This window comes from Amborella trichopoda, chromosome 3 (assembly GCF_054954075.1).
Source record: "Amborella trichopoda isolate Santa Cruz 75 chromosome 3, AtrichopodaSantaCruz75HAP2 v2.0, whole genome shotgun sequence".
Taxonomy (NCBI): domain Eukaryota; kingdom Viridiplantae; phylum Streptophyta; class Magnoliopsida; order Amborellales; family Amborellaceae; genus Amborella; species Amborella trichopoda.
Window position 1 is genome coordinate 47,336,442 of NC_142338.1, and position 144,179 is coordinate 47,480,620.

At 33.6% G+C, this 144,179-nt stretch overlaps 7 protein-coding genes and 2 long non-coding RNA genes across 14 annotated transcripts; 3 read left to right on the forward strand and 6 right to left on the reverse strand.

Moving 5' to 3' along the window:
* Positions 1–477: 477 nt before the first annotated feature.
* On the reverse strand, positions 478–5,313 carry LOC18443850 (NADH-ubiquinone oxidoreductase-like protein). Its single transcript, XM_006854031.4, has 3 exons — positions 5,127–5,313; positions 1,235–1,319; positions 478–803 (listed from the first exon to the last, which is right to left on the reverse strand). The coding sequence occupies exons 1-3, from the start codon at positions 5,244–5,246 to the stop codon at positions 694–696; spliced, it is 315 nt and encodes a 104-aa protein (XP_006854093.1). The 5' UTR covers positions 5,247–5,313; the 3' UTR covers positions 478–693.
* A 307-nt stretch (positions 5,314–5,620) lies between these two features.
* Positions 5,621–12,147, reverse strand: LOC148782916 (uncharacterized). Of its 2 annotated transcripts, none has more exons than XR_016051378.1 (3): positions 11,851–12,147; positions 6,832–7,206; positions 5,621–6,637 (listed from the first exon to the last, which is right to left on the reverse strand). It is a non-coding gene; the product is annotated as an uncharacterized LOC148782916 (long non-coding RNA). The 2 variants fall into 2 exon arrangements; XR_016051377.1 differs by having other exon boundaries at positions 6,832–6,883; positions 11,851–12,146.
* Positions 7,040–13,904, forward strand: LOC148782917 (uncharacterized). Its single transcript, XR_016051376.1, has 2 exons — positions 7,040–7,230; positions 13,641–13,904. It is a non-coding gene; the product is annotated as an uncharacterized LOC148782917 (long non-coding RNA).
* Positions 13,905–17,821: 3,917 nt separating this feature from the next.
* EMB976 (Tetratricopeptide repeat (TPR)-like superfamily protein) lies at positions 17,822–26,704 on the reverse strand. 4 transcript variants are annotated; one of them, XM_088860992.1, is made up of 8 exons: positions 26,095–26,559; positions 22,977–23,302; positions 22,524–22,838; positions 21,397–21,501; positions 21,087–21,174; positions 20,428–20,549; positions 20,077–20,141; positions 17,822–19,429 (listed from the first exon to the last, which is right to left on the reverse strand). In XM_088860992.1, exons 2-8 carry the CDS (start codon positions 23,269–23,271, stop codon positions 18,872–18,874), a joined length of 1,548 nt encoding a protein of 515 aa, XP_088717118.1. In that variant the 5' UTR covers positions 23,272–23,302; positions 26,095–26,559; the 3' UTR covers positions 17,822–18,871. The 4 variants fall into 4 exon arrangements, with proteins under 4 accessions (XP_088717118.1, XP_020529045.1, XP_088717119.1 ...); XM_020673386.2 differs by lacking the exon at positions 26,095–26,559 and having other exon boundaries at positions 22,977–24,367; XM_088860993.1 differs by lacking the exons at positions 22,524–22,838; positions 22,977–23,302 and having other exon boundaries at positions 26,095–26,673.
* A 2,423-nt stretch (positions 26,705–29,127) lies between these two features.
* EMB2004 (RNI-like superfamily protein) lies at positions 29,128–38,248 on the forward strand. Its single transcript, XM_020673369.2, has 18 exons — positions 29,128–29,440; positions 31,327–31,542; positions 31,898–31,956; positions 32,135–32,272; positions 33,583–33,657; positions 33,949–34,032; positions 34,151–34,212; positions 34,367–34,436; positions 34,772–34,847; positions 34,967–35,097; positions 36,595–36,654; positions 36,742–36,816; positions 36,897–37,001; positions 37,120–37,215; positions 37,321–37,401; positions 37,645–37,746; positions 37,902–37,973; positions 38,060–38,248. The coding sequence occupies exons 1-17, from the start codon at positions 29,128–29,130 to the stop codon at positions 37,971–37,973; spliced, it is 1,815 nt and encodes a 604-aa protein (XP_020529028.1). The 3' UTR covers positions 38,060–38,248.
* A 5,602-nt stretch (positions 38,249–43,850) lies between these two features.
* Positions 43,851–62,303, reverse strand: STRS1 (DEA(D/H)-box RNA helicase family protein). 2 transcript variants are annotated; one of them, XM_006854028.4, is made up of 13 exons: positions 61,548–62,303; positions 61,117–61,241; positions 52,648–52,755; positions 52,163–52,243; positions 50,175–50,253; positions 47,772–47,857; positions 47,610–47,666; positions 47,431–47,498; positions 45,974–46,042; positions 45,676–45,769; positions 44,754–44,918; positions 44,522–44,614; positions 43,851–44,297 (listed from the first exon to the last, which is right to left on the reverse strand). In XM_006854028.4, exons 1-13 carry the CDS (start codon positions 62,251–62,253, stop codon positions 44,208–44,210), a joined length of 1,821 nt encoding a protein of 606 aa, XP_006854090.1. In that variant the 5' UTR covers positions 62,254–62,303; the 3' UTR covers positions 43,851–44,207. The 2 variants fall into 2 exon arrangements, with proteins under 2 accessions (XP_006854090.1, XP_088717120.1); XM_088860994.1 differs by lacking the exon at positions 52,648–52,755.
* A 6,072-nt stretch (positions 62,304–68,375) lies between these two features.
* LOC18443844 (uncharacterized) lies at positions 68,376–82,755 on the forward strand. The gene is made up of 3 exons (XM_006854025.4): positions 68,376–68,540; positions 69,470–69,637; positions 82,252–82,755. Exons 1-3 carry the CDS (start codon positions 68,475–68,477, stop codon positions 82,450–82,452), a joined length of 435 nt encoding a protein of 144 aa, XP_006854087.1. The 5' UTR covers positions 68,376–68,474; the 3' UTR covers positions 82,453–82,755.
* An 11,920-nt stretch (positions 82,756–94,675) lies between these two features.
* LOC148782918 (peroxisomal targeting signal 2 receptor-like) lies at positions 94,676–95,692 on the reverse strand. The gene has a single exon (XM_088860409.1). The coding sequence runs from the start codon at positions 95,690–95,692 to the stop codon at positions 94,676–94,678; it is 1,017 nt and encodes a 338-aa protein (XP_088716535.1).
* Positions 95,693–129,573: 33,881 nt separating this feature from the next.
* Positions 129,574–137,852, reverse strand: LOC18443841 (calmodulin-1). The gene is made up of 4 exons (XM_020673346.2): positions 137,651–137,852; positions 130,364–130,521; positions 130,114–130,194; positions 129,574–129,842 (listed from the first exon to the last, which is right to left on the reverse strand). The coding sequence occupies exons 1-4, from the start codon at positions 137,724–137,726 to the stop codon at positions 129,708–129,710; spliced, it is 450 nt and encodes a 149-aa protein (XP_020529005.1). The 5' UTR covers positions 137,727–137,852; the 3' UTR covers positions 129,574–129,707.
* Positions 137,853–144,179: the final 6,327 nt, after the last annotated feature.

Sequence of the window (144,179 nt, forward strand, 5' to 3'; positions counted from 1 at the left end):
CTCTAATTTCACTTTTATTTTTTCTCCATATTTTAGATGCTCCATAACTCGAAATCTGTCATTTTCGTCCTTCTAATTGATCTTAGATCAAGCAGATCTGTTATTATTTTAAAGACTTCATATGCATATGTAGGGCAGAAATAAATTTAGAACGGTTTAAAATAGGGTTCATATCCGATTTTTGAAGCGGAAATCAAGTGGGGAAAAAAAACAATCAAACTCCAGTATTTGCACCTCCTTTTCTCCCAATCTATCATTAAAATGAAAGGAAAGACTAGCCGGGGACACACACTCACTCTGTCATCAAGAAGGTTGACATAACCATCATGTGGTGAACCCTCTTTCATAATTCTATCAAACAAAAATCACATACACTCTCTCTCTCTCTCTCAGTTGTAGCCTCTTAATTCTATTCACCCAAAAAAAAAAGTTCCATAATTCAATAATAAAAAAGCCAAGACATCAATCATGTGATAATTCCAACAGAAACTTGCCATCCAAGACAAACAAATAAATGTCAAATTTCAAGTCCACAGCATAGGATTTGAAAGCAAACACTTTTTTCTTTCAATATTTTTATTAACACTTACTACAAATTAAAGAGATCCTAAACAGTAAAAGAAAAAAAGGTTTCTTGGAAAGTACAAATAAAATAGTATGATTCCACATACATTTGATAGACTTCACCATGAATCAGTGATGGTGATGCTGCACATAGCGTAGGCCGCAATACTTGCACACAGCCGGTTCTTTTAGGTCGAGACATATGAATTCGATAGGATGCCCCAAAGCCGGGTCGTTATCTGTCAAATGAAGCAAAACATTAAAAAAAAAAAAGCAAAGCAAACAAAGAAGTGCATACTTTAGCTAGAAGGTTTGATATGTAGGAAATCTACATGACGAGACTGACAGAAACATTTTGGATGCACCCGTAATTTATTTTTTTCCTACTTAGATAAAAGGCGGTATTTGAGCTAAAGTTGGATATCAGCCAGAATACAAGCAGAAAACATTCCCCTAGCCACAAAGAAAACCATATAATCTCGTCAAGCCAGAATAGAAGCAGAAAACATTCCCCTAACTACAAAGAAAATCATATAATCTGGTCAATGTATGCTCTAATACATGATTCGTGCAAGAATTGGCTGAATATGTGCCATTATGAATACTGACCAATTTACAGCCAAAAATTTGTACATGTTCAGAGATCAGGTCCAAAGATTTGAAAAATTACCTCCTTCACAAGCAACAATTCGTCCGTTGACCTTGATGGGAGGGACTTCATTGATCAACTCCATTGGAGATTTCTTGGTAGTGTCCTGCACCACAAAAAAAAAGGGAAGAACAGACCTATGAAGAAGAAAGCTCCCAACTAAAGCAAATTCAGAAAAGATATTGCTTCAAAGTTCAAAGAGATCAAGCATTTCAATAATTCGAAAAAAGCCCCTTGAATGGTTTACATATCCAGGGTAAACTGAAATATAAAACCCAACATTTGTACAGTTTATATTGGGAAGTGATTTTACTTGTTTTTGTAATTGTTAACATAACTTCAAAGATTAAAAAATTGAGATTTACAAAAATAAATCCTGCACAAATTTGGGTGTGACATCTCTAAGAATAAAAAAATGTCACTTGTAAGGTTGTCTTGTGAACGCCTTACACCAGGGAGTCTACAATCTCATTTGAATCCCTCCCTGAGTGAGACAGAGAGCTTGATGTTTTCTATCAAAAGGAAAATCTCGACAAATCATGTAAGCTCCATGACCATTCCTCCTTCTTCGATGACCATGTTATAATATCTGTATAATGGAGTTCGACAATAAGCTCCTTCCACCTCGAGTCAATACGCCTTAGCCCTATCAACAAGGCCCTTGCCTCCGCCTCATTAACCTCCCCATGGCAGCGACCCCAGAAACGACAAGTATATTTTGCCCTGACGATCAGGAAGGACTCCCAATCCCTGCAGGTCCAGGGTTGCCCTGAAGAAGCTGTCAAATTCAGCTTCACAATACCCATAGGTTGGGGGGGGGGGTGTACCACAGTCCAAACCTGTTTTCTTGGGCAGACTTCACATGCCAATGGCCTCACACTGATTTTGAAAATCACATGAAAAGTGTATCCCTGGGATTCCTTCTGTGTCCTAGCCCATACAATCAGTGTAACCATCACCTTGCCCTGTAGCCACCAAATGGGTTGGGACTTATTTTAAAACTCCTGCTATTCCATTCTATACATATCATCCATAACACAGCTAATAGCGCCATTCTCAACAGAGTGCAGTCTCCTTTTGGTAAAGGAATGGAGCACCATTGTGTAAGCAACGCCTCCAAGGGTTGAGGCATCACCCAGTTTATACCAAGTATACCTAACTCGCAAAGTAGGAACAAATCATTAACTGTCTTAGCACCAATTCTGCATATCAAGCACATAGCCAGTACGATCACGTTCCTATTGGTCAGGGGATGAAGAAAAACCGAGCAAAAACCTGAGTCTTTGGTGGACAACGAATCGCTCATACCCTTTGGATAATATGGTTGTCCTTTACTGCCCTGGTTATGGTATTGTAGAGAAATTTAACCGAGAACTTGCCACCACATTGAGAAGCCCACACCATCCCATCCATCCCTCTTAGCATGTAATAGAAGCCCTCCAGTTCTGCAATAGCTTCAACAAGGTCTGGATTTCTGCATCCTTTAGATCCCTTTGCAGTTTTGGAATCCATAGTGTGTTATGCTCAAAGCCCTCAAAACATATATGAAGGGTAACACCTTGGTTCACTGCCTGGCCAAACAAATCCTAGTATCTTTCCCTCAAATTACCATTTCCCAACCCATCTTTCTACTTCCATATGCAACTTAAGACCCTATGTTTGGAATGACTAGTTGACAAGACCTATTTATAGCATTTATAGGCCCTGTGCTCTTCTCCTTTATTGTGCACTTCTTAACCGTCCATCCCAAATCATCCTTTCACAAGGTTTGAAAACTCGGCTCAGTCAACTTGGACTTGGCCGAGTTACTCAGCCTTGGCTAGGAGCCAATGTGATCTCCCATTACTTATTACGTTCATCGGACATGTAAGATAAACTTATCTTTATGTGTCACTTTGGTCTATCCAGATCACGATACACATAAATCTAGCATTTATCCAAGGATTAGGATCTATGAAGTGACAAACATAGGTCAACCTTATCCTTTCCAAGACTTAATCTGAATTCCAATGAATTTAGAACTGTAAAGAGTTCAGGATTTTGTCCTCAAAAGAGTACTCTTTTGAAAGTGGTTAACCATTAAACCCCAACTAGGACATATCTAAATTAGTCAAATTGAAGCTTGACTGCGATCTAGTGACTTAAGCAAGCAGAGGACTGGCGTTAACATGGTTGAACCCCTTATCGGACATCAAATTGGATGAAATTTGAACAATAGGTATATGATCTGATCGATTGTGTAAGGCCTGCAATAGCAACGGGAACCGGCGAAAGTCTACAAAAAAGATATCATACATGATGGAGTTGCGAATATTTCTGGATAGTTATCCTACCTGAACTTATTTCTTTCTGGTTAAAGTTTCTCTTTCTAGTTGCTCTGGAACAATTGAGAGATTCTCTGGAAAAATACGGGGCTCTGATTTTGGTGGTGATAATTATTCATCTGCTTCTCATGCTCCGTGAATAGCTGGGACATTGAGAAATATCCAGAAAGGCATTTTGGGAATCAGGGCAGTGGATTGTTATGCCCAAAACCCCATCAGATGTTCCGCTACTGTCCATCAAAATTTGAGCTTGAAATAAAATGATTAGGTTAGGTTCTCAATTGACTGCAGTCTGGTAAGGTAGACCATCCATAGATACATAGACTGTGGTCCCAGTGTCTCAAACATGTATAGATAGCAGTGACTCTCACTTCAGCCCCTTATTGTGGATACCAAATTGGGTCAAATTTGAACGATAGGCTCACTAACAACCTTTGACTTTATAGGTCAAAAAGAGCACCAGAAAAGCAAGGGTATAAAGTTGCCTGTTGTTTTGGACTGCAGAGCCATATTAAAGACCAACAGCATTTGGATTCTAATTGAAGTCTAACTTACTCAAAACCATCCAAACATAGAGATGTGAGAGTTTATTCGTTTTTCCAAAGTGACCGATGAAATGATCGGTAATCGAATTCATTGGTTCAAATGGGATTTGGGACAGTGAGTTGCTCTCCAGTGAGAGTTGATTGCAATAAGTACCTAATGAATTCGCATCCTTGATGCAACTTAATAAGTCTTAACATACTTATGAGCAGTTATAATTATATCCACCACAAAATAAGTAAAATCTTCCCCAACAAAAAGTGAGAAGGGACAGACAGGGATATAGAATTTTCAAAATAGGACATTCCCAGAAATGAGGATAAACTATTACTGGAAGAACATAACTGTTTGACTTAAGTCCATTATATGGTCTATGCATTCAAAGTTAACATATTTTTGTTTAATGTATAGAGGAATGACCACAAAGTTCAGAAGTAAAATTTATTTGCATGATTGATACCAATTCTCTTAGTTTCCTTCAATGAACTATTATTTTTTTCAAATTTTGGATCAGTCAAAAGACTCAGATGTCTTCTTTCCCAAAAATGAAAAAAAAAAAAGAGTTTAGTATGAGATTCACCTACCACAAAGAAGTATGTAATTATAAGAATACTTATCAAAAAAATACATCCAGAACATGCTTAAAACTTTGATCAAAAAGCTATACTGAAATAGATCTTAATCATAATGTTTCACCAAAAATCTGAACTCGCTATACAGAAATAGATCTTAATCATAATGTTTCACCAAAAATCTGAATTCCCTATAACGCACAAATGAAAATATTCAAATGAACCAAAATTTTAATATAAACGATTCAATAATCATAGCATTTACATTGTCTAGTCAATATATAATCACCAGCAAAAAAAAAGCAAGACCGATTTAGATAATTGAATCCAATTACTATATATAAACAGGGAAGAAAATTCCACCGCATAAAGAAACAAAGAATATTGTATAAATTACAGGAGAAGTTAAGAAAAAAGAATCATCAACATCAGAAACCCCAAATTCATGGAGATGTGGACTAAATAGATTAAAACCTGCATCCATTTCGCAGTGTGGGCGCTGACAAGAGAGGAAAGGTTTCGGGTACTGATGGCGCTGTTGCTTCTGTGAACATTTGATAGCAAAGAAAACCCTAATTTCCTAACCGAAGCCATTGCTCTCTCCTCGCTGTTTCTCAATCCTCCTGTTCTTTCTTTTTGTTTTGCAGTGTTTCTCAATAGCGAGCAATGGTATCCCCGCGATCATTTTTAAACAAAAAGACGAAAATACGCCTCAACTCCCGGAAATAGACGGTACTATAGATTCCAGTTTGTACAAAGTTTATATAAGGATGCACTTCAAAATTCCATCGGAAAAGATTTTAAATCAATATATTATCTACATCGTCTACTTTCAAGATTTTTTTATGTTTATAGATTTATTTGATTTTAACTATTTTTAATTTTAAAATTTTATAATTAGATATAAAAATAAATTTCAGGTAATCTTTAGAACATTTTATATCAAAATTATATACCATGATAAATTTGAAAGTGCACCTTACATCTATAGCTACGGATGCATCTTTATGCCAACTGCACCCTTTCAGTTTTATTGCTCGCAATATCTTAAAGAGGAAAATGGTAGATACCCAAATTATGCTTTCAAGACATCCTATCACCTAAAATTTTTTGTATTTCATTCTAAACTCTATGCTATTTTTTCTTATATTTGCTTCTCAAATTAAAATTCTTATATTTACACCTCAAATTAGAGTGTCAAATGGGAGTTAGAACAAATATGCCCTCACTTTCTCTTTTTTTCTCTATTTTAGAGTCACGTCACTCTCTCACTACAAACATGCTGATTATATTGATGCCTAGTATAACATACTGACACTCAAAAACCCATATAATTCTCACACTTGGTTCTTACAGTTTAAAATACCTGTAAACACTCCATTTCCAAACTGGTTTCGTAACTTGTTTGCAACATGGGGATCTTTAACCCAAATACTACCTGAACCTCTGCAATTCTCTCAAAACCGTTTTATTGAATTCAATGGGAGTGATCCCAATATAGATTACCACCTATATTTTATTGCTATGTATCAGATACCATGGATCGTCAAATGGAATTTTGTGATAACCCCAAATAATACGAATAATTTTGAATATATGACATGTTTAGGCAAACAAATTGCCATAAAATGGTGGGACGTCTTTGTCTACCATAATATTGAACCAGACAATATACAGCTCAAACAAATCCCTTTAGCATATGGCTCACATTTATACTCCAACCCAAATAGTTTGGCAGAATATTACCATGATGAAAAAGCAAAATCCCAAGCCATCAAGAAAGAATTAGAAAAACAATTAATAAAAATATTTGAAGAAGAGGTAGAAAATGTCCAAATTCATGATGCATCCGGCACACCCAGCAACCCCGAAATAGAAGTGCCACCTGACACACCAAACCCATCAGGACATGGAATGTCCCAAAAACATACATTGTATTAACGTACCATATTCCAGATTTATATATCAAAGATTCTCCTTCATACCTTGCAAAAGTATTTCAAAAAAGCACATGTGATGTGATGTGACAAAAAGCAGATGTGACAAAAAGAAGATGTGACAGAAAGCAAGGTAGATGTGACTAAAGCAAGGCAGACATGACTAAAGCAAAACAAAAATGACTAAAGCAAAGCAGACGTGACTAAAGTAAAGTAAAAATGATTGATACGACAGCCACTACCTGATGCGACAGCCACCACCTGTGCCCACTAAAGCTAAACGACAAATGCCGCCTGTAAAAGCCACCAACAAAGTCGTCCACCTGTCTCCAACTTTCCATCAAGCCGTCTTTTCTCAATAAAGAAAGATTCCTTCCCAAATAATCGAGACGGATCACTTGGCATCCATCCTGGCCCTTTTTCCTCTATAAATAGAGGGCACCACTCCATTTGAAGAAACAGGGAGAAAAAATCCTCAGAGCAATTCCTCAGAGCAATTCCCCTATCTCTTGATCAACTTCTTCCTCTTTCCTCTCTTATTTGTAAAAATCTCTCTCTATGTGTGATTGTAACCACTCTTTATTGCCAAGCCACTGTCCACCAGAGTGGAAAGATTTCTGCAGTTATTGTTTGTGCATACTGTAAGTACTCTCTCTTTGCTTCAGTCTGTAACAGTTGTTTGTAACAGTTTGTTAGTTTTGTTTAAGCTTGCTTCACTCTGTAACAGTTGTTTGTAACAGTTTGTTAGTTTTGTTTAAGCTTGATTCAGTTTGTAACAGTCTGTTAAAGTTGTTTGTAATATTTTGCTTAGAAACATTTATAAGTTTGTGAAATACAATTTACAGTTGTTATGATAATTCGTGTAGTATGTAGCTTAAAAATATATCAAACTACTTATAATATGTGGCTTACTATTGATATTACTCCAGTATCCCTTATAAGCATTTTAATGTTAAGTCTCTATTTCGGTTACTTAAGGTTGACAGTTTAATATAGTAAGTAGTTATAGTAAGTAGGTAAAAACTAATGTCTCAAGATTGAATAAAGACCATCCAAGTTTTAGATGGTTATATATGTGTTTGAAAATTCAAATTTCAAAGGAAAAAGTTTATATAGAACCGAGGCTCTAAACAATCAAATTAGAGCCTATCTAAAAAGTTTCACTAAAAGAGGTTGTTTAATGCACAAATATCTCTAAATTGATCATCTCGATTGATATTAAGATGAATGGACGTAAGAAAAAAAAATGTATTTCAAGTTTTAGAAATAGTATATTTTGTAATGCATTTTTGTACTGTCAATTTTCAAGACTTCTAAGTTTTTATGGACATATCTATCTACACTATTTTTGAAGCTTTAAACTTTATAATAAAGATGAAATTATATTTTAAAGCTATCGTAAATATTTTCAGTATAGAAACCACATTTCTCAATACTATTTGGAGGTATGCTCTAATTTGATTGTTTATAGCCTAAGTTCTATACAAACGGCACCCAATTTCAAAACTTTTCTTTTAAGAATAATCATTTAATAATTCTTAAGTAGCTCCCAAAATTTCATATTACAAAATAGAAGGCTTTGCAGCGCGAGCAAAGCAATCTAGAGTACTTTGCAACATAAAAGCGAAAGTTAAAAAAACGAAAAAAACCCAAGGGGGACTTTTGGCTGAGGGCATAGAAGTAAACCATACTATACTCCCGAGGGAGTATAGCGTACACACTCATCATAGATATTTATTTTCTCGTCGTAAAATCTCAATAATTTTAAATTCGTGGTAGTTGTTGTCACTAAACACGAGAGCAAAATTTACTCCCATTAGCAAGTGACTTTTATAGGAGGCTTGGTATGTCTAAAATGTAAATTTTACATTTATTTCCATTAGCATATGATTTCTATTATGTTATTTGTCTAAATTATATGTTTTCGTTCATTGCTGAAATCGTTCTAGTGCGATGTTTGGTTAGTTGTGACTATGTCTCCAAGCCTAACCACCAAATATTAATCTCTAATCGACGAAAACTTTTAAATGGTTAATAATAAGGTACTTTTTATGTTCTTTCAACCTTAAATCATTGAAAGAGTATAATATGAATATTAAATTTTTTCATGCTATTGCAAATGATAAAAGAAGACTTAATGATGTTCCTGGTATTAGTTCAGAGGGGGTGGGAGAGGAGGATAAGGAGGAATGGGAAATTAAATTCATTAAACACTTTAAAAAAGCGTTTTCCTCGAAATTGCCTTTCCGGGGTAATTTCAAGGAGTTCCATTTAAAATGTTACCACATGAAGTGTCCTTGGCTTGGAAAGAAATCCTTGGCTTGGAAAGAAAAGTGAAGGTTGAAGAATTAAGAAGGGTTGTATTTGCATTCCTAGGGCCAGATGGACACCCTTTAGCCTTTTTTTCACAATTTTGAATTTTGAGCATTCAAACACTTAGATCTTATCCTCCAAAAATTGGATGGTCTCTATTCACTCTTGGGATATTATTTTTTTCAGAGACAAATTATTCATAAACTATATTTTTTCTTAAATAAATTATTGATACATTATATTCTAGAAAAGTTTATATCAGGTGCCAACCTTATACTGTAGAAGGTGAACCTTAAAAATTCACCCAAAGAAGTTGTTCCGGTGTCAAAAAACCCTACAATGGATCTCTTCCTTGAGATATATGCATATTGAAGAAAAATGATTTCAAGTCATAAAAATAGTGCATTTTGTAGACCGTCCATTTTCAAAAAATTTAAGCACTTGTAGATTTGCTTGATCTACAACGTTTTTGGAACTTAAAATTTTATAATTAGTTGTGAAACAGATTTTTAGGCCATCATAAGGGCTTTCGAAACCTACACTCCATCTTTAAGCAAGATATAGAGGTCCATCGTACGTTGATTGCTTAAGGTTGACAACCGTATGTAAACCACACCCTTATTTAATTCAGGATGAAAAAATGCAATTATTTATGTAAAGTATCCAAAGTGACCATTTACTTTTAATATGAGTTCACAATCACTCTTGTGCATTATGTTTCAAATCGGGTGGTTGTGAGTGTCATTGACTAGACTTAAAGTTAAAAAAGAAAATTGAACTTTATGATACCCCCCACGTCATTTAATTTGACATCTAATGGCTAGTAGCAATATGTTTATGCTCGAAAATGTGGGCAAGAAACTTAGTCAACTTGTCAAAATAGTTGATAGAGAAAATATCATGTCAAATTACGTTTTGGGCGAGAATCAAGCCACAAGATCTTATCCCGCTAGGACCGCCGGCAAAGTCGGCATCCTACATAGCTTAGCCTTGGAGTTCAAGAGGGGTTTTGAAATATTTAGTGAAGAGAGGGGATTTAACAAAGAGTTTCAAAGAAAAATGAATCTAAAGAAAAGTGTAACAATCCTAAACTTTTGAAAAAAAAAAAGAGAAGAAAATAAACTTTTAATACGTGATGATTCGTTTGAACATGGTGATCCTTAGGGACCATCTCTACTTTTCAAAGCTTTTCGTTTAAAAGCTTTGTTGCTTCTTTACGAAAAGCTTCTTTACGCTTGACGTGGGCTTTAGTCGTTTAAAGCGTAACCTAACGCTCACACCTGTAACGTAATAAAAAAATAAAATAATATATTAGTAGAATTTAAATTTAGAGAGATGAGGACTCCTACCTTAGAAAACTTATGAGATTTTTCTCTCTGGTCGAAACACAGTGAACTCCTCTCTCTAGCCGAATTTTTATCGGAAGCTCCTTCTCAAATAATTGTGGGTAAGTGACATCGTCTTTCTGAAAAATAGTCTATTTTTAATAAATAGTAATATTTCCGTCTAGGATCTTTATTTTATCAGTTTTGTGTGTAAGTGACCTCATTGTCTCGAAAAATAATTCATTCTTTTTAAAAAATAAAATCAAATAATTATTTCTGCTTATTATCATGAATTTTAGGCGCGATAAATTTTATGCTCACGTGACCTCATTATCTTGAAAAATAATCTTTTTAATAAAAATTGTGATATTTTATCTATGTTAGAAATTTTGAATGCTGTAAATTAGAAAAATAAATTTATTTATTTTTCTTGTCTATTGTTAGAAATAAATGTGATATTTCTGCTTTTAGTAAAATTGTGATATTTTTTTCTACTGTTTTGAATATTTAGACATTGTAAAATTCATGTGCAAATGACTGCCTTATTATTTAAAAATTGACATTTTTGCAATTGATTATAGTATTGTTGTGAAATGTTTATTTGTGAATTGATATTCCATAAATTGTGATAATTCCGTATTCTTGAATTTTTATAAGAGTTTTTTTTTATTACATATTAAATTGGCAATTATGCTAGAATGCCTTTACAAACTGTTACCTTTCTAAATTTGAGCCCAAGATATTTGATTGGTTATTTTTGAAATGTTATATAGAGTGATTGTTATTAATGGTTTAAGTGAAATTCATATTAATGATTTTAGTGATATGTTGAGTACATGATATTGCTGCTTTCGAATGTTTAAAGAGGTTTAAAGAAATAATTTAAGTATGCAAGTGGACTCATCCGGTTCGCCGGTGAGGTATAAGTAGACCTATCTAGGACGCCGGTAGGGATTAAGTGGACTCATCCGGTACGCCGGTGAGGTATAAGTGGACCTGCAGGGATTAAGTGGACCTATCTGGGACACCGATAGGGATTAAGTGGACCCATCAGGACGCTGATGGGGTATATAGGTGACCTACTTGGGACGCCAGTAGGGTATTTTGTGAAATCCTTTGAATTATGTACTGCCGTTAAAAGTGTTATAAGCATTTCAATTACTCGGATTATACTTAGTTATGCATTTATTGAAAGTGAAACTGTTGATGCATTTCTGTTAATATATCTCCTTTTTGAAAATATTGATATCTTTCAATCATGATTATTTTTAGGATTATGATGATCACTTACTGAGTAGCCAAACTCATCAAACTATGGTAAACATTTTTTCAGGATAACTACGGATTCATTTTGAGTGCTAGTCAAGATAAACCTTGGAAGATACTGTTGTTGTACTAGCTTTCTTTATTTACTTTGTAAGACCTCGCCACTGTAAATTTGTCCTATCAATAGATGTATATATGTTTTGTCCGTCACATCTCAAGAATAACAGTACTGTAAATTCTTGGGGTGTGACAAAAAGCAATAAATGAAGCTAAGGAAAACTGATACATGAAAATATTGAAACTAAATAGGACTTATAAATTCCATTAATGAAATCAAACTAACGGGAAAAATGATACCTTAGAACTGGGCCCTAGGCTCGGCACCTAAAGTTGGTGCTAGTTCAGAGTAGATTGTTGCACAATCAATCCTAATCCTTTGGGGTTTGCCGGGAAAATGAATATAGGTGGAAGAGGATCCGGAAAGTCAAATTATCTGATCCTCTTTTATATTAGAGTGTGGTTTTGAGGGTATGAGAGTTTGGGCTTAAGGTTCAGTTTCGGATTGGATAGGGTTAGGGCTCGGTCCAGGCTCGGTCTGACAGAGCTTTCGCACCTTTTGTAAAAATTCTTGGCCTTGGACTCATAGGGGGAATCCTCTATTTATAGACAAAATAGTTTTAGAATCATCGTTTTTAGTGCAATCTGGGCCCTTGAAATCTCGTCGCCATTTGAACTGCCTTTGACGCCACTGGCAATGGCGCCGGACCAGCATAAATTAGCATTAACTACTGTTAACAAAATTAAATACTCCAAAATCATGTGACTCTAACCAAGGTACAACTTTGTGGGGGAGTTCCAAAGGCCCAATGCCATTGGCACCATTTGGAGTGGCTTTCTGACAAAAATTTATTTTGCCATGTATCGCCTTCTGGGCATTTTTCTGTACCATTGGTTGACGAATCAAAATTCATCGCTATTCTGACTGTCTTTGGCGCCATTCCAAGTGTTGTTGGTATCAACCGAGTGTTAGTGTGTCATCATACGACCGACAGCTGATGGATATCCCATTCAATCTGAGGGTGACACGCTTGCATGTTACTCCTTCCGACATGTGTTAATCCATAGTGACTCGTGACACAGGTCCGTACATCCAAGTTGTTTTCAATTTTGACTATCAGAGGTGGCGTTGGGCCTTTTTCCTTCTCTCTCATGTCGTCGTGTCTACTTGAGTGTCGGGCAGTTTGTTGCTAATGGTGCCGAGCCTTTTCCTTCTCTTGCATGTCATCGTGTCTAACTAGTGTGTCAGGCATTTTGGGTCGGCACTGGGAGTGGTGCCGACACCAGTGGTAGTGGCGTTGGAACCTTCTACTTTCGAATTCCCTCCAGTTCAGTAGTCTTGGGTTCTGGTCTACCTTACTTCCTCCTTAGAGGCATTCTTTCAGTGTTTCAAGCTATGCCGAATGATTTGGGTTCATGGGGGCCAGTTTACAATTGTGGCAGGATAGGTGTGAGTGGTTCGAATTTCGAGATAACTTGCCCAGGGTATTGTGGTCTTCCATTGCTTCCTTGATTAGGATCTGGGTGTCTGCACTATACTTTCCTCTTTGTAACTGTAAAAAGAAAGTGTATATTGTCTACCAAATATTATACTGACCTTTTCCATATATACTGATTACAATATACACGTTACATATTAACCTGATAGACAATATACATTTTCTTTTCACAAAATACATGGTCTAAATAATTTGTTACAATATGTTTTTTTTTTAGAGCTTGAAATCCTTCTTCATTTTTTTTTTTACAAGTATTAGAGTATATTTGACTGCACATAAATATTCAAATATATCAAAATTTTGGGTAATTAAAAAAAGTTACACTACTAAAACAAGAAAATCACGTTTGATAATGCAAACTTGTGTCCCACACTATCTTGAGGCCCAAAATTATGATCACGGAGAATCCAAGTGAGACTTGAATTTTTTGCCATCATGCAAATCATATCATGCTTCGTAAAATGAATTCTATGGGCCTTAGTTTCATGACCTCCGATTTTTCTGTCTCATTAGGACCCTCTCTCTCTCTCTGCTTATCCTTCTGTCCCTCTACCATCTTATTCTTCATCTTGTTAATGCACTATTTTTCAGAAGCGGTGATAAAGAAGTGCATACCAGTTCAGCCATGCTATGGTTCCATGTCTTCACTACCCTGGTAACCCTTGAAAACGTAACATTGGCTAGATACAGATTTCTCAAAATTTGAATGTTTAAATTTTGTTATGTAAAAAAACATATTTTTAATGTCTAAGCCGAGATGATTGATGTAAAGTTCTTCTAATACTTAAATTGTAATTTTCGATGAGTTATGAGGTGATGTTTACTTATTTTTTATAGGACTGTAGTCCTATTAAATCATTTTCCCTTAGAGAAAGAATTTGAAAGTAAGATGGTCAATATAAAAGAATATGGTAATGTTGGAAGTGTTTTCCTTCAGCAATTCCCTTCTCTATTAGGTATCATGAGAATGCCTATGTGATATATGCTCCATTAGAAAGTTCTGATGGGTTTGAATGGCTCATATTATATTTATTGAACCAAAGGATTGGGCGATGACACCTCATGTGAAGAAGGAGGTTCATCATCATTATTATAGTCAGAGCTTTTTTTTCAACTAAATGGGATTGGCTACATGTGATGAGGAAGATTGTTGAATGAAAATCTTTTACTGATAAAAGGAATTCATCTAAAAACATGGAAGAAATTGATAAAAATTATAGCTTTGAGGCAGCGCCTCTCTGTGTTGTGCCGAATGGGTTTGAGAGTGAAAATGATGATTCTAATGAAACAATAATTGGAATGTATGAGGGTTGGGAATAGGAAAAGAAAGAATGAGGTGCCCATGTTGGTCAAAAAATGAGTGCCAAGATGTGATGTTTTTGCAAGAAACAAAAATCCCTAACCCTTGATTTCCATATATTAGGTCAGAATGGGATAGAAGACTTGTACATTTTTTTTTGTGAGAAAATTATATAAATATCTGTTATACTTTGCATTATTACGGATGTACCAAATAGTTTACGTTGTTATATGTATGTCTGTTTTTTATCTTTTATAACATAATTTTTTTAAAAAGATGACTTTACCCTTTTTTGGATGTTGAACAATCGAATTGAAAGGTTTTTCGGATGTTCAACCTCCGAAAATAGGCCGAAAGTTTAACATTCACATTCCTATTTTCGGGTGTTGAACATCCGAATTGAAGGGTTATGTCGATACATTGTATTCCTTGTGAAAATGGTTTTGGATGTTGGACGTCCAAAAATATCACATTTTCGGATGTTGGACATCCAAAAATGTCATATTTTCGGATGTTCATCATTCGAAAATGACTGTGAAATCCAGAGACTTTCTGAAAATTCAAAGTCAGACATTTTCGGATATCCAACATCCGAAACCATTTTCAGATGTTCAACATCCGAAAAACCCTTTAATTCGGATGTTCAACACCCGAAAATGGGAATGTGAACGTTGAACTTTCGGCCTATTTTCGAACATCCGAAAAACCCTCCAATTCTGTTATTCAACATCCGAAAAAAGGTAAAGTCATCTTTTTAAAAAAATTACGTTATAAAAGATAAAAAACAGACATACATGTAATACCAGAAACTATTTGGTGCATCCATAATAACGCAAAGTATAACGGATATGTATGTTAAGAATGGTTTGTAAGTCGTTGTTATGCCATGTATATGGCTCTGATGCTGCATCACGCAGGAATGAATTATGGTTTGAATTAACAAATATTTGTAATAAATTACTAGATCGATTCTTAATTAATTCGGCTTGGAATGAATTATTTCCATTGGTTATTTTCTGGACAATGCCGAAGTTGTCTTCTGACCATATGCTTTTATTGTTGGAAAGTGGGGTTAATCAGTCGGGAAGATCATATTTCAAATTTGATGATAAGGTGGTGAATGAATTATTTAAAGAGAATTTGAATGCCTTTGTGATAAGTCATTGAAGGGGATATTAATTGGCAAAAAATGTGCAATTCATAAAACTAAAAGTTAATGGCTTGGAAGAAGGTAATACTAATTTCAAAAAATGAATTGAGGACATATTGAAAATTTTTGAGTTGGTAGATGCCTTTGAAAGGAGTAGAATGTTAAATTAAGGATTGAGCTCAATAAAGAACTCCGTGAAACATTGAGGGCCGATGAGGTTTATTAGAGACAAAGATCCAGGGTGAAGGGGTGAAGTGGTTGAAAGAATGAGATTTGAATACTAAATCTTTTCAAGCCACAGCTAACACTAGGAGGATATTCAATAGCATTCACTGAAGATTCAATGTATTTGCTAAAAAAGACACAGAGGGGCTGGAAATGGCGATTGTTAAGCCTTATGGAAATGCAGTTTCTTCAATTTAAATCCCTAATGTTCACTTCAGTGAGATTCCTTTTAAAAAGTTGCCTGCTGGATGGAATTTATGGTTGGAAAGATCATTCTCTGAGACTGAGACCAAAGAGTCTATGTTTAGTCTATCTGGGGATAGAGCTCCGAGACCAGATGGGCTCCCGTTAGGATTTTTCCATCATTTCTCGGATATAGTAAGACCTAACATTATTGATACAATGGAAGAGTTCTTTCAAAGGGGTGATAAAAAAAGCCATTAATGCTACATTTATAGCAATAAAATCCTAAAAATTGGTGATTAAGAGGCTGAATCATATTAGACCCATTAGTTTACTAACTAGCTTATACAAGATCATTGTTTAATGTTAGGGCTAGAAGGTGCTGCCAATGTAATTGCAAGCCCCCAATAAGCATTCAGTAAAAGGAGGCTCAATAGCGCATAAGTTCTAAGAAAGCTGAAAATATTTATGGGTTCATATATAAAGTGGATTTGGAAAAGGACACGGTTTCTGTACGGCCAGCCCGCATTTTGTAGAAATGCGGGCTTGGAAATAAATATATTTTTTAAATATAATTTGATCCTAATTTTTAGAAAATATATAATCTTTGACATGAAGATCATGAACATCAATTTTTTTTTTTTGAAAACTACAAATAATAATTATATTAGGAAAACATTGGAACCGTTGGTTGCACTTGTTTTTAGATGGCCCACCTATGTGCATCCATCTTTAAGACGGATGCTTTATACCTCTGGACCGCGTATTGTAGAAACACGATCCAGCCCGCATGAAACAATTTTCCTTTGGAAAAAAACATATAATAAAGTCATAGGATTTGTGTAAGATCATGGGGATAGTGGGCTTTGAAATTGAGTGGAGAAAATGGATTTATAGTTGCTTATTTAGAGCTATTTCTCTTTGATAAATGGTAAACCAAAAACTTTTTCTAAAGCCACAAGATGCACTAAACGAAGGGACCATGTTTGACCTTTTCTATTTGCTCTCATGACTGAAGAACTTCAGTGTGATGTTGAAAGCAGTTGAGGAGAAATGGTTATTGTGTGGGTCTAACCTGAAAAGAGGTGTGTCATGTAGACAATGGGCAAGTTTTCTATGCTTCTTTTACAACATAAAACTTCTATACTTCTTCTATCCTACTATCCATTCTAAATGGACGACTTAGCGCCAATCACAATTTCACCCTCTATACTATTTTATTTTTTATTTTTTTATACAAAACATTTTGAAACCAAAAATTGAACATCCAATCCTCTCTTGAACTCACATTTATAAAAACATATAAAAATTATTCTCAATGAAATAAAATGACTAAAATACCCTTAAAAATTTCAAAGATATTTTGATCATTTTATTTTATTAAAAATATTTTCTAAATATTTTATTTAAATACGCCCTATGGAGATGATAGCACGTACCAAATTTCATATTCATATAATTAGTAGAAAAAAATTAAAAATAAAATACTCTGAAACATCGGATCTAGATTAAATGGTTAATGGCTCACTTGATCTAAATTGGATCGTTGGATGAAAGGGGAAGTATACATCTTTTATATTGTAGGGGAAACATACGTATTAACATTACTTGTGAAAGTGAGGTGTTCATACTCAAATTTTTTTATCTTATTGTACACACATGTTCCTTAATTTTCGTTTTCTCAAATTTTACATGAATTCACGGCTACAAAACATACAAGGACTTCTTCTTACGATTAAGTTGAAGCAAAATAAACACTGATGTTTTGCAGTTCGACAGCAGAAGGCCCATTTTCTTATGATTAAGTAGAAGGAAAATAAACACTGATATTTTGCAGTTTGACAGCAGAAGGCCCACCACATATTTTGCAGCTTGATAGCAAAAGGCCCAACCCAACTGATATGCGGTCCTTCATTTAGAGAAATACCTTATCTCCAAGAATCAAATTTAATTGATACAGTTGAAGTTGATATTCTTTAGTTTAGTGAGAAAAACAACCTTATACTAATCTCCCATATTGAGTAGGCTGAGTATCAGAGACAATGGAATTAACCATACGCCATGCTATTTTATTTTATTTTTTTTAAGGTCGGCTATGTTGAAGAGGTTACAACACCAGAATTTGGGGTCTTAAAAAAACTCCTAGATTGAGTTTTATCGAAGGGGATGTGACGGTAAAAAGCTCGGGTAGCCAACACAAGAGCGCAGGTGTGCGCCTTGAGAGCGACCACTTTATGCATAAAAACCAAAGGTTAGGACCATTTCCATCTCACCCCCAGGACCCTGCATAAGCAGCACCAGCACCAAGTTACGGCCCTTTATTGAGTAGTACCCAAGGGAGTAAATGGGCAGCATATGCTCCTGCAGGAGCGTCGAATCTTTTGACATTGCTCATGGTCATTAATCTTTCGACATTGGCCCATTGTTCCTTGAAGAAAATGAGGAACATGCAGCATAGGCATGCTTCTCAGTATCCCACCATCATCATCTAAGAATATGTGACCACGACCATTATCAAGAGCAATACAACAATCAGTCACCATCCACCATACCACCATGATTCACCATCATCAACATGATCATCTATACCACCATGATTCACCATCATCAACATGATCACCTATTTTCAAGGTATAGCAACCACCGCCATTAGTCTCCAAAGAAAACAGAGCATCATTTGACGAGCATTATGCCATTATATATAAATCACCATTGCCACCATGAGCACCATCGTCATCATCGTCATCACCATCACCATCATAAGCATCATATATAATGTACCATATTAGCCATCAGCATCACCATGTATCATTCAGCATATAGCCAGACTTGGCAGCACTATTGCGCTATTCTTCATCCATAAAACCATTGAAGCCAAGAAAAACATGAAAATACTGTGACAGAACCCTAAACCACCTCAAGCTCTTGCGACCACAAATCTCATCTGTGATCCACAAATAACAATCAGCCTGCAAAATTTTTAGACCCAACCTTCAGATTCTTCAGAAACGAGATCCCTTCATCCTTCATAGAATGCAAAATAATTGTAGCCTCACTCTCCTTTCCAACAGACTGGTATAAGTGAACAGCAGCACTGAGAATGAATTCATCAGGTCTAATACACTCACTGATCTCCTCAAAGAAAGATATTCCTCTCTCTACATGTCCGTGCTCCAAATAGACCCTAAGCATAGTCCTCTGGCATATAATATCAGGCCATACACCACGTCTCTTTATTTCCCCATAGATTCTTTCAGCCTCACTAACAAGCCCAGCTTTTCCGAGACCAAAAACCAATTGATTGAAGTGAGAACAAGTAGGGTTCACTTGATCATTTTGCATTGTATGAAGAATCTCCTCAGCTTCTGAGTATTTACCAGAAGATGTATAAGCTTGAATTAGTCCAAGGTAAGTGAAGGAATCTGGAGAATACCCATCTCCCCTCATTGCTTGGACAAGCTCCTCGGCTTCAAAATGAAGTCCTGCTGCACCATACACACTGATCATAGTGTTGTAGCTTATCTGCATAAGAAGGAAAAATAGAATAGATGAGGTGGTTTGACGAAAACTTAAGTGGTTTAACTAACGGGTGCGGTTTGCATAGAGCCGAGGCTCTAAACAATCAAAGTAAAACCCACCTTCAAATAATGTCGAGAAATGCGGTTTCAATATGGAAATCTTTGTGATAGCCTTGAAATATATTTTCATCTTGAATTATAAAATTTAAAGCTTCAAACATAGTGTAGATCAAACAGATCTATGAAAACTTGAAAACTTTGAAAATTGATGGTCTAAAAATACATTACAAAATGCACTATTTCCAAACCTTGAAATCTATTTTTTTCTCATATCCATGCATCTTGATGTTGAGATGATCAATTTAAAGGTATTTGGGCATCAAAACAACCTCTTCTAGTGAAATTTTTGAGGTGGGCTCTAATTTGATTGTTTAGAGCCTCAGCTCTGTATAAACTTAAAATAGAAAAAGGAGAAGAGGAACACGTCTCTCTCTCTCTCTCTCTCTCTCTCTCTCACACACACACACACACACACACACACACACACACACACACACAAACACACACACACAAAAACATAGACACACACAAAAACACAGACACACACACACACAAACACAGACACACACACTTTTGTAACATGAAAAATACCTTTCCCGGTTGTATCCCTGCTTTTTTCAACTTAGCAAATAACAAGGATGCCGCTTCTGTATCACCTGAGAAAAACAGTGTACTTAGTGTAAGCTTAAATAATGATGACGAGATTTAAAATTTATGCACCTTACCCACTATAGAAGTCATGTTAGTAGTTGGAGAGCAAAACTGCATATGCAATGCAAAAGTTGCAGCTACTGTTCGCAGAAAAATATATGCCAAGCCCTTGATCATGTTAAAGGACAAACCCCTAAGCTACTATGCATATGCATGTGCACCTTTGATTAAATAAAATAAAAGCAGACAAATGCAAAAATGAGATATTTCATGAGCAAATCGCATATTTACCGGCTTTCCCATGGTAGCTTATCATATTAGTGTAAACTTTCTCATCTAAAGTTAACCCCGATGTCTGGGCCATGTCAAACATCTTAATAGCTTTCTCCAACATTCCAGCCTTGCCATAGACACTACACAAAAAGTACAAATTGAAATGGTACCAATAAGTTCTCAAGGAGGGAAACTATGAAGATACTTGGCTGCCAAAGATTTCATTGCAATTCTTATCACTTTCACAAACTACTTTTCAAACGAATAAAAATAAGAAAAACGTGGGCCCCCCTTTCTTTCGGTGTCCGCATGCATGTGCATGCACAGTAAGGCCACAGGTGGTTTCTCCCACTACAGATGCAGAAGGGGGGCTGGCAACTTTCTCCATCTCACTTGGGATCATGCCAAAATTAAAAGAACCTCTGCGACTCTTCTGAGAGAGAGAGAGAGGGGGTTTAGTTTATGGGGTTCTTTTATTTTATGACTAAGTTATGGGAAGCAATTTCATGAACTGGTAACATTTGCATCTTTCTGCTGAGAAGACAAGCATTTGGATGGTCCACAATGAGAGAGAGCCCCAACAGATATCCATACCCTGTCCTTTTTGACATAAGGTACAGAAGTCGTAAATTTACATTTGACGAATCGAGTATAGGCTAGCTAGAACCCACATTTACCTGATCATAGTGCTATATGTCTGTATTGATGGAGCAATACCTTCAGACAACATGCGATCATATATATCAGCTGCAGACCGCAGCTTTCCTGTAGACATAACATAAATTTTCACTGAAAATATAAACCACTTATTTTTTATTGGAAATAACACCCATCTAATTTTTCCCATTATTTTATGTTTAAGTAAATAATTTTGTCGATTTTTTTTTTTTTTTCTGTAGAAATAAACTCCCATGCCATGATCAAATTATATAAAAAACTTTCTTTAGCGACTCGGAGTAAACAGAGAAGGTAAGCTTGGTCATCTACCTGCTTCTAGCATGGACTTGATAAAAGTATTGTATGCTATAGTGTCAAGCTCCACACCTTCTCGGAAACTATTATAAATTATATCTTCAGCCTCTTGGTACTTGCCTACAACCAATCATGGCATCAAAAAGTCAATTGCAAAAAACCACTGAAAATAGTATATACTAAACAATTAAATGTGTGCTTATATGTGTATAGGTAGGTGAGCCATAGGCAGGAAGTTAGATATAACATCCAAACAAATGCATTTATGTGGGTAGATGTATGGAAATACATAGATATCGATATGCATATGCGCTTGTGGGTCTTCATGCATAGACGGTTAGAACTATAAAACATCACAATCCAATAATTTCCTCAAGGAGACGTACATACGATTACATTGATAGATCATCTGGATGGTATAAAGAGAGACTTGCCAGTGCTTCATTTGGTAGTAGATAAACAAGTATATGGGATAACTAAATGGTTATATCATAATGCTATCAAAGCTTCAGCTATCCTTGGGAAGATTCAAGGGATTCAACAAGATGCTAAAGGAGATGGATAGGTTAATGCAAAGGAAGTTGAGATCTGGAGCATCATGAGATGGAGGAACTTCAGTGATTCAAATTCACAGTATGATAGGGATTTGTCTCCTTTCCACAGGCGCTATGTTTTCTTGGATTCATTTGCCTCCACATATTACAACAAGATTATGAGAAAGCACACTATTTCTTGGATTCATATGCTTTCACATATTAAAATAAGATTATGAAAGAGCACGCTATCCAATGGACTATTTGGGACCATAGTCCATTGGACTTCTCACTCCAGGTGAAATGATGAATGATGATGAGAGAGTGAGACCACCAGAACAGCACAGTACCCCAACAGGAGATTTAAATCCCTCTCCATCTCCATTCATCATTTCACTGGATGGTAAGACCATTGTGGCCCATGAATTTCCATAATCTATTAGATAAATATACATTCTCATAGAATTACGAAGTATCCATTTCCAAATCAACTGCAAATTTGTTTTAGAATTTATGCCGATCTAGTAGACGACCCAAAAGCTTCCTTGGAGACTCATAGCACAGAATGAATGTATGATTATCAGTTGTCTTATGATTCTTCATACCTACCATGATTGGTAAAAGCATTGACCATTACACTAGAAGTGACTGCATCCTTAGCATATCCTTTCTCAGCCATTACTTCATAAAGACTGCATGCCTCCTCCAATTTACCGCACTTGGCATAGGCATCAATCATTGAGCTATAAACAGGTCTTGCTAGTGTAGGACATGAGTTTGACACTGCTTCATAAATATATTTAGCCTCTCTAAGCTGCCGTCTCCGACCATAGCAACTGATCAGAGAAGCAATTGCCACATCCTCGGGCATGCAACCAAGCTCAAGCATTTCATCAAAGAGAGATACAGCTTTGCTAATTGCACCTGCAACCAAATAAAGGTCTTTCTTAGTCCACCATAAGAAAAAATAGCAATGACAACTCTTCTCTATAGACGTTTCATGATTAAATCTAAATTTCCCTATAGTTCAAATGCAAGAAACTCAAAGCACAATTAGCTTGCCTTCTCTAATGAATTTGCTGATAAATCGGCTCGCCAGAGACAAGCCACCTGTAATCTCAAGTAGAAGCATCAGCATTCTTTTGGCTTCTTGCCCATGGCCATTTTCATCGTAGAGTGAAAACATCAGACTGAGAGCAACACTGTCGGGATTATCTAAGGACTTAAAGAGTCTCTCCGCTTCCTGGAGTCTTCCACATTCACCATACATAGCCATCAAAGATGTCTTAATGAACTGATCCATGACAAGCCCAATATTTTCCATTGCATTTACTAATTCTTCAGCTTCATTTATCATTCCTTCCTTGCAATAGACCTTAATAACAGCCCTATAAAGGTCGATATCAAACTCTATTTTATCATTTCTTAGTTGAATAGTAAGTACTTTGGCCTTTTCTAGAAGACCCACTTTTACATATAAATTTAACATACAAGTATAAACAGCTGCATCAAGCAAACCAGATTCAGTTAGAGAGAGAAATGTAGCTTCAGCGGACCCCACATCTTCCTTACCAGCATGACATTGAAGCAATGCACTATATGCATAACTGGAAAACTCAATTTTTGTAAAGCGCATATGCTCTAAGAGGCTCAAAGCCTTGCCATAATTTCGGTTCCTAATATGAACTTGGGCCATTGCCACATAAGTTTTCTCATCATTAAGGAGGCCCAACTTCCCAATCTCACTAAAAGTCTTCTGAGCATCCTCATAAAGGCCAAGCTTACCATAGATTTTAACAAGTATGCCATAAATAACTTCATCGGCAGCTATCCTTTTCCTACCCATATCTAGAAAGAGAGAAAGGGCTTTTGAGTAATCACCATTTTTATAGTGAAGGTTCAATATTGAAGCACAAGTGTAATTACTAGGAACAATCCCTCGACACTGCATGTCTTTGTAAAGTTCCATCACATCGTTTACCCGACCATTTTTTGCAGACAAGTTGATAAGAAGGCTGTATGTTAGTTCCTCTGGTACAAATCCAGACTTTTTCATTTTATTAAATAAGTCCAGTGATTCATCCATTAGGCCTTCTCTTATATATGAGCTAATAGCTACTGTGTAAGTGAAGTGATTAGGCTTCACATCAATATCCAACATTTGCTCCCATAATTGGATCACTGTGTCATGCATGCTTTGCTTCTGCAAAGATGAAATCATGAAGTTGAACACTGCAACAGAAGGTATGATGCCTCTCTCCCTTACAGCTGTATAAAATGAAAGCATGTCTTTGCAGTGGCCCCATCTAGCATATACACAGAGCATGGTACCACAAGCAACTTGATCAGGCTCACACCCTGCATCAAGCATCTCTACAAAGGTCTTCTCGGCAAGACTGATCTTCCCCACTTGGCCATAGATGCGCACAAGAATTGTGTAGACAATTACACTTGGCCTATAAGATAGCTGCACAAAATGTATCAGGCTTTTCCTGATGAGCAACGTATTTTCTTTTTTTAAAGGAAACACAGGAAGATTTATGGCATAATAAGAAAGGAAGAACTGTAGTGAAGTTTAGAAAGAAAGGGGGGTTTTAAGGAAACTGGCCGTTGGAGTTTACCGAACTTTCCAGGAACGCTATGAGAATCATTCAACCATATTCGGGATTGTAGACTCCACAAGGACAAAGGTTTAGGCTCTTGTTGGTGCCCTCAAAAGTCTACATCTTTTACTTCTCTCATTGTGGCATTTGTGATCGTCAAGGGGGGCCCGAGACACAAAAGGATAGCTTCGTGGAGTGACCCATGCTGGTTGGACCGGCAGTTGTGTTTCTTTTGTACAGTGAATATCAAAGCTATGGGTATGGGTAAAGTTTCTCTGTGCATAGATATCAAACTTTTGGCATGTCATGCAAATTATGAGGGGATCCAATGAGCTACTGCCACAGTCCTTATTCATGGTTGGGTCGACAGAGGAAAGTCACTAAACATGCATAGAAAATTATATGGGAATAGCAATTACGTATTTGTGCAAGCATTCAAACATAAATTGCACATAGACATGCATACATATGCGTATTTCTCTTATTTGCACTCATCACTCTAGCCAAACCTCAAAAGATTTTCTATTTGTTATGCCGTTTGTTAGGTAAAAATATGTGGATTTTCAGATTTTAACAAAGATTTAGAAAAGCCACACAAAACAGAGATTATCAAGGAATACAAATACATGTGATGAAGCCCAGAATCCATCTTATTAGCCAAAATTGTATATCGCACTAAAGATTATTTGTCCTATGCAGTTCTCAAATATAAATTGGGAAATTTGGAATTATATTGTCCTCTTACCAATTTAAGTTTTACCAACAAAACGGCACCACAATGAAGCATCTCTAACTAACAGAATTCATCCAACTATAAACCAGGAATTAATAAGAAAAAGGAAAAAGTTTATATAAGGTTGCAACCTTAAAATGTAGAACTAAAGTTGCACTTCAAAAATCCATCGGAAAATGTTGTTTAATGTTGAAAACCCTCGAATTCATTATCGCGACATCGAGATGTATGAATATGAAAAAGAAAAATATTTCGAGTCCCAAAAATAGTGGACTTGCAACACATTATCTAAGCCGTTCATTTTCAAGATTTTCATATGTTTATAGATCTACTTGTTTTGAACTATTTTTGGAGTTCAAAATTTTATAATTAGAGTAGAAATAGATTTTCAAAGAATTCTTAGAATTTTTTACACCAAAATTACATCTTATGATAAAATTTGGAGGTGCGCTTAATTGGATTGTTTAATAATGCAACCTTATGCAAACCATACTCTAAGAAAAAATGTATATTCTGAACTTATAAGGGAAGCACATGAAATAAGTTCCAGGAAAAAATTGTTAAATGTGGTTTCTTAAAATACCTGTAAAATGTATTTAAATCCCATAAAAACACCAACCCCAAAAAAATAAAATAAATGAAAACCCACAAACTAGTGAATGCGTTTCTGCGGCTTCAACCTTGAAACCCAAGAAACAAATTGTGAAGCACCCACAAATAAATATGAGTTTTGAAGTTATCAATATAACATGTTTAAACATTCAAAGAAACGCCAACCCAACAAACAAAATTCCACAAAAAACATCTAAAAATAATAAAAACCGATGAGCAAGCAAACAAATACCTGCAACTTCATCCATGAAAAGAAGTCCCTAGCTTGCCTCCACCCCTTCTGCTCCTTCAAAACAATGCACATCTCCCTAAAATTCAATCTCATAACAAACCCCCTCATCACCTCCCTCATATCATAAGACCCCTCTGCTCTCTCCGAAAGCTTTCTCACAGTTTTAATGGCGGCCACCACATGCTTCCCATACAAATGTCCATCTCTATCATCCTTCAGAAACTGTTCCATTTGTTCTGGTGTTCTCTTAATCCATTTGGGTGTTTGAGCTTGAGGACCCTGGTTTCTTCTCAAAAGGCTCAGATACTTTGCTTTCTCTTTGATTATTCTCCTTGCGTTGTTATCTGATAGTGGTTTCTTTTTCTGGGAATTGTAGTGTCTCTGATTTCCATCACTTAGAGTGAAGCAACAGGTTATTGTGATCTTGGGGAATTTGGGAGAGGGTTTTTGCAGGGGCTTATGTGTGGGGAGAGGAGAGAAGAAGGGGTTTTTGAGTGTGTCCATCACCACCCATTACCACTTGCAGAGGGAGTGAGTGGTCTGGGACCAGTTGTTCGTGTAGTCATATAAAATCACCAAAACTAGTGTTCAAGGTAAGTCAGTAGTAGCCCCGAGAGCGTTGGGACCTTCCACCAGCTAGTTTGTTTTTTTTTTCCTTTTTTTTTTTTTTTTTAACTATTTTGAATTATTTGAGGTCGATTATATAAATCTTAGTTACACAGAGTCATCCATCTATCAGTGAAGCTATAAGCCTCTCTATTTTTTCTAGCTGCTTTCGATTATATCATTTCATTTTAAACTTATTTTTTAACTTTTTAAAGTTTTTTGTTTGGACCACCTTGCACCTTCTAACAAATATCCTATAAACATGAACACTCCAAATCTTACAAAACAAATTCAAGCATGACCAAGGTCTTGATTATTAACAATATATGAAAAATGTATGATTGTCTGTCTTTGAGAATTACAAGTGTAGTCTTGTTATCAACAATGAAGTGCTGTAGTAAATTGAAGTTGTTAGGACTTCTAGCCATGAAACATACCTATGGTTGGAAAGGAGTTATGTAACTTTAATGGGTAGTTTGGGTCCTTGGATACAAAAGTTCTGGATATACCTCCTGGTCATGTGAATTCTAGTATATGTAAAATTATGGTTAGCTTATGAGAAAGCCTAAAACTAGCTTTCTAAAAAGAGTTAATAAGGCCTCCTAAAAATTAAAGAGCACACGAGCAATTCATTCAGTCAAATAAGGAGAGAAATGGTGAGGCTGACGTTCTGCCTATGGATGAGGTTTTTGAACTTTTCACTCGTCATCATTACAATCAAAGCTTTTTCTAATTAATTGGAGTCGGTTAGATTTTTTAAATTTTTTAATTATTTAACAAAATAATTACTTTAAATTTTTTTTTGAATCTTTTGTATTTAAGCTCAACTTTTTAATCAAATTGGTCTTGTGGAATTATAGTTATTGATCAATTATGCCGGCATGTGTCCATCATTGTTGGCTTTTCATCTCAATTGATTTGATCATTATCAAATTGAAATTTCAAACAGCGCTTTTTTTAAAATTTTTATTTATAAATACATTTGACATGAAAATTTTGGGGTTTCATTAATATATTTTTATATTTTTTATAATATTATAAATATCTATTACATAAATAAAAATGTTATATATCATATAATAAAAGGTGCGGTTTGTATAGAACCGAGGTTCTAAACAATCAAAGTAAAGCTCACCTCCAAATAGTGTCGAGAAATGCAATTTCAATACTAAAAATCTTTGTGATAGCTTTAAAATATATTTTCATTTCTAATTATAAAATTTAAAGCTTCAAAAATAGTGTAGATCGAGCAAATCTATGAAAACTTGAAAATCATAAAAAATTAATAGTAAAAAAATGTATTACAAGATGCACTATTTCCAAAACTTGAAGTCCATTTTTTTTTTCTCATTTCCATGCATCTTGTTGTCGAGATGATCGATTTGATGATATTTGGGCATCAAAACAATTTCTTATAATAAATTTTTTGAGGTGGGCTCTAATTTGACTGTTTAGAGCCTCGACTTTATATAAACTTCTTCTTATAATAAAATATATGTTATATAAATATATTATATTAAAAAAATATATTATATAATACAAATATATATTAAATGTATTATAAATAAAGGAAAGCATATAATGAGACAATTTATCTTTGATACAAGGTGGTCACAATTGATCTTGATCATTGGATGTGAAATTGGGTGTCTACATTTATTTCATTGATCTGACTTATAGTTCAAAAGTAATTTTTTCGAATTTTGTGACGCATCCATATTATCAGATTTAACATCAGATGGTTGTAAGTAATTGTGACGTCCATGTACCAAAGGTAAATGGTCTCATTATATATAATGAGACCATTTATCTTTTATAAAAGGTGGTCACAATTATGTACAACCACCTGATGTAAGATCTGATAGCTTAGGTGTATCACAAAGTTCGAAAAAAATTTTGAAGTTTGATATTGATCAATAGAATAAATGCAACCATCTAATTTCACAAAATTAATTGTGACCACTTTGTACGATAAATGGTCTCGTAATTCGAAACAATTTTCATGATCCTTACGAACAAAACAAAGTTCACTTCTCTCTGCGGTTTTTTCTCTTCTCTTAGGGGTATTAAAATAGTTTATGTAAGTGTGGAAAACCTTCTCTCTTTCGCTTCCTCGCTTATCTTCACCTGGAACACACACGGATGACGGCAGAAGGAAGCCATTAGAGAGACCATCAAAAGGAAAAAAAAAACCTAAACCCTAAAGAACCACGAATTTTTTGAAACCCCAACTCCAAACTCCCCGTATGCCATTATACTTCGATTTCTATCTCAATTTATCCTTTTTTATCTGCATTTGCTCTATTTTTTATTGAGTTCTGCGTATTTTATCTCAATAAGATTTTTCTGTCTTTTCTCTGGTGCGTTCCCTTTTATTCTACTGATTTTGTGTTTACATTAGTTTTTTTTTTCAGAAATCTCTCATCAATGAGTGTTCAATCTCTTCATAGTGTGTCTTTACCATTGAAGCCGCAAGGGAGGACCCATAAAAGTCCCTTTTTGGGGCAAAAACTGCGGTTTTTTCGGTTTAGTTCAAGTTCTCACAGTTTACGATCAGGTTCGAAATGGCTGTCTCGTGGTGTCTTGGCAAATTACAGTGGCAGTCCAAGTCGTAGAACCAGAGAGAGCAAGGTCTACCGGTCATCTCAGGGTGTTAGTCGTAATTCGCAACCATCTTCTAATATTGATCAGTATGTCTCTCTCTTTGGGGGAGCAGGGCTAATTCTGGCTGTTACTTTCGGTATGTTATTTAACAATTTTTCTATTCTTATACATTTCTTTGTTCAATTGTATATAAAAACACCATGGAATTTATTTCTATTACAGTGGTTGTTACTTTTTGGTATGTTATTTCTATTTTTATATATTTGCTTTCGATATTCTGGATTGAATTTGGGTGCTTTCATTTTTAAATTTAGTTATTTATTATTGTATATTTCTGAAGGTAAAGGTTTCTGCAATTACGGTTGGACATAAGTAAACAAATTTCCAATTGCTTGGTAGTGGTGATCTTGGAATTAGCTAATAACACGGAAAAAATATATTATCTAATTTTGTTTATCAAACTGTTATTCAGAGGTTGGGGACCGTAGAATAGTGCAGTTTAAGGTCATGTCATTGCGGTTTTTCGTCATGCTACAGGGACATGTGCTATAGTTTAGGGTCATATAACTTGAACCAATGTCATGCATTTTTAGGGTCTTGCGGCTTGGACTGATGCTATGCAGTTTGAGGTCTTGCGGCTTGGACCAACGCTAAACAGTGTATGGTCAGACAACATATAAGGCTTTTAACGGGATGCGGATTAGGGATTAAACCATCTCCGAATATTGTGAAACTTCAGAATGAGGGATATAATGCCTCAAATATAAATCTTGAATGCCTCGGCTCAATTCCTAAACATCAAGTTTGGGGTGTCGATTAAGGCGTACCATGACTGCCAATAGATACGGATGCTGGGGTTAAGCCAACTCCGAATGATGCCCAATTCATATATAATTCTTGGACTTAGAGGGATATGAGGCCTCATGAAATATATTTGTAAGGATATACCTCATCGTGATATCATATGGTGAGGTTTTCTTTGTGCTTCATCTGTCAAGCACTTTTATCCTTGGCTGCCGACGGATTCAAAGAGACATATTGCATCTCATCAAAACTCCTCCAGTATCGTGTGAAGAGGCATATATGGGCCATGGGAGTATACGTATCATAGAGTTTTGTCACAAATCAAAACGACTTCATGGTCTCTTGTCATCGGTCGTAAGTCACGATGTGCAAATCGTATGGTACATAAGTGTGCAACGCTTGTCATAAGTGCGCGCAACATCACTATACTTTGCGCATGAATAGTGTGCATTGAGTGGCTTGTGTTGTGCACGGTGCGCAAGTACATAAGACTAAGACTGAGTAACAGGTGCACTTATGTAGTACTTCGTCTGCGTGTGTTTTGGGGAATGTAGTGCAATCGTAAGGTACATAAGTGTACAACGCTCATCATAAGTGCGGGCAACATCGCTACACTTTACGCATGAATAGTGCGCATTTAGTGGCTGCTTGTGTTATGCACGGTGTGCAAGTATACAAGCCTGGATACTAGGTGCACTTATGTAGGACTTTGTGCGCATGTGTTTTGAAGAATGTAGTGCAAATCGTATGGTTCAGAGTGTGCAACGCTTGTCATAAGTGCGGGGAACATTGCTATACTTTGCACAAGGATAGTGCACATTGAATGGTATCCGCAAATATAGAAGATGGGGATGGACCAAGTGACCACTTAGATTGAATTCCTTGTCACATACAAAAGTTTGGAGGAGAATATTATGTACCAATATTCTAACCATTTCCACATTTTAAGTTAATTTGTATGTCTGATCTCCATATCTCTTGCTTATTTTTTTGGGTTAGATAAATATGCTAGCCATTCGTTTCTTTTATATAATGGACCATATCAATCGATGCTGCCAATAACTTGGATTTCTTTCATTTTTAATGATTTTTAATCAAGGGTTTACGTTCAATTTATTTTGTATCTTCCTTCTAATTTCTATTTAATGCATCTCCCTTTTGACAATTACTGATTATAAGAGGGGTTTAGTATTCTAATTTGCTTTTTTCAGCTGACAGTTGTTTGGAAGGTGGCTGAAAAACTACTTGTGTCTTCCAAATCTGGAAAGCCTTCAAATATTGAAAATAAAGCATCTTCATCAGGATTGAGATGGTCTTTTGGCCCTGGTTCAAATTTGTCACCCGGTGTTAGCTCCAGGGTTGAAAGGCAATCAAGAGCAAAGCTCAATGAATTTGCCAAAGAGCTGAGGATGTTTAGTAGTGTTGACATGTCAGGTATCATGTTATCTCCATGTTCATGCAATTTAAGAAATGAATGATTATGTTGGTCCTTTTCTACTTATTCTCGTGTGCTTCATACAGAACTGGTTGGCTGGATTTTGGCTTGATATAAGTGATTCTCCAATATCTTTCATAAACAAAACTGGCTGGCTGATAAATTACTTTTTATAAGGTTTAGACCTAGAAAATCTGGTAATCAAGGTCACACTTGTATGTATTAGGCATCACAGGCTTAAGAGCATTTTGTAGACATGCCTGACTCCATGTCTTTGCTTGAGAGATCAAACCTATCAGCCTTTTGATTCCTGATTCTGGAAGAAATGTGCTAATTGATTTCAGTTTTTCATAGGTCGCAACTTTGGGGATGAGGGACTCTTCTTTCTTGCTGAAAGCTTAGGCTTTAATCAGGCCAGTGGAGCTTACTTTACTAATTCATCTGCAATACAGTATGAGTTCCAAGTTTTAATATTCCCTTTCTTTGAAAAATAAGGATCATAACCTCTATATGGAAATAAGAATCCCATTGTATCAACGTACTTTGGAAATTGTGGATGGTATATGAATATATGTTATTTATAATTTCCAGAATGCTGAAGAGGTGGACTTTTCTGCAAATGGAATAACTGCAGATGGATTAAAAGCCTTTGATGGCGTTCTTCAAAACAATGTTGTACTGAAGACACTCAATCTTTCAGGAAATGATATTGGTGACGAAGGAGCTAAGGTTTTTAATTAATTTCTTAATATTCTCTGTGGATTTAATAGGATTTGATATCTTACTATGGAATTTCTTGAACAATGGATTTTGCAAACTTGCTGTTCATGTGTGCAGTTTGCAGTTTTAAACGAATTTTTACTGCTGGGAAGATGCATGTTCTGGTATCTTTCAGATATTTCAGACCATGCTTGACTTAAAACCACTTGCACGCTCTAACTTACAAAAATAGACACGGAAAAAAAGGTCAATAATAAGGATTCGAACTCTGGATTTAGGTAGTTGGGAAACATCCAGAATAACCTTGTAGCTAACTGTTTTTACTTCTTGATGATCAAAAATTGAAGAAACAAACTGTGATTACTGTGAAGCTTCAGGAATCTGCTCCTCCTCTACATACTTGTAGTCACAACTCATAACCATTAAATGTATTATGTGGCCCCAAGTGGTTTGATGCGCCACTGCCAAGGAAGTTCCCCGCCGGACAATAGGCGTTATACACTTTGTGACATATGTGCATATGTATTTGCACTAAAACCATTGCACCTATCGTACATCTGGGTAATAACTTCTTTTTTTTTAAACAACGAAAATTGCAAGATATCTATTTATGCTTTAGAACTATAGCTGATAAGCAGGTATCTAGAACTATACCTGATAAATATGTGCCTAGGTCTAGAAGCAAGGCTTTGGGCTTATATAGATTACATATGATTTCTTAGATGGAAAGGAACTTTCCAGACTTAGGCATTCCAGCTATACTCTGATATTTCAATTCTTAGGACACACATCCATGAAAAAAAGACCTCGTGCTTGTGCTAAGATTTGTAGCAGGGAAGTTAATTACCTTTGAGGAATGGAAATGTATTAATTCTCAAAGCTCATGAGCTATACAATATGCTTCGGGTATTACCATTATGGCTTCTTTTATTCCTAGGTCTTTTTTTATTTCCCTAATTCTGCTGGAGACCTCTTTCCATATGTTTCTCTGATATCTTTATACAAAACTGAAGGACAATGTACCTGTTGGCAGAATGGCAACCAAATAATATACATATTTACGTTTTTTATTTAGTAATATTTCTCTTTATGATCAAATGGTGAGCCTTATATCTTCAAGGATTTCGTGTACAGTTTTACTCACTCGTAACTCATGCCATTTGGTGATCTTACCATGATTTACATGCTACTTTCTAATAAGCATATATATGCTTCTCTTGAATCAATATATGGAGGTGATATTTCTGGTGAGTGATATTTAATTTGTACATCTCTGCGGTGCTGTATAAAGGAACTTTAATGCTTTAAAATGTTGACAGTGTCTCTCTGGGATTATGATGGAAAACAGCGGTATTCAGAAGCTGCAGCTGAATAGTGCTGATCTGGGAGATGAGGTACTCTGTTTATGTTTTGAAAGCAACCACTTCACTGAATTATATATGAATGTAGAAATGGTCTCACCGAAGGTTATCAGGGACAATAATGAGTCCTGCCTGATAGGTTAAAAGGAAGTAAAACATTCAATTTATCCATCAGGTCTGCTGCCATGTCTGCCTCCATGTGCATGTTTTTTGTTTTTTTTCTAGAAGCAGAACTTTGTAACTACATATTCAAGTCTTCAACAAGTCGCCTTTGTTTGGAATTTTTGATGTTTCCTTCTGCTAACTGGAAGTTTCTCTGCGCAGGGAGCAAAGGCCATCGCAGAGATGCTTAAGAAAAATTCAAGCTTACGTGTGTTAGAGCTCAACAACAACAAGATTGACTATTCTGTATGTTGTTCTTTGTTAAGCCAAGCTAGAGTTAGAAGGAGAATCTCTTGATGAGAAATTATAAAAGAAAATAGTTAGGATGAAATATGGCTTACTGAGATTTGTGGGGGTGGAGCAGGGATTTTCGAGTCTGGCGGGAGCTCTGCTTGAGAATAAAGCCATTCGTTCAATACATCTAAAGTGAGCTATATATATGCTTCTCTCTTCTATTTATTCAATTCCTGGTTTTCTTGATGTACTTTCACATTGATGTTAGAGATATTCTTCTTTCTTTGGGGAGCTATATATGATTTCTTTGGAGACATTTCTGATGATTTCTGCGTTTCTATTATAGTGGCAATTATGGCGGTGCTCTTGGAGCTGCTGCTCTAGCAAAGGGGATTGAAGGCAACAAGTCTTTGAGGGTATACATTCTTTTACTATTTATTTTATCATTCTTGTTATTGCTGTTAGGATATGGTTTTGTGCACCGTATGAGACTCGGCAATAGAGAAACTATAGAATTTGATGTCTCCTTGAATCTCTCATATGTTTCCTAAAACAGAACTAATTGTCCTTATCTTTTAAGCACTAGGGCATCGGGACTGAGTTGGGTCCACTTGTGAGCTTTGACCTGTTTGGAGCCCACGTTGGTGGATGGATTTACTTGTTCAATTTTAACAATACATGTGTGTCTGTCGTGCTTGTTTTACATTCTATCATCCTATGTTATGTGGAAGTAATCCTGTATTTTCTCTAGGAGCTCCATTTACATGGGAATACTATTGGTGACGAGGGTGCCCGGGCTTTGATGTCAGGCCTATTGCTTCATAAAGGTTAGCTTTTTCTTACTGCAGTTCATCCAGGTAGTGAAAAGTTTTTCCATTCTCATGTTCAAAGTTGCATGGTCCTTAGATGGTTAAGGGGTTTATGATACTTGGTTATTGCTTTGTAGGGAAAGTAACAACTGTGGATATTGGCAACAATTCCATTGGTGCAAAAGGTGCCTTCCATGTGGCTGAGTTTATTAAGAAAACCAGAAGCCTAATCTGGTTGAATCTTTACATGAATGATATTGGTGATGAGGTAATTTTCTGTGGCCTATCTAACTTCAATTGATTTTTTAAGTTGAAGAAAAACCTAGATCCAAATCAAGATTCTGACATTTACAAACTAACATTGGAATTACCTACAAGGAACAGGCATCAAAGGATAAGGATACAGAAATAATGTCAGGACACTACAAAGGGAATATAGGAGTTCTTGGGACTCTTGGATGTAAATTTGGTCGCCATGCTTATGCTGGGCATGTGCTTCTATATTAAGAGTGGCTTAAAGTCTATAGAATTGTGTGTGTGCGCTCGCGCATGCATATGTGGTCTGCTCATTTGGTTTTATATTTCACAGCTTATCCCAACCCCAGTTTCCACTTGTACAGAAGTCTGAAAACTCCTCTTGCACCGTAATTTCCTTTCCAAGATATGGTTGATTGGCAGCGGATTTGGTTTTATATGTAGCTTCCTAAATGTGAATAACTCCCAATAACAGCATTTTAACGGTAGTGAGATTTTCATGCCTACATTCTCTACTGACTGTACATCTCTCGCAAGCCCTTTTTGTGTTGAAATGTCTCACTTACGCACGTGGAATTTTCCATGATTCCCAAGGTAAACCTAGGTACACTACTGGCTTCGACCATTTCCTCTTTGTTGTACTTCCTGAATGTAACTAAGTAGGGAAGTCTATAATGTCCCTGTTTTGCTATATGTGAAGATTTCAGTATTGAAGAGAACTGGAATAAAGTACATTTGAGCCCATAAGTCATTTTGAAGATGCCTCTTGTTACTATCTTTGACGTTCTCTATGTTTCTCAACCCTGCTTACATTCTAGAAATTTAACCTGAGCTGCTCGAAGGTCAAGGATCCCAAATCCAAGGGCATTCATAATCTAATTAGCTTACTGGGGAATTTGTCTGAAAGAATCTGCTAACACTATTTTGGTTTTAATTTGTTGTTTACTGCTTATGTTATGCATGAATCCAAAAGTACTCTAGATTTTGCTTTAATTTTTGTTTTATTGTGTTTGATTTAATATCTTTTCCCTTTCTTTCTATAGTTTTCTTTTATGTTTATTTTTCCCTTTCCATTTCTCATGCAACAAGCATTTTGGCAACTAGTTCTTGTGTATACCTGGTTTTTTGCTTCATTTCGTTCTCACCTGGCTTGGGTGCCTGATTTATACTGAAAAAGTCTTGACATGCATAATAATTATCAGTTGCATGCAAAAGCGATGGTGGAATTGGGTTATGGGACTGGGCGCCACAAATGAATACTGGAACATAGCCACTTTCTTCAGAAGCTTGTTATTAGTTATCTTTGATGAATTGTTTCCCTCTCCATTTGCCATGCTGCCTACTTCTGATATATCACTGAGATGGTGACTTTTATGTGATGACAAACGGCCACATGTATAAGCTATAATCCTGTTGTTCCTCAAATATGAAGAAGATTTTTTTCTAACTTATAGCTAGTTAGATAAGGTCGATCTTTGCTGCCTAACTTCTTACACATGGAAGGTAACAGGGAGCTGAAAGAATTGCAGATGCTCTGAAGCAAAACCGCACGATCACAACTATAGACTTGGTGAGAAATTGTTCACTGTAATTATCTCTTTGTGCATGCTTGAGGATTATTGAAACGTTTGTCAAAGTCTAACTTTTCTTTTTGTAGGGTGGAAACAACATTCATGAAAAAGGACTTAGTGGTATATCACAAGTTCTAAAAGATAATTCGGTTATTACAACAGTGAGTCTCTATAAACTCCTAATTTTGTTTTGCTCACTGTCATACTGAGCTAGTTTTAGAATGACCTTCACCCATGACAGTTGGAACTGAGCTACAATCCCATCGGACCAGATGGAGCAAAGGAACTATCTGAAGTTCTCAAATTTCATGGAAAAGTTGAAGCCCTCAGGCTTGGGTGGTGTAAGGTATTACTTTCCTTTATCTTTTTGTTCTGGATAATCTGGTATAGTGTATTCCTGTGTTCTTGCTCCCTTGTATCCTTCCCAGTAGGTATTTTTTGTCTTTTGAGTGTCCCTTTTGCAGATAGGGGTAAAAGGGGCCGAGTATATTGCAGAAGCATTGAAATACAATACAACAATATCAACCCTGGATCTGCGAGCAAATGGATTAGGAGATGACGTATGCATCTTTATTTATGGTTATTGTTTGTGTCGACTTTGTGCTTCTGTGCTTCTTAAAATTGGTTCTCCAGAGTAAGGTGCCATTGGTTGGTTTGATTTACAGGGTGCAGTTTGTTTGGCTCGTAGCCTGAAAATCGTCAATGAGGCTTTGACGTCACTTGATCTGGGGTTTAATGAGATAAGGGTATGGCTACATCTTTGGATCAATATCTCCTATGGAAGGTTTTCTTTTTGCTGGTGCGCATGCACATGGTACATAGTTACACATACAAAGAGAGAGAGAGAGAGAGAGAGAAGATGCACCACATGTTTATCCCATCTTGCACATTGGACCCTCAATTCACAGAAACCATAAATGGGTGGGCATCACTGAGCAGATGCAATAATGTATTGATTTCCCCTTAATGAAGTCTCCTAATGGTTGCAGGATAGGGGAGCCTTTGCTCTGGCTCAAGCACTCAAGGCCAACGAAGATCTAGCTGTGACATCCTTGAACCTCTCGAGCAACTTCCTTACAAAATATGGGCAGGTAAGAATCTTCTCCTGATTGTGTTGAATAATTTGTGTTGAATAAGATCTCTCTCTCTCTCAGACAAACAATAATTGACCGAATCCTCTCGCTTCCTCATAGTTAACCAGATATTTTTCACGTAGTTTCCCCTAATCAAAGATTTTGTAACTTAGGTTGCCTTGACAGAAGCAAGAGACCATATATTTGAAATGTATGATGGGAAGGAGGTCGATATTTTCTTTTAGGTGAGATTCTGTGAGTTGTATTTCAAATATTATTTGCCATATGGATTTCATAATTCTTACAAAACTACATTGGCCATTTTGTTAAGGCTATGTAGAGATTATTTTGAGTACAAACCCACTGCAAATGAGTTTGGAGAGCAGGAATATCCGTAAGATTGCTGGAGAGAAGCTCTAAGGCATCTCTCTTTATTTTTGACAGATTGCTAGTTTTGGAGGTTTAATTATACGTGTACATTAGTATTTCAACGATATAAATCTCTCTCTCTTCCCTGCAACCCTTTTCTTCACCAGGATGTCATATCGTTTTTAAACTCGATTGAGACTCAAGACTCATGTGTATGCGTGAGGAAATGGAACCTGACTATGCGAGGAGCTATCTTGAATTGTTTGTCAGACTCATCTTTTCACGTAAAATGCTAAATACAAGAACTCATTGTTCAATAGTGAGACACAGGCCTTCAAGAAAATTCATTCTTTGAATGGGAATAACTAGAACTGTGGCTTCTATAACTGTTTTTTGGATGGTAGTTCAGTGGAAAAAGGGTCTCTTATCTATAGTAGGAATGGAACTCAAAACTCCACGTTGGGGTTTTCTTTAATCACATAGCCTTGAACACATTTTTAATTCATGTAACAATATTTTTCTTCACACCAAATTATCTGAAGTCTTTGTTAATTTTCTCTCTAAACTCCCATCCGTAATATTGTCTTTATTTGAACCCTTCTTAATATCTCTTTGATGTTTAATGCAAACTATGATTTAAAAAGTAATTAATAAGAGCAAAAAGAACAAAAAAAATTAATAGAAAATTTAGAAATAGCTTTTGTCCATTTGAAGTACATGAGGCCAGCTCAGGGTAGGGTGTGTGTGTGGCATTTAATTGGAGTAGGGCCTTGTAAAGAGCCTTAGAGTAGGACATCTACTTTAAGGGGTTACCTATAATAAGTACTTCCACAATTAATTTAATTACCATTTGTAATCTAATTAGAAATAAATGGTTGATCTAATTGGTAAAAGAAACATCTTTTCAATTAGCAATTCACATGCTAATAAAGGAGAGTATTATTGACATTATGCCTGAACTAATGCGTGATCCTCAAATTTGAAGGATATTTGTTTGGGTGAAAAATAATGGATTGCATCACACATTCATCTTGCTAGTATGTTAATTAAGCCCATTAAAAACACGAATTACAAAAGCAAGGATTTTATATGGTAGTATTATGCTTATTAAAAGCCAAAAAAAAAAGAAGACAAAATTAAACAACTATAAAAACAATATAGAATGAGTTAAGCATATGGTGAAAAAATTATAGTGTTGATCATAAAAAATTATAAATGTTAATTTTAACATAAATTCTAAGCAAGAACATCTACAATGGAGCGCACCAAACATTGAATTCTAAGCAAGAACATCTACAATGGGGCGCACCAAACACTTGCCAGTTGTTAATAAATGGAGGGGACATGGCTCCAAAGAATTTTGTGTTCTGACTTGGGTTTGATGGGTTAATGGATGGAGAAAGGTTCAACACTACATCCCAAATTTGATACCGAGTTACCACCCCATGTTTGATTCCCACCGAAAGACTGCCAGGAAGAAATAAAATTGTAGGCAGGTGAGGTGCATTTGTTTAGGGCATGGCCTTTAATACAGGATATCGACCCAAACATTATCTCGAAAAGTGAAATAGTTGCTCGATCGCAAACTCACGTCTTTTTTTTGACAATATTCCATAACTTTATTGCTCACAAGCGAATTACAATAAACTCACACAAGAAGAACATTGGAAACAATCAGTGATTGCAAAGAAACACCTATTTTAGCCTAAGACTCGGCTACGTCATTGTCCTCTCTGTAGACATGTCTATGTGTGACATTCATACCATGCACAATCTCTATAATTTTCAGCCACTTTGATCTTATTCTCTATGGAGGTCTTGAGGTAAGGTTACGCCAATATATAACATTCAAAGAGTCCCCTTGATGTTACAAGATTGTTGGATATGCTGCTCCTTAATGATTCAAGCACTTTAATACTATTATCAATTCCGCTTCATTTGCAGTTTTATCACCACATGCACTTCCATAATAAAAAATAATCTCACTACAGTAATTTCTCACGATTCCCCCCATTCCAGCTGGTCTCAGAATACCCAACAAACTACCATCACAATTCAACGTAATGATTCCTACCACCGGAGCTTCCCAACACCCTTTCGGTCTCGTCTTTACAACTCTCCGCATCATAAGATTGGTCACATTCACTTCCAAATCCATCCTTTATAATAAAACCAATTCCATAAGGTGTGTTGTATCCGTTTTTGTACCATTTTCATTATCACCACCTCAAAAACCCGTGTATTTCTTTCTAACCATACCTCCCATAATACAACAGTGTTACGATTTAAAAACCCTCTTAGATGCGGAAACAAGAATCCCAAAGTTGGATCCCAACAAGATCGTGTATTTATCCAGCTAAAAACAAAATAGGAGAGAGAACGAACCATAATACGAGAAATAAAACATGAAACCCACACACCACAAGAACACAGAGATTTACGTGGTTCATCCCAGAAGGGCTACATTAATCCATTATACCAATAAAAGTTACATTACAGATTTTGGGACACAGAGTTACCTCTCTAACTTTCGACAAAACCCAGTCGAGAAAACCTTTTTAGACCCAGTCTCCCGATCGGCACCATTGTCAATCTCTCATCTCTATTCCACAGCTAAAACATTGTCCAAGAATATACCATCTCCATTCCACAGCTAAACCACTGTTCAAGAGGAGAACCTTGAGAGTAACTGGGACTTTCTCTCTCTAACGGGGAAACCACCCAAAATCTTCAGGAGAACTTCTTCTCTACAACAAACCAGAATCTCAATTTACCAGAGGCACATCTGTGGCGTTTCTCCACCTCAAATAAAACGCTCGCATACTTTGTGATGTGGTTTTTTTCAACTGAATGCGCAAACACTAGCCTTGTACTGAACCGTGCGCTTTGATACCACTTGTTAAGATTTAAGAGCCCTCTTAGATGCGGAACAAGAATCTCAAAGTTAGATCCCACCTAGATCAGTGTACTTATCCAGCTAGAAACAAAACAGGAGAGAGCACGAGCCATAATACGAGAAATAAAGCATGAAACATACACACGCCACGACAAAGAGATTTACGTGATTCACCCCAAAAGGGCTACATGGATGTGACATACTGAAATCTACTATACCAATGAAAATTACATTACAGATTTTAGGACAGAGAGTTATCTCTCTAACTCTCGACAAAACCCAGTCGAGCTAAGCCTTTTAGATCCAGTCTCTTGATCGACACCATCGTCAATCTCTCATCTCTATTTCATAACTAAACCACTGTCTAGGATGAGAACCTTGAGAGCAACCAAAACTTCCTTTCTCTAAAGAGGGAAACCACCCAAAATCTTTATGGGAACTGCTTCTCTACAAGAAACAAGCCTCTCAATTTACAAGAGGCACATCCGTGGCGTTTCTCTCCACAGGAAGCTTTCTTCTCTCTAAAGGAGGCCTTACCGATGTTGACAAGGCCCTCTCTTCTCTCTAAAGGAGGCCTTACCGATGCTGATAACGCCCTGCCTCTCTCTCTAGAATAAGCTACCTTTATATGGTGACTCAAATAGGACACACATAATTCTCTGCACTTTCATCCCATATATATAAGGTTAGGTGTCCACATCAAATAAGAAACTTCTCATAAATGTTACATATATCTCAAGAACCAAGAGATATATCCCAAAGTCCTAATCTTTTTGGATTTTTATTTCCTTTAAAAAAATTATAAATATTAATCTCAATCCCACATAATATGGGATTTTCGTATATGGGTGATTTTGTATATCACTATATCCAACAAGCAGCTTTCTCAATATGAAAAATTATACTCCACACCTTTGACAACCACACTTCTCAAGCACCTTCTCATGAACTTGAATAAGTAACATTCTAAAGCTAAAAAAAATAAGATATTGAATCAACATTTCAAATATGCAAGATGCAAGACATATTTCCAACATTGATATAAATTTATTCTCTTAGTAAAAGCGAGGCCCCGAGGCTCTTATTCTTCTTTTTTTCCCTATTGATTAGGGACCTTGGGAGGTTTGGAACACCATAACACGTTGCAACTTAACCACCATCCAAAGACATCAGGTACTATTGTTTTTTGTAAGTTTTTGAGGTATAAGGATAGGGATTGTCTACCAAGAGATTATTTATCTTTTGTATATAGAAGACACAATCATTCAAACTCATTAGATGTCAAATTAGATGGCTTGGGGTGAGTTATGAAATCTGATATATATATTTTTTGAACTTTGTATCTATTTAATGACACTCTTACTCATTTTGAAATTTAAGGGACGAGAGTGATTGTGACCTCCAAGTACAAAAGATCGATGCTCTCTTCGTAGACAATTTTGGTGGGACAATTGATAATACATATCGGATAGTTTTTATTTTGTAAATTATTTTGATGTGAAATTTGGTCTGTACCCACTTCTCATAAGGATACCTAATTAAAATGGAAAAAATATCTCTAAAAAATAAATAATCAAAATATTACATAAATTTTAAAGGTGTTGTGGTCATTGTATTTTTCAAAAATATGTTTATTTATTTATATTAACTATACCCTTGTCAATCGACACATGCCCTAAATCTCATGTCCAAATAATTTACGAAAATTAAATATAAATAAATGTTAGACGTGACATTTGTCATTGAATCGACCAATCATCCATTCAGATCAGTCGACAATTTATTCAGAAGAGCGGTCACATGTGTCTTATACGTTGCTGGTGCCCTCTGAAGAAAGCTTCCCTCACAGAAAAAACTTGCGGCTTCCTCATCCTTGAGTTCTCTCTCTCTCTCTTCGTTGAAACACTTTCTCTGCCTTCCTTTCCCCCTGTTTTTCTTTGTTTAATTCCCCCCCATGGTTATCTTTTAACCTTATTTCCTTTGAGACGTCTTTAAATTCTTATCGCATACCAACTGAAAAATGTCAGTTTCATGGAACCGCACCTAAAAGATCAAAATTTCTGTAATCAAAATATGATTAAAATGAAGAAAATTTATCAAGTTAGTCACAAGATGTGAATAATTTAACATCTTAATCATAGCTTTTACTTTATTTTCATAGTACCCATAAGAAATACATGATCTTGAGTTAGAATATTGCCACATGAGTAGAATGCTAAATAGTTCATCTATATTTTGATAAAGGGAAATGACCTCTTGAAACCCTCCCCCACCATGTATAAGACCCCAACGGATCACTATTAAATTTGACACAAATCTCTAAAATATTCAAATCCTACACCCATACAATTATTTTTCTAACTATCTGAACCAAATTTAATGACCATTCTTTGAAATCCTAAATATATGGATGTAGGAAGATCTCATAGGATCATTACTCTTTGATAAACGTACCTTAAAAATAACTATTCTAACCAATGAATATGTCCTTTACGAGATTTTTCATATCAAACCAAAAGAATTGATAAGATGGTTGGCTTTTAAAAAAAAAACGTTCCCACCAAAAATTCATTAAGTGCATAATTTTTTGAGTAGAAACTAAGTCATTTGCTCCCTCGTTGAATCTCTAAGCACATTTGTCTATAAGAGTATTTTCACATCAACTAGCCACCAATTGGTGTGACAAAATGTACTGAGACCAATTGGTGTGACAAAACGTACTGAGACCAATTGGTGTGAAATAACTTCACACTTAATTACATGAGGGAGATTTTTCATGCAAAAAGTATTTTCACGTACACCAAAAGTGCAATGCCCACATTGTAATAAAGTAATTTTGAAAAGGACACAGCACTGCTGCCTAAAAATTTCAATCTTGGCATGATATACCATAAAATTAATTAATATGTAAAGATGTGATTACTGATACAGATGCAGAACCACATTCCCCAGTTGATCTTTAACCAGACAATAATAAAGAGGACAACGAAATTGAGAACACAAATCTCATCGCCCTTCCCACGTTCTCTTTTATCAAAAGAATCAGGTGAGGTTAAGTCCATCTTTCCGCCAAAAATATCGTCATCTGCATTAGGTCAGGTGCGATCTCTCTCTCTCTCTCTTCCAATGGATGGTATGCTACAAGGAGGCAAGGAACTCTTCTTTTCGTAAATGTTTCTAAGTGAAAGGTAAGGAGGCCATTCCTCGGGTAAAATCAATCATCATCATCATTAAATGTAATCTTGGTGGACTTCAGGGCATCTTTGCCAATTTCTTTGAAGTGTGCTCCATATAGCTTTGATTCCTGCATTGAGATGAAGAGACTTAACTGTTTCTAAAGAATATCCAATTACCCTCAAGAAACATAAAACGACTCCTGTAAGAAGGCTTGAAGCCCGCATCATATGCCAGTTTTTTAGATGATTTTTTGTTTGTTTTAATCATTAGTTATTCAGATGAGCATGGAGAAGGCAAAAACAACATTTAATATGGAATAAAGAATCAAAAGGGTATAATGATACTTTATACCTTTTTCTTCACATGAGTGCCAAATTTTAGGAGAGCCTCAGGCACCACCTGCCCAGCTTCCCTGAGGACATTCACAAGCTCTCCAGCAAGACCCTGAAATCATGCAACCTCATGTCTCTAACCAGAAGGGAGCAATAAGGCATAAAAATTAAAAGTAACTTCTAAAGCTCAAAAAAATATAATTTTTTGTTTATTTATGAAGAAAACCAAAATCTCGAAAACATTTGAGTACCTTATTCTCCTGGGTAAAGAAGGTATGGGCAACTCCCTTCTTGCCAGCACGCCCTGTTCTCCCTATCCTATGGACATAGTCCTCTGTAGTGAGAGGAAAGCTGTAATTGATCACCACTTCAACACTGGGAATGTCTAATCCTCGAGAAGCCACATCAGTGGCAATCTGTCAAAAATCCACCAGTCAAATTGGATGTACGTAGTCAGGGAGTGAGAGAGAAAGAGAGAGAGCACTTATACAAAAAAAAAACAACACTTGGGGAAGGGGAAATCCGCAGTTTTTGCCACCAGAATTTTTTTAATGGCCTCACTACAACCATAGTTTGAGATATTTCAAAATTGCTACCCCAGTATCCTGATTCTCTTATTTATGAATTTTTTCAATGGCCTCACTACAACCATAGTTTGAGATATTCCAAATTTGCTACCCAGGTATCCTGATTCTCTTATTTATGAATTTTTTCAAATAAATTTATTCCAAAATTGCTCTTAATCTTACTTAGTTTAATTGTTTCCCCAAAAGAAAAATATCTTTCATGGCTACCTCTGACGACCACCACAACGACCAACTCCCTGACACAACAATGCCACTCCTAACTTTACCACCAGTTTGCCCATCGGCTTTTCACAGTAAACCATCTACTTAGACTATGAAACATGAAAGGCAGTGTATGATAAATCAATCAGCTCTGACTTATTACATCATATTGCCATTTTAATGGAAAATAGTGACATTTCTGAAAGGTAGCAGGACGTTATTGAGAGCAATAATGTAGTGAAGATGCATGGCAAGTTTTGAACTTCATAGGTAAAAAGAGGCTATTCTCATACTCTTCTTATCTAAAAATATCTAATTATTGGCAACTTAATGATGAAATAATGGAAATTATGGTAAAAATTCAATTTAAAGGATGGCAACTCACCATGAGAGGGCATTTTCCCTCCTTGAATAAAGAAAGAGACTTAGTTCGGTCCTGCTGAGCTTTGTCTCCATGCACAGACACAACCTTCCATCCCCTTCGAATTATAATGGAATAAAAAAAAAGACATCAATATATTTGCCACAATTAGTCTCAGTTTTACAACATTTCCACCACTGGAAGTTCACAGTGCTTATGTCATTCCGAAGGAAATTTGATAAAACTTTAGAAGCAATGGCATGCACTAAACAAAGCATAAATATCAGCAACCGTAAAAAGAAGCAATCAGCTTAAACTATACCTTCTTTGAAGCATAGTTTCAACCCGAACTGCTTCTTTCTTATACAAGACAAAGACCAAGACTTTGTTCCTGTCACAAAGGTGTCAGGCAGGTAGCAAGAGTTGAGATCAATAAAAAGAAAACATAAGAATCACTAGTGGCCATGTTCATTTCCTTCAAATGACTCGATATCCCTCCATGATAGTGGAAAATGGCTAACAAATATTTAGGACATTACAAATGTAAGCCTATTTTGCCACTAAATGTTGCATCAATAGATAAGGTAATACCAAATTATGAAAATCGCATCAATAGATAAGGTACCCCAGCCAAGCACGGATTTCGTAATTTAAGTCATCTGGGTTATTTTGTAAAACTAGCTGCTTGTCTCCTCAATGCATGAACAAAGAAAGTCGAGAGCTCACAGTAGACAGAAGAAAAATAATTAGTTATAGTTTCCATATGACATGGTTGGTGCTTTCCAAAAGGGCAGTCACGGTCAAACATCAAAAATTATAAACCTCTAAAAAGCCAAAGCCATCTTAAAATCCTTTTTTATAATAGAAAACTCCCTTAATTGGCCATATGAAACAGTATTTCTTGTGAACATATCAAAAAGCAGTCTGAAAAACCTAATCAATTATGAGCCAAGTGGTTGTTAGAAACAGTGGCACAAGTATAATCTTGATGTAATGGGTTTTAAACTTTTTTTCTCCAGTTGCACACGTATAATCTTGATGGAATGGGTTTCAAACTTTTTTTCACTTCTACTAATTTTTTTAGTTATTAAAAATTAAATTTAGGTTATATGGTCTTTTATTTATTTAAGTTAGGGTATTCGTGTCTTTTTTATTCTAGATAATTGAGGAGTAGATTTGGAAGTTTTCTTTAAAAATGAAGGACTAGGATCTAATATCGATTAGTTCATTGAAAAAGATAAAGTACCAAGGAGAATGGTGGAATTCATCACCGACTATTCAAGTAGTCTTTGAAGGATGCGATAAATACAACAAGCTCGAGGTCGAGCTTATCCCAACCCTCGGAGAATGATGTAATCGAATTTTAAAAAAATTTCTCTTTGACTAACTTCTTTTAGATACTAAATGTAAATTTAGATACATGGTCTTTTATTTATTCAAGTTAGAGTATTTGTATCTTTTTTTTTATTGTAAAGAATTGAGGGATAGAATTGGAAGTTTGATTCTTAAATGATAAAGGGCTAGGATTTAATATTAGTTAGGGTTTCTTAGGGAGCAAGTTGGGTTTAGGGGTTTCATTATATAAATATACATGTTTAAGAATTGGACAAAGAAGAAGAGAAGAAAAATTGAGTTTGGGTGTTATGAAAAGATCTTTTGGTGTAGACTCCTCCACAAACCCTAAGAGAGTATAATCTCTCATTCCTTTAATTTTATTTTTAGTTTTCTGATTTATGTATTTTATCTCTCCTCTTCCCTACATCAAATCCATAGCAGTACCTCTGGGACTGGTGGTATTTGTCCAGCAAGGAGATCAAGCGTGTATCTCGTGAACGCTCGTCCAAGACCTAGAGGTGAAAAATATATATAACATGAATAACACAAAATAGCTCACATAAAGAGACTTCCTTGATAGTGAAAGCTAGTAATTTTAGCACAAAGTACTTCTTTCAGGGTACCTCTACTATCTGCATAACATCATGGTTTGCAGCTAAATCCTCCGAACCCACGACAACCTGGAAGCAAATAAATTGAAATGTTTAATTGAAGATACTAGCAATCCAGTAACATAAATAACCAAGAAACTAATCTTGACAGGATATCGATCAAGACAAACAAACCTTCACAGGACTTGGATCCATAAATTCTTGAGCTAATTGATGAACAGCAAGAGGCCATGTTGCACTAAACATGACTGTCTGACGAGCTGCATGAATAAAGAATGTTTCAGATTGCTGTAGGAATTTCCATGGTAGCTAACAATTATATTAAATGTGCCTATATTTTTTGAGGATAAACAAAGCTAGGAACACACAACAGAACAAATCATCTCATGCTTAAAAGTAATAATTTGGGGAGTTGAAGTCCAAGACACAAGTCAACAAATTATGCAAACAACACAACTGGACAGAAGTTATTTCGTTCATGTCAAAAACCTATCAATGTGCTACGTACATGGTGTAATATGCATATATCATGAGTATCTAAACATTTGTGATTTGATTCAAGAGGTTCATTAGAGACCTCCCATGATGCCAAAAGATTACTCAAGGATGAAAATTTTCAAGAAGTTTGTCAAGAGATCTTTTCGTGGAAGACTCTCAAGGATCACGAATAAAAAATAAGCCATGACTCTTTGGAGAGCTTGTGTGATTGAGCATGCCAGGCACATTAGTTGTATGTTAGCAGTTGGCACAAAACACAACTGAAAGTGGGAAGGTCCATGCCCAGGCCCCATGGCACTAGCACACACTTTTCCTTTTAAATACCATATTTACAGCCCAAACATGGAAGAAAGTTCTGGCTTCGTCTCAAATCATACACCAATGTGTCATTGGGTCAATGTTATATATTTCTAACTTTTGAGAGATAAGAAGCGTGTCATAAAATCTGACCTTAAAACTCCTAATGGACAGTGCAATGTCTTGGTTACTGCTGAATTCTAATTGAGCAGAATCCATGACCTTATCTAGGATTCTAGGTTTGGCAGATTGCTACCTCTTGGATACATATTTTCTACAGATTTGAAGGTCAACTATCAAATATAAAGCTCATGTTCTAAAAATTAACAACTGCATTCTTCTTGTAACATATTTAGCTTCGACCACCAGTTTATCACTACTAAACAAAAGATAGTGACCAGCCATGCATACCAATCGCAGAGACATAATTAGATTAGGAAGGGTGGGGATAGGAAGATCAATATAAATATGTGAGGTACTTACAAATAAAAAAAGGGGAATGATTTCATGCAACGGTTTTATAAGAAAACAATATGCTAGGGTTATTTGTTTGACCCCAATTTCTAAATATATGCTCTTTACATTTAGATGAACAAGACAAAAGCAAAACAAACTTAAAAGTGCACCCTAAGAAGTGTTTCTTTAACCCACTAAACATAGGCTATCCATTTGGTAAGATGCTTAGATCTATGCCTTAGAAGGAACTTTTCCTTCACCAAATTTTGCAGATGGCTTTGTTATCATTAGATTAACAATGTTAAAAAAGAAGAAACTGTTTTTGATTAACAATGTTAAGGTCTAAATCTTAAATTCATCAAATGGGGGGTCAAGGTTCATTATTTGGACTGAGCTCATTTTCACTATATGTAAGGTGCAAATTTAATTATTTTTTTGGGATTGATTGTTGGGATGAAGAGAGTGCCTATGCAAATTTAGGGTGCCACAGATATGGTCGTCTAAAAGTGCAGCTTCATTATATTACAATGACAAGGTGACATGAAATCATTCCCCCAAAAAAAAAATGCTATGAGGAATTAAATAACTTAAACCTCACAAGGATATAATATATGATAATCACATATCCTTGTAACTGAGAACATCCCTAACATAGGTAATAAAGTATAAAGAAAAGAAAAAGCAGACCATTGAATTCCAGCCTTCTACAAATATTCCTAATGAATCAGGCGGGCACAAATGACTACGTATGACTATGTAGCATAATGAGTTCCCTTCAATCTTAGTTCGGGATAAGAGAAAAGGTCTGATGAAATGACAGAGGAAATACCAGTGGATGAATTGTTGTGACCCAAGTTTATTTTTTCTATTTGTAACAAATAACTTAGTCAAAGTAGGAGTATAAGCAGAACAAAGGAAATAAAAGTTCTAAGGTAATGAAATACTCCGTGACCTCACTTGCTCCTAGCTGCACATCAGCCATACAATCACCTACCATGTATAACCACATGCATAAATAAACAAACCTGACCAAGCATATTAAAAAGATTCAGCAGAAAGTATTAACTGGTCATACAATCAAATCTCCAGCAAATAATCAAGTAGCATGAGAGAAAAAGGCCATACTAAAGTTTCTGTGTCAGCAAAACCAGACCAGAAAGACCACATAGCCATAAAGACCAGTGATACACAGAGATGACTTCTAATGTTTCAACATTAAAGATTTTAAAAATCATGTTCCAGATTGCAAGAAACTGTCCTTCGATATAGAGAAAAAGAAAATGCAAACTAAAGCATTAGCATTTGAAATTTGAAAACAGTACATACAACGGCAAGTTTGGCTCAGTATGGAGCGCACTTCTGGTTCAAATCCCATATCAAGCATTCGATCTGCTTCATCCAAAACCTACAAATTGTCAACAATTATAGCTTCAAACAAGAGTAAAGAGACATTAAGTTATGCAAGAGCATTACGTCCAAGTCCCAAGCAACCCCCGAATTAGTTTGGACATAGGTTGCATGGAGAAATTTAAATAGAGCTAAAATTACAAATAACATCTGTTAAAGGGGAGAAAACAGCAGCTAAATGTGCTAGGAATATCCATTTATCTAAATGGTGGATACGAAATATTGAAGAAGTGAAATGGAACCAATTTGTGTTGTACCAGATGAAAAATGCAAAAACACAATTAATTTAGGAAAAAGAAGAAAAGCATAAACCTAACATTATCAATGATCTGAGCATTGCATTGAGTTTTTTTTTCCATGAAGCTAAATTATGCGTTTTACAGTATAAGAGACATTTGGAGCAATGATTGTCATGAAGGCCAAATATCAAGGAAGGAGAACACTCCCAATAAAAAGTTCATCTCTACATTCCTACTCTATAGCCAAGAGAGTATGTGACTGTGTGACATCAAAAAGAACATACACGGGTCTAAGACATCCAAGATTTCTTTCGAAACAATCTCAATATTCCCATCACAGATATTCTTTTTTTAGTTCAATATTTGCCCCACAAGGTTATTCCATGGAAGAAGTTAAAGTGGCAGGACTAGAAGAGATGTCAAGAACTTTTGAAGTTTGCAGCAAGGATCAAGGCAATTCCAGAATGAAGAATCTGATGGCACCAACTATGGGTTCTTAAAGTTTTGATGGCAGCTCTAACTGAAATCCAAACCTTATTGGTCTTGGTAATGTGATTACCTAGGCATTGAATGCACTCCGACAGAAGTTGAAGCATTGTCAGAGGATATTCAGTTCTAGGCAAGTCAGTTCATCAAAATTGCAATAATCAAGGTGAATTGTCAACTACTGTCATGTAGTTGAGGAAAAAGTCTCCATGCTCAGGGTGAATTAGTGGCATGATGGCATCTCCGATGAGATTTTTGAATTGACAAATAATCAATTAAAGTGAGCAATATAAGTCATGTGGTAACAGAAAGGTAAATTCATGGCATGTGGTCTGATTAATCTAGGTTTCTCAGAAGTGGATAAGAGTCTCTAGGATTCATGTATTAATGTGTTTCCCCTTTTGAATGAAATTGTTATTCATTTAACAAAACATAAAGAAACCAACAATGAAGTATCTGTGCTATATTTAATGACTATTCCACCGTACATTACACTAACGCAATCTGTTTGCACCGATGTTTTAAAAAACAGACCAGTGGGGCGGATCATCTACCCCCGATCCCCATCCATATCGGCTAGATCGGCGCAGATTGTTCTTGGATCATCCGGAATGGTGACCAATAAAATATTTAAAAATAAATCAAATAAAACTAAAAATTAAAATAGAGGTTTATGGGGTGGGGATTTAAGGGGGAACCAAGTACAACATTAGATAAGCTTAAAGAGAAAAGAAAAAGAATGAAAATGGGGATTTTAGGGGGGACCGGGTCCCATAACATCCCGGAACCGGTTTGGTCCCAACCATTTCCACATCCACATCACCGATCTGGATTGGAAATTGCCGGGTTTTAAAACACCGTCTTCACACCCTTTCACTGTACTTCTATGAAACTTGCACATCAATAAAAAGGACTGCTTCACCATATTCCTCAAAAGCTTCACCATGAACATGATTCACTATTCAATGAGCATCTTAGTTCAAGACTTTGTACCCGAAGTAAAAGCCACCAAGGCATTTGCCCTTAAAAACACTAAATAGTTACTCAGTTAACAAAGGAGAAAACCATTACAAATAACTTATTTGATATAAATAGTGCTATCAGCAGGAATTCATTGTAGACTAAGTGACTAACAAAAAAACAGAATCAATGGTTGCTTTTTCTAGATCATGCTTCACTTACCACGAATGAGACCTCCTCAAGGCAGCACAGACCAGCCTCCATTAGATCTTTCAATCTACCAGGAGTTCCAATAACAATCTCCTAAAATGCAAATGAGAAGAAAAACGTCATTTAAATTGAGAGATCAAATTTAACAGCAAACTGTAGGGTGTGGCGGGGTTCCACATGCCTAACTAAAACTAGCAGCTGTCTTATAAAAATGTTAACGTTGCATCAATTCCCCAGCAGGCAAAACACATAAAATAGAGTCACAATCAGAACCCAAATAAAAGAAAATAGAAAATCTGAAAAAGTAAATAAGACAAAATATCAAAAAGGAATTTTTGGCTCAAGAATAAAAGCATTTATGCAAGCATTTCTAATGGAAAATATATAACTTCTTTACAACATCTAGTTTCACTATAACAAATTTACTGATCCTCCTCTTTTACATTATAAACATAAAAAATAGATTTGTTCCAGAAAGAGGTCAAGAAACTTCTTACAACACCAGATTTCAAAGAAGATATTTGTGGTCCTTTGGAAGTTCCTCCGTACAAGCATACACATTTTATGTCACAGGGCTTCCCAGCATCAGAAAGAACGTCTGCAATCTGTCCCAAGAAAGGACCACATTAAACTTCCAGTATAACTGAATGCCAAATATGGGTTTGTCATAGACTCTAGCATGTCGACAAGAATAACATGAATACAAAAGAAGCAGGTCAGAATAAGTAAAATTACTTCAATAGGCTTAGGCTCACACGAGCAAAGCCACCAGAAGGTTCTAAGATTCAACTTTGAAGGCAGCTCCTACAGGACCCCAAGGTCATCCAAGGTGGGGGTCATAATTAAAGATAGCACCTGCAGGACACTTGATGCCTTTTTTCGGCTTATTGCCATTTGTACAGAAGCAAGAGCTCTTTTGAAAGCCTTAACATATATATTTGTTTTCCTCTAAGATCCTGTAAATATGATTGGGTCTTCAATAGTAATGACTAATGACAGAGGACTAGGATTTTCCTATCAGATGTAGGAAGATCAAGGAGATTTCCCAGCTCATATATCTTTTAATAGGGGACGCTTTTCCACTCCCTTAACCTTTATTTTTCCTGATGTATTCTGTTTTTGGACTTATTTTACAGGATTATTGTCATTAATACATCATTCTTCAGTTGTGCCCTTTAGTTGCATTCAATGCAACTTGATATAAACCTTCTACTTTTGTAATATAATGGAAGTAAAGAGAAAATCAATATCTTGTTACACTTCAAAGGTAAACATAAGTATTGGATTCAGATTTATGACCAAAGATCAATGCAACAAACAATGGTTATTGAGAACAAACGAGAGGTTTACTTCCAGACTCAGCAAGCTTCCAAGTCTGAGTCAGACTCCCTGACTTGTTTGAACACTGGTCCAAATAGACCTGCCCTGAGAACAAACTTTAGGGAGGAACACATGCGAATGAAATAACACTTCAATATACCAGGGTATCTTGAAGGAGACTTCAATGAAGTCCTCTAATCCACTGAAAATAACAGAGGATCCATCACATCCAGCATGGAAGGATTTTTCATCTTTCATCAGCACCCATAAACTGTTAGAAATCCCTCTAAATAGAGCCCAAATAACTTGATCAAACTTGAACCACAACAACATTTCGTTCTCACCGAACTAGATTCATTCATAGCATCCACAGATTGGAAATCCCTTCCAAAACACCCTTCAGATCATTCCTCATCCTCCTTGACCCTTCCAAAACCCACTTCAGATCATTATCTTATCCTTCGAGGTTGATGGACAGGCTGGATTGGAGCCACGTAAGAAGCAGCAGCTCCTTAAACTAAAGCTAAAACATTGGAATCGCAATGTGTTTGTTGCTGCAAAAACATAAAGCATAACCTTCTCCATGCCATTGTCGATCTGGATTGCCTACTGAAGAAACCAGGTATTTACTGCACAATAAAAATATGCCATAATTGAGGCAAAAGTGACCCTGCAACAGACACTACAAGAGGAGATCTTTTGGCTGAAGCGATCTAGGGCAGAGTGGACTAGAGAAGGAGACCTAAGCACAAAATTTTGCCACAAGATTTATCAACAATGAGGCAATAGTATTCAACATGCAAAGGTGAATGACCGGACTATTGGAGGACACAAGGTAGTGGAAAGAGAAATTGTTAGCTTGTTTACATGGCTCTTCAGAGCTGACCGAATTAAGGGACCCAGTTCAGAGAACGTTAGCTTTGAGTGTCACAAGCAGAACAGAAAATTTGCTAAGAGAAACCCTTGCAATAACCAAGGTGAGGAAAGTTGTAATGGAGCATGGACTGGACAAAGCCCAGGGCCAGATGGGTTCCCAATTGCTATATTTCAAGACCACAGCTTTATAAATCCCCAATCACGATCAGGATTGGAGCGTGATTAGGCCGATTCCCTCCCATAATTGGGAATCCTTTTTTTTATGATTTAAAATTTAAATCATCAAAGAAACATAAGAAAGATGGCTCTATACGGCCTTTATTTCTTTTCCCCCTTTTTTTTTGTTGGTCTTTGTTGGATTGCCAACCTGAACAATCCAGATCAGCCGAATAGGCAGGTCCAGACTGACCACCTAGCCAATCCATTTTTCTGAACCTTGTTCACGACTATTGGGAATTAATGCATGAGACGTACTTGCAAAACATGGATCATCGACCTAGAATTCTATGCGCAACACCTTCCTCAATCTCTCCATTCTCATGGATTATCGACCTCGAACATCGAAAATTATCTCTTTTAAGTACTTCTTGGCCATAAATCTTGACAATTATCTTGTTAGTACTCCTATTATTACTAAATTTGTTCGTTTAAGTCATCCAGCATAAATATGGCACTAATACACTTGTTGGTTTCGACGAGCCTCCAATGCATTGAGGGGTATTGCTATTGTTTGCTAAGACTTCATAAGTCTACTAGATAAAATGGGGCAATGGATCATATACTAAAATTATCTTTGGGTAGGATACGAATTTGTGGCCAGCAAATTGGGTGGAGAGCTGGAATAAAGTCACAATATGGAGTCCTGAATTTAGGTGAAACTTAAGAGATAATGACTATAGTCCATAGCTACTGGGAATGGAACCGAATCAGATCTAGGATTGAGACCACAAGAACGTGACAAGTAGGAAGCCCCTATGGTACATACAATGGTCCATAAATCCTAAAATCTAAAAATCTCATTCCCAATATGAGGGATGTGGAGGAGTTTGATCCAAAATTAATTGGGATCGAATGGTAAATTTTACATGACCAAGCTCCATTTGGTTAAAAATCAATGCCCCAAGAATACTAACTAGTGTAGTAGTATAATATATACCACTATATTATATACCATACTGCTATACAATACTACAGTGTTATATACTATACGACAATGTTGTGCACTATTCTGCTATACCATATGCTCCATCATCATCATCATCATCATCATTTTAGCATTTTTCCAACTAATTGTCGGCTACATAAATCTTGGTTCTCCATTCTGCTATATTAAAGGCCATATCCTCAGTGAGGCCATAAGTCCCCATATCTTTTCGGACTACTTCCAACCACATCCTTTGGGGCCTACGCCTTGCCTTTTTCAGTCCATCTACTTAAACTAACTCGCACCTCCTAACAAGCGTTATACTTGTTCAACTCCACACATGGCCAGCCCACCTAAGTCTACTCTCTCATTTTATCGCCTATTGGCGCCACGCCTAAATTATCTTGAATAGATTCATTTCGAATTTTATCCTTTCTTATCTTGCTACTCATCCATCTCAACATCTACATCTCCGCTACATTCATTCTATGGGTATATCGTTTTTTGTCAGCCCAACATTTCGCCCCATAGAGCAAAGCTGGTCTCACCGTGGTCCTATAGAACTTACCCTTCAGCCTCATTGGTATGCAGCGATCAAATAAAATTCCAGTTGCACATTTCCACTTCGCCTACCTAGCTCTAATTTGGTGTGCGACATCTTCCTTGATCTCTCCATTTTGCTGAATTATCGACCCGAGATATCGAAAGTGTGGTCTTTTTTGTACTTTCTGTCTGTCAATCTTGACTACAGCCTCGTCTCTATTCTTATTATTACTAAACTTGCACTCCATATACTATGTCTTAGTCCGACTAATTTTGAAACCTTTGGATTCTAGAGCATCCCTCCAAAGTTGTAACTTTGTGTTGATGTGGTTTCGAGTCTCATTAATTAAAACTATGTCATCTACGAACAACATGCACCACGGTACCTCATCCTATAAGTACCTCATCCTGTAGCATTGCTGTCAGTAATATATAATATAATATTGTATATATTATATAGTTGTAAGTAGTGAATATGCGAAGTCACTACTTACAACTATGGAATATATACAATATTATATTATATATTACTGAAGTATACAACAATGCTAGACTTTATTATATTGCTATATCATACTACTAACTAAACCACACTGCTATACTAGTTTATACTGCTACATTATACTACAATGCTAAGGAATATGGATCTTCTGTAAATTGGGATCTCAATTACTAATAGGAAAGATCAAGATTCCAAAGTTTAAAAAATGCAGAAGAGCAAGATTCCCTTCCCTAGCATGCAGGAACGAGATTCTGGATGTAATCAAGCCCTTGGTTGGAAGATCCGTAACTATGCCACAAACTAACTGCGAAGGAATAGGGTTGACTCCATTATCTAGATCTCCAACAACAAAGGTAACTTCACTATAAGGTCAATGTACAATTCTTTTCAAATTTTGTGAAACTTTTGAAAACTAAAAAAACAAATACAAAATAAGCATCGAATTCCCTCTTTGGGGTTTATATTCAAAATCAATGCTACATCCTTCCAGAGCATCGATGGATGCGATATTAATTATATCTGAAAACCTCTTATTCTCTAGATTTCATGGAAAGAAAAGGATAGAAATTAAGAAAAAGAAAAAAAATCACATTATACCTCGTCATCTTCTCTATTTTTTATTCTCTTCCTTAAAAGCTTTTGTCTCTCTCTCTCTCTTGACTTCTCTTGAATGAGTCTCAAAGCTTTCTCCTTCTGAGAAATATGTACTTCTCTCCCATCACCCTTCCTCCCTCCTCTTTTTCTTCTGAAAAGATTTTGGGAGGTTTCCATAACAACCAAGGAGTTGCCATGTGGCAAGGTATATAGCCAGAGAGATGGAATGACTATCTTCTTTTAAATTTGACAGATGGGATTGCATAACTTGCCATGGGTGCGTCATCCCACTGTAATGTTCAGAATGACAAAACTGCCACTAAACCAAGCATTCAGGTTTGGGTATGAGAATTCTGGTTTTTCACCATCTTAAGACATTTTGGGCTTTGGACGATACCATGTTCTAAGTTCTAACCGTATTTAAGGGCTAGAGAAATTTCCAGAGTGGAGAGCCATAGGTTCATCAAGTTTATGGACATGCCATCCACTGGCGTTCTCACCGCAATTCAACACTTCGAGTAAGTTCTACGGAAGTTATCACAAATATACCTTAATTTTCGTCTATTTAGAAAAAAAACCTTCAACTTTCATAAACCTCGCCCACACCTTTTTTTTTCAATTTTGGACTTTTTTTTACTAAAATAACCTTTACGGTGGTCGTATTACCGTGAAGCACCATTACGGTACTTTAAGTACCATAAAAACTAACCAGTGTTATATGGCATTTTATATACCGTAAGGAGTTGAAGTATTATTACGACACTCGAAATGACGTAATAGTATCGTACCCCATAAACCCTACCCGAAACCGTTTTCTCCTTTACGGTTGTGTTTGTATTTATCTTTTCTTTAATTCTTTTTAAATTTATCTCTTTTTTCTCTCTCTAAGTATTTTTAATATTTATCTCATCTTTCTCTCTAAACCGCCTGAGAGAGAAAGATTTAGATAGAGAAAGAAGAGATAAATATTAAAAAGAAGTAGACAGAGAAAGAAAAGATAAATATAAAAAGAATTTGAGAAAGAAAGAAGAGATAAATACAAAAAGAACCGTAAAGGAGAAATTACGGTTCTATTTGCATTTCTCTTCTTTCTCTCTCTATTTCTTTTATATTTATCTTTTATTTCTCTCTCTACTACTTTTTAATATTTACTTTTCTTTCTCTCTCTAAACCGTCGGATAGAGAAAGATTTAGAGAGAAAACATTTAGAGAGAGACAGAAGAGATAAATATTAAAAAGAATTAGAGAGAGAGAGAGAAGAGATAAATATAAAAAAAATCAGAGAGAAAAAGAAGAGATAAACACAAACAGAACCATAAAGGAGAAAAGGGTTCAAGTACGGTTTATAGGGTGCAATACTATTACAGCATTTCAAGTGCCATAATAATACTTCAACTCCTTACGGTATATAAAATGCTATTTAACATGGGTTAGTTTTTACGGTACCTAAAGTACCGTAATGGTGCTTCACGGTAATATGACTACCGTGAAGGTTATTTTGGTCAAAAAACGCCCAAAATTAAAGAAAAAAGGTGTGGGCAAGGTTTACGAAAGTTGAGGGTTTTTTCTAAATAGACGAAAATTAAGGTATATTTGTCATACTTTCCCTAATTTCTAGAATGCAAAAACATTAGGCCACATAAAACAATGTTTTAAAATGTGGAACACAATTCTGATGCGGTCAAGGAGCCAATGCAGCAATGAGGCTCGACTCAGTTCAGATGTGGGTGCATCACCTGTTGCGGTCAATAAATATAAAAAAATTCCAAAAAATCTTAAAAAATAGACTAATCCATGGAAAAAAAAGGCAGAGGTGATTTATGTGATAGTAGGTATTTAATTTATTCATTAACTCCAATATTATCAGTTGTCGGAGACTGTGAATCCCCTAATTAATGACATTAAAAAATAGAAACTAAAAACTTAAAAGTACTTTATAAAAGGCATCAGAAGACATCATATTATCATCATTCATGAACATCAAAAAACCATACCAACTTTTGACAAATCCTCATCATCAAATAATTGAAATTCATCAATTATATCTTTTTTATTTCCTTTTCTTCTAATCTTTTTGTTTTTTTAAGCTATCCATGTATCCTCTAATCTTCAGTAGCATGTACGCATGCTTTGACATTCCCATTAATACCAGCTACATGTTATTTTCGTCTGAAAGTACCCCCTATACAAATATTTCTAGAAAGCATACAAATAATGTAATTTCAATCTTTTGGATTTTTGAGTTTTGGATATTTCCAAGCCGGATCCTTGTTACCAGTGTTCCAAAAAACACGGGGCAGCACCTAGGCGGCAGGGGGTCTAGGCCACCCAGTGCTTTGGCAGCGGCCCAAAACCTGGGCATCCTAGTTCAAAAGGGGGCAAGGGGTATCTACTAATCATGTTTTAGGTCTAGATTTTGCATAAAAAATGCATTTTTTCTAATCCAAACAAAAAAACCACAAAAAATACCCAACATGATGGGTATTTTTGCACCTACGTGGGTGTAGTCCCCTGGGTGCCCGCCTAAGTGGGGTACTAGGAGGGGGCCTATGGTCCCTAGGCGGGCGCCTAAGGACAGCCAGTTTAGTTGGTCCATCATTAAGCACCTAGGAATTTGTTGGCTTTCACAGCCAATAAGAGCTTGGGCAGTCATTTTCTATGGTCCTTACTATCATTAAGCACTTAGGCATTATTACAGATTTTCACCGCCATCAATCACTTGGGCATTTTGGGTGATTCTCACAGCGAATATGCACATAAGCGTGATGTTAAGGGTATAAAAACCCAGCAAACAATAACACCCTCACTCAACCCCCCCCCCCCCCCCTCTCCTTCTTGACCCAGCTAAAGCTCGAAGAGTTTGGCCCTTTTCCCAAGCCGCCAAAAACTATGGATTTCTTTTGGCTCGAAGCCCTCAACAAGACCACACAGTGGAGAATCTTCAGAACAGAAGATTACCATCTTCAAGGGAGAAATTGAGTCTGTGAATTGTAAACTATTGCATGACAAAAGTAACTGCTGAGTTGTGGTCCTACTTTCTTCAATAATCAGTTTCATTTGGTCCTCGCCCGCCTCAGAGGAGGAAATTGAGTCTGTGATATTGTGTATTATTGCATCACAATGTTACCATTGAGGAGTGGTCCTACTTTCTTCAATAATCCATTTCAATTGGCCTAGGCTCGCCTCAGTTGATGAGCTCCTAACTAAATGGATTTCTCCCCTCCCCCCCCCCCCTCCGTCAAAAGGCATGATCCTTTGAAGGCTCAGCATGACGGCAGTCATAATTCCACTATAAATCGAACACAACAATAGGACGTTTTTGAGCCTAAGAGGCAAGCATAAACAAACTTAAATAGAAAATCAAGACAAAAGTAGTGGCTTAGGTGAAAGCTAAAAAAGAATTATGGGGTTTCTTGGTGATAGACATTATTGGAACCAGTTTTTTATAACAACTAGATCGTTTGGACTCCACCACCACACATAATTTCAGTTGGAGCTCTCTTAGAAACCCGGGGCCCAAGGGAATATGAGGTGTCTTTCATTCTCCTCAGGCGGTGCACTGTTGAAGTTTTCCAGCCTGCTGGATTTTGCAACTCCACTGAGGCCGAAACCAAAGCCCTACTGTTTGAACTCAGATTGTATTCATCATCTAGGATCCCCTCACAAAAGGAGACTAGTTTTATCATTTAGGCTAGAAAGGAGTCATTTGCCCATGGGCACGGCATCAATCCTTTGATTAAGTTTTGACCCTTGCAAAAAAAAAAATAATTGGGGTCTAATTTAATCACTGATTGCAAGAAGAAAAATCGCTATCGGACACATCAGCAAAAGGAATGAATAGACCTTCCCTTTCAATTGTGGACTGCCTTGAAATTTTTACAATTTGGCTCATATCATTATACATGTACATCTTATCGCTATCCATGAAATTACATATTTAACAACAACAAATAAATAATTCTTAAAGTACAGGCCTGGCAGACTTACTTGTTGAGCAAGCTCCCTTGTTGGTGAGAGTACAAGGCAAAGAGGAAGTGACCTCTTTGAGTGCTTTCTGTTCTCCTTTTGCAGTATATGCATGAGAGCGGGAACACCAAATGCCAAAGTTTTTCCTGGAAAAACACATCAAATAGGCAACTAAATAATGAAAGCTAGAACACAAAAACTAGTGTATCTCCGTGAATAGGACCCTGACGAACAAATAAGCCCAAAAAAGGCAAAAACACAAAACGGATAGGTCCCAAGATTTGCGGAATAAACTGCATTATAAAAGCAATGTGTTAATCGGTAGACCAAGAACATGGCTCTTGGAATGTTATAACCAACAAACTCAGTTAGAAAATCAATTAAGTTTGTAGTTCCCATTAAAATTTATTACATGATTACAAAAGTAACATGACTCAATGTTGTGAAACCACCTGAACCAGTTGCGGCTATCCCAATAAAATCCCGGCCATCCAGAAGGAACGGCCATGAGTGAGATTGAATTGGTGATGGTTTGCTGAAACCCTTGCAACACTCCATGACAGTGTCTGGAAGCTTTGCCTCCTCAAAACACTTCAATGCAGTGTATTTTGATTCCTTGATGCATCTTCCTGATACAATCACTCCATCATCAGATGTCTCGTCGTCGAGCTTCAAACTGTTGCCGTTTTTCTGGCTCTCTTCTTGAACTTCAGCAACATCCAAATCATTTGATTCCCCCTTTATCTTCTTCTTTTTCTTCAGCTTATTGTTCTCTTTGATCACTTCATGTATTTGACCAGACTCTCCATCTCCTCTCTTCTTAATCTTCTTCTTCTGATGAATTTCTCCATTTTCGCAGTGATAATCATCTGCATTTTTACTCAGGGCCAAATCCTCGTGCAAGGTTCCAACTGCGGTCACATTACCATCAACTTCCTTGTGAAATCCATTAGTCTCCAACCCTAATTCCTGGTTTATCCACTTCTTCTTCTCTTTGTCCTTTTTACTCTGAACTATTTCTGGGGTTTCTTCCCGGTTTTCATCTGCAACTTTGGCCTTCAATTCTCGATCTGGAAACTTCCGCTTCTTCTTGTCGCTTTGAGAGGATTCTAGGGTTTGAGGATCCTCTGTAACCTCAGAATCGAGCTTCCTACCCATTGTTGAGGAGTGAGAAAAGCCAACTCAGTGTAAAAGTAGCAGAGAACAACAATTTTAAAATTAGGGCTTTCGAGAGGTTTACATAGCGCAAGGAATTGGCGGATATCAATGGGAATATTTGATGGAAATGACCAAAAGGGCCTTAACTTTCTAATAATGGCGGGAGCATCGAAATTGCGCCTGGAGTATGGTCCAGTACCAAAGAGTGAGCGGTGAGACAATTGTCATGGAAAATAGAGTAATATTAAAAACAAAACCTTATTATCAATTGTGACCATCTTTTCTAGGGGTAAATTGCCTTCGTGTATCCTTATTTTTAGGGTAGAAAATGTTTTTAAAAATATTTTTACTTGAAAAAAATTTATATGGTTAAATATGAGAATTGCTGTCATGTGAAAGAAATTTTTGTGAGAATAGCTGTCATGTGAAAGAAATTTTCTTGTTAGGTGTGAGAATTTATATGGTGTGAGAATTCTCTTGTGTACTTGAAAAAAATTTTATATGATTAAATGTGAGAATAGTTGTCATGTGAAAGAAATTCTCTTGTGTAGTTCGGTGTGAAAATATTTTTATATCAATTAGTGCTTGTATACTTTTTCACATTAATTGGCACCCAATTTGTGTGAAAATATTCTCACATCTAACCACTTAAGATAAATTTTTCACGTAAAAATATTTTCATGTGAACCAAGTATGCCTTTAGAAAAAAGTGGTTTATACAATAGATGCGTAACTATATTTATGTCCTTGATCCATCTTAAAGATAGATGTGGAATTGTAATCGTCCCAAAATTTTCTTTTAAAAAACTATGGTTTTAAGTGTTTTAAATTTATTTTTTTACATATTCATGAACTCTATAGTAGAGATTATATATGCCTAAAATATTAGGTCCAAAATCCATCTCAAAAATAGATCATGAAGAAGAAACGTATATCTACATGAAGAATTGAAAATAAGTTAATAGAATATAGTTTTTTGCAATTCTTTCTCTATCCTCTCTCTTGGGGGTGTGTAATAAATAGGATTTTCAACTCAATGAGCAACAAGTTCATGTAGGGATCTCGAGAACCCTTTAGCTTGCGGAACCAGAAATCCCAAACACTGAAATCCTAGTCAATATTGTGTACATGATTGGTTATATGTGAAATAGATGAATACAACTATAAATCGAGTACAATAAATATAGCAAACACAAAAAGGCACACCACAACAACACAATATTTACAATATTTACGTAGTTCACCCCATAGAGCTACATCAACGACCTTGATACCTATAAATCTACTATCACAATGAAGATTACAGTTTTGGGTTACAAGAGATAATATTTATCTCTAAACATCAATAAAAATACCATTACTGATCTTCCCTTCTAAACCCACTTGCCCAACTGAGCAATACTGTCGATCAACTTCCACTTTCCCACTGTAATACCTTCTTCTTTTCCACCGTAATACCGCTACTTGAAAGATAACCTTGAGAGCAACCGAGATACTTTCTATATCTATAAGTGAAAGTTAACTAACTCAAAACTCATTCATCTTTCCCACCGTAATATTGCTACTGGAAAGATAAGCTTAAGAGCAACCGAGAGACTTTCTCTATCTATAAGTGAAAGTTAACTAACTCAAAACTCATGGGAATATTACCTCTCTCTCGGAGCTGTTGAAGATCCATTCCCATAACCCCCAAAGGGTTGACCCTCAAATGATGGGTATTATGTCATCTTTCACTATCTTATAAAGATATCACTTTCTTACTTCTTACTAAAGTCAATTTTTTATTTCCTATAATACCCTAATCTTTAGAAGAAAATATGGACATGGTGATTTAGCTATCACCAAACCCAACAATTTCCACTTTGATAGCAAAATCATCATAATTGCATCGACAATCTTCATTTAATAGATTTCTTCATACTTACATCCATTGTGGAATTTTCACAAACACTTTTGCCTTCATATGTCTCCACCTCAAACTATAGATATTTTTTGATTTCTTCTCACTTGCCTCCATTGTGGAATTTTCACAAATATTTTGCTTTCACATTTCTCCACAATATTTGAAACTTACATTGGAAAGCAAAATATAAAGGCTTTACTGATAAACAAGTGCTTTGCATTTTACATGGAACAATTCAACATAATAGATTTTCATGCCCAAGGTTGATCTTGGTCGAGGGTCAATCCTTTCCTTTGCCTGACTCGATATCCGGCTCAATCCCCCTGCCGAACCTATCTTCCTTCTCCACATTCTCCCGCTTTCTCTTAACCAGGACAACCTTTCTTAGATAAGAAAAAATGAAGAAACCAATAATGACCGGTACAACCAACACTACATTGAACACCATAGTTGCTGGACTAAACAAACTGTAATATGGATACAGCGAATATACACTGAGATTAAACACAGCGCTCAACAAGATTGAACTCAAAGGTAAGTAGGCAAATGCCCACATGAGGACTACTAGCACCCTCTTCGTTAGCGGACCTTTCCTCCACCAACTAATGCTCAACCTCAAAAGCTTTGTGCAGATAATGAGTAACATACCTCCATTAAAGAATAAACATGAGAATTGAACTATTATATTAGCAGCATTGTCGTCGTAATTGGATACAAGCATCCCAATGAAGAATGCGTTGGCCGTGAAGTGCATAGAGATCCACATAATGACCATTAACACTCGCATGAGTAGTTGTTTCTTTACAGCTACGATGCTCATTGGAAGTAAGATAATAAGTAGTGAGGTGATTAGCCCCACTGTATCACAAAAATGAATATATGGTAGGCCCGCTGTTTCCGACTTTGAAGAAATTTTTCATCATCAGTTGTTATCGGAGCTCCTGGTATGGTGTCTTTGTTAGGAGGAGTGAAACCAGCTTGAAATGTGATGGTGGCGATCAACACCGCTACCAGCATGATTGTGGTCTTGCTCTTGCTTATCCAGTCTTGCTTCTGCAGATGTTTCGGCTTCTTTTTCCCCTGTTTTCTATCCTGCCCTGCTGATTGGGAAGTCCGCATAAGAGATATTGCTTGATTTGCTGACCCACCATTGTTTTCTGGAATAATTATTGTTGATGATGATGATTCATGACTTGTTTTTGCTCCTGCAGTGCTAATTACTTGTTGAGTTTCCATGTCATAGGAATTGCTTGAGTCCTGCTCCAAGGCCTCTGCTCCAAGGCCTCTAATGCAGTTAAGACCTTTGAGTTCAAACCATTGCTTTCCATTTTGGGCACTGTAACTAAAAATTTCATGAAGTCCTCAAAACGATTCTCCTTAACACAAAGGTGTAGAACTGTTTCACCATCTTCTGTTTTAATAGGCAAATGTTGGTCCTCATTTTCTGTGCCTACGCGTAGGAACTTTCATCCCAAGATAATGCTACCGCAGGACCAAGTCCTTCATTGACTTCCAAAGACTTTTTACGCCACGCCCACCAATGACTTAGCTCGAGCAGTGTACGATATGGTCCCACAAGAGCACGACCTATTAAAGTAAATCGGGCCATATTTTGTTTATTCTAATCTTCATTGTATTAGTGGATTTTTAGTCGTCGATTATAATTTTAACAAATAGAATAAAATAAATCGAGGTTTATTTGTTAAAATTGTAATCTTCATTCATTTCTAAAGTAAACTGGGCCATATTTTATTTATTTGGATTCCAATTTTTATTTATCTGGCCCCATTGGACCAGTGCAGAGCTATATTCCCGATGTGAGATAAAGCTGTTGATTTCTCTTTGGTTCACGCATAATCATTTTTCATGGGGTAAACTTATTTATTTATTTATTTTTTTGAGGTAAACTTTTCAATACAACAAATACCAATGGGATTAATTGATCCAACATTTCTCACCTTTTATAATAACTTTGTTTTTTTTATATATTAAATTAGAGAGTTATTGGGTTTTCGATTATTATTTAAAGGACCCAAAACGCTTTAAATGGCTCAATATCTCTTACCTTTAAGGAGAACTTTGTTTTTTCCTATTTTGGATAGCTCAATATCTCTCACCAAGAACTTTATTTTTCCTATTAAAAGTGAGATACACAAGGCTTGGCTAAAACCAAATGCATTTTTCTACCAAATCTCAATTTATCTTAGTAGAATATTAGAATTTTGATACTCGAATGCACATTATTTATAAAGAAAATAGGGTAAGCTTTTAGAACTCAAATCAAAAGAAATGCCTGAATTAATTACAAACTATTATATATATATATATATATATATATTAGTTTTAATGTAGCTTCTTATTGTATTTTAAAAATTTGGGCTTTGGCAACTTCCCATGCATATTAAATAAAGTAGAACACGTCGGGGAATATGTTACCAATCCTAATAATTATTAAAAACAAAAAGGCCGTTATAATCAAGAAGAAATTGATCTAACTAAAAGAAGAAAACAACACTAAATCAATTGAGAATAGGTGAGGTCGATACAATTTTGAAGATCTTTTTTCTTGTTTCATCCATTGATATATAAAGTAAACTTCATGTATCTCAAGCCTAATCAACGTTTTATGGATGTTATTACTCATTGGAAGATATTTATAACGAGATAGATATTTGTAGTTATTTCATAGTTTTGTTTACAATTAATGTTTATCAAAATTATTACCGATTGAAAAATATATAAGTATTTTTGGTTGTGGTCTTGTACAAGTTATTTGAGTGTGCAACATCGATATTCCAACAAAAAAATATAATCTGGCTATATCCCCTGATGGTGTACTCGTCGGGATCGATTGCACCTTAAAATTTACCAGGGGCATTTAACAATTTGAAAAAAATAGATTTTTTTCATATCTCGAAATCCCCAATGCTTTTCAATTTCTTGTTCGTTTGAGAAAAATCTATATATTTGTATTTTGGAAGTTAGAACTACATTACCTTTGCCACGAGATGAAGCTATTTTAGGGGCAAATTTTATCTCTCTTCACATGGTTCGTCCACTTGATATTGATGGAGAATTTAGGAAAGTAAAGTTTTCTCTCTCATTGCACATGCCCACAGGAATTTTCTCAACTTTGGCAGCCATACAAAGCCCACCATACAAAAAGGCAAGTCTCCATCTCTTAGAAAAATTGAATTAAAATAAAGTCTCCTCATGTCTCAGTCCCATCACCCTTTTGAAGAAGTTTCTCATTAAAAAGTTTTAAAGTTTACCTAAGCTTCTTACAGCAATTTAATGGCAATGCAAGTTGGAGATGCGTTGTTTCCATAGTTTTTACCAATGCACAATTAAACGTGAGCTGTCACTGTGCCATTTGACTTCAATATCAAGACATAACATTACAAAGAAGGATGAGGTGTTATGTAAGGCCTAGGTTTTATGAAAGCAAAATAAAGCCTCACCTCGAGTCTTCGTCCGGACAACATTTCCTCCAACGAAAATATAAAATCGATTTTTTAATACCGACAATAAAATTTAAAATTAAAAAAATGATAAAAATCTTTTGGATTTGTAAACACTTATTTTTGAAACGAAATCGACGGTCTAAAAAATTTGTTATAGTATCCACTATTTTTAGAGTTTGAAATCTAATTTTCTTTCAAACCCAATAATGTTCAAGTCATATTATCGACGTACAGTTTTTCCTATACTTGCCTTGCAAGTTTCGATGATTTATGAAGTGAGGATTGACTACCGCCCTATCAAAGCATTTTCCTTAAAAAAAAAATAATCACTAGTTTAAAGGAAAATACTTGTATTCGTGTCTTTTTCTTACTCTCTTGTCAATTTCAAATAAGGACAAGACCCACTTATCAAAGCAAAAATCAATATCCCAGCAACCTGAAAAATCGTAGAAATTAGTGGGAAGGATTCCTATCTTCATCTGCATACGAGTGTGAGATGCGTAATTCAAAGTTTCAAACACTGGAGGAGTGAGACATAAGTAAGAGAAAAACCATATTCTTCATTTATGAGAATATAGATTTTAGAGAGAGAAAAATGGTTGGATCCCATTGCAATATCCCTGTCATTTGGAATAAATGCAAAAGAAAAGGTGACAAAACCTTCTGGTCCAAGAAACCCCTCATTCCACATAATCCAAAGCTCTTTCAGTCTCTCTCTAATGTTTAAGACAACCTGAGCAGAATACAATATTCTCAATCAGACCTGAGAGTTGGTGGGTAGTACCTAGCACTCTCTTTAGAAAACTGAAGAGAAAGAAAAACCATCTTCTGAGAGAGAGAGAGAGAGAGAGAGAATGGTGGGCATTTTCTCCAAATTTTCAGTGAATAGAATCGGTCATCGCCGCTCCCAAGCCTCATTGGTAACTGTCGTGTTAATCCTTTTATATGGGAAGAAATACCCATTCCATTTTTTGGTTCATTATCATCATTATTATTTTGTTATTTGTTGTTGCTTGTTTCCATGTTATTATTAGATGGATATGTGTTTAGTCTGGATTAGTCCATTTTTCCATGTACACTTGTCTAAAAAGATTTCATTGGTAATGGATCATGTTTTATTCTTGTACCTCTAGTGAATGATATATCTATTTGTTGACCTTGATCTAGTGACAATAACAGATCGTTCTATATTTTTGACAAGAACAGATTGTCCTATATTTTTGGAAGATAAAACCCATTTGACCCATTCAAAATTATTGTGAACTCCTCAAATAGTTATCTGAGTTTCATTTTCCATCAAATACTGTGATTGCATTTTCTTCTTGTTTACTTGAGAAAGGCAATTACCATATCTCACAATCTCTCTCTCTCCCCCCCTTCTATTTTTGGTTAGGAAGAGCCTATTGGGTAATTATATTATGTCCTATTAATTCCTTGATCACTGCATTCTTGATGTGTATTTCATCAAATAGAATGTTTTCATGGCCCATGGCTTGCTTCCTTAACCAGTAGAAGTAATATCCAAGGTGACATCCTTGATCTTCGCCTTTCTTCTCAGTAGAGACGCAGGAGAGTCTTGTTTATGAAATTGTCACCATTATTTTGTTTTTCTTTAGGTTAGATCTTTATATTTTTATTTTGAGACAAGAAAAGTTGAATATGGGAAAATTGGTGCAATTCAGAGCTTAAAAATAAGATTTGGGTTTGGAAGAGCAATGATAGTTTCTCACTCTTAAAATATATAATCTATTTAAGGAAGAGGAAAAGCTTGTGTGAATTTTTTTTTTTTTTATATCTTTCTCTTCGTTTGCTTTTTACTTTGGTGATTAATCGTGTGTTAGTCCTGCAGGATGAGAGAGATGGGTCGGGTCAAAACACAAATGTGACATCTTCTGCTGCTGCTTCTGGCCATGGGATAGAAGCAGCTTTTGAGTTTAAGCCAATTGAGCACCCAATTGAGCCACCTGACCATGACAAACCTGTGAAATGCCCAATGCCAGAGCCTCCCATTCTCAATGTAAGTTGAGACTTTTTTATTTTGAAACAAAATGTAAGTTGAGATTATTATGTATTGATTTTCACCAATTTGCTTTTCTTCATGGATATGAGGCACTATATAAGCAAAGAATTTGATCAATTAATTCATAAATATTCATGTTATCTGAGGTTTTCTCGACATTTCTATACGCCCCACAATGTGGACAAGAGGCTTGATTTTCTATTGGAGATTGATTGATATTCATAGGAGGTTCTTAGGTAAGTGATGAATTTTTATCTCTTATGCCCATTTGCTTACAAAATTGCTAGCCAGATTGTCTCAGACTTTAGGGGGAGTCTTTGCTTGTATCCAAAGGAGGTCCATAGAGCTCATGTATATATTGTCCAACCTGGTCTAGTCTGACGATACAAAAATCAAAATTGTAACAATCAAAAGTGGATACCTTGAATCACTTGTGGACTAGCTGATGACATTGACAATACATATTATACCCATTCTAGTTGCAGAAAGATAGATAAAATTGTTAAAATGGTTGATGGCACTTTGTTGAATCATTTGCAATGTTGCCTCATGTTGATAACTTTATGTTCAGTTCAAGGGGTGTATATTGAATACCCCCAAAGAGGGCTCTGATGTGCAATTATGCTATGTGAATACATCCTTGTCTCTATGCCCAATGTATATTTCATAGTATTGGTAACTTTATATTCAGTTCAAGCGGGGTATATTTGTTGACCCTTTTAATACCCCCAAAGAGGGCTCTGATGTGCCATTATGTGAATACATCCTTTTCTCTATGCCCAATGTATATTTCATTCTCATATGACCTGATATTTTATCAGGAAGACTTGAATGCAATTGTGCTTTCAGGTGATGTATATTGACAAAGTCATTCTAATCAACTTTGCTGCATAGACAGTTTAAAAAAAAAAAACCAACTTTGCTGCATAAACTAAAAGTACTAACAATCTGATGTCTTGTTGATCTAAGAAACATGGGGCATAGACTTTCTCTATATTGGAATCTTCCACTCCGTGCTTGAATCTGCGAATTTACTGAGTGACAGGCCTGAGATTATCATTTCAACTTTCAAATTCATATATCTTTTTTGAAATGCAAAAGTATGGTGTGCTTTCAAAGAGCAAACATTATGGTAAGCATGAAGTTTATGATTTAATTGGTCATTACACCTATATCCTATGGGCTTAGAGCAACAACCCACGGTCACATGTACTGGTATTTACATGTTTGATCAGAGGATTTTATTCCATGATCTTCTTTTGAGAAAATAAACCAATACGTGGATTGGATATTGTAAAAGTTAAACCAGATGAAGTCTATATTCCAAAAGGTTCCCCTCAAGGTTTAGGGGTTCATTTTTTCTCTAATAGTGAAACTATTAATGGAGAGCAAAAATTCGAAGTTTGAATCCTTGACTCCCTCCTACCAATGTAATGTTCACAAAAGCCTAAGGGACGATCAAAAGAATCAATGGAATTTATAGATATTGCAAAAATAAGACTTAGGAAGTATATGGACAGAGGAATCCATTTTCCACATCACCAGCTCGTATATTTGGAATCTGTTCCACTAGAAAAGGACTTAGCATTAGTTTGCACTTTACCAACTAATCCCTACTCTGTGATGCACCTATTGCCTTTTATGTGCTGCAATTGTAAGTTTCCTTCATTGCTCTCCCCTAATCAATGTCCGTAAACTAATTCCGAGCCCATGATTTCCAAATATCCAACATAAATCTTTTCATTTGATAGAAAATCTACTATAAGTAGTTCATTACTTAGGGATACGGTTAATAGAAGGCGTCAATATTAACAATCAAGGTAAGCTCACCTCTAAACCCTACTGAAAGATGTAGTTTTGGTGCTGGAAACCCCTACAATAGCCTAAAAATCTAGTTCCACCCCAAAATATGAAATTTAGAGCTTCAAAAATGGTGTAGATCTAGAAGATATAAAAACACTTGAAAATCATGGAAGTGAATAGTCCAGATATTGTATTACATGATGCACTATTTTTAGGACTTGGAACAATGTTTGTCACTATCCAGATATCTTGAGGTCAAGATGATCGATTTGGAGGGTGCTCCAGCATTGAGACAACTTCCACTTGTGGGTTTTGGAGATGCGCCTTACTTTTATTGTGTAAGTTGTTTAATGCGTTAGAAATAGCTTTGATACCATTTGTGTTCAACATTAACCTGATATCTAGGGAGCAGCTGAACCACATTGGAACGTTCAAATCCCCCCAAAAAAGCACAATAGCTTATTATGCTAATAAGCAATTACAACAAGTTTTGAACTCACTATGTGAAAGTCTCAGTCTAACCATTTTACCTTGTCTCTTTCCATGTGTGAAAATCATACCAACAGCCTTCACAGCTCACAACATCAATATCATTTTTCCAGCAAACCTTGGTTGAAGGCACCACAGACCTTGAAATCCAATCTCTCTCATAGCTAAAATGGCTTTGTTATTCTTACAAACTGGCCTTTGAGGATCCTTCCTTAAGGACAAAACAACGTGGTTCTAATCTCTGCATTTTTTCAGGAGAAGATATACATATGGATAATTACTGAGGAATTAGACTCATAAATTAACCTCTATCCTCACTATGAACCCCAAATTTTAGCAGTTTTCATATGACTATTCCTTGGTCTGAATTCGAGCTCGGTCACCTGAGAAATCTGGTGAATAAACATTTCCACATTAGATAACTAACGAAAACGTTTGCTTACTGTTGAAAATTAATCAGGATCTAACACCTCGCCTTTAGATCAAATTAGAAGAACAGGATAATTGATTCGGCAAAAGAGAGGAGCAATAACAATTCAACCTAAGATTATATTATATTGTTTAGGGATTTTTTCTCGAATTTCACTGCCCACACTAAGAGCTGCATGAACTAGCCTTGTGCGAAAATCTATGCACAATTGACTATACAACTGAAGAAACAGCCTCTAATGATGACTTTGAATACTCGTATTCATTGAAATTTACCAGATCAAAGAATTTTGAGTCCTTTGCATCTTCTTATTCTGTAGCTTGCAAGTGTGATAACATTTTATTCATGAGAATTACTCATCTTTTTCTACCCCTTGTTATTATTATTAGTATGAGGGCCTTCCTTTTCATTTTCTTAGTTCTATTATGTATTTATATGCCTCGTTTTGAGGACATAAAAAAGAAAAAACAGATCCAAATTTACTCTTTTGTTTATTTATTTTTATGTGGTATTGGAGCAGTTGCCTTATTTTTCTTCTGTTGTATTTAAGAAGGTCAAGTTTGAGTACTTTAAGCTTGCCATTCCAGTAAGGGTTTCTTCATCTCGACCATGGATTGTCCGTGGCTAAGTCGAGGCCAGCCATTTCATTTGAGCCCAAAATATTTCTTTGTAATTTGTATATCTCTCTCTTTCTCTCTCTTTTTATTTGTTTATTTATTTTATGGAGTCTCTCCAACTAAATTAATATTCTCCTTTTTCCTTAAAAAATTTGTGAACTTGGTTCCTCAACAATTGATAAACTAGGCTCGCTGGGATGCATCATGGAGATTACATCTGTTAAAATACAACGCTCAATAAAGTGTAAGGAAGATCATGATCTAGAAGAGAGAGAATGCGGGAGAGATAGATGAGAGAGAGTCACGTGAGAAAGAAGAGAAGTAAATAGAGTCACGGTAGTGTCTCGTAGACACCCACGCCCCACTTGTATGTATCTTACTACTAATGAAAGTCTGAAGTTACAAAAATATCCCGGAAGTAAGGGAAATGATAAAAATGTCCTCAAGTATTTAAATACAAGAGAAATAGATAAAAAATTTAATCATTCACAACTCCCCCTCAAGCTGCTTCATAGATATCTGTCATGCCCAACTTGCTTAAAATCATTTGCAGTTGAAGTTTCCCGCAACATTGGTAAGCATATCTGCTAGCTGGTCTTCTGTTTTAACATATGGAAGACAAATTTACTTGGTAGCAACCCTTTCTCGAATGACATGACGATCCACTTCTATATGTTTCGTTCGATGCTAAACCAGATTAGGGGCTATAGTGATAGCTACCTTCTTGTCACAATACAAGGACATTGACCTTTCATAGGAAAATCAAGTTCTTGTAAAAGAATTTTTGGCCAGAGTAATTCATATGCACCATAAGCCATGAATCTATACTCATCTTCTGCACTTGATCTTACAACTACTAGTGCTTTGTAATCCACCAAGTCATAAGGTTCCAACAAAAGCACTATACCCCAATTTAGATATTTGATCTATAATAGAATCAGCCCAATCTTCATCTATATAGGCTTTAACCCGTAAATGCCCATGATTAGCTAACAATAGTCCTCTCCTTATTGATGATTTAGATACCTGAGTACTCTGATAGCAGCCTCTAGGTGGATAGTTCGTGGGGAATGCATAAACTGGCTAATCACAGTCACAACATATACAATGTCTGGATGTGTAAGCAATAGGTATATTAGAATATGCCCATATCCTTGAGATCTTTTTCTCTTTGGCCATCAAGCTTGTGATTTCGTTCTATAGGTGTGTTAGCTGGTTTTGCCCGAAGCTTTCCAGTTTCCTTAAGTTGATCCAATATATACTTCTGTTTCGAGATGAAAATTCCTCTTTCTTACCTGGCTACTTCTATTCCAAGAAAGAACTTTAGTAGGCCTAGATCTTTGATTTCAAATTCTCTCGCCGTAAAACCCTTGAGTTGCTTAATTTCCTTAGGATACCAATTACAACAATGTCATCCACGTATACAATTAGGACTTTGGTGCTGGTCTTGGTATATTTGATAAATAATATATGTCAACATGACTTTGACTCTGAACCTCTCAAATCAAGGCCGAGGAGATTGGTTTAGTCCATAGATGGCCTTTCTCAGTCTACAATCTTTCCCTTCACATCCAGGTGCACGAACCGTAGGTGGGGGTTCCATATATACTTGTTCTTGTAATTCCCCATGAAGGAACGCATTCTCGACATTCAACTGATGCAAGGGCCACTCCAAGTTAGCTGCCAAAGATAGAAGTACTTAGATGGGATTCATTTTAGCTACAAGAGCAAATGTTTCCTGGTAGTCTTTTCTAGAAGTCTGAGTAAACCCTTTGGCAACTAGTCTCACCTTGTATCTATCAATAGTACCATCAGCCTTGTGCTTTATAGAGTAAACCCATTGCAACCAACTAACTTCTTGCCTTTGGGAGGGTTTACCAGCTCCTAAGCGTCATTCTTATATAATGTTCTCTTCTCCTCACATATAGCCTTCTTCCATTTAGGATGTGCTAAAGCTTTTGTAACATAGGAAGGGATTGAAGCAAAAGACAGAGGACATAAAAGCACAGTAGGAAGGAGACAAGAACTCGCAAGATACAAGTACTTTACCTTTCCATACAGCAATAGACAGATCCAATTCTTCATGCTGAGAATTTTTTTTTTTGGGCAGTTGAGTCGTAGGAATCAAACCTGAGATGTAGGGTTGCTAAATGTCAGCTGCTTACCACTCAAGCCCAAGCCCGATTCCTGAAATTGTTCACACTGAGAATTGTTAAAAATAGAATTAGCAGTACCAAGATCAGAGGTATGAGACTGACTCCGAGGCATGTCAGCCATGGTGGTCTACACTTCCATTTGTTTCCATAGAATATAGACTTTTAATTCCTTTTTTCCAGCTCTCACATCACAAAGCTGCCATCCATTGTCCTCCTTTGCTCTTGAGCCAGAAAAAATAGAAACATGAAGGGGAACATGAGAGCTCTCTTCCACACTCTACTCCCCCTGGAGCAGGGTAGCGAATAAAGGAGTAGACTCAAAAAAGGTTACATCCATTCAAACAAATTTCTTCCTAGATATTGGGTCATAGCATTTATAACCCTTTTGAGAGGAAGGATAACCGAGGAAAATGCAATTAGGTCCTAGGACATGCACGAAGCAAATACACCTAGAGACCTTAGGAGGAACACTAAAATGTGGATGATCAGGATGGATAAGTTTATAGGGCCATTTGTAGTATAGAATACAATCGATTGATGAAATAGGATGCACTAAGCACAACTTTGGACCAGTATTTCTTGGTTACATTCTTACGCAAGAAAAGAGCATGACTCACTTCTAAGAGGTATCTATTTTTTCTTTCAGCTACCCCATTTCGTTGTGGGGTATATGAGCAAGAATTCTAGTGTGCTATGCGCTTTTGTTCAACATAGGACAATAACTCTCCATTGCATACCTTGATCGGATCTGAGTACATGAATTTTAATGTCAAACTAAGTATGAATCATCTTATGAAAGGCCTTAAAACCTTTAGGAACTTCATCTTTGGAGAACATATACATCGAGAGTAATCATCCACAAAAGAAACAAAATACCTATAACCAGAATTAACAGTCACAGGAGATGGACCTCGTACGTCAGAATGAACAATAGTAAAAGGAACAATACTTATTATTATTGGGTAATAATAAGTTTGAAGCTCTGACACACTTCTGGAAGTAAACAACTTAGGAAATAGAATTTGCAATGACTGAAAAGACAAATGGCCAAGTTGGAGATGCCACTGGCAAATCCGATCTTCATTAACTGAAGAGCTTGAGGAGTAATAGTAGGCAAGTCAAGAATGTAGAGACCAACGGCTTCATGACCATTGCGAATCTACCTTCTCATATCCAGGTCTTGATAAACACAATGGGAAGGAAAGAATGTTAAACTACAATTTAGACTCTTGGTAATGCAGCGAAGCCAGGAACATGAAGAACTTATGATAGAGAAAATTCAGGTGAAGTGTTTACAGTTACTGTATCAGCAATGGAAGAGAAATAGCCATAAAAAATTCTATTTTTGTCTCTACTGGAATGAAGAGAATACAGAAAAACAAAGGGGACATACCAGTCATATGATCTGAAGTGCCAAAATCAATGGTCCATGACTGTCCAGAAGGATAAAGAGAGACATGGTTAGCATGAGCAGGAATACTTGAGTGGGCAAAAGATGATGTGGAGGTAGTGTGTGGACCATCTAACTATGCAAACAATCGACTGAAGGCTCTTAACTTCCTCCTTAGGGATTGATATGATCTCCCTCTGGACAGAAGGTGAGGATGTAGTTGCATTGGGTTGTACCTGATCTGGACTAATAGTTGCTGAACCACCAGTGGATGAAGCATTATGTGCATTGAATTGCCCATGATAATTGAATTTTGCCGGTCGACCAACTAAATCCCAACAATTCTATTTTAACATGTCTAATCTTACCATGATCACACTTTAACTTACTCTTATCTCCTGATTGAGAGTCCTTTTTCCAAATTTTCACAATCCTTTCCCTTATTGCTCTTAAAAGGCAATGAGGCAGAGACAAGAGTAGAACGATCCACTGGTTGTGTAGCAGCATGACACTTTTTCTACTTTCTTCACTCTATATAAAGGAGTACACTTGATTAAGAAATGGAAAAGTATATCCCGAATAAGAATTTGAATCCTAGCTAACTCAAACTTTGGGATTCAATCCAGCCAAAAACTCAAAGATACGATTTGTTCCACAAACTCGTATTTATCCCCCTCTTACCTACAGGCTGGTTTTAACATCTGGTAATCATCTAATTCCTCCCATAAGACTTTGAAGTAAAGAAAAATGCTGCTAGAGACTGTTCCTCCCATTGAAGATGGGATCTCTCCTGTCTACATCTGGATGCATTGAAGTATGTTTGGTTTACTGATTATAATGCAAACCGCATTCAAAAGAGAGGCTGAATTTTTCAAAATTTATTTCATTTATCTTTAGGAATTGGACTAAAATTTTGTTTATTTATTAATGGTCAATTTGGGGTAGGTAGCTTAAAAGGTATGCAAAAGCTGGTGTGTGCCGAACCGCATTTTTTCAACGAGAGAGAGAGAGTATTAATGGGTAGGGTAAAGGAGGGGAAGGGTAGTTTAGTCTTTAAAACACTAACTTTTTGACTGAGGGGTGGGGGGGGGGGGGGGGGGGGGAAGGGGGAGGGTAAAAGCAAGAAAAGACAGTGACTAAGTTATAGGTGTGATACTAAGAGTATTGGGGGGTAGAATTTCTACGAAGTGCATTTTAGGGGGGTATCCATAATTTTCCCTATATTTAAAATATATACGCACACATATGACATATATAATATTTTTATAAATTTCCCTATATATGTATGATGTGTGTGTGTGTGTTCTTTGAAAGATATTGTTTGAATATTTTTTTAAAAATGCTTTTGTTAGGTTTTAGACCTAAACCCGAACCTGGTCGGGTTTGGGTCCAAGTTTTTGACCTAATGGGTTGGGTCTGAGTCCATACCTTGGACCCAAGTTGGGTTCAGATTAGGTTGATCCGGACCCGAGCTGACCCATTATCACCCCTAAGTTTAAGGAATATAACAATTTATGCAATAAATAAGGGACAAGAGAAGGTGAAAAATATGTCTTCAAACTACCAAAAATGAGAGAGATGAACTATATGGATCTAGATTATGTTAAATGCATTAAGAGTGAGGGTTAGAGGGTCTTGGTAAAGGATGACGAGGTCAATACAAGATGGAGAATTTATTTTCAAAAATTGCTAAATGACCACTATGGGAGCACGTCCTTAGGAGGAACCTTCGACATAAATAAGGTTGGAGGTCATAGATATATTTGTAAGATTAGGATATCTAAAGTGAAAGAAGCTTTGAGAGAGATGAATATAGGAAAGATTTTAGGACTAGATGGTATCCCCATAGAAGTTTGGAAGTGCTGGGGAGGGATTGACCACGTTGTTCAACAGGATTTTGAGAATAAAGAAAATACAGATGAATGGAGAAAAAGTATTGTGGTGCCTATTGACAAGATCAAAAGAGACATACAAAATTGTACGAACTATCGAGGGATCAAACTTATGAGCTACACTATGAAACTGTGGGAGAGAGTGATTGAGCAACGAATACAACATGAAACGAGTGTATCAAAAAATTAGTTATGTTTTATGCCAGGGAGGTTAACAATTGAGGCTATTTTCTTGCTTAGGCAATTGATTGATAAGTTTAGGGAGAAGAGGAAAGACCTCCACGTAGTATTCATTGATTTAGAGAAAACATAAGAAAGGGTACCTAGAGAACTAATTTGGTGGTTGTTGGAAAAGAAATGAGTCTCTAAAGGATATCTTGACATGGTGAGAGATATATACGAAGGAGTGCTAACTAGCATGACGACAACTAGTGGAGAGACAAGTGAGTTTCTAGTGACAGTAGGCCTACATCAGAAGTTAGCACTGAACCCTTATCTTTTTGTTTTGGTTATGGACGAGTTAACCATGCATCTACAGGATGAGGTATCGTGGATTATGTTGTTTGCAGATGCAATAGCTTTGATTGGTGAGATTAGCGACGATTTCAACGCAAAGTTAGAACTCTCAAGGGATGCTCTAGAATCAAAAGGTTTTAAAATTGGGTGTGGTTGGTATAAGACTGAAGCTGTAAATGATCCGAGTAAGGCACACCTTAAAATAGTGTTGAAAGATATTATTTTAGTACTGAAAATCTTTGTGATGGCTTGAAAATTTATTTTCATCTCTAATTATGAAATTTAAGGCGTCAAAAATCGTGTAGATCTATGAACACTTGATAATCTTGAAAATTGACTGTCCAGAAAATGCATTACAAGATGCACTATTTTCAAAATTTGAAATTTATTTTTTCGCATGTTCATAGATCTTGAGGTTGAGATGATCGATTTGAGGATTTTTAGGCATAAAAAACAACCTCTTCTAGTAGATTTTTGAGGTGTGCCTTAATTTGGTGGTTTAGAGCCTCACTTTTATATAAAATTTTTTCTTTAAAATTAATCAGGCTGAGACAAAATATATAGAATGCAAGATTAGTAACAATAAAAATAGAAATGAGGAATTAGTCGAGATGGATGGCCAAGAAGTACCCACAAGAGATTATTTTTGATATCTTGGGTCGATAATCTAGGAAAATGGAGAGATTGAGAAAGATGTCATGTACAGAATTAGAGCTTGGTGGATGAAGTGGAGATGTGCTTTTGGAGTCTTATGTGATCGTCGCATAACCATGAAACTGAAGGGGAAGTTCTATAGGTTGGCAGCCGGTCGTGCTTTATGGGATGGAATGTTGTGCGATCAAGAAACAAAATATTTACATAATGAGTGTAGTTGAGATGAGATGTTGAGATGAGTGGCAAGTCAAGACAAGATAGAACTCGGAACGAATATATCAGAGAGAACCTAGGGGTGGCTCAAATAGGCAATAAGATAGGGGAAAGTAAACTTACGTGGTCTGCCATATGTAGTATCAACCTAGAACAACACTAGTTCGCAAGGGCAATTTAGTTTGAGTGGAAGGCTCTAAAAATGTAACAATAAGGCCCAAAAGCACATGGATGGAAGTAGTGAGAAGAAGTATGACAGTCTATGGCTTGATTGAGGGTATGGCCCTTGATAGAGCGGAATGACAGAACATGAATTGTGTAGCCAACCCCAAATAGTTGGGATAAGGCTCAGATGATGATGATGATGATGATGGTGTTAGAGAACATGATCAAACTTGAAAGATCATACATACTTATTTGCTGACTGGAATGGTCTATATCACCACTCAGGGTTTTACCTCAAAAGGAGGAATTCAATGGTGGTCTTTGAATTTGAAATTACCTACTTTTGAATTCAATGATGCTTTTTGAATTTGTCTACCCTATAAACTCCCAAATATCCATTGAGATTTTAGAGCTATAAATGAGGACTAGGGCCGTGTACATGGGTAGCGAGTAGGGACACCCTTTATTTCCAATCTAGTCTTCTAAAAGGGACCAGGGAACAGCTATGGTTTGGAAATAGGTTGCACTTGGGCTAGGGTTGGTGCACCCTTCTTTCCAATCTAGTTTTCAGTGTCCCCTATCCGTTGAATTTTGTGCCAATCTATTTCATATAAATTATGAATATAAACAATTGGATACATTTAAGGCCATTTTCAAACTGAAATACATTTCGGTCCTGGCAAGAGTCATACACATGAAACGTGCTTTTACAAGTGGGATAGAAATAAAAAATTTCTGTTTTTTTACCTCATAAAGGTGTGCCATTTTAAAAGTCCACCGATTGCTGTTTGCAATTGAAATGGCTAATGGAGATGTCCTAAAGTGCAACAAAATCCAACTTTCTGCGAAAACAGCACCAAAACACACGTTGGTCAGGCATGTATAGAAACCAGCTTTTAAGTCTTCTTATAATATATTAAGATGATTGATTGAAAAACAAAACGCGATGATTGTTGATCAATAGGGGTGTTGGATTGGAGCACTTGAACATGCAATGTTCTTCCACGACTCCACTCATGTTAGATATCCACTTCAAAGCCCTTCCTCACAAATCCTTGGCATATATTGATTTTGACTTGATGAGCATATGTTCATTTTGTACCTCGACATTAAAAACCACCTCAAGATCTAGATTTTGATCTGTGTATCGAACATTATTGAGGTTGATGGTCATTTCTTTATAGAGGAGCTACAGTTATGTTGCAAATATATGAAGAAATTACAATAATATCATAGAAAAGGCTCTGACTAGAGATATACTTCTTTTGTACAGGGTGGGCATATGCATAGGGTATTTTGGTCTTCTTAAATGCATGAAATCATTTATGTCGATTTTTACACATAGGATTTGTGAGATTGTGGGTTTGCCCTAGCCTTGAATTGCTGTCATCAGTTACTATCTTCCAAAATCAACTTCTCTCTGGCAAGAAAGGATTATCTATTTTTGATATTATGAAGGGTTCAACAGTCCAGAACTCGACATCCAATCAAAACACCCTGCTTAGTTTGAACCTTTGAATGGGTCAACATCTCACCCCACCCCGCACCCTTCCCCACTTGTTCGTGTCTGTAGACTTGCTCTGCTTCATGGACATACAGTTTGTCTGTGTCTGCATGCATGCGCGTGCACAAACACCACTCGCTCAATAGTTGACATCCACATGCTCTCTTTCATTCACAAGCAGTTACTTCTTTGCTCCTAGGCATTCTCTCTCTCGTGTGCATGCAGACTCATCTCTCTCTCTCTCTCTCACACACACACACACATACACATACACATACACACACTTAAGGAGCATAGAAACTACCTTCTAATTGTTTCTAAAATGCGCATTTGTCAGTCGCATAAACCTCTCTCCCCCCTTGCTTTCTTTATAATCAATCCTCTCCATTTACTCCAACTTGAAACCCATTCATCTCCCATCTCTCCATGTAAATCTTTCCCCAAAAAGTGGTTCACTCTCCAATGCAAAATCCCATCAGAATTTTTCTTTTTCAAGAAGAATTCCACAAATTAATGTCCTCTCTCTCTCTCCCTCTCCCTCTCCTTATTTCTCTCCAACATGAAAGCCTATCTCTCTTTCTAAATCAGATACAAACTCTCTCTTTAAATCCAATACAAGGAACTCCCATGAAGAAAAGGTTTCAGACTGTGTGTCCGTGTGTGGGAGTGACTGCGTGCGGATATAGCCACCCAAAGTGCGGGATGTCTTCTAGTATGATTTATCTATATCTATCTTCATAGGTATAACATATGTTTTAACATTTTTGAGATATGTGGTGCAGGATGGGAGAATATGGAAGGAGCGGTTGGCTGCTAGTGTAAGGAGGAGGGCAGAGTTGCCGGTTATGAAGGAAGGAGGAGGACAGCAACACCTTCAATCAGAGAGTGAGCACATTAGGCTTCACTCTCCCCCCAGTAAGCACCTAATTCTGCCTTCTCTCAGTGCCCCTGAGCAGAATATCGTGAAGCTCCTCGAAGATTGAAAATCAAATTGAGTTCACTGTTGTTTGGAATTTGAAATGCTTTTTGCGGGTGGGTTTCTCTGTTGTATATAGTTGTTTTTTTGCCTCCTATTCCCGTTCACTATTGGTTGTTCTTCACATGTTTTGGATATATGGTCTTTTTGATATTCATGCACCTTCTTTCTTTTTGTGTTTCATGTGTATCTGAAAGAATTGTTTCTCCCTAAAAGAAGTCACTAGATATATACCAGACAGCATGATTTCATATATTGCTTATAAACAAAGTCACTTGATGTATACCAGAACATGATTTTGGTTGTAAAACTACTCTCTCCCCCCATATCTCTCAAGGATTTTTATGTCCGTTTGATATATATTTGTTTTAAGATAGTTAAGTCTGAAAGCTTCAGAAATCTCTCTCTCTCTCTCCAAGGCAACTGGGTGCCCCTTGGCTTTGGGAAATTTTGAATCCTTCCGCTCTAATATATATGGGGAATATATCACCAAGATGGTCAAACCACTTCAAAATATCTATTAGGTAGCAAAAACTACTTTTACAAAGTAATTACTTTTTAAAAATTATTTCACCTTTGGTATCTCTTCAATAATTTTATTAAAAAATTTCCAAATTGTCTCGCACTTGAAATTTAAGCAATGATATTTACATTTTTCTTTAGGCTGGGGTGACTTAAAAGGGCTAGACTATCAAAACGCCATAGCTTGTTTGTTTTGTGTTCCAAACTTAGAATTAGATATTTTATTGATAATATATGTTTTAGGTTATAAATATGGAACAAGCAATGGAACTTAGAATAAGATCTTTTATTGAAAATGTATGTTTTAGGTTATAAATCTGTAACAAGCAATGGAACTTGGGTTGTTTGGGTTGAGTGACTTAAGTAGGTGAAATTATTAAAGGGTGTCGTTTGTATAAGGTTGAGGCTTAAACAACAGGCGCACATTCAAATAGTGTGGAAAGATGTTTCAGTATTAGAAATCTTAGTGATCTCTTGAAAATTTATTCTTCATATCTAACAATAAATTTAAAGCTTCAAAAATAGTGTATATTATGCAGATCTATAAACATTTGAAAATCTCGACGGTCCAAAAAATATATTACATGATGTACTATTTCAAAGACTTGAAATCCATTTTTTATCATGTCCCCATACATCATAAGGTCGAAATAATCGATTTGAGGAATTTTGGACATCAAAATAACATCTTCTAGTAAATTTTGGATGTGCGCTTTAATTTGGTTGTTTAGGGCTGACCTTATATAAGCTTAGTCCATTAAATGCTCTTATTTATTCAGAATTTTAAACAGGGACAAGGGTAATTTGAGATGTTTCGACAAAACTCTCGAGGAGATACTTGAATGGAAGGATTTGAAAAAAACACTCTACTTTCTCCATAAAATTGTTAATTTAACCACATTGATTTTTTGAATTGGTTTAACCATGACATTTTCCATGCATTTAATTCAAGACGAGGGTACTGAACTTCAAGAAAATGTGATTGTCTCAACTTTCTGCAGAAACCGTCTTCATATTTTAATCCGGAGATGGTAGTCATGTTTCTATTCACAGTAAAGGCCATTCATTACAAAACTCCAGTCATCTTCTAAGTCAGACATCACGGTAAGTTCTGCTTTCTATGTAGGATCAAGCCCAGCACAAAGCTCCAGCAGTAAACTTCATAGAACTCTAGACCAGTAAAAGAACTGTGGCAAAGTTGTCATGTAGGTGGGTTGACCTGCCTAGTATTGTCTCTACCTGTGAATTGAGAGAGAGAGAGCTTCATTACAGTAACTTTCAATGATCAGATTCATAAACTCTCAAATTCCCAAAGTTTAGGCATGTGTGTGAGAGAGAGAGAGTGAAGAGCAATCTCTTCTTTTTTTTTTTTGAACATTAACACATGGTGAAGAGCAATCTCTTCAATAAAAAATATGTCCTAGCAGCTTTCGGACTTGACGAACATTTGTGTAACCCTTTGTAACGAGACGCTCTCGCCTTCCTCGCCAGCTTCCATGGTTCCTCCACTCTTTTTTCTTCGCCATCTCGCTATGATAATCCCTCACTTTGCCAGAATTTTCGCCGGAATTCCAAAAATCAGCAGCTGTCTGCATCAAAATTAACGAGAGAAAGAAGCAAAGGAAGACAAGGGATTTAGTTATGGGCTTCATTGTTGTGGGTATGATTTATTCATGGAGGTGGAGGTGGAGGTGGAGGTGGTGGTCGGGGGTTTAAATAAGAGCTAGAAACTACTTCACAAAGACCCAAGGAAAATAAATAAGAAAAAAAAAAAAAAAAAATTCCCATCTCAACTAACTTGGCCTTGATTTCATGCGTAATCATAAGTGGGAGGTCCCTTCATGTGCTCACCTTTATTTGGTGGGTCGCTCGCCTTTCCTTCTTCAAATCATGGCACTCTCCTCTCGTGACACAGAAGATAGACCTTGCCGACCATGGGATATCGAATCATGGCACTCTCGTGACCCAGAAGAGAGACCTTGTGGACGATGGGATATTGTTAACCACAATAAAACACAGATTAATGTGCTCATATATTCCATTTAGAACTCACAGATAAAAGGAAAAAGTTTATATAAGGTCGCAACCTTCAAATGTAGAATTACAGTTGCACCGAAAAAATGCATTGAAAAAGGTTGTTTTAACGTTGAAAAAAACTCTAATTGATCATCTCTACCTCGAGATATATGAATATGAAAAAAAAAAAAAAAAAGATTTTGAATCCCATGCATCTTGTAATACATTATCTAGAGATTTTCATATGTTTATAGATCTGTTGGATTTTAACCATTTTTGAAGTTTAAAATTTTATAATTAGATATGAAAATAGATTTTGTGATAATCCTATGAATTTTTTTTACCAAAATTACACGGTATGATGAAATTTGGAGGTGCCCCTTAATTGGATTGTTTAAGGTTGCAACTTTATAGAAACCACGCTCACATATAAATCCTATTTTATTTTTGATATTTAAAAATAGTCTCATATGTTTCATTTTCCTTAATTAAGTCTTATTTTTTGAGAACATAAAATGTATTTTGATTTTATAGAATTTTTTTTATATATATTTTCTATACATCGGAATTAGCTCAAATTTAGTTTGTTTGTGGTTCTAATTATTATACACATACAAAAAATATTAAAAAAATAATTTAAATCAAATAAAATGAATAAAGTACCCCTATGCTTCTAAGAGCAAATTAGATATGGATACTATTGGGGATTCAATTACCAAATGGGTACTCATTTGATCGAAATTACGAGTACTACTCCCATTTCCTCCCGCGGTTTTTTTTCTTCTAAGTTGCCCTCATGTCTGGCAATACAAATATCGGATAGGAAGATGTCTAATCTTTTGAGCAAATAAGTGTAATTGATCCCCTTCCCCCTAATTTGCTTTGATTTGACAAGAATATTTGTCAATTTTCTCCTGCTGAGTTCCCCAACTCATGAGTCCACCTAGGGTTTTCACGTTTTCAACCCCATTGTGGAAAATTCCTCACTATTACTTCTTGCAGCAGGAAGTCTAGGGTATGTCTTGATTATCAAGAAATCACTTTGAGCTCTAAAAATGGTGTAGACCGGACGATATGTGAAGAAGTAAAACAAAAAGGAGTAAAGAAAAAAATTCCTTAATTAGAAATTTATTTGTTTATCTAGATTCAGGATAACTATGGCGTGATTATCGTCTCTTGATCCTAGAGAAGGATTTTGAAAGGTAGACGCATATGTATGGGATAGAGAAGGATTTTGAAGGGTGGACGCATATAGATAGCGTGGGACGCACGAAATCCCGCGGATCAAATTGCACACAGTTTGGCATGATGTATGGCTTACGGAGAAGCATATCCAAACTTAGAAAGGTCATCACTGTGTTTGACCTTGATGGATGAGATAGAATGACATCGACCATCATGTCATGCTCTAATGGGTCCCACTTCCTCTTCATCACCAACAACTCGTGCATTGGATGACGATGGCTTTTATGCCCACGCATCCGCCGTGGTCACGTGTGTTTTTTGGTGTTTTACTCTCGTACAAATTTTTTTATTTTTTTTTGAGCATAAAAATTCTATCATTTCCTTTATCCAACCGTCAATTTTGAATGGAGGGCTAAGATTGTCCCAATCACAATGTCACGTCTCTATACTATTTTATTTTTAATTTTTTTTAAAATAATGATCTTATACGACCCTCGCCCACCCATGTGTGCATGATCTCAAAAGATCACTATTAAAGTTAGCACGGATCTCTAAAAAAATTATCACAAGGGTGTAAGACTTGACTTTTCTATAAATACGTGTCAAATTTAATGAGATCATTTGGGGTCCTGCACATATGAATGGGGGAGGATCCTATACGACCATTTCTCTTTTTTTTTATATAAACTATTTTGACACCAAATTTTGGATGTCTATTCTTCTATTAAACTCACACTAGCAAAGAATATATAAAAAGTATTTTCAATAAAATAAAATGACCAAAATACCCCTAAAATTTCAAGGGGTATTTTGGTCATTATATTTTATCGAAAAATTATTTTTAATATTTTTTTTATAGGTTTGCCCTAATGAGAAGATGACACGTATCAAATTTCATATTCATACAATTTGTATAAAAAAAAAACTAAGAATAAAATACTTTGAGACATCGGATCTAATATCAAATGGCGAGTGGCTCTCTTGATCAAAATTGGACGGCTAGGTGGTAAGAGGAGGATAAAACTTCTATGCTGTAGAAGAAACATAGAAACCTTGACCTTTACTCTCTTGACCCGTTAAATTAAGAATTAATTCCAATAAGTGTGACACATGTAGCCCTATGTTGAAATCCGGGTTCATACTCATGCATTACCAAAACTTTCCATTATGGGAACCTATCTTACAGGTTAATGTTAAGGCTGGCAACGGGCCGAGCTTGAGCTGGATCGTAGGAAAACCTGGCCGACCATGACCCAGATCCGGCCTGGCTCTACATTTGGGCTGTGGTTGCGCGGCCATAGTATGCTCTCGAGCCACATTTTGTGGCCCAAGCCTTAGCTTTTTTTGCTTTTTTTTTTTTAGTGTTGTTACCATGTGATGTAAGTGAATAACACATATTGCACTTGAAAATCAATATTAGAGATTTTCAAGTATGATCTGCACCATCTAATTACATTAAGATGATATAGGTTGCATAACAATATGGTACAGTACATATGATTTCAACACAAAATCATTAATATTTTGATGGACATTTTAAAATTAAATCAAAACATTCAAGGAAAATCTTGAATAGTCAATACACGTGTGCTTTACTTCACGTATCTTTACTTACTTTTTTTTTTTTTTTTGGATATTATCAAGGCATTATAACTATTTAAAAAACATTATCTAGGCGTTATATTTTATTGGGACGATAGGCGTTATATTTTATTGGGAAGATATCAATTAAATGGTAAAACCAATTTTACAATATCATTTAAAGTGATTAAATCATTAACTTATTTCTCATAGGTATTTCTTCAAAAAATAAATATAGTAAAAATCACCAAGCTTCTGTTGTTCAAGCTAGGAATCCTAAACAAGTAGCAGTATGTTAGTAATTTAGTCACTTAAATAACTTAAGTCAAAGGATAATAATATCCCTATTGTTTAAGTAATCAATAAAAAACAAGGGTTATAATGAAAAAAATAAAAATTACTGTTGCTAAGCATGAGCAATGAGGAATATTATTCTAATTTGACAATTTTGTGTTTCAAAAAATAACCAACGATGTTAGTGTCATTTAGCTCACACCACAAAAAGTAGTCAATTACTTCTTGAGTTCCCAATCCTCACCGGATGTAATTGAGTCATTCTGTATAAGTGAAATGAAGGTTTAATTTAAATAAGATGATTTGACCACCTTAATTTATAAAGTTTTGTAAGGTATCAACGTTATATTATAGAAGCAAGGTGCATCTTGAGAAACCCTAAAAAAAAAAGCTTCTTTCGATGTTAGAAAACCTTCCAACTTATTATCTTGAGCTCGAGATATATGAATATCAATAAAAATGGATTTCAAGTCTTAAACATAATTTGTCTTGTAACATATTATCTGACCTCTACTTTCAAGATTTTTAAGTATTAATAGATATATTCGACTCACACTATTTTTAAAACTTTAAATTTCATAATTACTTGTGAAAATAGATATGTAGGCCATAATAAATATTTACGACATCAAAACTACATCTTTCGACAAAGTTAAGAGGTACCCCTTATATAAACCTCAACCTTTTGTAAAAATATAATTATTTAAAGAATAATTCACGTGCTTTATTTTGTTTAAAAGTAAGTACTAACTAAGCGTATTTTAGCTGCTTTTCATTGAACATCAAGGTTTGCTCGACTTTATTTTGGCCATTTTCCAGTGAAACCTAAAGACATAAAAACTTGATGCGTGAAAATCATGAGCACTAGTGGAGTAAGCATCAACACAAGCAATAAAAATGTCTCATCATTATGACCTCCCCAAATATAAAACCACTTATGGGTGGCCACAATAAACCACGTAGGGGCCGGTGTGGTTTTCTAAAAGAAGAAGTGTTTTGTAAGTTAGTGGACTCCCTAGCCTGCACAATCACAAACATCCATATTTAAGACGAACATCCACAACTTAAAGATTCATATCCAATGGATAGAAAAATAATCTAATAAAAATGTTTTCAAATTTTATTTTATTTTATTTCTTATATTCATGATCGTCATAGTGTAGATCATCGATCACTACAAATTTGGATCCAAGATTAATACAAATAATAGGTGTTCAAGGGAGCTTGCATAAAAATAGTATGAGTCAGCGGGCTCATAAAATCCAGGTCCTCTATAAAATGAGCCAGTCTAGTTTCACCCCCAAGGAGTTGGGCTTAAGGTGCAATCCTACATCTCAAGTTTGATTTCTACTGCTGAATTGTATATTACCAATGGACCTCACTGTCTACAATGGACACTAATATGAGGGCCATATCTAGTAAGTGTCTCAGATGTTTAGTACTTGAACGTAAAAATTTAGTTCGGCGCTAACACATCCGTATAACTATTATTTATGAATATAATATATATAGCAATGAATTAAAATTAAAAAAATTAAAGCTATAGAAGTTAAAAATATAAATTTATTATTTGTATAGGTAGAACCATTTATAATTCCATATATCTATCATAGTACAAGTTTGAATCCAGTAAATGCAATTTAAAATTTTAAAATATAAATCAAAACTAAAATCTCATTAATGCAATAATAATATATCAAATATATGCATAAGAATGTGTGATGCAAGATTTTATCAGAGACGTTTTGAATCTCTTATTTTAATATTTAAATATTTTGAGTTTCCACTTCTAATAAAGGTATTGTGCATGAGAAAGTTCTTTTTATTAGTCACTTCAATATTTAAAATAAGTGAGTTGTATTATTTAATTAAAGAAAAAGTTTATATAAGGTGTCAACATTATACACCAAAGTAAGATGCAAGTCAAAAATTCATCGGGAAAGGTTGTTCTATCACTAAAAAACCGTCCATTTGATCATCTTGACCTCGATATGTATGGATATGAAAGAAAAAATGAATTTTATGCATTAAAAATAATACATCTTGTAACACATTATCTAGACTGTGCACTGTCAAGATTTTAGAGTGTTCATAGATATACTAGATCTACACTATTTTTGGAGCTTTCAATTTCATAATAAGAATGAAAAATGGCTATCATAAAAGTTTCGGCACCGAAAATGCATCTTTTAATAAGATTTTGTGGTGCATCTTACCGTGATTGTTTAGGGAAACCACACCCTTTAACTATTGCACACATACTAGATTCATTCATGTTGAGGGTTTAGTTTTCCAGTTATAAATGCACTGCCATGACTTAAGAATACATTGTTGTGCACTTTTCACCAAGAAGTATTCCATATCTTCATATACAAGCACATGCCTAGTTGGTGAGATGCTTTTGAGTTTTGACATTCCTATCACAAATTGTGGGTTTAAGCCACATAACACAAAGGTGAGCCTTTTTATCCCATAAAAAAAAAAGGCAAAAAAGAAAGAAAAGAATATGGTATGTCCAGATATCAATAAAAAAAAAGAAAAAAAAGAAAGAAAAGAATATGGTATGTCCAGATATCAAACATGTTGGCTTGCAATAAAGTTCATGATACGTACGGATAAAATATCAATAGTGTATCTAACTGTGTCGACATGTTGCTATATGTTTACATATCCGCACACGACGAGCATCACATTTGGAGAAAAAAGAAAAAAAAATATTTTGCTTAGAAAGGATTCAAAAGACATTGTCATTTTTCCTATCAATACTGATTTGATTGTTCTTGTTTTTCGTTGGGTTGACTAAATAAGTGGTTATTCTTTTAATGAAAAGGGATATTGTCATCTCTTCTGATCTTAAGAAGTACAAGGTCTTTTTTTTGGATAGGGAAAATTTATATAAGATTGCAACCTTATATGTAGAACTAGAGATGCACCTCAAAAATCCTTGGAAAAGATAGTTTTAATGTTGAAAAACCCTTTGATTGATCATCTCGACATCGAGATATATGATCATGAAAATTAAAAATATTTTAAGTCTCAGAAATAGTACATTTTACAACATATTATTTACACCGTCCATTTTCAAGATTTTTATATGTTTATAGATCTGATTTTAACCATTTTTGAAAACCATTTTTGAAATTTTAAATTTTATAATTAAATATAAAAATATATTTTGAGATAATCCTAAGAACATTTTACATTAAAATTATATACCATGATAAAATTTGAAGGTGCAACTTACCTCTATAGCTACGGATGCATCCGTATGCTAACTGGACCCTGTGGATAATACAATGGCGATGACAGGCCCTTACGAAGCTATTTTAGGATATTTTCCGTCTCTAGAATTTAAAATTTGAGATATTTTTTTTCTAAAATTTTTGATATAGTTTCTATCTCTAAAAAGTTTTAGCCAATTTCTTTCTCTACAAATTGAAATTTAATATAGTTTCTATCTCTAAAATTTTTGATATAATCTCTCTCTAAAAAATTTCACGTAGTTTCTCTCTCGAAATTTTGATATAGTTTCTCTCTCTAAAACTAACATTTGATATAGTTTTTGTCTCTGACGAATTAAAACTTTAAAATACTTTCTCTTTTTAAAACTTTAAATTTGAGATAGTTTCTCTCTTTAAAAAATTGCAGGCAGTTTTTCTCTCTCTAAAGTTTGATATCGTTTCGCTCTCCAAAATGTTAAAACACTTTTTATCTCTAAAACTTGAAATTTGATATAGTTTCTCTCTCTAAATTTTTTTGAGATAGTTTCTCTCTATAATTTGTTTGGATAGTTTCTCTCTCTAAAGTTTGATATAGGTTCTCTCTCAAAATTTAATATACTTTCTCCATCTAAAATTAGAGATAGTTTCTTTTTCTAAAATTTTTTTTAGATAGTTTCTCTTTAAAAAATTTTAGGTAATTTATCTCTCTAAAATTTGATATAGTTTTTCTCTTTTTCTCTCAAATATTTTCAGGTAATTTATCTCTCTAAAATTTGTTATAGTTTCTCTATCTAATTTTCATATAAATTCTCTCTAAAATTTGATATAGTTTCTCTCTCTAAAATTTTAAGATACTTTTCTCTCTAAAACTTCAAATTTGATGTAGTTTCCCACTCTAAAAAGTTTGATATAGTTTCTCTCTCTCTCTTAAATTTGATATAGTTTGTCTTTTAAAATTTGTAGATACTTTCTTTATCTAAAGTTTAAAATTTGATATAGTTTGTCTTTTTCTATTTTAACTTTGATATAGTTTCTCTTTTTAAAATTTGTAGATACTTTCTCTATCTAAAACTTAAAATTTGATATAGTTTCTCTCTGGTATGTAGGGATGTTTTGACATAATTAATTACATTTAATAAAGTGGACAGATATGGTGGTGTGTGAAAATATGGTTATAATCAGTCGTATTATACTGCATTTTCTCTCTCTTATGTTTAGACAAAGTCATGTTTTGAATAACTCCACTTTGTTCTTGATTTTGTGTACCCATATTTTGGCTACAAAAGTTGCCAAACATGTTTTTATGCAAAATGTCCTAGGGTACTATAGGATCCACACGATCCATAAGTGGACTACTCTTGGGCCATGTTTGATTTAAATGTGGAATGACTCATTTTGACAGAATTCTTTAAATATAAGATAGGAAGTCTGTTGGTTCTATGACTTTTGTGGGTCAAACCTGTTTGTATGCGTTCAATGCAGGTCACTTTTTAGTGGAGAATGACTTGGACTTGAAACTTGGCATAGAGAAAGATGACTCAAAGAGGGAAATCAACCATGTCTACATACTGGTTCTTTAGGACTACAAACCATCACCGAGTTACATAGTGGTGGACTTAGTAGATATTTTGGACGAGATAGGACCGAGGCACCAGTAAGGGAAATATAACATTTGCCTTCAGTAAAGTATGATGTGTCTTGCTTTTAATGGAGAGATGTATAACATGTAAAAACGAAAAGCAATTTACGAAAATAAGAAAGAAGAAACAAATATAAAAGAAAGAGACAACCGACCACAACACAAAGATATATGTTGTTCGGCAACGTGTCTACATCCACGGAAGATGATAGCTTCTTTACTGACAATAGAGAATATGGTTACAATCGTTCTCTTTCTATATTTTCGGTAATTTGTACCATCTATCTGAGACTTGATATATATTGTTGCGATTGGGGGTTAAGCAAAATCACATATCTCTATGTAATTAGAGAGTATATAGATGCGTGAGGTCAAACCCTTTGGGCCTTTGGCCCTCTGGGGTTTTAACGGCCCTCTGGAGTTGTCCTTTAGACTCTACCTTGACAAATCTATTTCTTGATAATACAAGACATCAATCCTCAACGTAACATGCCATTGTGCTAACGGCAAGATGCAAAACGTGGGTTTGTACGAGCCTTTGAACTGCCTTGGAAAGACCTCTTTTATGGATTTTGTTCTTGATCAACCTTGAACCCAGCATGTTTTTTTATTCTGTCTTTATTGTTGATGATAGGTTTTCAACGATGTTTCACTTTACTCTGAAAATAGGAGCCTTGCATAAAAATCAATGTATTTTTCATGGGAGGGAACATGTTAGTTTTATTGAAGTTATTGTTTAAGAGGTGGGTTTTGGTCTTCCAAATTATATCGACTTGACTTAATTAGGGGGTCTTTGGAAGCCAGTACACCTACGTTTTAATTTTATAAAAAATTATATGTAATGGCTATAAAGGGGCATGATGAATTTTGAATGACATTATCATTTAATAATAGCAGTTTTTTTTGCTAGTCTTGAAGTTGAATGATTCCTCCTTCCGGCGTGATTCATTCTGTCCTACCTAGCTGGTAGGGGGATTGGTAACAACATACATCTCTCAGGCGATCGCCTGAGTCATTTTGTTCATTTTATTTAATCTGAAATATTGTTTTTCCATTTTATTTGGGTGCATTGTTGGAAGAGTGGGCACAACCCAATTTTCATGTCAATATAGTTTTAATAAATTTTTTTTAAAAAAAATGTAAATATGATATCATCATTTCGTATTAGATGGCTGGGAACACTAGTCACATATATTTAATTTGTGGGTGCCGCTACATGTAAAGGTTTCCCTATGTTCAAATCACACTTTATAAAGATGCATAGATCTCTGTAAAAGTTTAGTTCCAAATCGTATTTCATATAAGAGCAAAGAATATCATGAAGCCTCCCACTACACAAAATCAATAAGCTATCTCACTCCGTCTATTCCATTCAGATTAGATGGCTGGGAACACTAGTCACATATATTTAATTTGCGAGTGCTGCTACATGTAAAGGTTTCTCTATGTTCAAATCACACTTTATAAAGATGCATTGATCTCCATAAAAGTTTAGTTTTAAAACGTATTTCATATAAGAGCAAAAGAATAGCAAGCACATATGTAGAAGCCTCCCACTACACAAAATCAATAAGCTATCTCACCCGTCCATTCAGATTAGATGGCTGGGAACAACCATCATATACATTCGAGACACCCAGTTCCTCTCAGTAATCAAAACCAACTGTTTGCATATAAAAGTTGTATTAGGGTCATAAATTCTTTTAAACTGTAAAATCAAATCTTATCTAAAACAAATAAAGGGATAAAATTCCACCCATTAGTTTTTAATGTTATTGTGCGACTTCCACCTCTTGTCGGTCATGTGCATACACAATTGTGATCAGCTTATAATCCGAACCGATGCTCGCGAGTACGCCATCGGTGCTCATGTCAATTCCCTTGATGCTGCCGGTGTGCATACTGTACTTTCTGGCTAATTGTGCCTCGACCGTAGTCACGTCGGACCACATACACACCTCGCTCCCCGTTGAGAACGATGCAATGACGTTCTGAACGGAGGGTGAGAACCTCACCCCGCGAACTCTCTTGTTGTCGTGTCCCTGCCATGCCGACACTGGTTCACGGCTCCCCCTCATGTCCCACACCTTAATCAAACCGCTGCATGAGCCAGTCGCTATGTAGCAACTGGAGGAGGCTTTGCTCCAATCGCAGCAGGAGAATGCATGCTCTCCTCTAGCCAACTCGGATGCCAAGGTCCGCATCCGAGGGTCCCAAAGACATAGACTACCATTATATGACACTGATGCGAACCCATTCCAGGGGATCGGACCCCAAGACACGCCTGTGACATGGGCAATGTTTGGATTGTGCATTGTTGAGATGCATCCGGCTGCGCTGTATGGGGTCCACAATTTTATGGTGGAGTCCCATGATCCTGAAACCAAGGTCTCACGGCCATGTGGGTCCCACTCAAGGGCGGTCACAATGGAGGCGTGGGCATGGCCAGGGGGAGGGTGCCAAGCTATGGAGCGGGTTCGGGTGTTGAGCATGAAGACACAGCCGTGCCCATTGTGGGTGGAGGCAATGTGGTCTTGCCGGAGTGGGGACCAAGCACAGGCAGTCAGGCCAACCGCCGAGTAGATGTCATGGACGTGATCGAGGAGGGAGTGGTCGGAATTGAAGCGGAAGACCTTCATGTGCCCGAAGGATCCCGAAATGCTGGTGGCTACTGCAAGTGTGCTCGAACACACCGGGTTGGGGTTGAACCTAACGGCCTCGCCATTTAGAGGGAAGAGAAAGTAGCTTCTGTGCTCCATACTCCTTTCAGAACCCTCAGACATAGACATTTCCTCTGTTGCAGTGTTCCCTTATTTCACTGTGCTCTCTCTTTTGAATTATAATTCTCTGCAACAATATTTAGCATAAAAGATTTCATTGATTGTAGGAGTTTTATTTCCTTGAATAATATTTTTTTCTGAAAAATATTTAGCATAAATTCTGATTATGAAAGCCATGTGGAAATATATGAAAGATATCTAGTTGTGTGGGAAAAAGAAAATAGTATTATTTCCAAATTTGTTTAGTTTATTTTGTATAAAAAAAAAAGAGAGTCCAAGAATGAAAAGAGAGATATGAAACCTAAGGAGAACGAGTTCCACTCTTTACTTTGATTACAAAATATTGAAGAATTCCTTAGAATTAGGATTTCGTCTTTGTCCCATATCTAAAAATAATCCTACTACATAGACAAAAGTTGTTGTAAAATAAATAAAAAAGTTGATGGCCGTTGTGCATCTCAAGGTGAATTTTATGAAGATGCCTATCTTCTTGATTCAAATTTTTACACTTCTTTAATAGAGCATGTATAGTATGCTTCATCGGGAGCATAGTTTATTTCTACTCCCTTATTTTTATTTTTATGATATTTCTAATTCAGTTTGGTATCAAAAACATCAAACGCCAAATTTGTAGAGCTCATTGATAAATTTCAAAAACATTTAAAACCCAACATTTTGAAGTATATAATATTTTAAATCTGGTTTACTATTTTTGCATCAAAGATAGAAGAATTCATTTTAGACATTTCATATTAGAAGTATAAATATTTTAAATCTGGTTTATTATTTTTGCATCAAAGATACAAGAATTCATTTTAGATATTTCAGATTTCTCAATTTAAATTTGTGGAATAATTTAGGGGTCAATCATTGTCTTAGTGTAGATAAGAATCAAGTAAAACATTCAAGAACAAAAATATGGCAAGGATGGATAATTTGCATTTTTTTTTTTTAATTTTCTAAAAAACTTTAAGAAAAGATAAACAACACTAAATGTAATTTAACAACATTAAAAATTCATACCTAGAAAATAAAGTTCCAATAAAAGTAAAGACCATAAAAAAAAAATCAGAATTTAGAGCATGAAAGGTTTTCAAAATGGTATTCTATTTCTATAGTTAAGAAATAATTTATTTTTAAAATCTAACATATCATAGTAAAGTTTTTTTTGAATTAATGAATACTAAAAAATAGTTATAATTAGAGTTTAAAGTCATAATAAGTATTTAAAAAATATAAATTATTGACAAGCATTTAAAATCCATTATAATGTACTCATAAAAATTAGTAATAAACATTAGAAGCATTAGAATTTTGGTTTCTATTTTGAAAAATTATAATTAGAAAAGAAATTCATTAGTTTTAAAAATTCTGCAAATTTAAATTAATAATTTTGAAATTAAGAATTTAAAATTCATTATAATGAACTCATAAAAATTAGTAATAAACTGAGAAGCACTAGAATTTTTAAACTTTTCTTTCTAATTCTAACTTTGTTCTAGAATTTATATGAAGTAATAAAATTTTAAAATAAATAATAGAAAAAAATAACAACATAACTTTAAAAATAAATGTGCTTTTTGATCTTTGTGAGGTGGTAAGAATTCCTAAAAACTATATATATATATATATATATATATATATATATATATATATATATATATATATATATATATATATATATATATATATATATATAGAAAAGGAGATTAATGAAAAATAAAGAAGAGGAACTTTGTTAAGCTTCACTCAATTAGAAATAATATAAAAAAATATAATGTAATTAAAAAAATTTAGATTTCCAAAAATAAGTAATAAATTGTAAAAGTTGGTACTCAAAGAGGCATTGGAAACCTTCCAAACAAGGTTCGTAGATGATGAAGGGTAATTTTCTTATATTCTTTCCACATGTATTCGCTCTTTAACTTTGGCTTAATAATGTATAATAATGTAGAATACATATAGACATTTACATATAAATAAGTTATTTATATATTATAAAATATTTAAAATAATATTTTTAATCAAGAAAAAAAAATAATCTAGTAGTTTGGTGTAAAATTATTATTATTTTGTTAGAAAATAAGATCTTAAAAACCCAAGATAATTGTAATTGTATTATTGTACCAGTTATGATGTATGCAAAGTCATTGCACGTATTTTTTACCTTACTAATCCTCGCAACCACAACACTTAATATGAAATAACAAGAAACTAGGGCAACACAAACATATATATATATATATATATATATATATATATATATATATATATATATATATATATATATATATATATATAATATTCCTACATGATATTCTCTATAATGTGAAATAAACAACAGAGATAAAGAGAGGAGAGAGAGGCTTACAAATTATGACGTATAGGAGATGAGCTTTGTTTAGGAAAATGAAATCTCCACTACTTGGTTGAAGAATTTGTCAAATGAAAAAAATAAAAAGAAAAAAAAAATAAAAAAAAAAAAAAAAAAAAGAAAAAAAAGAAAAGAAAAAAAAAAAAAAAAAAAAAAAAAAAAAATATATATATATATATATATATATATATATATATATATATATATATATATATATTCCAAAATAAGAAATAAAATACACAGAGAGAGAACGATATAGAATGATATTCCAAAATAACCAACACGGAGAGAAAGACATAAAAAGAGGAGGGAGAGGCTTACAAAGACGGAGAAAAAGAGGAGGAAGAGACTTACAAATTATGACATATAGGAGATGAGCTTTGTTTAAGAGATATTGAAATCTCTGCTACCATGCAACACGAGTGCCTTTATATAGGGAACTAAAGCGCGAGTCCCTCTATATGGGGAACTAAAACAGATCAAATACTTCTAAAACAAAAATAATTATTTCTCAAAATACTTCTAGAACAAAAATATATAATTACTCCTCATATAGGACTCCCTCTCTCTTGCGTTTCTAATTTTATTTCATCTGTCTTTCTCATGTAATTCTCCTATTTCTTGATTTTCACTCCATATATCTAACACATTTAAATTTATCCCTTTCTCATCTAATTTTCCTATTCCTTAATTTTCTCTTCAGATATCTAACACATTTAAATTTATCCCTATCATATAGGGATGTCTAACACATTTAAATTTATCCCTATCATATAGGGATGTCTAACACATTTAAATTTATCCCTATCAGGGTGATTTTATTTTTAAGAGTTCGAACTCTATCTCTATCACTCGACCATTAAGATTTATCTTTCTTGTATAATTCTTCTATTTTTTAATTTTCACTTCATATATCTAACACATTTAACGTTTATCTCTCGATTATTAACGTTTATCTCTAGAAATTCAGTCTTTTATTTTTAGGAGTTTGAATTCTCTTTCTTTTTTCGCTATCTCTCGACCATTAAGGATTATCTCTAGAAATCCCATATCAACAAGAACCCAAATCAAATCTCAGTTTGCTTTTTGCAATCAAACTCAAAATTATGTGAATATCATATCCAATCCAAAGCCAAATACATATCAAGAATGAAACGTAATCCATTAATTCACATCATAAAAGTTTACACGATAAAATCTGATTGGAGAGAGATCATCAAGTTCTTTCTTTTTGATAGATTTTTTAGTTCATCAAGGTCCTTCCTAACGTGTGTATTCAAGTGGAATGGAATTTGAACTCTATAATTTCGGATTTGAGAAGTCATAAGTAAAATGGTAAGTGTTATCTTTTTTTTATCTCAAGAATTTAAATTTACAAAGAAATGCAAGGTGAGGGAAGATTAAGTTGTTTTTCGTTTAATGAGAGAAAAGATGGGGTGGTTTTACGTTTTTGTAATGAGAGAGAAGATTTTAGTGATTTTGTGTTTTTAGGGCGGTTTTGCATTTCTTGAGATGATTTGGAGAGAGACGTGGACAATAGGTAGGAGTCCTTAAGAGATAATGATCCAAATAGATTTTCCGATAATATTTTCTAGTTCCCCATATAAATTTTTATATCAACCAAATCTCTCGCAAACGCTAATCTTTTCCTCTGTGCACACACCCCTCAAAATTCTAATTCTTGAATTTTATTATTATTTATATTTTAAGGTTTTTCTATTTTTTATTTTTTCCAATATTATTTATTCCATATTTTAATTTTAATTTTATTTTTTTTCGTTTTTCAATGTATGTGAATATGGGGAAGTGATATATGTACTCTTTACTCTCCTATGAATTTGGATTCCCCTCTTGCATAAGTTATTTAGATTTAATTTGTCAAATTTCAAAAACATTTAAAACCAAAGATTTTGAAGTATAAAATATTTTAAATCTGGTTTACTATTTTTGCATCAAAGATAGAAGAATTCATTTTGGACATTTCAGATTAGAGGTATAAAATATTTTAAATCTGGTTTATTATTTTCGCATCAAAGATAAGAGAATTCATTTTAGATATTTCAGATTTCTTAATTTAAATTTTTGGAATAATTTAGGTGTCAATCGTTGTCTTAGCGTAGATAAGAATCAAGTAAAACATTCAAGAACAAAAATATGACATAGATGAATAATTTGCATTTTTTTTTTAATTTTCTAAAAAACTATAAGAAAAGATAAACAACACTAAATGTAATTTAACAACATTAAAAATTCATAGCTAGAAAATAAAGTACCGATAAAAATAAAGACCATAAAAAAAAATATCTGAATTTAAAGCATGAAAGGTTTTTAAAATGGTATTCTATTTCTATTGTTAAGAAATAATTTATTTTTAAAATCTAACAAATCATAATAAAGTTTTTTTTGAATTAATGAATACTAAAAAATAGTTATAATTAGAGTTTAAAGTCATAATAAGTATTTAAAAAATATAACTTTAGTTACAAGCATTTAAAATCCATTATAATGTACTCGTAAAAATTAGTAATAAACTTTAGAAGTCTGAGAATTTTGGTTTCAATTTTGAAAAATTATAATTAGAAAATAAATTTATTACTTTTAAAAATTCTGCAAATTTAAATTAATAATTTTGAAATTAGGCATTTAAAATCCATTATAATGAACTCATAGAAATTAGTAATAAACTGAGAAGCACTATAATTTTTAAACTTTCCATTCTAATTCTAACTTTGTTCTAGAATTTATAAGAAGTAATAAAATTTTAAAATAAATAATAGAAAAAAAAACAACTACTTAACTTTAAAAATAAATGTGCTTTTTGATCTTTGTGAAGTGGTAATAATTCCTAAAAACTATATATATATATAAGGAGATAATGAAAAAAATAAAGAAGTGGAACTTTGTTAAGCTTCACTCAATTAGAAATAATATCTAAAAATATAATAAAATTACAAAAATTTAGATTTCAAAAAATAAGTAATAAATTGTAAAAGTTGGTACTCAAACAGGCATTGGAGACCCTCCCAACAAGGTTCGTAGAAGATGAAGGGTAATTTTCATATATTCTTTCCACATGTATTCGTTCTTTAACTTTGGCTTAATAATGTAGAATACATAAAGACATTTATATATAAATAAATTATTTAAATATCATAAAATATTTAAAATAATATTTTTAATCAAGAGAAAAATATAATCTAGTAGTTGGTGTACAATTAGTATTATTTTGTTAGAAAATAAGATCTTAAACACCCAAGATAATTGTATTTATATTATTGTACCAGTTACGATATATACATAGTCATTACACGTATTTTTTACCTTACTAATCCTTGCTACCACAACACTTAATATGAAATAAGAAGAAACTACGGCAACACAAACATAAATTCAATACATGATATTCTTGGAGGAAGAGAGAACCACATTATATTCTCTATAATGTGAAATAAACAACACAAACAAAGAGAGGAGAGAGAGGCTTACAAATTATGACGTATAGGAGATGAGCGTTGTTTAGGAAAATGAAATCTTCACTACCTGGTTGAAAAATTTGTCAAAAGAAAAAAGAAAAAGAAAAAAAGAAAAAAAAAAAATATACATATATATTCCAAAATAAGAAATAAACAACACAGAGAGAGAATGATAGTCCTAAATAAACAACATGGAGAGAGACAAAAAAAGAGGAGGGAGAAGCTTAAAAAGATAGAAAAAAAGAGGAGGCAGAGACTTACAAATTATGATATATAGGAGATGAGCTTTGTTTAAGAGAGATTTAAATCTCCGCTACATGCAACACGAGTGCCTTTATGTAGGGAACTATAACCCGAATCCCTCTATATAGGGAACTAAAAAAGATCAAATACTTTTATAATAAAAATAATTATTTCTCAAAGTACTTCTAGAACAAAAATATGTAATTATTCCTCATATAGGACTCCCTCTCTCTCTTGCGTTTCTAATTTTCTTTCATCTGACTTTCTCATGTAATTCTCCTATTTCTTGATTTTCACTCTACATATCTAACGATCCTTATCTCATCTAATTCTCCTATTCTTTAATTTTCTCTGCATATATCCAAAAACATTTAAATTTATCACTATCATATAGGGATGTCTAACACATTTAAATTTATCCCTATCAGGGTGATTTATTTTTAAGAGTTCGAACTCTATCTCTATCTCTATCTCTCGACCATTAAGATTTATCTTTATTGTTTAATTCTCCTATTTCTTAATTTTGTCTTCATATATCAAACATATTCAACGTTTATCTCTCGACTATTAACATTTATCTCTAGAAATTCAGTCTTTTATTTTTAAGAGTTCGAATTCTCTTTCTTTTTATCTCTATCTCTCGACCATTAAGGTTTTATCTCTAGAAATCCTATATCAACAAGAACCCAAATCAAATCTCGGTTTGCTTTTTTCAATCAAATTCAAAATTATGTGATTATCATATCCAATCCAAAGCCAAAAACATATCAAGAATGAAACGTAATCCATTAATTCACATCATAAAAGTTTACACGATAAAATCTGATTGAAGAGAGATCTTCAAGGTCCTTCCTAACGTGTGTATACAAGTGGAATAGAATTTGAACTATACAATTTCGGATTTAAGAAGGCATAAGTAAAATGGTAAGTGTTATCTTATTTTATCTCAAGAATTTAAATTTACATAGAAATGCAGAGAGAGAGAAAGAAGATTAAGTTGTTTTTCGTTTAATGAGAGAGAAGATGGGGTGGTTTTATGTTTTTGTAATGAGAGAGAAGATTTTAGTGATTTTGTGTTTTTAGGGCGGTTTTGCGTTTCTTGAGACGATTTGGAGAGAGACTTGGACTATAGGTAGGAGTCCTTAAGAGGTAATGATTTAAATAAATTTTCCGATAATCTTTTCGAGTTCCCCATATAATTTTTATATCAACCAAATCTTTCACAAACGCTAATCTTTTCCTCTGTGCACGTACCCCTTTGAGGTCTATTATTATTATTATTATTATTATTATTATTAATTAGGTCATATTTTAAGGTTTTTTTATTTTTTATTTTTTTCCTATATCAATTAGGCCATATTTTAATTTTATTTTAAAATTTTTTTCGTTTTTCAATGTATGTGAATATGGGGAAGTGATATCTGTACTCTTTACTCTCCTACGAATTTGGATTCCCCACTTGCATAAGTTATTTAGATTTTATTTGTCAAATTTCAAAAACATTTAAAACCCAAGATTTTGAAGTATAAAATATTTTAAGTCTGGTTTACTATTTTTGCATCAAAGATAGAAGAATTCATTTTAGACATTTCAGATTAGAAGTATAATTTTTTTTAAATCTGGTTTATTATTTTCGCATCAAAGATACAAGAATTCATTTTAGATATTTCATATTTCTTAATTTAAATTTTTGGAATAATTTAGGTGTCAATCGTTGTCTTAGTGTAGATAAGAATCAAGTAAAACATTCAAGAACAAAAATATGGCATAGATGGATAATTTGCATTTTTTTTTTAATTTTCTAAAAAACTTAAAGAAAATATAAACAACACTAAATGTAATTTAACAACATTAAAAATTCATAGCTAGAAAATAAAGTACCGATAAAAGTAAAGACCACAAAAAAAAAATCAGAATTTAAAGCATGAATGGTTTAAAAAATGGTATTCTATTTCTATAGTTAAGAAATAATTTATTTTTAAAATCTAACATATCATAGTAAAGTTTTTTTTGGAATAAAGAATACTAAAAAATAGTTATAATTAGAGTTTAAAGTCATAATAAGTATTTAAAAAATATAACTTTATTTACAAGCATTTAAAATCCATTATAATGTACTTATAAAAATTAGTAATAAACATTAAAAGCATTAGAATTTTGGTTTCTATTTTGAAAAATTATAATTAGAAAAGAAATTTATTACTTTTAAAAATTCTACAAATTTTAATTTATAATTTTGAAATTAAGCATTTAAAATTCATTATAATGAACTCAGAAAAATTACTAATAAACTGAGAAGCACTAGAATTTTTAAAATTTCCCTTCTAATTCTAACTTTTTTCCAGAATTTATATGAAGTAAAATTTTTTTAAAATAAATAATAGAAAAAAAAACAACAACTTAACTTTAAAAATAAATGTGCTTTTTTATCTTTGTGAAGTGGTAAGAATTCCTAAAAACTGTATATATATATATATATATATATATATATATATATATATATATATATATATATATATATATATAAGAGGAGATAATGGAAAAATAAAGAAGTGGAATTTTGTTAAGCTTCACTCAATTAGAAATAATATCTAAAAATATAATACAATTGCAAAAATTTAGATTTCCAAAAATAAGTAATAAATTGTAAAAGTTGGTACTCAAAGAGGTATTGGAGACCTTCCAAACAAGGTTCTTTGATGATGAAGGGTAATTTTCTTATTTTTCTTTCCACATGTATGCACTCTTTAACTTTGGCTTAATAATGTAGAATACATATAGACATTTATCTATAAATAAAATATTTATATATTATAAAATATTTAAAATAATATTTTTAATCAAGAAAAAAAAATAATCTAGTAGTTTAGTGTAAAATTATTATTATTTTGTTAGAAAATAAGATCTTAAACACCCAAGATAATTGTATTTGTATTATTGTACCAGTTACGATGTATACAAAGTCATTGCACGTATTTTTTACCTTACTAATCCTCGCAACCACAACACTTAATATGAAATAACAAGAAACTAGGGCAACACAAACATAAATTCAATACAAGATATTCTTGGAGGAAAGAGAGAACCACATAATATGAAATAAACTAGAAAGCATAGCAATATATATATATATATATATATATATATATATATATATATATATATATATATATATATATATATATATATATATATATATATTCCAAAATAAGAAAAAAACAGCACAGAGAGAGAATGATATTCCTAAATAAACAACACGGAGAGAAAGACAGAAAAAGAGGAGGGAAAGGCTTAAAAAGATAGAGAAAAAGATGAGGTAGAGACTTACAAATTATGACATATAAGAGATGAGCTTTGTTTAAGAGAGATTGAAATCTCCGTTACCATGCAACACGAGTGCCTTTATATAGGGAACTAAAACGCGAGTCCCTTTATATAGGGAACTAAAAAGGATCAAATACTTTTAGAATAAAAATAATTATTTCTCAAAATACTTTTAGAACAAAAATATGTAATTACTCCTCATATAGGACTCCCTCTCTCTCTTGCGTTTCTAATTTTCTTTCATTTGTCTTTCCCATGTAATTCTCCTATTTTTTGATTTTCATTCCATATTACTAACGCATTTAAATTTATCCTTATCGCATCTAATTTTCCTATTCTTTAATTTTCTCTCCATATATCTAAAAACAATTAAATTTATCCCTATCATATAGGGATGTCTAACACATTTAAATTTATCCCTATCAGAGTGATTTATTTTTAAGAGTTCTAACTCTATCTCTATCTCTCGACCATTAAGATTTATCTTTATTGTTTAATTCTCCTATTTTTTAATTTTCTCTTCATATATCTAATACATTTAACGTTTATCTCTCGACTATTAATGTTTATCTCTAGAAATTCAGTCTTTTATTTTGAGGAGATCGAATTCTCTTTCTTTTTGTCTCTATCTCTCGACCATTAAGGTTTTATCTCTTGAAATCCCATATCAACAAGAACCCAAATCAAATCTCGGTTTGCTTTTTTCAATCAAATTCAAAATTATGTTAATATCATATCCAATCCAAAGCCAAAAACTTATCAAGAATGAAACGTAATCCATTTATTCACGTCATAAAAGTTTACACGATAAAATCTGATTGGAGAGAGATCATCAAGTTCTTTTTTTTTGATAGATTTTTTTAGTTCATCAAGGTCCTTCCTAACGTGTGTATAAGAGTAGAATGGAATTTGAACTATACAATTTCGGATTTGAGAAGTCATAAGTAAAATGGTAAGTGTTATCTTATTTTATCTCAAGAATTTAAATTTACATAGAAATGCAGAGAGAGAGAGAAGATTAAGTTGTTTTCGTTTAATAAGAGAGAAGATGGGGTGGTTTTACGTTTTTGTAATGAGAGAGAAGATTTTAGTGATTTTGTGTTTTTAGGGCGGTTTTACGTTTCTTGAGATGATTTGGAGAGAGACTTGGCCAATAGTTAGGAGTCTTTAAGAGATAATGATTCAAATAAATTTTCCGATAATATTTTCTAGTTCCCCATATAAATTTTTATAACTACAAAATCTCTCACAAACGCTAATCTTTTCCTCTGTGCACGCACCCCTTTGAGGTCTATTATTATTATTATTATTATTATTAATCAGGTCATATTTTAAGGTTTTTTTATTTTTTATTTTTTTCCTATATCAATTAGGCCATATTTTAATTTTATTTTTAATTTTTTTCGTTTTTCAATGTATGTGAATATGGGGAAGTGATATCTGTACTCTTTACTCTCCTACGAATTTGGATTCCCCACTTGCATAAGTTATTTAGATTTTATTTGTCAAATTTCAAAAACATTTAAAACCCAAGATTTTGAAGTATAAAATATTTTAAGTCTGGTTTACTAATTTTGCATCAAAGATAGAAGAATTCATTTTAGACATTTCAGATTAGAAGTATAAATTTTTTTAAATCTGGTTTATTATTTTCGCATCAAAGATACAAGAATTCATTTTAGATATTTCATATTTCTTAATTTAAATTTTTGGAATAATTTAGGTGTCAATCGTTGTCTTAGTGTAGATAAGAATCAAGTAAAACATTCAAGAACAAAAATATGGCATAGATGGATAATTTGCATTTTTTTTTTAATTTTCTAAAAAACTTAAAGAAAATATAAACAACACTAAATGTAATTTAACAACATTAAAAATTCATAGCTAGAAAATAAAGTACCGATAAAAGTAAAGACCATAAAAAAAAAATCAGAATTTAAAGCATGAATGGTTTTAAAAATGGTATTCTATTTCTATAGTTAAGAAATAATTTATTTTTAAAATCTAACATATCATAGTAAAGTTTTTTTTGGAATAAAGAATACTAAAAAATAGTTATAATTAGAGTTTAAAGTCATAATAAGTATTTAAAAAATATAACTTTATTTACAAGCCTTTAAAATCCATTATAATGTACTTATAAAAATTAGTAATAAACATTAAAAGCATTAGAATTTTGGTTTCTATTTTGAAAAATTATAATTAGAAAAGAACTTTATTACTTTTAAAAATTCTACAAATTTTAATTTATAATTTTGAATTAAGCATTTAAAATTCATTATAATGAACTCAGAAAAATTACTAATAAACTGAGAAGCACTAGAATTTTTAAAATTTCCTTTCTAATTCTAACTTTTTTCCAGAATTTATATGAAGTAAAATTTTTTTAAAATAAATAATAGAAAAAAAAACAACAACTTAAATTTAAAAATAAATGTGCTTTTTGATCTTTGTGAAGTGGTAAGAATTCCTAAAAACATTATATATATATATATATATATATATATATATATATATATATATATATATATATATATATATATATATATATATATATATATATATATATAAGGAGATAACAAAAAAATAAAGAAGAGGAACTTTGTTAAGCGTCACTCAATTAGAAATAAAATCTAAAAATATAATACAATTACAAAAATTTAGATTTCCAAAAATATGTAAGTAATTGTAAAAGTTGGTACTCAAAGAGGCATTGGAGACCCTTCCAAAAAGGTTCGTAGATGATGAAGGGTAATTTTCTTTTATTCTTTCCACATGTATTCGCTCTTTAACTTTGGCTTAATAATGTAGAATACATATAGTCGTTTATATATAAATAAATTATTTATATCTTATAAAATATTTAAAATAATACTTTTAATCAAGAGAAAAATATAATCTAGTAGTTTTGTGTAAAATTATTATTATTTTTTTAGAAAATAAGATCTTAAAAAACCAAGATAATTGAATTTGTATTATTGTACCAGTTATGATTTATGCAAAGTCATTGCACGTATTTTATACCTTACTAATCGACACTACCACACTTAATATGAAATAACAAGAAACTAGGGAAACACAAACATAAATTCAACACATGATATTATCGGCGGAAGAGAGAACCACATCATATGAAATAAACTAGAGAGCATAGCAACATATATATATATATATATATATATATATATAATATTCCTACATGATATTCTTTATAGTGTGAAATACACAACATAGATAAAGAGAGGAGAGAGAGGCTTACAAATTATGACGTATAGAAGATGAGCTTTGTTTAGGAAAATGAAATCCCTACTACCTTGTTGAAGAATATGACAAAAGAAAAAAAAAAAAAAAAAAAAAAAATATATATATATATATATATATTCCGAAATAAAAAATAAACAACATAGAGAGAGAATGATAGAGAACGATATTCCAAAATAAACAAAACGGAGAGAAAGACAAAAAAAGAGGAGGGAGAGGCTTACAAAGACAGAGAAAAAGCAGAGGGAGAGGCTTACCAATTATGACATATAGGAGATGAGCTTTGTTTAATAGAGATTGAAATCTCCGTTACCATGCAACACGAGTGCCTTTATATAGGGAACTAAAACGCGAGTCCCTCTATATAGGGAATTTAAAAAGATCAAATACTTCTAGAACAAAAATAATTATTTCTCAAAATACTTCTAGAACAAAAATATGTAATTACTCCTCATATTGGACTCCCTCTCTCTCTTGCGTTTTTAATTTTTTTTTCATCTGTCTTTCTCATGTAATTCTTCTATTTCTTGATTTTCACTCAATATATCTAACGCATTTAAATTTATCGCTTTCTCATCTAATTGTCCTATTCCTTAATTTTCTCTCCATATATCTAACACATTTAAATTTATCCCTATCATATAGGGATGTCTAACACATTTAAATTTATGCCTATCAGGGTGATTTATTTTTAAGAGTTCGAACTCTATCTCTATCTCTCGACCATTAAGATTTATCTTTCTTATTTCATTCCCCTATTTCTTAATTTTCTCTTCATATATCTAACACATTTAACGTTTATCTCTCGACTATTAACGTTTAACTCTAGAAATTTAGTCTTTTATTTTTAGGAGTTCGAATTCTCTTTTTTTCTGTCTCTATCTCTCCACCAATAAGGTTTTATCTCTAGAAATCCCACATTAACAAGAACCCAAATCAAATCTCTCGTTTGCTTTTTTCAATCAAACTCAAAATTATGTGAATATCATATCCAATCCAAAGCCTCAAACATATCAAGAATGAAACGTAATCCATTAATTCACATCATAAAAGTTTACACGATAAAATCTGATTGGAGAGAGATCATCAAGTACTTTCTTTTTGATAGATTTTTTTAGTTCATCAAGGTCCTTCCTAACATGTGTATACAAGTGGAATGGAATTTGAACTATACAATTTCGGATATGAGAAGTCATAAACAAAATGGTAAGTGTTATCTTATTTTATCTCAAAAATTTAAATTTTCATAGAAATGCAGAGAGAGAGAAGATTAAGTTGTTTTTTGTTTAATGAGATCGAAGATGGGGTGGTTTTACGTTTTTGTAATGAGAGGGAAGATTTTAGTGATTTTGTGTTTTTAGGGCGGTTTTGCGTTTCTTGAGATGATTTGGAGAGAGACTTGGACTATAGGTAGGAGTCCTTAAGAGGTAATGATTCAAATAAATTTTCCGATAATCTTTTCTAGTTCCCCATATAAATTTTTATATCAACCAAATCTCTCACAAACGCTAATCTTTTCCTCTGTGCATGCACCCCTTTGAGGTCTACATTTTGAATTTTATTATTATTATTATTAATCAGGTCATATTTTAAGGTTTTTTTATTTTTTATTTTTTATTTTTTCCTATATCAATTAGGCCATATTTTAATTTTTTTTTTAATTTTTATCTTTTTTTAATGTATGTGAATATGGGGAAGTGATATATGTACTCTTTACTCTCCAATGAATTTGGATTCCCCACTTGCATAAGTTATTTAGATTTTATTTGTCAAATTTCAAAAACATTTAAAACCCAAGATTTTGAAGTATAAAATATTTAAGTCTGGTTTACTATTTTTGCATCAAAGATAGAAGAATTCATTTTAGACATTTCAGATTAGAAGTATAAAATTTTTTAAATCTGGTTTATTATTTTCGCATCAAAGATACAAGAATTCATTTTAGATATTTCAGATTTCTTAATTTAAATTTTTGGAACAATTTAGGTGTCAATCGTTGTCTTAGTGTAGATAAGAATCAAGTAAAACATTTAAGAACAAAAATATGGCATAGATGGATAATTTGCATTTTTTTTTTTAATTTTCTAAAAAACTTAAAAGAAAAGATAAACAACACTAAATGTAATTTAACAACATTAAAAATTCATAGCTAGAAAATAAAGTACCGATAAAAGTAAAGACCATAAAAAAAAAAATCAAAATTTAAAGCATGAAAGGTATTAAAAATGGTATTCTATTTCTATAGTTAAGAAATAATTTATTTTTAAAATCTAACATATCATAGTAAAGTTTTTTTTGGATTAAAGAATACTAAAAAATAGTTATAATTAGAGTTTAAAGTCATAATAAGTATTTAAAAAACATAACTTTATTTACAAGCATTTAAAATCCATTATAATGTACTCATAAAAGATAGTAATAAACTTTAGAAGCATTAGAATTTTGGTTTCTATTTTGAAAAATTATAATTAGAAAAGGAATTTATTACTTTTAAAAATTCTTCAAATTTAAATTAATAATTTTGAAATTAAGCATTTAAAATCGATTATAATGAGTAATAAACTGAGAAGCACTATAATTTTTAAAATTTCCTTTCTAATTCTAACTTTGTTCTAGAATTTATATGAAGTAATAAAATTTTAAAATAAATAATAGAAAAAAAACAACAACATAACTTTAAAAATAAATGTGCTTTTTGATCTTTGTGAAGTTCTAAGAATTCCTAAAAACTATATATATATATATATGTAGAGAAAAGGAGATGATGAAAAAATAAAAGAAGAGGAACTTTGTTAAGCTTCACTCAATTAGAAATAATATCTAAAACTATAATACAATAAAAAAAATTTAGATTTCTACAAATAAGTAATCAATTGTAAAAGTTGGTACTCAAAGAGGCATTGGAGACCCTCCCAACAAGGTTCGTAGATGATGAAGGGTAATTTTCTTATATTACTTCCACATGTATTCACTCTTTAACTTTAGCTTAATAATGTAGAATGCATATAGACATTTATATATAAATAAATTATTTATATATTATAAAATATTTAAAATAGTATTTTTAATCAAGAGAAAAATATAATTTAGTAGTTTGGCGTAAAATTATTATTATTTTGTTAGAAAATAAGAACTTAAAAACCCAAGATAATTGTATTTGTATTATTGAACGTGTTATGATGTATGCAAAGTCATTGCACGTATTTTTTACCTTACTAATCCTCACCACCACAACACTTAATATGAAATAACAAGAAACTAGGGCAACACAAACATAAATTCAATACAAGATATTCTCGGAGGAATGAGAGAACCACATAAAATGAAATATTATATATATATATATATATAATATTCCGACATGATATTCTCTATAATGTGAAATAAATCACACCGATAAAGAGAGGAGAGAGAGGCTTAAAAATTATGACGTATAGGAGATGAGCTTTGTTTAGGAAAATGAAATCTCCACTACCTGGTTGAAGAATTTGTCATAAGAAAAAAAAAAAAAAAACATATATATCTATATATATATATATATATATTCTGAAATAAGAAATAAACAACACAAAGATAGAATGATAGAGAATGATATTATGAAATAAACAACAAGGAGAGAAAGACAGGAAAAGAGGAAGGAGAGTCTTACAAAGACAGAGAAAAAGAGGAGGGAGAGACTTGCAAATTATGACATATAGGAGATGAGCTTTGTTTAATAGAGATTCAAGTCTCCGCTACCATACAACACGAGTGCCTTTATATAGGAAACTAAAACGCGAGTCCCTCTATATAGGGAACTAAAAAAGATCAAATACTTCTAGAACAAAAATAATTATTTCTCAAAATACTTTTAGAACAAAAATATGTAATTACTCCTCATATAGGACTCCCTCTCTCTATTGCGTTTCTAATTTTCTTTCATCTGTCTTTCTCATGTAATTCTCCTATTTCTTGATTTTCACTCTATATATCTAACGCATTTAAATTTATCCCTTTCTTATCTAATTCTCCTATTCTTTAATTTTCTCTCCATATATCTAACATATTTAAATTTAAGCCTATCATATAGGGATGTCTAACACATTTAAATTTATCCCTATCTTGGTGATTTATTTTCTCTTCATATATCTAACACATTTAACGTTTATCTCTCGACTGTTAACGTTTATCTCTAGAAATTCAGTCTTTTATTTTTAGGAGTTCGAATTCTCTTTCTTTTTGTCTCTATCTCTCGACCATTAAGGTTTTTATCTCTAGAAATCCCACATCAACAAGAACCCAAATCAAATCACGGTTTTCTTTTTTCAATCAAACTCAAATTTATGTGAATATCATATCCAATCCAAAGCCAAAAACATATCAAGAATGATACGAAATCCATTAATTCACATCATAAAAGTTTACACGATAAAATCTGATTGGAAAGAGATCATCAACTTCTTTCTTTTTGATAGAATTTTTTAGTTCATCAACGTCCTTCCTAACGTGTGTATACAAGTGGAATGAAATTTGAACTACGGAATTTTGGATTTGAGAAGTCATAAGTAAAATGGTAAGTGTTATCTTATTTTATCCCAAGAATTTAAATTTACATAGAAATGCAGAGAGAGAAAAGATTAAGTTGTTTTTTCGTTTTATGAGAGAGAAGATGGGGTGGTTTTACGTTTTTGTACTGAGAGAGAAGATTTTAGTGATTTTGTGTTTTTAGGGCGGTTTTGTGTTTCTTGAGATGATTTGGAGAGAGACGTGGACAATAGGTAGGAGTCCTTAAGAGATAATGATTTAAAGAAATTTTTCGATAATCTTTTCTAGTTCCCCATATAAAATTTTATTTCAACCAATTCTCTCTCAAACGCTAATCTTTTCCTCTGTGCACGCACCCCTTTGAGGTCTAATTCTTGAATTTTATTATTATTATTATTAATCAGGTCATATTTTAAGGTTTTTTTATTTTTTATTTTTTCCTATATCAATTAGGCCATATTTTAATTTTAATTTTTTTTTTTTTCGTTTTTCAATGTATGTGAATATGGGGAAGTGATATCTGTACCATTTACTCTCCTATGAATTTGGATTCCCCTCTTGCATAAGTTATTTTGATTTTATTTGTAAAATTTCAAAAACATTTAAAACCCAAGATTTTGAAGTATAAAATATTTTAAATCTGGTTTACTATTTTTGCATCAAAGATAGAATAATGCATTTTAGACATTTCAGATTAGAAGTATAAAATATTTTAAATCTGGCTTATTATTTTCGCATCAAAGATACAAGAATTCATTTTAGATATTTCGGATTTCTTAATTTAAATTTTTGGAATAATTTAGGTGTCAATCATTGTCTTAGTGTAGATAAATTAAAACATTCAAGAACAAAAATATGGCATAGATGGATAATTTGCATATTTTTTTTTAATTTTCTAAAATAGTTTAAGAAAAGTTAAACAGCACTAAATGTAATTTTACAACATTAAAAATTCATAGCTTGAAAATAAAGTACCAAAAAATGTAAAGACCATAAAAAAAATCAGATTTTAAAGCATGAAACGTTTTAAAAATGGTATTCTCTTCTATAGTTAAGAAATAATTTATTTTTAAAATCTAACATATCATAGTAAAGTTTTTTTTGGATTAAAGACTACTAAAAAATAGTTATAATTTGAGTTTAAAGTCATAATAAGTATTTAAAAAATAGAACTTTATTTACATGCATTTTAAATCCATTATAATGTACTCATAAAAATTAGTAATAAACTTTAGAAGCATTAGAATTTTTGTTTCTATTTTTAAAAAGTATAATTAGAAATGAAATTCATTCCTTTTAAAAATTCTGCAAATTTAAATTAATAATTTTGAAATTAAGCATTTAAAATCCATTATAATGAACTCATTAAATTTAGTAATAAACAGAGAAGCACTAGAATTCCTTTCTAATTCTAACTTTGTTCTAGAATTTATATGAAGTAATAAAATTTTAAAATAAATACAAGAAAAAAAACAACATAACTTTAAAAATAAATGTGCTTTTTGATCTTTGTGAAGTGGTAAGAATTCCTAAAAACTATATATATATATATATATATATATATATATATATATATATATATATATATATATATATATATATATATATATATATAAATAAGGAGATAATGAAAAAATAAAGAAGAGGAACTTTGTTAAGCTTTACTCAATTATAAATTATATCTAAAAATATAATACAATTACAAAAATTTAGATTTCCAAAAATAAGTAATAAATTGTAAAAGTTGGTACTCAAAAAGGCATTCGAGACCCTCCCAACAAGGTTCGTAGATAATGACGGTTAATTTTCTTATATTCTTTCCATATGTATTCGCTCTTTAACTTTGGCTAAATAATGTAGAATCATATAGACATTTATATATAAATAAAGTATTTATATATTATTAAATATTTAAAATAATATTTTTAATCAAGAGAAAAATATAATCTAGCAGTTTGGTGTTAAATTATTATTATTTTGCTAAAAAATAAGATCTTAAAAACCATAATTGTATTTGTATTATTGTACCAGTTACGATGTATGCAAAGTCATTGCACGTATTTTTTACCTTACTAATCCTCGCTACCACAACACTTAATAAGAAATAACAAGAAACTAGGGCAACACAAACATAAATTCAATACATGATATTCTTGGAGGAAAGAGAGAACCACATAATATGAAATAAACTAGAAAGCATAGCAACATAGATATATATATATATATATATATATATATATATATATATATATATATATATATATATATATATATATATATATATATAATATTCGTACATGATATTCTCTATAATGTGAAATAAACAACATAGATAAAGAGAGGAGAGAGAGGCTTACAAATTATGACGTATAGGAGATGAGCTTCGTTAAGGAAAATGAAATCTCTACTATCTGGTAGAAGAATTTGTCAAAAGAAAATAAAAAATAAAAAAAAAATATTTATATATATATATATTCCAAAATAAGAAATAGACAACATAGAGAGAGAATGATGAAGAATGATATTCTGAAATAAACAACATTGAGAGAAAGACAGAAAAAGAGGAGGGAGAGGCTTACAAAGATAGAGAAAAAGAAGAGGGAGAGACGTACAAATTATGACATATAGGAGATGAGCTTTGTTTAAGAGAGATTGAAATCTCTGCTACCATGCAACACGAGTGCCTTTATAGGGAACTAAAACGTGAGTCCCTCTATATAGGGAACTAAAAAAGATCAAATACTTCTATAACAAAAATAATTACTTCTTAAAATACTTCTAGAACAAAAATATGTAATTACTCATCTTATAGGACTCCCTCTCTCTCTTGCGGTTGTAATTTTCTTTCATCTGTCTTTCTCATGTAATTATCCTATTTCTTGATTTTCTCTCTATATATCTAACGCATTCAAATTTATCCTTTTCTCATCTAATTCTCTTATTCTTTAATTTTCTCTCTATATATCTAACACATTTAAATTTATCCCTATCATATAGGGATGTCTAACACATTTAAATTTATCCCTATCAGGGTGATTTATTTTTAAGATTTTGAACTCTATCTCTATCGCTCAACCATTAAGATTTATTTTTCTTGTTTAAGTCTCTTATTTCATAATTTTCTCTTCATATATCTAACACATTTAACGTTTATCTCTCGACTATTAACGTTTATCTCTAGAAATTCAGCCATTTATTTTTAGGAGTTTGAATTATCTTTCTTTTTGTCTCTATCTCTCGACAATTAAGGTTTTATTTCTAGAAATCTCACATTAGCAAGAACGTAAATCAAATCTCGATTTGCTTTTCAATCAAACTCAGAATTATGTGAATATCATATCCAATCCAAAGCCAAAAACATATCAAGAATGAAACGTAATCCATTAATTCACATCATAAAAGTTTACATGATAAAATCTGATTGGAGAGAGATCAAGTTCTTTCTTTTTGATAGAAGTTTTTAGTTAATCAAAGTCTTTCCTAACTTGTGTATACAAGTGGAATGGAATTTGAACTATACAATTTCAGATTTAAGAAGTCATAAGTAAATTGGTAAGTGTTATCTTATTTTATCTCAAGAATTTAAATTTACAAAGAAATGCAGAGAAAGAGAAGATTAAGTTGTTTTGTGTTTAATGAGAGAGAAGATGGGGTGGTTTTACGTTTTTATAATGAGAGAGAAGATTTTAGTGATTTTGTGTTTTTAGGGTGGTTTTGGGTTCTTGAGATGATTTGGCGAGACGTGGACAATAGGTAGGAGTCCTTAAGAGATAATGATTCAAAGAAATTTTCCGATAATCTTTTCTAGTTCCCCATATAAATTTTTATATCAACCAAATCTCTCTCAAACGCTAATCTTTTCCGCTGTGCACGCACCCCTTTGAGGTTTAATTCTTGAATTTTATTATTATTATTATTAATCAGATCATATTTTAAGGTTTTCTTATTTTTTATTTTTTCCTATATCATTTAGGCCATATTTTAATTTTTTTTTATTTTTTTTTCGTTTTTCAATGTATGTGAATATGGGGAAGTGATATCTGTACTATTTACTCTCCTATGAATTTGGATTCCCCTCTTGCATAAGTTATTTATATTTTATTGTAAAATTTCATAAACATTTAAAACCCAAGATTTTGAAGTATAAAATATTTTTAATCTTGTTTGCTATTTTTGCATCAAAGATAGAAGCATTCATTTTAGACATTTCAGATTAGAAGTATAAAATATTTTAAATCTGGTTTATTATTTTTGCATCAAAGATACAAGAATTCATGTTAGATATTTCAGATTTTTTAATTGAAATTTGTTGAAGAATTTAGGTGTCAATCATTGTCTTAGTGTAGATAAGAATCAAGTAAAACATTCAAGAACAAAAATATGGCATAGATGGATAATTTGCATTTTTTTTTTTTAATTCTCTAAAAAACTTTAAGAAAAGATAAACAAAACTAAATGTAATCTAACAACTTTAAAAATTCATAGCTAGAAAATAAAGTACCAATAAAAGTAAAGACCATAAAAAGAAAATCAGAATTTAAACCATGAAAGTTTTTAAAAATGGTTTTCTATTTCTATAGTTAAGAAATAATTTATTTTTAAAATCTAACATATCATAGTAAAAAAATTTTTGGATTAAAGATTACTAAAAAATAGTTACAATTGGAGTTTAAAGTCATAATAAGTATTTATAAAACATAACTTTATTTACAAGCATTTAAAATCCATTATAATGTACTAAAAAAAATTAGTAATAAACTTTAGAAGCATTAGAATTTTGGTTTATATTTCGAAAAATTATAATTAGAAAAGAAATTTATTACTTTTAAAATTCTGCAAATTTAAATTAATAATTTTGAAATTAAGCATTTAAAATCCATAATAATGAACTCATAAAAATCAGTAATAAACTGAGAAGCACTAGAATTTGTAAAATTTCCTTTCTAATTCTAACTTTGTCCTATTTATAAGAAGTAATAAAATTTTAAAATAAATAACGGAAAAAAAACTACAGCCTAACATTAAAAATAAATGTGCCTTTTGATATTTGTGAAGTGGACAGAATTCCTAAAAACTATATATATATATATATATATATATATATATATATATATATATATATATATATATATATATATATATATATATATATATATATATATATATATATATATATATATATATATATATATATATATATATATATATATAAAAGGAGATAATGAAAAAATAAAGAAGAGGAACTTTGTTAAGCTTCACTCAATTATAAATTATATCTAAAAAATATAATACAATTACGAAAATTAAAATTTCCAAAAATAAGTAATAAATTGTAAAAGTTGGTATTCAAAGAGGCATTGGAGACCCTCCCAACAAGATTCGTAGATGATGAAGGGTAATTTTCTTATATTCTTTCCACAGGTATTCGCTCTTTAACTTTGGCTTAATAATGTAGAATACATATAGACATTTATATATAAATAAATTATTTATATATTATAAAATATTTAAAATAATATTTTTAATCAAGAGAAAAAGATAATCTAGTAGTTTGGTGTAAAATTATTATTATTTTGAAAGAAAATAAGATATTAAAAACCCAAGATAATTGTATTTTTATTATTGTACCAGATATGATGTACGCAAAGTCATTGCACGTATTTTTTACCTTACTAATCCTCGCTAGCACAATACTTAATATGAAATAACATGAATCTAGGGCAACACAAACATAAGTTCAATACATGATATTCTTGGAGGAAAGAAACAACCACATAATATGAAATAAACTAGAAAGCATAGCAACATATATATATATATATATATATATATATATATATATATATATATATATATATATATATATATATATATATATATATATATATATATATATATATATATATATATATATATATATATATATATATATATATATATATATATATATATATATATATATATATATAATATTCGTGCATGATATTCTTTATAATGTGAAATAAACAACACAGATAAAGAGAGGAGAGAGAGGCTTACAAATTATGACGTATAGGAGATGAGCTTTGTTTAGGAAAATGAAATCTCCACTACTTGGTTGAAGAATTTGTCAAAAGAAAAAAAAAAAAAAAAAAAAAAAAAAAAAAAAAAAAAAAAAAAAAAAAATATATATATATATATATATATATATATATATATATATATATATATATATATATATATATATATTTCGAAATAAGAAATAAACAGCACATAGAGAGAATGATAGAGAATGATATTTCGAAATAAACAACACGGAGAGAAAGACAGAAAAAGAGAAGGGAGAGGCTTACAAAGACAGAGAAAAATAGGAGGGTGAGACTTACAAATTATAACATATAGGAGATGAGCTTTGTTTAAGAGAGATTGAAATCTCCGCTACCATGCAACACGAGTGCCTTTATATAGGGAACTAAAACGCGAGTCCCTCTATATAGGGAACTAAAAAAGATCAAATATTTATGGAACAAAAATAATTATTTCTCAAAATACTTCTAGAACATAAATATGTAATTACTCATCATATAGGACTCCCTCTCTCTCTTGCGTTTCTAATTTTTATTCATCTCTCTTTCTCATGTAATTCTCCTATTTCTTGATTTTCACTCTATATATCTAACGCATTTAAATTTATCCCTTCCTCATCTAATTCTCCTATTCTTTAATTTTCTCTCTATATATCTAACACATTTAAAATTTATCCTTATCATATAGGGATGTCTAACACATTTAAATTTATCCCTATCAAGGTGAGTTATTTTTAAGAGTTCGAACTCTATCTGTATCTCTCGACCATTAAGATTTATCTTTCTTGTTTAATTCTCCTATTTCTTAATTTTCTCTTTATATATCTAATACATTTAACGTTTATCTCTCGACTATTAACGTTTATCTCTAGAAATTCAGTCTTTTATTTTTAGGAGTTCGAATTCTCTTTCTTTTTGTCTCTATCTCACGACCATTAAGGTTTTATCTCTAAAAATCCCACATCAACAAGAACCCAAATCAAATCTCGGTTTGCTTTTTTCAGTCAAACTCAAAATTATGTGAATATCATATCCAATCCAAAGCCAAAAACATATCAAGAATGAAACGTAATACATTAATTCACATTATAAAAGTTTACACGATAAAATTTTATTTGAGAGAGATCATCAAGTTCTTTCCTTTTGATAGATTTTTTTAGTTTATCATGGTCCTTTCTAACTTGTGTATACAAGTGGAATGGAATTTGAACTATATAATTTCGGATTTGAGAAGTCATATGTAAAATGGTAAGTGTTATCTTATTTTATCTCAAGAATTTAAATTTACATAGAAATGCAGAGAGAGAGAGAAGATTAAGTTGTTTTTCGTTTAATGAGAGAGAAGATGGGTTGGTTTTACGTTTTTGTAATGAGAGAGAAGATTTTAGTGATTTTTTGTTTTTAGGGCGGTTTTACGTTTCTTGAGGTGAGTTGAAGAGAGATGTGGACAGTAGGTAGGAGTCCTTAAGAGATAATGATTCAAATAAATTTTTCGATAATCTTTTTTAGTTCCCCATATAAATTTTTATATCAACCAAATCTCTCTCAAACGCTAATCTTTTCCTCTGTGCACACACCCCTTTGAGGTCTAATTCTTTAATTTTATTATTATTAATATTAATCAAGTCATATTTTAAGGTTTTTGGATTTTTTATTTTTTTCTATATCAATTAGGCCATATTTTAATTTTAATTTTATTTTTTTTCGTTTTTCAATGTATGTGAATATGGGCAAGTGATATCTGTACTATTTACTCTCCTATGAATTTGGATTCCTCTCTTGCATCAGTTATTTAGATTTTATTTGTCAAAAAAAGAAGATAATTATTTAGATTTTATTATTAGGTTTTATTCATGAATTTCCTATAGCTTGTACTCTCTTGTTTTGGATTATTAAATTTGAATTATTTTGAAATGAGCAAGTAGTAAAAGATGCTGGCTCTATTGCTCAGAGCTCTTTGTGCTTGTTTGAAAGGTGGCTTTGCTCTCGATCATTCTGCATTTTTTAGAAGGTATTTCTGCCTTTTTAGAGAGAGAAAGAGACGCATAGGTCCTTATCACAATATGAAATATCTACGAGAGAGAGGGAGGCATGATCATTCATAATGCCCATGCTAGAGAGAGAAGCCTTGATAATGTGCATGCTGGACGAGAGAGTGGCTACAAATAAAGCAAATTTTGACTCCCAAAAAAATATAACCATTTATTTTTAGAAAAATTTTTATATAGAGCTTAGGCTCTAAACAATCAAACTAGAGTGCACCTTAAAAATTTCACTAGAAGAGGTTCTTTTGATGCCCAAATATCTTCAAATTGATCATCTCAACATCAAGATACATAAACATAGAAAAAGTGGATTTCAAGTTTTGAAAATAGTGTAATTTTGGATTGTCAATTTTCAAGATTTTAAAGTTTTAATAGGTTTGCTGGATCTGTACTATTTTTTAAGCCTAAAATTTTACAATTAGAGATAAAAATATATTTTAGGGCTATCACAAAAATTTCCAATATTGAAACCATATTTCCTGACACTATTTGAAGGTGCACTTTATTTTGATTATTTAGAGGCTCGGCTCTATACAAACCGCTCACTTATTTTTAATACAAGGAGGTTGCAATTACTTTTGTCCGTTCAATTTTAAATTGAGTGTTGTAAGTGTGTCACTAAACTCAAACTTCAAAAAAAAAAAAAAATATCTCAAAATTTATGTCGCAACCCAAACTATCTAATTTGACCTCTAATGTCTATTGAAAATTATGATCTCTTTGTATAAATGATAAATGGTCTCATAATATACAATTTATAAAATAAAAAATTACTTATTACATGATTTTGTCCCCGGGGCAAATTTTGGCCAAAATTGCGTGGATATCATGTCCAATGTTTCCAACACTCGACAGGTGGGGAAGGCCATCAGTTTTCCACTGATGTCAAGAGCACCTAACAACCATAATTTTCGGTGTTTATACTTTTGGAAAACCCTACGGCTCATCCAATGTTTCGGACAGGCGGGAAAAAGCACTAAGTTTTCCAATAATATCAATAACATCTAACAACCATATTTTTCTGGGTGTTTGTACTTTTCGAAAACCATATGGGTTTGGTATTTGAAAATGTATTACAGGAAACCTATTACAAGGAAATATGATATTTATTGAAAATATGAGATTTATTATATTTGAGTACACTTCAACGTGGTAAAAAAATATAAATAAGTTATGAAAGATTTTTCCAAAATACGTGAAACCTATTCCGCAGAATGACAAATCCATTACGCCACTTAATATAACTATGTGCCTCTCCTACCCAAAAAAAATCTTCTTTATCCTTATCGTGATTCTCCTTCTCCACTAATAGATTCATTTCTATATCCTTCTATCCTCAATTTGGATTGTAACCTCCCATCAACTCTCATATAAAAATAATAATAATAAAAACAATAATGGTAATCAATGAAAAATCGCACAATACAATCATAATAAAAAATTCCACACAAAATCCTCATATTAAAAAATTTCACATAACATAATCCTTATAATATATTAGTAAAATCTCAATTGAAATACAATTCTTTTTCAGTTTCTTTCAATACTTCAAAATTTTCTACTGCAATTATTAAACCTTCTAGTTTATTAATTAAACTTTTTCCCATTTTTTAACTACCATAAATATTTTGAATTTGGTATTATAAATTTATTGTTTATTTGAAATTATATGGAGATATATTTGAAAGACTTCTATAAAAAAATAAATAAAAATAAAGCTTATCACAATAAAATCATGTTATTTCAATCATATTATTCGAATGACTTATCATGTTGAAACCAAAGTCTAATCATGTTAGAAGATATGTGATTTCATGTAAGTGCCAAAGATATGCAAAATAAGTAGGAAATGGTGTTATGATGATTTTAGAATGGTACAAATTACTATTAGAAAATCTTTTTGAAATGGTGATGATGTTATTATAAGAAATTTTTTTTGGAATGGTATAATGATGACTTTAATTCCGCATTTTAGTGGAATTTTGTGACAAAAAGAAATAAATGATAGTTTATAGACAAGTGCTCGTAAATGTTGGTAATGTATTTCCCATATTTCTTCCCGACAGCCAAACAGTAGCAATGTATTTCTCAGGTTGCATCTAAATAATACTCAAACAGTAACAATCTATTTGCAAGTAATGTATTACACACTAATGTATTATACCAGTAATATATTTCACAGACAATATATTTTCAGGTATCCAAATGACCTAGAGTTGTTCGGCATTAAAAATACTAGACTTATTATCAGTAATTATTATTATTATTAATTCTTACTATTTTACTACTAGAACTTGATTAGTATAATAGAATTAAGGATAACACAATATTTTTTCTATTATGAAATATTTAATAGATAGAAATATTTAATTATTATAATATCTCTTCAAAATAAGAAAAAAAAATTATATTCTATCATTTTACATATTGAATTTATATATTAATTAGATTTTTAGCTCTATTTTATTTCATTTTAAATAATCTAATTTTAGAATTAGAATATAAAACTATATATAAAATGATAGAATAGAAATCTAAAATAGAACAGAAATTTAGAAATTAAAAAAATTAAAAGATCAAATAAAAGATAAAGGAAAATATGTTGAAAAATAACAATATATAAAATAAAAAAAAACTAAATTCAATTACATAAATTCTTCTATACTAATAAGAATGACTTGTAATAAGTCTCATATTTCTAACGCTAGACAAATTTGGAAGTTGGGCTATCCGACTTTAAAAAAAAATTGAATAAGTGAAAAATAAAAAACTGATGAGATTTCCTACCTGTCCATTATTGGACATGTGGGCATTTTTTAAAAAAGCAAAAAAGCCCACGTAGTGGGGGTAGCCCCTGCGTAATTTTTGCAAATTGGCCCATACTGTAGTAAATGAGGTGAGAACGTGTCTGTATAAAATAAATCCATACCATCATGTTGAATTTGATTCAAGAAACAATTTAATTTCTTGTTAGTTAGTGTTTACCATCTATGGGTCCTTTGTCGGGGGTTCAAACTCCCTCAGGGACCTTTGTACCTTCCTGCATAATATATAATTATATTTTATTCACTTTTTAATAATATAACATATAGTTTTTTTTTTTTTAATATGGGTTTAAAGTTTTATATTTTATTCATTTTTAATAATATAACATATAAGTATATTTTATTTTATTTTTAAAAAGCGTTTAAAATTTTACATTTCATTCATTTCTTCATAATACAAAATATAGTTTTATTAGTTTTTAATAAGGGCTTAAAAACTTTGCACATGAGATGGTTCGTATAAAGAGCCCACAACATCAACGTGCCATTTGAACATTTGTGTAAATGAAAGGCGTGAAACATATATTATCATAATTTTTTGTTTTTCATTTATTTTATTTTTGAAAGTTACTTAGACTCGCCTCAAGAAACTGGCCTTTGTCGACAATCTACCCTCGTCGAGTCGAGTCCCAATACCTTGGCTTGGATGATGATTATGATGATGATAAAAAAGAAAATTAACAATGCTAAATTTTTGAAAAAACTATAGAAATATTCTTTTATCGAAAATACAGCTTCTATTTTTTATTTTGTATTTTAATATAGAGAACATTGTTTATAGTTCAAATATGAAAAGATCTAAGATGAAACCTCCCCAAATTTATGCTTTAAAGTAGTTAACTGTCTAAGCGTTGTTTACTATGCTAAAGAATGTCTAGGATACTAGTTTGGGGTATTAGGTAGGTTTATAGTATGGGCAATGATTTCAAGCAACCGTTATAAAGGTATGAGAAGTAACTAGGGTTCATGGTTGTAGGTATCTAGGAATAAGGGTTTCAGAAATTGAAAAAATTAGCTAATTTTAAATTGGGTGTCTACATAGCCCCTCTTTGTTGCACCCTATTTTTTGAGGAATAGGTGGACGATAAAGAAGTAAGTACCTACAATGACTCATGATCTATTCTTTCTCTAATATTGGTCATAGGGTTCACCAGTCCATTTTTAAAACATTTAATTTCTCGGGCATTAATGCCTTAGAGTATTATGCCTAAGCGAGACATGAATGCCCAACTTGTCTATTAAAAGGGAAGAGTGACTACCGTATTTTTTTCACTATTCCTCTTCAGTTAGAGCGTTGTGTGGCTCTTTGGGAGTTAATTCAGTTTCAATGTTTTAGTCTGGATGAGAAGAGTGATTAAGTTAACACTTGATGGCCTAATGGAAGATCTGCTTTAGTCTGGATGAGAAGAGTGATTAAGTTAACACTTGATGGCCTAATGGAAGATCTGCTTTAGTTTCGATGAGAAGAGTGATTAAGTTAACCCTTGATGGCCTAATGGAAGATCAGGAGTCATTGGATGAGGCCACGACTTTACGAATTGCCCTTATTAAATTTTTATTATTAAACCTATATACTAGTCATTTCTTAGACCTATAACCCAGAGTTTAAACTTACCTAACACTCCAAACTAGTCATCGTAGATATCTTTGAGTCTAATATACATAGGAAACTAATATAATCCGTCTCCCAAAAACCTCAAAGTCGATACCCTAAAGCCCTAGCCATCTCAAATCGGACAGAACTTAGATTCTAAATTGAAGAGGAGGTTGTAACCCTACCATGACCAGGTGAAATAGCTACAAAAGAGTTTCATATTTATTTTTTTTATTTTTATTTAAAGTATTATTTATTTAAAATTTAAGATATAGATAGATTTTTATTTTAGTACATCAAATAAAAATAATATAAAATGTTTTGAAAAACAATAATAGACCAAAATACCCTTAAATTGTTTCAAAGGTATTTTGATCAAATTTTTATTCGTACCTTTTTTTTGGGGGGGGGGGGGCGGGGGAGTGTTAATTTAGTGGAAAAGATAGGTCCATACCCATATTTTTCAATCGATTGGAAAGTCACATTTTGAAAGTGTTAATTGAGGGTGTCAGCAGTATAAATGGATACCACGATATTGTAACTACATGTGGGGCTGGGGATGCAACCGCCCTGACCCCAGCCCCTTTTTTATTTAAACATTTTTTATTCTTTTCATTTTACACATATAAAAGTATATCTACACCCTAAATTTCAGATAAATATCATTTCAAACAAAAATAAAAATAAAAACATGAAACTCTTTTTGAGCCATTTGATGATATTAAATCGACTCCAAACCATTGATAGGTGCGTGCACAAGTATCGTCGTCATGTTAATGCTATACCATCCCAAAAAAACATATCAAAGTACACTTCGGGAAAAAAAACAAAAGGATGATCCACCCAATAAGAAACCCATGTTAACTTGAAAAAACCCGCCTAAGCTCGAGCAGGCAGATTTTATAAGGGAAACACCACATGTCTTCGAATTTATTTCACTTTATATAATTTTTTGTGAATTAATAATTCATCCATGGTTGCTACGACAAGCCAAGAAACCCCAATTTCGGTAATAACCAGCGTTTTAAATAACCTGAAGAGGTTGTCGGGTCGGCCCTCCGCTTTAGAATGTAAGATCAGCAATAATGACCGATAATTTAGGGTCAAAATAAATAATTAAATATTTTAAAAGAAAATTATAAAAAAGGGTACGGTTAGTATGGAGCCTAGGCTATAAACAATCAAACTAGAGCCTAACTTCAAATTAGAGTTGAGAAATGTGGTTTCCTGAAAATCTTTGTGATATCCTTAAAATATATTTTCATATTTATTTATAAAATTTAAAATTTCAAAAATTGTGTAGATCGACAGATCTATAAAAACATGAAAATCTTGAAAATTGATGGTCTAAAAATGCGTGACAAAATATGCTATTTTGAAAACTTGAAATCCATTTTTTTTCTCTTGTCCATGCATTTTGATGTCGAGATCATCAATTTGAGGATATTTGAGCATCAAAACAACATCTTCTAGTGAAATTTTGAGGTAGGTTCCAATTTGATTGTTTAGAGCCTCAGCTCTATACAAACCTTTCACTGAAAAAAAATATATATATAGGGTGAGGTTTAAGATATCAAATCTAAGTAACGCCCATTACTGAATCGTGTTGGAAGATATATTTTGCTGAGGAAAATGGACAAACGGCGTAGACTTTGGAACTTTACCGTGAGCTCCCTCTATGATAATATCTACTGGGAACGCTTTATTGAAGATAACGTGGAGGTATATAAACTGTGAGTGAGCTCTTATGTGCCTGATTGGACAGAGAAGAGCCCTCACTAAACTGTGAGTGAGGGCTCTTATGTGCCTGGTTTGGTTGGATAGAGAAGAGCTCTCACCATAAATCAATTATGTAAGAGAGGCATGATCATTGTGTCGGCTTCCTTTCATTTGTTTTGTAAACAAAATAGATTGTTTATCATTCATTGCCCTTTTGTCTCAGCTTTCTAGGAATGGGTCTGTGTTTATCTGGATGGATTTCGGTTCAACCCAGCTGCAGAGACCAAACGCTAGAACAGATTTGGACCCCTAATTTCATGGCTATTGGGTTGATTGTATGGAGGATCCTACTAGCAACAGTCTTCTGAAATGTCTGGAAAGAAAGGAATCTTATAAGTTTCGAGGGAAAAAGGAAAGATGTTGCATAGGTTATAAAAAAAAAATGTCACAATTTAGGCACAAGCTCTACCTCTTTTTCGGACTATCCCCAAAGACAATCTCTTCACTCGTTCTAAGGAGATCCTCTTTATCATAAGAAGGCGACATACTTGATTAAGTTCTTGGAGAACCACCACTAAAGAGTTGGCTCAAGCTGAACTTTGATGATGACAGTATTAGATTAGAGGAGCAAGTAACCGGCTATGGTGGCCCTCTGTGAGATTCAAATGGGGCTACTTTATGATCCTATAATGGTCGTATGCACTTTTGTGGGATTAATGAAGCTGAGTTGCGGGTTTTAAAGTTAAAAGTATCCAAGCTAGTTCCTAGCTATTCACATTTGATTATAGAAGGTGATTCACAGCATGGTGCATCGATCATAAGCACCTGCTTTGGTTTTGGACCTCTGGATCACATTATATGCGGGTTGCAGGGGAGAGACGTTATACTCAGACATACAAACATGGATTGTAATGGAGAAGCTAATTGACTAGCCAATATCGCCTATCTCGTCTATTTTCCCCTTATTTCCTCTTTCCCTAAGGGAGCACTTTTGATTTGTTTTTCCCCTGTCTTTTCGTTCTCTTTATTTTGTTGTTGTACTTCTTCGTTATTGCAATGAAACTTACTCAACATTTAGAAAAAGAAGATGCATTTCCGATGCCGTAAACCCTTGACCTAAAAATATATTTTCACCATTAATTATGAAATTTAAAACTACAAAAATGGGGTAGATCTATCAAAATGAATCATCTAGATGGTATATTACAAAATGTATTATTTTTAAGACTTGAAATCCTTTTTTTTTGTTTGCTATCCATGCATCTGCATCTTGAAGTCGAAATTATCAATTATAGGATTTTTTTCACATTAGAACAACCTTTTGAAATAGATTTCTAAAGTGCACCGAGCTCCTGCACTACAAGGTTGACACCTTGTATAAAGGCTTTCCAAAATTAAATAAAGTGGAAATTGCCCAATTCTCTGACCCTGCAATTCCCACCGAGTGGGACCAGCTCCTAGTTCCCTAAAAGAACCAGGACAATTCACCTACAAATCTTATCCATATCGCCAATTCCCAATCTAGATCAGCCATTTTTCAAACGTTTTAACAACTAAACCATGTGCATTTCCCAGCATCGATGGGATTAACGATTACTACTCTCTGTTGCACCCCAAGCATGCTAGGACAAGCAAAAATTGCAGCAATGTGAGACCTATTAACATTAAACTCATAACCTTTACCCTTCCTCTCTTCTTGTGTTTAACTCATGAAACAGTTACTTGGGACTATCTACTGAGTGTAAATAAAAAGTAATAAATATAGAATGAAGCTACCACTCCATTGTGAAGAGGTTCTCACGCATTTAGTTTTGATTCCAAAAGGCATTCACTTGATCAGTGTTTGCAAAAAACAGGCGGGTCACCCAGACCCGCCAGAGTTACTTTGAAGCCTGGTTTTGGTGATCAAGCTCAGGATCTTAAAAAAAAAAAATTAAAAAATTTATAAAAAATCCAAAAAAATAAGAAATTTATTATGCTTTCTATCATTTTGCCAAAGACTGGACAGTGTTTTGAAATACTCATGTTTACATTCTCTTCTTTTTTGGACTATTTCTAAAATATCCTAGTCACAAATTGATTTTTCCAGATCTATTTTTTTTAATTTCATTTAGATGTGTTTTGTTTAATTTTACTTTAAGCATATTTTTTGGAATTTTTTTTGTATTTTTTTTATTTTTATAACACTTTAGTCTGGATGGTACTTGCCCAACCTGGTCTGCATTACTAGGACCTAGTCCACTTGCTCATCTCGGCCCAAGGCTGGGTACCGTGCTAGAGTCGTGGTTTCCTACGCTGCACATGATTTTCACAAGCAAAACCATCGTAACAATGCACATCCAAGAAGTCCAAGGACCCATACACCTACCTGTCCACATTAGGTGCTTCAACCAATATTAGGTCCCATAATGACTATATGAGAACAAAATAAAGGGCACAGTGATTTAAGCAAAAGGAAACCTCTCAATATCTATGTGGCCAGTACAAAACAAAGAGTTAAACAAGACCCCTTAGAAGCTCACCTAAATATATGTATCGTGAGCCTTCTGGGGAGAAGGTTTAAAATCTCTTTTTGCTCTATTTCGCAAGCATCATTCTAACAAATTCCTCGTAATTCACCTGTCCATCACCATCCACATCAGCCTCACGAATCATCTCCTCAACTTCTTCGTCAGTTAATTTCTCACCCAAGTTGGTCATCACATGCCGTAGCTGCATTGATATCCAATGAACACATAATATGAGAGAGAGCGAGAGAGAGACTCCATCTTGCACTTTCGTTAATGAATGTTCGATAACCCATACAGATAACAGAAAATGCCCTAGTAAAAAATGTTCTATGACACATGGTGTGCAATATAGGAAATCCGCGTGTATAGCAAGAAACAAAAATAAAAACGTGCAGCTATGTACCATGAATCCTATCCATAAATTCAATAAGAAATTCAAATGGAAATGGATATAGAAGGCAAAAGAAACTTACTTCTGCAGCAGAAATGAATCCATTCTGATCCTTATCAAAAACTTTGAAAGCCTCCTTCAATTCCTCTTCAGAATCCGTATCCTGCATAGTATTAAGCAATTTAGTACATTATACAGGTCATGAGTGTAGAAAGAATTTTAACCTAAACAATGAAAACCAATACGAATGGTATAATATTAAAGGAGAAAACAGAGGCAGTTTGTCTGAAGAATACCCACTCTTATTAAAGGGTCACCAATAGCTAACTAACCTTCATTTTACGTGCCATCAAATTCAAGAACTCAGGGAAATCGATGGTCCCATTGCCATCTGCATCAACTTCATTGATCATATCTTGCAGCTCAGCTTCTGTTGGGTTTTGACCAAGTGATCTCATCACGGTTCCCAGCTCTTTGGTGGTGATGCAGCCTGTGTTGTCGAGAACAAGAATTTGAATAATGAAATCTCGGTCATATGCTTAAAATTAAGGAGATATCCACATGAACATCATCGTAATAATAGACTGAAACAGTTTAAAGCCAGAGCAGTTATGGGGTAATACTACTGGTTCAATATTCATAAGCCTTCAACTAATGAATGTTATTCTTTCTTAATTAAAGTTCTATGCATTCTCTTTACATGCATTCTCATGGTACACAACAAATTTAGATCATAGCCAATATCTATCCAATGCATTTAGATCAAAAGTGTAGGAAAATGATTATGCATAAACAACCACTAGTTGTCAATAGCAAAAATAATTCGACAAAAAGGAACCACCAAGTGATGAAACTAAAAAAACACCAAGACTGTTAAGACGGCATATCTCCATTGAACAGTCAAACATTCCTCAAAGAAGACCATATATGAAAAAAAACAGAGGAAGCCGTAACCCTTTCTTCACAAGACAGACTTCAATAATTTCAACCTCCTCACAAATGGAATGATGCCAGTGGGAAAAATTAATTGACAAAAACAAAATCAAGCCACACAGACAGTGCTCACCAGCATATTAACATTTAAGTAAAATCAGCTGCAGCCTTGTGATTTTAGAATGATTTGTATGATTGTATCTGGAATACAACACATTCAAATTAACTCGAAAACCCATGACGAGAAGCAAATAACGAGATGGGACATGCCTAAGACTAAGTGGTGGATTTGGACAGTGCAAATGAGAGTTTTGTGGTACATTCTGCCCACACAAATGGGCTAACTGAGTTAATGATATGAATGCTGATGGCAAAGATCCTATGGATATGATTGTACAACAATCAGCAGGTCCATTATGAACACTGATCCTTATTAATAATGTTCAGGCTCAAGTATAAAACAAGCGTCATCAATCAAAGAGGAATAGGGTGGCAGTGCCATAAAATGACGTCAAGGATTATACATTCCTGCTACTTCCACATCAAAAAAACAATAAGAAATTTTATTTTTCACAAGTTTTGCTACTCTACTAGTTTTTCACAAGTTTTTCCAAGAACTAGTAGACTTTTGCAGGTGGGGGGGGAATCTGGAGCCAAAAAAATGCCCCATTTTGACAGTTCTCCGAACAAATATAAGAACTATCGAGTTCATGATGTAATAGAGTACAACCGTGGTTGTGCAGAACTGGAATATTCAATGAAATGGCCAGCCACAACTCCATGCTCATTTCATGCAGCGGAAAATTGTTTGAGATGACACATCCACTATGATGATAATCTTATAATAAATATCAAATATTGATTAATAGAGGTTTGTTGAAATCTACTGATTGGATGCAGAAGAACAAGCAAGTTAGAATTAAGAAACAAATTGAAGCATTCGTTGCAAGTCTCTTTCAAATAATGTCGTTATCAAGGGAAATGAGACATCCATACTATTCACCAAATTTTTTTATTTTAATACGTTCTTTAATATGCAATATTTATGCTATTTGTTCTTATAGTACTCGGGATTTGAGTTTCTACTATATTAGCATGACTCTACTTTTTGGGGGCAGTTTGGGAGCAGGACAAATTACTGAAACAAAATCTTCTATTTTATTCATAAAGCACTGGGTACTTCACTGTCAAAGACTAGATATTCCTTTTCTGATTGGAGCACACATGCTTTACCGTTCAAGATACCAATGACGCATTTTTACTACATCATTGAACTAGTTTTAATAACAATTAATATTTTCAAATGAAGGAAGAGGAAGGTTAAGAAGGAAATAGAATACTCAAATGAGAAGGAAGAGGAAAATTCAGGGGTCTAACAACAAATCCTATGTTCAAGAAAACGGAAACAAGAGCCCAGGCAGTTGGGGTGCCCAACCGCCTAGGTGGCCGCTAGTGACTGGGGGGGACACTGCAAAAAAGAAGACAGGTGCCCCCCTGGGAGGGGATGTTAGGGGTTTTATGAACTTATGATTTTGCATTATGTATACATATAATTTAGCCAAATAAAACCAAATATAAATATTATAAATTTATTCATCCACATTATAAATTATAGACTAGCCATTCAAAAAGTAACATTTTCAAACATAGCCATAAATAGCTAAATATAGACAAATATAGCCATATTACTTGTAAGCAAAAGGACTCCATCTTGTCTATCTTCCAACCCCCTAAACCCTTTTGACTATGTATTAATGACCTCAACAACTTATGAAATGACTCTATCTCTCTCTCTCTCTAAAAGTCTGTCTCTATCTTTCACGTCATCGTCTCTCTCTCTCTCTCAAAACTCTATCTCTCTCTAAAACACAAACTCTATCTCTCTCTAAAATCTAAACTCCATCTCTCTCTAAAACCCAAACTCCATCTCTCTTATACATAAGAAGGTGTGCTCGTGTTCGAGCTCAAGCTGAACCCTTGGCTAGTAAACTCACCGAGAAGTGAAGAGAGAGAGATGGAGTTTTAGAGAGAGAGAGAGAGAATTTGAATAGGGTGTCATTTTAGTTTTTGTTTGGGTAAAAAATTTACAGTCAAAGGGGTCCAGGGGGTTGTAAGATAGAAAAGATGGAGACCTTTTGCTTACAAGTAATATTTTCAATTCTTGGGTCTCATGAGATATGGAAGTTAAAAATAGGGGATAAAGAGATATTTTCCCTTAATCACAAAAAATTAGCGAACTAAGAAAAAAAACAATCATGAAGTTTCATCATAAATGTAAAGCCCAAAAATAAACACATGAAAATGAAAAAAGAAGAAGCATAATATAACACAATAAATACAAAATCCTAAACATAAACAATTGGTCACTTTCGGTTACCAAAAGCTCTATTTTGCAACCTATTAATCCCTGAAAACTTTCCAGCAGAATGCCTTTTGATTCCGCAAGAAATAAAAAACTACAACTTCAGTCGGGATCTTTAAATGATTTCAATTTTTGAACAAAACTTTTTTTTTGGGGCAAATAGGGTTGTTTAGGGTTTTGAGAGGACAAAATGCCCCCCAATTACAATTTCTCTCCCTTTTCAAAGAAGGGGGGGGTGGAGGACATTTTTTCCCTTTTGGTGGTTCTAATCATCACAATAATGAACCACCTTGTGGTTCCTCTTAAGCTCTATACTCACTTTTCTTCTACCAACCCTCCAACATACAATTGATGCCACGCACCAGACAATGGTAACCATGAAAGTTGACCAGAGAGTCTAGCAATTGCACTCTTATAATTTTTTTTGGATGGAGAAATATTATAAACTTCGAAATTTCATTAACTTTATTGAAAAATTTATTTTTGTGTGCATGAAAATAAATCATCCATTTTTTTTAACTTTTGTATACCCTATTGTGCATAAAAAGCCAAAGGTTAGGACCGTTTCTAGCTCACCCTCCCGAGACCCTGCATAGGCGACACCAGCACCGGGTTACTGCCCATAGACCCTAGCGTCAACTTTACAAGAAGTTACTTTTGTACACACATAGCACTATATGAGGCTGCATCATGCCCCATGTGGTTTGAGGCGCATTGCCTCAGGCCGCATATGAGCTTTTTACGGATGCGCCTGCGCATCACGGTGCATATGCAGGCACATAGCACTATGCGCCCGCATATACTGCCCAGCCCTTGTGGTCGAAAATAATGTCCACATGTGTGGGCAGTAAGGTAATTCCCCCTCTCCCCCCCCTCTCTCAGCAAAACCCCCTAAACCCAATAAACAGCCACAGTGGGGGATGTTTTATCATTAAAAACAGTAAAAAAAAAAAAAATTAGGTGAAATATTTTGATTTAAAATTGTCGTTTTGCTTTAGATCTTGGATGGGTTATCGACTAGGATTAGCTTGGGCATTGATTTGAAGAAGTTTGGGCATAGATTCATCAACACATCGAGGGTTACAAGGGCCGAGAAGATATTAAATTTTTTTTTGAATTAATAAGTTTTCATTTCCTAACACTTTAAAGTTTGCAATGGAATTGATTTTTGGATGTTTAGGATAATATGATGTCTTCTAATGTCTTCTATAAAGTTACTTTCAAGTTTCTAGTTTCTTCTCTCAAGGGATTTAGAGTGTTTTAGTGCAGATAATATTGGAGTTAATGAATAAATTAAATACTTACTATCACATAAATCACCTCCTTATTTTTTTTCCCACGCATTAACCTATTTTTTGAGATTTTTTATATTATTAACCGCATGGGGGTGATTTGTCCACATTTGGACTGCATCATGGCATCGGCCCCTCGACTGCATCAGGTCTGCACCCCACATTTGAATACATTGCTGTCAATGTTACAAGAAGTCAACGTATTGTTAAATCATACTACTACAGAAGAATCTAAAATCAAATGAAACTTTACATCGATTTTTTAAAAAAGGAAAAGGTTTCTATACTTCCCAGTTCCCCTGCAACTTAAAAGATATATGCTTCCCATCCAATCCAGCATTCAATTTAGATCAAGTGAGTCACTCACTGTTTGATCTAGATTCGACGTTTCGGATTGTTTTATTTTTTTAAAAAATGATATAAATTGTATGAACATAAAATTTGGTATGTGCCATCTTCTCAATGGGGCGCACCTATGAAAAATATTTTTTTAAAAAATGATGAAATATAATGACCAAAATACCCTTAAAATTTTCAGGGGTATTTTAGTCATTTTTTTATTGGAAATATTTGTTTTATATTTTTACAAGTGCGAGTTTAAGAGAGTAGTGGACTCCCAAAATTTGGTGTCAAAATAAATTTAAAAAATCAAAATAGAAACAAAATGGTGTAGAGCGTGACATTGTGATTGGGGCCATCTCAGCCGTCCATTCAGAATGGACAGTTGGATAAGGGGAAATATAGAAGTCATATGTTGTAGGGGAAGCATAAAAAGCTTGCCCTTTAAAAAATATACTTAACTCATGAGTTTTCTTTTTTAGTGATATTATCATTTTTTTTTTTTTGGGTATCTAACTTGTTTCACTTTTTAAAATTTAGCACACAAAAAATATGTTGTTTTTACCTTCGACAAATTTCATCTCGTTTGAAAGTCACCCGCCGTTAACAACCTTTCATTCTAGTTTATGTTAACGAAGTTTCAACCCTAACTAAGATAAGATTCAAATAAAGATAAACGATTTGTCCAACAGCAACCAATGTATGGCATGAATCATCTGATTCTTCACCTTTCATAAAGACAAATTATAACATAATCATACAGAAAAAAGGGCAAATCTGATATTGCATATCCAGTTTGAGGAAACAAATTTGATGGCCTCAAAGCTTCCACAAACATAATTTTCTAGTGCACACATTATAACCTCAAATGTTATTGGTCCAACAACTATAGCATATCCAACAAAAAAGAAGTGCTAAATAAGAATTAAGATATGACATAAATCAAAATATAAGTTATGCTTATCGAGACTGACATGTAATCAGGATACTTACTCATGCATCATAAAGGCCACTAATATAAATTACACAACTTACTGAAACTAGGCTCTTGAAAGTTGAAACCAATTTTTACTATAGCCAGTCTTGACCAACAAAAACAAATATCTTCTTTAACAGAATGCATAGAAGTGCCAAAATGTCACAGGTCAAAACTGTAAATCTGAAATAGAAACATTTCAAAAGCCTAAATTTGAATTTAAATGATCTGATCATCAAAATAAAAATAGACGCTTCTACCATTGGTTTGTTTCTTTATGAATAGTCAAATGTGGCATTGAAAGTATTCTCAATGCTTCACACGTAGAAAAAAATCAAAGGCCACAAACTATGCTCCAGTAGATCTGATACAATAGCATTCTTTTATTTGAAATGACAGTTTATCTCCAAAGCCTTTTAGGTACCACAGGTTCAACTAAAATAAGCAGGGAATCCAAGAGAACTTACAAATCATGTAACTCGATAACTTTCCTAACAGTAGAAGTCTAAATCAAAGGCTTAAACTCATTGGGAAAAGTTTATATAAGGTTGCAACCTTGAAATATAGAACTACGGATGCACCTCAAAAATCCATCGGAAAAGGTTGTTTTAATATTGAAAAACCCTCTAATTGATCATCTGGATGTCTCAACATCGAGATGAATGACTGAAAAAACAAGGATTTTGAGTCCCATAAATGGTGCATCTTACAACGCATTATCTAGACTGTCCATTTTCAATATTTTCATATATTTATAGATCTACTTGATTTTAATCATTTTTTTAGTTTAAAATTTTATAATTAGATATGAAAATAGATTTTGAGCTAATCTTAATAACATTTTACATCAAAATTATATGTTATGATAAAATTTGAAGGTGCACCTTAAATGGATTGTTTAAGGTTGCAACTTTATGGAAACCACACCCAAACTCATTTAAACAAGTCTAATCCATTTAACAACAATTTCATTGCACATAGGGCAAACATAACCCACAATTTATACAACTAAAAATTTGTCCATATAGATAACCATAGTTCAATCCATGCTTGCATTTAAAACACGTCTGCTCCAGAAAGTAAAGAAGGGGCTATGGTGTGACGGTAAAAGGTTCGGGTAGCTAGCATAAGAGCGTGGGTTCGAGTCCCGAGAGCGGCCACTTTGTGCATAAGCCAAAGGTTATGATCATTTCCAGCCCACCCCTCCCGGGACCCTGCTTAGGCGGGACCAGCTCGTTACAGCCCTTTATGCTCCAGAAAGTAAACCTTATTGATCACAAGATTAAAACCCATAATACAAATCATGAACGTAAAATTATTCCAAAAAGAATATAACTGAAATAAAATGAATTTGCCAACATTTGATCTACTACCTAAAATCTAATTCTATTCAAAACCAACACATCAAACTGTGTTGCCCAATTCATCATGGAAAATTTAAGAGATATCATAGATCCTATGCATAAATTTGCATGATGCCTCAAACACTTTCATACTACAAACTTCACATCCCAAAAACAGTAAATCCTAAACACTTTGATCTAGCTAAACAGCAATTCCGTTATAAACCATTATAAATCCATCACATTCCCTCAACCGATCATCTTAGATTCATAAATATAACAAATACTGTGTCTAAACATCAAAAAATTAGGGCAAAAAATGGACGATCCTCCAAAAAATAAAAATAAAAAGCCTAAAGTCAATGAAATCTCACCGTCTCCATCTTTGTCAAAAAGACTGAAGGCTTCCTTGAACTCCGAGATCTGCTCCTCTGTGAGCTGCTCCGCCATTATCAGATAACACAAGGAGAGAGAAGGGGAAACCTAAAGCGATTCAGAGATCAAAACCCTAAAAATGGAGAAAATTCAGACACGATGGGTCCTAAAAAGGTTTGAAAAAGAGGGATAGAACGGAAATGGCAGTGCTCAAGGAAGGTGGTGGATATTTATAGGCACGCGGTGAAGGGGTTGAAAGTTGAAAGTTCTCGCGAGAATAAGTCGCCGGAATTTATAGAACGATTAAAAGTTCGAATTTCGGTGATTTCAGTTGATGGTCAAAAATTCGGAATTTCGAATTTTCAAAAGCATACAAGGGAGAGAAATTTGCTGGCATAAAAGCTTTAGGACCCATCGTGTCTGAATTTTCGAAAAGCATTAAAAGAGTGAGAATTTTCGAAAAGCATTAAAAAGTGAGAATTTTCAAAAAGCATACACGATACGAGAGAGAAAGGGATGGCAATCGGATCGGGTTGAACCAAATCTGGTCCGGGTCCAAATGTTTTGGACATGAACCAGGTCGGGTCTAGGTCTAGAATCTAGATGCAGCATGGACCCTATTGGGTAAGTGGCAAGGTCAACCTGATACAAAATATATAAAATATATATTAAATAATATAAATTAAAATTTTTATTTTTTTAATTTCTAGCTCTAGGTCGGATTTAGTTAGAAGTTGTGTGGCCCTGACCTAGGCCCAAGATATTCTAAGTGAAGTCCAGGTCCGAGTCTACGTAGATCCAACTTGACCCGAAGCCACCCCTAAGAGTGAGAGAGCTATAAAAGCATGAAAGAGACCTAACCTGGAGCTTATATTGCTAAATTAGAGACAGAGACCTTGCCTATTCGCATGGATCTTTAAACTCTTTTTCTTTTTTTTTATTTTTCTTCTTCTTTTTTTATTTTGTTAATTATTTATTTATTTTTTTAACGGTACTATCGTTAAACTTATGAAGGAGAGAAAGTTACGGAGCGTGGAGCTCATAGAGTTAAACTTAATGGTTGCAATAGACCTGGAAACGACTCGAGACTCGAGGGGAAAGATTCTATGTAGGTCCGAGTATGGGTTTAAAAATTGATCAGGCGGGTCGGTTCTGGTTTCAAATCTTGGATCCAAACACTATTAAGGTCCCAATCAAGGTCCGGGTGCGATAATACTGTTTGGGTCTCAATTTATGAAATATATTTAAATATATAGATATTTTAATTTTTGCGTCAGATGCAATTAGGTCGGGGTCCTACATGATATTTTCGGGTCTGAGGCCTATGAATTCGGATCCGGTCAGATCTATGTCCCATATCATTTTTTCGAGTCTGACCAGACTCGGATCCGATCTAGCCGGTTGTCACCCCTTGTTAAACTATTGGTTTCATGAGGAAAGTTGGAGAGAGAGAGGTAACCATTTTCATTTTCCTTTAAGAGAGGGGGCTTTGGGTCTTCGTATATATAAATATCTTAGAAAGGGGAAGCTTTTTATTTTTTATGCTTTTTGAAACCACACTGGTATTTCATTCAAAACCACGGCACCATCTTTGTTCTCCAAGATTCCTCCTGGTTTATTGAAGATAATTGTATTATTTTGCAATTGTTGAAAATTTCTCGAAAGCCCCATGACTTTTTGTGGACATGAAATTAAAAAGCTGAAATTATGAAGAAATTGTTTTTCAATATTGTTCGGTGAACAACGTCAACGACTTTGTTGATTTTCAGTCTCCCATCAAAGAAGTTTGGTTGGAGTTTGAATTGAATGGAAATTGCATGAACATATGCTTAAGGTCAAGGTGCTCTCTTCAACGAACCTCTCTATGGGGTTCGAGGAAGGACACTCCATTCTCTCCCCCAAGGCTGCATAATGGTTATTTCCCATGGTTGTTTATTACTTCATTAAAAAATATTTAGGGAAAATATTGAAACCATTTAAAAAATCATTGAGGATTTTAAATGAACTAATTTTCCCCACAAAGATCATTTTTTTTTTAAAAAAAAATCATTTCAATTAGCTATCTCCTAAACTATTTTGTTAAAGAATGTCTAGATTACCCCTATTTTCGATTTAGAATCTTAAAAAAGTGAGGATATTTTGGTAATTTGGCCACTCAATACTCGAGGCAAATGATCCAAATAGACTTTTTTTTGTTTTGAGTTTCAAACCTAGAATATGTTGTTTTCATTAAGAAATCTTGCTCTAGGTTTGTATCGGAGAATAGGTAGGTATATGTTGACGATTGATGTCGTGTATTATGAAGAAATAGATGTATCAAAGTGGAGTCAAAAGGATGACTCCAGAGGGAGGGCAGTTAAAAGCCCGAAGGAAGAATTTTGTATCCGTATATAGGGTAATTTGATAATTTGTACGTCCGCCTAGGACTATATATATTCTTACGATTGTGATTCTTTTAAAGTTATGGAAGAAAATGAGATTTCAAATTTTTGTATCCGTACATAAGGTATTTTGGTAATTTATATCATCTGCGTGGGACTCTACATATATTGTTGCGATGTGGATTCTTTTAGGGTAAAGTAATAGAAAGAGATTTTTTTATAATATGGAAATGTGTGAGGAAGAGAGCCATTGTAACATTTTTCTCTATTGCCAATAAAGAAGCTCTTTTCTCCCCGTGGATGTAAGCACACTGCTGAACCACATATATCTTTGCGTTGTTGGTTGTTTCTTTGTTTTGTGTTTGTTTCTTCTTTTTTGTTTCGTAAATTGTTTTTTGTTTCTATAGTGTATTCATATTTTTTACTTAGGTGAGCCAAAATTACTATAATACTTCTACTTGTTCAAGATTTGAAACGTAAAACACGAATGCTAATGAAAAGAAACATATTTTAGGTTTGAAAATTGAAACGAACAATGTGAGTCACAATAGCAAAATCCTTTCACTTGTTCAAAGTTACAAACTCCTTACTAAACCAGAACAAGGACAATTAGGAATATTTGTTAACAATTTTGGATGAGGTACCTAAATAAAATATTAAAGGATAACCACTTTGTTGGTAAACTTGTTGCTTTAACCACCTCATTGATTTTCTTAAAAACTGTGACTATTTTACTGATATTTTCCCTTCAAAAACCCATCAAATCCACATTTCATTTAAAAATAATGACCTCATCCGCTATCACCACTGCAAAAGTGCTTAAACAAAAGGTTTCCAAATTATCCTACAAAATTCTTAAAAAACAACACAAAGAACACAACACTTAAAGCTGTGCAATGTCATGTAACATGAATGCCTTTTGGTTTTTTGTAGAGTTGATCGGATCCAATTGGTTCTTCATTGTTGTTTTATCGAGCTCCCTAGGGGTGCTATTCATAAGGGTTCCAATGGACATGCATGCATTGGCCCACGCCTGGCATGAGAGCCAAGCCTCTGGCTTTACTCTAGTTGTGGTGTCCAGGTTGGGTGCGAGGGTCTTGGCTTGGCCCTACTTTGCCAAGTCCGGTCTATTTATAAATTTTTTATGAATTAGAAAAAAAAAAAAAGGTTTAGATAGGGGTAAGGCACTAAACAATCTGATAAAGGCGCACATAAAAAATTCACGAGAATAGGTTGTTTCAGTACTGAAAAATCCTCAATTCGATTATCTTGACCTCAAGATGTATGGACATAAAATAAATAAATTAGAAGTCTTGAAAATAATGCATCATGTAATGTGTTATCTAAACCGTGTATTTTCAAGTGTTCATAGATTACATATTTAAATCTATGAATTTTATAATTAGAGATGAAAATAAATTTTCAGGCCATGATAAAAGATTTCTGATACCGAAACAACATATTTCGACGATATTTGAAGGTGTGCCTTACTTTGATTGTCTAGGGCCTCAGCCTTATACAAACCACACCAAGAATTTATAGGGAAAATTTTGTGGAAAACCCTAATTCCCCATCTTATTTCGTGATAGACCCTCATGCCATTTTTCTTTCAAGCGGTGTAAACTTTTTTTTAAGGATTTCACCGTATCCCCTCATCTCTTATCTCTCTCATTTATTCACTTTTGATCATAAAAATCAGTCACAGCAAATTTTTTATACCGTTTCAACCCAAAAATGTTTCACAAACTTTTTTAACCCACCCCATTATATCTTTTAACCCAATAACGTTTTAAAAATATTTTTTTATTATATTTTTTTCCTTTGTCAACCCCTCAATGCCATATTGACGGCTCCCTATTTCTCTCTCTTATTGATTGAAATGATATAAAAAGGTTTGTTGGGGCTAATTTTTACAGTCAAAAGTGAATAAACGAGAGATATAAGAGATAAAAGGGTACGGTGAAATCTTTAGAGATTTTTTTATGTTGTTTAAAAAAAAAATGGAAGGAGGGCGTACCAAAAAAAAAGAGAGATTATAGTTATGTACGAAATTTTCCCAAAATTATATATGTTGGCCAGGCCAACCAGACCGAGCTCAATGGGTCAGGCCACCTATGGCCGAGAGTAGGGTTAGGCCTTGGTCCAGGTCGCTTTGCGCCGGTCCTGGCCGTTACCACCCATACTATTGCATTAAATCCATTGTGCTTAATAAATTGCCATTCATAGTCAATTTCAAGGCAAAAAAAGCCATTTTTATGAGGTAAGTGGCCCTTACTAGCTGGAGCTCATTGATCACAGAGGTTGTGTGGTATTTGGATCTTTTAAACTCACACAAGCCACAAACTGGATCTGCTATGTTGATGGGTCAAAAAGCTCATCTTAATCAATGCCTGCTATTCTTTGGCCTTCATTCGAATCAGCGTGTTTTCTCCCCCAAAAAGCAGTCGAAATTTCAAGGAGTACTAAAACTTCGATGAAAGTTACAGCAACAAAACAAAGAAAGGACAAAACATAGAAGGGCTAGGGATGGCGATAGACCCGGACCTGAGCCGGGACTTGAGTGGTAAACCTGATCTATGTCTGGCTATAGGTCAAAAAATTGGACCCGGCGGGTTGGGTCAGACTCCAAATCTTGGACCCAAACACTATTTGGGTCCGGGTCTTGATCTTGAAATATTTTTTCGGGTCCCAACATTTGAAATAGATATAAATATAGTTAAATACATAGATATTTTAATTTTTGGGTCGGGTCTGGGTTTGGACTACATATCATTTTTTTTGGTCCTCCGGCCGCTTCCACCCCTAAACAGTAGGGCATCCATCGTCACGAGATATTGTTATGCTCAGAAATATACTTTTAGGTCAACCTTAAAAATTTCAGCTACTGTATGTATTGATATTGAGTGGTTCAATGTTGCTAACATAAAAATAGCCCATACTTCGAAAAAAAATTTTCAAAGTATGGAGTGATTTGAAATTGCTTATATCGAATCACTTCATACTTTAAAAAGTTTCAAACAATAGGGTGGTTCAATATTATTGATATAGAGCCACTCCTTTCTTGGCTCAAATTTATAAGAAGTTGCTAACGTTGAACTTCCGCATGTATCTGGTTTTTTATTTTAATGGTTTTATACCAACTTCGAGATAACCAAAATTTTTTAAAAATAAAAACATAAGTGGTTTGATGTTGCTAACAAAACAGTGCGGTGCTAAGAGCAAAATTGGAATAGAAAGACCACAAAGAATATAGGATCATAGCTTAAAATTACCAAAATAATTGGAGTGGCAACACTACAATTGTTCCCCAGTCCTTACATAATTTCCTTTAAATGATGATATATAGAATATCTGCTGTTTTTTTGGGTGAATCAATGGGATATCCACCCCATACCCGTTTTATTGAAGAATAAAAAAAAAAAATTATATAAACCAATTTTAAATGGCCCACTGACAAAAAAACACTAACAACATCAGATAGAATGAAAGGCATTACAAAATCAAGAGGCGAGCATGCCACATCGTTTCTTGATTTGATAACTTGAAACTACAGTCTATTTTGGGTGAAAAACTTGGAATAGAAGTACACAAGGATTCGGACCTCCATGATAATGGATCTAAAAAATAATATATTAGAGCTAAATAGGTCGATTATGTATTGTTTTTCATGTACCAGTTATACCAATTTTTCAGATTCATCAAATCTACGCTATTTTGGAGCTCCAAATTCAGCATTTGTGGGGTCAAAATTGTTAGCAGGTAACCCACAAGGTGTATTGGGTCTGGATTTTGACTATGAAATTTTGCAGTTTGTATCATCTAGACTACCATGATCACAGATCTAAAAAGGAATTTTGAGTTTTAAAATGTCAATTTTGTACCTTTTTTAACCGCATTGTAGCTTTTTAATTATGTAAATCAAATCCAAGAGATGGGCTAAATTTGAGTTTTATTTCTATTTTATTCTTTTGATTTGATTTCAGGGACATGGATGGACTATTATCTATTTATTTATTTTGGTTAATTTGATATTACAAACATTAGGGGATAAATTGGGTTTTGATTTATTGTTATGGGGGCAAGCTAGTAAAGTCTTACTTTCTTATTTTCTAAGAAGAACACGTACACTAGGCTTGCACTGCGCTGG

Bases quoted from the DNA above. Each gene is read 5' to 3' on its own strand.
- EMB976 (XM_020673386.2), bottom strand. From the start codon at position 24,285: ATGCTTGATGCAGGGTGTGAGCCTGATCAAGTTGCTTGTGGTACCATG. The intron at 21,502-22,523 runs GTAGGTATGAAG...GATTGGTTGTAG, and splicing joins CAATGCTTTTACCAATCATG to GCAAGTACCAAGAGGCTGAA. The intron at 20,142-20,427 runs GTAAATATGCGA...TGTTTTTCTCAG, and splicing joins AAGCTACCATGGGAAAGCCG to GTGATACAGAAGCGGCATCC.
- EMB2004 (XM_020673369.2), top strand. From the start codon at position 29,128: ATGAGTGTTCAATCTCTTCATAGTGTGTCTTTACCATTGAAGCCGCAA. The intron at 31,957-32,134 runs GCCAGTGGAGCT...TATAATTTCCAG, and splicing joins AAAGCTTAGGCTTTAATCAG to AATGCTGAAGAGGTGGACTT. The intron at 34,213-34,366 runs GTGAGCTATATA...TTTCTATTATAG, and splicing joins ATTCGTTCAATACATCTAAA to TGGCAATTATGGCGGTGCTC.
- LOC18443844 (XM_006854025.4), top strand. From the start codon at position 68,475: ATGGTGGGCATTTTCTCCAAATTTTCAGTGAATAGAATCGGTCATCGC. The intron at 68,541-69,469 runs GTAACTGTCGTG...TTAGTCCTGCAG, and splicing joins GCCGCTCCCAAGCCTCATTG to GATGAGAGAGATGGGTCGGG. The intron at 69,638-82,251 runs GTAAGTTGAGAC...TATGTGGTGCAG, and splicing joins CAGAGCCTCCCATTCTCAAT to GATGGGAGAATATGGAAGGA.
- STRS1 (XM_006854028.4), bottom strand. From the start codon at position 62,253: ATGGGTAGGAAGCTCGATTCTGAGGTTACAGAGGATCCTCAAACCCTA. The intron at 61,242-61,547 runs GTGGTTTCACAA...GTGTTTTTCCAG, and splicing joins GATAGCCGCAACTGGTTCAG to GAAAAACTTTGGCATTTGGT. The intron at 50,254-52,162 runs GTAAGTGAAGCA...GACAATTTGTAG, and splicing joins TTGAGGAGGTCTCATTCGTG to GTTTTGGATGAAGCAGATCG.
- LOC148782918 (XM_088860409.1), bottom strand. From the start codon at position 95,692: ATGTCTATGTCTGAGGGTTCTGAAAGGAGTATGGAGCACAGAAGCTAC.
- LOC18443850 (XM_006854031.4), bottom strand. From the start codon at position 5,246: ATGGCTTCGGTTAGGAAATTAGGGTTTTCTTTGCTATCAAATGTTCAC. The intron at 1,320-5,126 runs GTTTTAATCTAT...TTTGTGGTGCAG, and splicing joins ACACTGCGAAATGGATGCAG to GACACTACCAAGAAATCTCC. The intron at 804-1,234 runs GTAATTTTTCAA...TTCATTTGACAG, and splicing joins AATTGTTGCTTGTGAAGGAG to ATAACGACCCGGCTTTGGGG.
- LOC18443841 (XM_020673346.2), bottom strand. From the start codon at position 137,726: ATGGCGGAGCAGCTCACAGAGGAGCAGATCTCGGAGTTCAAGGAAGCC. The intron at 130,522-137,650 runs GTGAGATTTCAT...TCGACAACACAG, and splicing joins TTTTGACAAAGATGGAGACG to GCTGCATCACCACCAAAGAG. The intron at 129,843-130,113 runs GTAAGTTTCTTT...ATATCAATGCAG, and splicing joins GATTCATTTCTGCTGCAGAA to CTACGGCATGTGATGACCAA.